This window comes from Xiphophorus couchianus, chromosome 8 (assembly GCF_001444195.1).
Source record: "Xiphophorus couchianus chromosome 8, X_couchianus-1.0, whole genome shotgun sequence".
NCBI classification, from domain to species: Eukaryota; Metazoa; Chordata; class Actinopteri; order Cyprinodontiformes; family Poeciliidae; genus Xiphophorus; species Xiphophorus couchianus.
Window position 1 is genome coordinate 27111506 of NC_040235.1, and position 120523 is coordinate 27232028.

The window sequence follows — 120523 nt, forward strand, 5'->3', positions numbered from 1 at the left end:
ATTAACAGAGGAGCCATGTTGTGATGACTTCCTGGCGGAGTTTCCGAAAGAGCAAGAGTTTTTAAAAAAAACAAAAAACAACCCAATTTCAAGGCGTTAAATTATCCATCCATCCATTTTCTGTTCACCCTTTGTCCCTAATGGGGTCGGGAGGGTTGCTAGTGCCTATCTCCAGCTACGTTCCAGGTGAGAGGCGGGGTCACCCTGGACAGGTCGCCAGTCTGTCGCAGGGCAACACAGAGACATACAGGACAAACAGTCATGCACACAGGGAGAATTTAGAGAGACCAATGTGGGAGGAAGCCGGAGTACCCAGAGAGAACCCATGCATGCACAGGGAGAACATGCAAACTCCATGCAGAAAGACCCTGGCCGGGAATCGAACCCAGGACCTTCTTGCTGCAAGGCAACAGTGCTACCAACTGCGCCACTGCGTTAAATTACAAAAGTCAAATTTCTTTTAGGTCATATTTGATATATTGAGCATTTTTATAAAAAACTGAAGGCAACACAGTTATTTGAATGTGCCTGGAAAATACATAATGCTGCCCCTTTAAATGATGACGTACACCAATCTGGCATAACATCACGACATGCTTGCCTAACAGTGTGTCCGTCCCCCTTTTCCTGACAGAACACCTTTGACCAGAGGACTGTTGGATCCCTCTGGACCACAGAGGTGTGCTGTGATGTCCTGCACACTCAGCAGGTGTCAGAAGTGGAGAACAACCTTTCCATTTGTCCAGCACAACCTGCAGATGCTCAGTTCTATGGAGATCTGGGGAATTTGGAGGCCAAGTCAACAACATACATTTATTGTTGCGTGACTGAAGCTGTTCTATTGTTGCTGTATGCCAGGGTGCATTGTGCTGCTGTAAGGACCCAAAGTCATCTGGGAAAACTGTTTCCAACCTGCCTGTTGGATTGGACTGAAACACTCCTCGTCTAGCCATCACTTTGAATATTAGTGGTTCATATGCTATGCAGTCTTTCTGGTACTAGTAATGTAATTTATATTGACCACATTCAAAACTTCATAACAAAAATGGTAGTTTCTTGGTGTGCTTTTACAAAAATTGTGTTTTCTTGCTCTATAAAAGGTAGAGTCCTCACATCCACATACAAAACCCTCTGCGATGTTGTGACATATTTAGCAAAGTGTTCTCAGCATGAACATTTTCTAAAACCTAAAGCAACAAGAAAGAGTGTCAATGACTCACGTTTTGCGACGTTGTATGAAAACTGAGACAATCACTGAGTTAAGAAAAAAAATGAATCAGTCCCAAGTGTTACAGTTAATATCCTATTGTTTTTTTTTTTTTGCTTGTTTTTTTTTTTGAAGAAAATACATGTTGGCACATCTCACATGTTGTTCTTGTGAGATCCATCAATAGACAGGCGATCTAACAACATTGCTTCTGTCTACCGATGCCTGCGGACCAACAAGGCCAGTCTGCATTGATCTGTTGCCGTCACAATTCTCGAACAAAACCTCAAACTCATTCAGTGACCGGGCTGATCCCCCTGGTTCGCGTGCTTCTTCTGCCTGAACAGCTGCTGAACTCGGGCCTGGAAGGGGCTCCACAGGCTCTGCAGGATGCCGGAGCTCTGCTCCTGCTCCTGGGTCTGACTGGCCTTCTGTTGGCCGTTGGTGTGATGGACGTGGTTCCTCTTTTGCTCTTCCCTCTGGTTGCCGTAGTGCTCAACAATCATTGACTGGTGGTAGGTCGCAGCTGAGAGAGACAGATAAAAAAAACAAAAAAAGTGTCAGCCGGATAACCGCTGCAGGCGTTCAGTCCCGTTCAGAGCTCACTTACGACTCATGCAGGTGATTTTGGGCGTCTCCCACTGGCCGCTGGCGCAGCAGCGGACGGTCGGGGTGTGTCTCTGGATGAAGCCCTTTTTGCAGTGATACCGGACCAGGGAGTTGATCTCATAGCGGGGCTTCTTTGCTCCAAACACTTCGGCGTGCTTCACTAAAGGCGGCTGGCTGCAGGCCACTGGACGGTGAGAAACAGAGAGCGGCTAGAGCGACGGACACGTTCTGTCGTCGGCAATGGACGGTGCAGCCACGGCTAAACACAACTCATAAACAATCTTATATGTAAGTTGGAGAGAGATAAAATTAACCAGTATGAACTACTGGGTGTTCAGTCATTCTCCCATTCATGGTGGTGAGCTACATTGTAGCCACAGCTGTGGATACAATGGTATCAAAAGTATCATTATTTTATATCTTGGCATCAGGGGGAACATCTGGAAGCAAGGAAGGCTTCCAGCATCTGAGAGCAAAAATAAAGTTTGCTGTCAAATTATAAATATATGCTACATGTTCTAACTTTAGTTTCACTATTTACACAGCAAAAACACAAAATCTCTTTTTGTGTTTTTACACACACAAAAAAGCCACAGTCTATTTCTACAGAATAGACTTGTAGACTATTTACTAGTGCAAATAACTGGTGTTATTTTAGTACACTTAAAATAAGACAAAGCTAACTTCAAAGTAAGTACAGGAGGTTGTTTTAAGTTAATAATTCCTTAGCATTAATGAAACAGTACTTGTTCTGTTCCACTGTCAGGTAATTTCACTTTTAAGATGGGAAAAATGTCTTGTTATAAGTAAAATAACTTGCCAATGGAACTAGTAACTTCTTTTCATCAACATTGAGGAATTACTGACTTATAACCAGCTCATATTTCTCCCTGAAAAACTATTTTGTAATTCAATTTGTAATATATTTACTCTAAAAACTAGACCAAAGACACTAAATACAATTTTGAGGTTTTGTAGCGTAGACAGCGTACCACGCTCTGTGCCTGCGCTCCGACACCAGGGGGCGCTACAGAAAGACGTTCAGAGTAGTTCTGAACAATGAGGGAACTGAAAGGTTTGACATGCGGGTTGGAGCCCACCTGTTCCCTTCTTGCAGGTGAAGGTCAGGTGGTAATTGCAGGGCACGTCGTTCCACTGGCCCCCCTCATGCCAGATCATCACCACGCAGTCCTCCCCCGACTGGAAGAAGCTGTCCGGCTGGTTGGGCCTCCAGTTGTCATATTGCTGCCGGAACACGTTTCATTTTAGTGACAAACAGTCAAACAATAATCAGACGCTCAAATATCACTTCAGTTATACTCAGATTGGACCTTTGAAATTCAGACCTTGTGTCTTGTACCTGCTCCTTTTCAAGCAAATTATGGAAAATTGCATGCACTGGGCATGATCATTTGTTTTATTATTAGGTTTTTTTTACCTTGTTTTTACTTTTTGTCTCTTCAAAATAAATAAATAAATAAAACGTCCAACAATGTAAAAATGTTGACTTTTGAAACTGAAACATCTCCCTGGATTTTTTTCTAGAAATTTTCTGAGATTAATAAAAAAAAATTTCAGGGGGTTTTTCTAGCAAATTTTCAACTTTTCAAACTCAGACATTTCCAAGTGTTATAGTTAAAAATGTCTCCGTTTTAGGTGAAAATGTACTCCTCTTTAATTCCCTACATCGGTCCTAATAAGCTGTTGCGATTATAAATTCCAGTAATTTCTCGCAGGCTCATTTTTCTTAGAACCTTCTAAGTGGAAAAAGGTCAGCATCAGATTCTTTCCTCATTCTGCCAACCATACTTAATGAATGAAAGAAAAAGGTACAAAATGTACCCAGAAGCTTAATGAGTAAATGAAAACTGGAAGTTATTGCATAGTAACCGCTCTCTAACATCTGCAGACTCGTGCAGGACAGAAGCTGCAAAACACCAGCAGCTCACCAGGAGCTGGATGTATTTCACTGAGCCACCAGATGGTGGCGCTGGCAAAATAACCCAGAGATCAGGGGTGGAGAAGCTGAAGCCCCATGGAGGTTGGATTAAACATCCAAACAAAAAGGGTCCTGTGGTTTGGTTCAGATGGCGTTGGTAGAAGAAGTGAAGCTGCAGGTTTAACGTCTCTGGGTGTGTCCACTTCCTCAATGATGATGCATCAAAACAACATTTTTCTTGTTGCTCCCATCAACTAATCCGGCCCACATGCAGCCCATTTCTCCCAGAACACACACATGTGCAGCACACACACATGTGCACCCCTGTTCGGGTTCCATGTCAAACAAACACAGGTCTGCAGGTCTGCAGGTCTGCCGTCAGGGCCTCCGTGTGTCACGGTGTTGCTAGGTCATCTGTGTAGCAAATATTTTACCGTAACTCAGCAGAGGATCGACTCTGTCTTATGGTAAGGTAAAAAATAAAAATAAAAAAGTGAACGTTTTAAATTCTTAAACTGCTGCTGCGTGCAGCAATCTGAAGAACTGTGAAGAAAGAAAATCACTCCAGAGTACGTGTGTTTACATGATGGTTAATGTGCTAGCTGCTTATAAAAGTCATTTACAGCAAATTTCTGTTTCTCCAGCATGTGATCTGTTTGTGTTTGTGTGTGTGTGTGTGTGTGTGTGTGTGTGTGTGTGTGTGTGTGTGTGTGTGTTTTATAGCTGTAATCAGTAGATTGAACAGTATCTGATCACCTTTACCTAAACATCCTGAGGCGCTTTGGATTTCTGGAGCAGAAAATCAGTATTAGATTCAGATTAACTGCCTGTCAGAAGCAGAATCAGCTAATTGCTTCAGCCTGCTGCACTATGAACAGTTGATTGTTACGATGTGCTTTCCCTGTGCGCAGTGCACCTCAGTCTGCCTGGCTCTCTTTCTTGCAACAAAAAGAAGAAAAAAAACCAAGGCGCAACTAATGATTAAGAGTATTTATTTTAGTGTTAAAGGGGCAGTATTATGTATTTTCCAGCCACACAGTGTGGCCACCAGAAATTTGATTTTCTAATTTAACGTTTTCAAATTGGGCCTCTGTCTCTAAGAAACTCCTACTTTTTCCAACACTCCACCTCCAGAAAGTCATCGCAATATGGCTCCTCTATTAACCCTTCAACAATGTTTTTACAGTGTTGCTCTGAGTTGTAGCTCCTATGATGAGCTCAGCAGATGTGCAGTTCCACCAGGTGTTTGCTAATTGCTGCAGGCTAGTCTGAAGGAGCGGCTCTGTGAGGAGGAAGGTTGGAAGCTGCGGCTCCAAAGAGGAGTTTTGTCCTCCTAGGCGGGGTTAGGTCCACCCAGGTGTTCTGCTCAGCTGAATGGTTTCCCCGGGAGAGTAAAAGATTTCTCAAACATGCATGAAAAAAAATCAAGGCAACACTCCAGGTATGTTTTTGATGAGGGGATTACATTACAACATGAAAAAAGTCAATTTCACTCAATATTGCCCCTTTAAGTTTTTTGTTTCAACTATTTGATAATTCTACCCTTTTTCACTGCTAATAAAAAACAAATTGGAAGTTTGCTCGATCCGGTCCACTCGGATCATTGAACCCATCACCCGCCATCATCGGCTCACCATTGGATTCCCGTCGGTCCACCTGAAGTCTCTCTCAAACATTCGGTCATTCAGGCCGATCCACTGGTAGTCACTGCCCAGACCTGCAGATGGACGGACGGCCTGGTCAGTGAAGCGGAAGAAGCAGCGCAGCTCTTCCTGCGACAGACTCACGGTTGACAAAGATCTGCTCCTCCCGCGACAGGATGCTGGTCAGGTGGCCGCCGTGCAGACGACACTCCCTCTCCGCAGCGTCCCACGTCCGCCGGTGTTTGAAGTATTTGTAGCAGTGGGACTGAAACTTGGCCCAGCCGAACCCACACACCTCGGTGTCTGCACACACAGAAACACAGCATGCTAAACACTGCTGGCAAAAGGCCACAAACGCACACAGTTCTTATGAATTCTCCATCTTGTGGTTGCATCCTCGATATAGTTTAGATGCGTTTCATCATTTACTTAGCAGTATTGTATTTGGTTGGTTTTCTTCATTATTATTTGTGTTTGTCAGTTAGCCACTTGGCTACAGTCTCATGTATTTACAAAAAATGTTCATTAATATGCATTGTTGCCATTTTAAAAATAATCTGAGCTGAATTACTATACAAGCAGAGGATGCTGCTCACTTTGCATGAATCAAAACGGTTTTATTCTGTCGAATGCTCAGACTGTCCTGTTTATCATGGGGCTAAACCAGTCATTATCTTCAATAATGATGATTAGTGATTAATTATCGCTAATCATCACGATTATTGATTAGTCTTATTAATCACAGCCCTAGATAGCGGTTAATCAGCTTAATTATTTTAATCCACTGACAACACAAGATCAAATATAAAGGATCAAAGATATGAAATATTAAAGAGGTGCAACAAAATACTATTTCATCAACAGAGGGTTTTCATTTTTTTCTCTCTCACATAAAAAGACGTGACATTTAACTTATCCATATAATGACAAGTTAAATGTAAATGTATGCTAAACAATTAGCTTTTGAATAAGACCGTTTTCAACCATATTTGTGTTTTTTATTCTTCTTTTTTTTCTGCCACAAATATAAAGAACAAATTGACAATCATCCAACAAGTAATCATTCCATGATTGATTGAATCATCCATGAGTCAGAGTTGCCTTAGTTGACCAGCTCAAAGTAATGTCATGTCACGAAAAGGAAGTGAATGTAGTGAGTCAACGACACAACGCAAGTAACTGTCGCTACGTGTTCGTCCAGGAAAGCGAACGCTGAAGGTCAATGACTCAGTGCAACCTGATGGGTTTCCTAGAAACTTTTTCAACTTTGAATAATTAACTGAGCCTGATAACTGGGACCAACTGGAATATCTGTAGTTGAACTGAAATGACTTTTTCATAAAACTCCTCGAGGCGACATTCGTTGTGAATTGCTGCTATATAAATAAACTGAACTGAATGTCAACATTTTTTTTTTTTTTTTACAAAAACTGTCTTTTTCGCAACAGAAAAAGTCAAACAGCAGCTCTGCTCGCCCATCACTGAAACCAAACTTTGGTGAAACGTTAAACTCCGGCTGAGCACGAATGTGGAGACGTTGCGTAAGAACGCCACCGTGAACGGGCGCAGTGATCAGAGGCACGGAGGGTCCAGCCGAGCGTGTGTGTGACGGCTTCGTTTTGCTTTTTTCGGAGCTGGAGCCACGCTGCCTTAACAATAACCTCCAGCTGACAGAGACAAAAGCTTTCATTTGTTTTCTCAGACTCAGTTGTTGCGGCAGCCAGATCGATGCTGAAGTCCAGCTGGGGGAATAACCCTCATACACACACACACACACACACACACACACACACACACACACACACACACACCTCACCCCCCAACTCACTGAAGGAGTTCAGTAACGCACAGTTGGACTTCATTAACCCTCACAAATATCCCGTTGTGTGCAGGTCAAGCACATAGACAGGCACATTTAGCTCCATGTACAATGACTCAGAGTCAGCGCTCTGCTTTGTTGGCCTCAGTAAACAAAGCCTGTTTTGTGTCACTGGCTTCAGGATAATGTGAACGCCAATAAAAATCGCAATGGAAAGTTGCTGTCAAGGCTTGGTGGTTTTAGCCTTCATCAGTCCATTTCGTCCTAATGGCTCCTCTGTGCAGCCACCTGGAGGCTCAGGTGAGGCCTGGAGCGCCGCCCTCTGCTTGAGGCCGTGTGAGATGAGCTGCGCCATTCGGACGTGTTGCGGCGCGGGGGTCACAGGAGGTCAGCCTAGAACACGTCCTCGTCTCCTGGATACAGGAGACGAGGTGGGAGGCAACATGTGGCAGGAATGAGTCGGTGCCAAGCAGCTGCAAAAGCTTTCTGCTAGAATAATAGAGCAATTATCTGTTTTGTTTTATTTTTTTTTACTTCCTGATCCTTTCCGCTATGAGAACTCCACAAGAGGACATCTGTGTCCCTGTCGCTGTGTCCACCACCGTCTGGACGCAACGAGGAGGAATTCGGAAGCTTCATCTAACGCTACACGCAGCATGCTGCACATCCATCCATCCATCCATTTTCTGGTCACCCTTGTCCCTAATGGGGTCGGGAGGGTTGCTGGTGCCTATCTCCAGCTACGTCCCGGGCGAGAGGCGGGGTACACCCCGGACAGGTCGCCAGTCTGTCGCAGGGCAACACAGAGACATACAGGACAAACAACCATGCACACACACACTCACACCTAGGGAGAATTTAGAGAAACCAATTGACCTGACAGTCATGTTTTTGGACTGTGGGAGGAAGCCGGAGTACCCGGAGAGAACCCACGCATGCACAGGGAGAACATGCAAACTCCATGCAGAAAGACCCCGGCCGGGAATCGAACCCAGGACCTTCTTGCTGCAAGGCAACAGTGCTACCAACTGCGCCACTGCATGCTGCACATTTATCTTGCAAATGGATAAACTGTGCAGACAAACAATTTGAGGCTGGGGATTTCTTCACTCCCCCGCCCCCAACTCCTCCACCCACAGCTCATAATGAAATGGGAAGCAGTGTAAATAATGAGGGCTTCAACAATACGCCCAGCTCACGAGACGAGAAGATGCTACATGATGTTTGGCTCATGAGAATGAGATGAGACGAGATTTCACTTGAGCTCCTCTGCTGGAGGCAGAGATCGACATCTGGCCAATACAGCAGCACGCTCAGTGAGACTTCTGCTGAAGATCTACAGGGAGGAAGCAGGTTTCCTGCTGGATCAAGTTGAATTAGCACGCGGATCTTCACAGACTGCATGGATGAGATTCAGCAGTCAAGAAGAGGAGTCTTGTGCAGGGTTACAATAGTTTAGGGTTTTTTATGGTTTAGTTATTGTAAGAACATGCATTCCTATTAAATCTGAAGGTTTTACATATTTTCTACTTATCTCTGGTTTAGGGGGTTTAAGATGGTCTTCGGATTAGCCACTACATTTTCCACACGCTCTGAACGCTGCGGTGCAGCTAATACATGACTTTTCACCAATGGGTTTTGAAAAGCTGGACAGCAGTGTGATGAAGAGGAGCGGACAAGCCAGGTGTGAGACAAGTGAGTGTGAGGCTGTTCACCTCTGACTCTGTAGACAAAACCTTTAGTGGTTTTAGTGTGAAGCAGCAGGAGGAAGATAAAACAGCCATCGATGGCTTTAATTTTCTTCTAAAGGAGCCATTTCACAGGCACTGTTCAGAAAAAGTATTTACGGTAAGTATTCAAGTTACAGCCGGTATGAATTTCATTAAAAGCTTTAAAAAATGTGTAAATAGGTCATGCTACAATGTCTTATAGACAAGTGTGGCCTACAGACTGTTTTTTATTGTTTGTTTTCGAAGTTAGTGGGTGTGGCTTCAATTCAAGTGACATCAATAGTCCAGAAATTACAATGCTTAGTTTTTCAGAAGCTTTACATTTTAGCTTCAATATTATTGAATAAATAATGACATAGTAAAGATTGTGCTTTGTATATTTCTACATGAGGTTAAATTCAAATGTTTGTTCAAATAGGCTTGTTGTTTTGTTGTCCCATGACCATAGTCTAGTTCTTTTACAGCAAATCTTGAGATACCAGCAACATCAATTTGCTTCAAAAGATTGCATACCTAACTTTTGAAAAATACATGCACCTTTCCCCCAGATGTGAATCAAATGACTTTAAGCTCTGCTTTTAAGTTAGATAACTTCTTAGCCTGCAGTTTCACAAATTACTTTAGATTAGAAGTTGCACGAACAATCCTTTTACCTCGAGATATAATAAGCTGGCTCATAAATTGAAGAAAGAATGCAACTGGCCTGCCTGAAATTAGTCCAGTGTTCCACATACTCAAGCTTATCATCTTTTTAAATTTACTCAGTGCTCATTAGAAATCAGAATAACTCTTGTGGCTGAAAACCAGCCGTCAGTTCTGGAAAATCCGAATCTCAAGCGCCTCTTGAGACCTCGTCCAAACCTGGTTGGGAGGCTGAGTAATGACAGAAGAATTGGACGGCAGGCTGAAACTAATCTGCAGAGGAGCCGACGCCCGGTGCTGGAGACTGTCCAGCTGCACTCGCAAATGTGTGCACAGCTCATGCAGACCGATAGACAAGTTGGACTTAAGTGCATGTGCTCATCGGCGTGTGGCAGAAAGCTGGAATTGAACCCACTGTAAGACAAGTACCTTACCCACTGACTCCCAGTCAGTCCAAGTCTTCTTTGAAGTCACCAACAGAATGATGAAATATTACTGTACATCACCCTGTAGCAATGCCTTAATATGGAAGTGAAAGACCCAATTAGGTCCTTCAAAGCTTTCATCCCTCATTCATCCTGCACTTATTTTTGTACTATCTTAGCCAGCATAGATCCGGAGAAAAAAATGACATCGAATCCAAACACAAAAAGTGTTGTGAAATAACATTTACATTTGGTGCTCTGATTAATGTGTGGATGGATAAAGCGAACTGTGATTAAGATGAATGTTTTGTTAAAGGGGATAACAAATCAGTCACCGGTCAGTGTTAGGTCCATAAATTTGTTCAGCTTTTGCAGCCTCTTGTTAAACACTTTGCTTCATACAGAGGGTCTGGACCCTCGACTATTGAGAGACGATCACTTGCTCCAGGCGTGCACTCTGATTAAAATTTAAAATTTTACCCAATTGCTATCGTGAGATTTTTAATACAGCATGAGCTAATGAGCTTACCGGAATTTGCCTGTGGTGTGGACAACCATCCTCCACAGTGACGAGAGAAGTGCCTAGCTGAACGAGTGGTTGTTAATTGATATCTGGAGGCATTGCCAATGCTTACTGAACGACTTTGTTAACTTCCTCCGCTGCCATCGCCAAACTACAAGCAGAACACAATTCTAAAACACGCAGAAAGTTGACAGCTACTCCTTTTGTTTGCTGATTGGCCCAGTTGAAATTCTACTGGAGAAAGTCCAGACGGATCACTGAAGTGAGATTAAAATTGCGCAGAATTGTGTAGGAATGCAAAGGTCATGGTCAGATACTCAAAAAAAAAAGAGTTCTAGTTCCAGTTCTTATAAACCTCAAATTTATTGACCTAACACTTCTTTCACAGAGCAGACAGCAGCATCAGAAGCTTGTTTAGGTGTTGTACTCCACCTTGTTCACAGAGCTCTCCTGTGTAGCTGGGTAGGCAGAGACAGGTGAAGGAGTTGACCCTGTCCAAGCAGGTGGCTCCATTCAGACACGGATTAGAGTTGCACTCGTCAACATCTGCAGACACACAACACAGTGCATTATTATTACACATCATCAGTCTCTCAGCATGGGGATCGAGTGGCCGGCTCTCTGTGTCTGGGTACCCGTTTCACAGCGCAGTCCACTGAATCCAGGTGTACAGACGCAGATGTTCACTGGGCCTTTCTCGAAGCAGGAACCTCCATTCAGACAGTCGTTGACTGAGCACGGCAGTAGGTCTGCACACATTCAAAAAAAAGGATGGAATAGTCAGCTGAGCTGTGATGTCCAGCATCTGTTTGTATGTAGCTACATGTCCAAACCTTATACCTTGAACATTCACAGGACTGGGCTCCACAGAAGGCTCTAAATCAGACCAGGCCTCTGCCTGCTCTGTGATTCCACTCTGTACAGGGGTCTCCGGGTGGGACTCCAGCAAAACAGGGGAGCTTTTGCTGTCATAGTCCACAGATTCTTCATTTGGGAGAGCGTTAGCTGAAGGGTCATAGATTGGAGCCCATTGGGGGGTGGAGAGGGTTGTCTGGTCAGGAGTAAATGCTGTTGTGGTTGGAGTAGGCTTATCCCTCATGCTAAGTGTGGAGCTTGTGCTGGATGGACCTGAAGTATGATCAGACGTTGGAGGTGAAGGCTTGTTGGTGACAGCTGAATGTTTCTCGAGATCCGGTAAAGTGACAGAATAATGTGTAACCCTGCTGGGTTTGGAGTATATGTCCTGTGTTTCTGTTGTACTTTGGTGTTCAGGAATCAGAGGTGCCACACCTGGTAAAACAGTGGCACTAACCCCTGGAGGCAGGTCAGCCGGACCACCCTGATCCCCAGAGGCCTCGCTCTCTCCAGACATCTGCTCCGCACCTAAGCCTGTTTCTTGAGCTCCATCAGCAGTCTCTGCAACTCCATCTGTTTCTTTTATGACTGTTGCGTGTAGAGGCTGCTTGGTGTGAAGGGTGGGGTGAATTGATGGGGGTGTCTTGGCGAGGCTGGGTATATCTGGAAGGTAATCATCTTGCCCCGAGGACTCCTCCTGTCCAGAAGCAGATCCTTCAAAGTTGCCTATCTGGGTGTGTGTGGACGTTTTCTGGGACTTTATACCTGGGCTAAAAGTTGGAGGTTCTCTCCCTCCTATCTCCGCCTCATCCGTCATCACACCAGGCAAAATTGAAGCCGGAGTGGGAACATTTCCATCTTCAGAACGCTCTTGCAAAGCCTCGGCATTTTTGTCCGCTGTGCCTTCATGGACGATGTGAGGGCCGGTCTGGGAAACATTATGGACAATAGGACCTGGCAGTGTTGTAGATGTTATTGATGAGACTGTAGATGAAGATGTGGTGGTGGTGGTGGTGGCTGCTGCTTTTTCTGGCCCTTGAGATGCAGTAGTCTGTGGGTCTAGGAAGACTTTGGGGGCTAGCTTGTCGTCAAGGACTGGAACTGTTGCATCCTGTTGGGCTGTATCTGTGGGAGGAGTGGCCTCATCACTGGTCTTGCCTGTGTGACTCTGTAAGACACTGTTGTCTAAAGGATGCAAATTTAGATCGTCTATGTCTCCAATGTCCACCTCCTCAACATAAACAGGAGACGCCGTCTCAAACTGATCCCCTCGGGCTTCTTCTGGAGGTCGTGGGCTGAATGACACCTGGATGTACAGAAGCAAATAAAGAAGTTCAGGAAGAAGAATATTGGTTGCCTAGTTTTGCTCAAACAGGTCAAACTTTCGCTGACGTCACTGACAGACCTTAACAGGAGGCACAGATTCACATGTGAATATTTTTTTCTGGATGAGAACGAAGACATTTAAACCTTCAAAGTATAAACTGATGGGCTTTAAGATTAGTCATGTGTCCAGCAGATGACCTTGCATGTTTTATTTTGTTTTTTTGTTTTTTTATAGCCAAAACTGAGACTGACATAAGATTTTGCAGTCTAGTCCTCTCAGAAGTCTGGCTGAAGTCACTTCTGGTTCAACAAAGTCAACTAGTGGTGTTCTACTCATTTTGTTGTCTAGAAAACAGAACTGCTGACTGCAATCAGAACCAAACCAGCAAAGTGCACCAGCTTATAAATTAAAAAAAAAAATCAGCTTGCTGAACATAGAATGTCTTTTAACTTGACAAGGTCAAGGCCTACTACTTTCTTGGTTAACTGATTCACTCAACCTACTTTCAATTACAATAGAAGTAGTATTAATAGAATTGTTACTGCACATCTACTACAACAGATAGAAAAGGAGAAACAAAGGCTGGAATGACAGACTGGCAGAATTATCAGGTGACTGAAGTCTCCTCTGTACCTCGTGTTTTCCATTGACAAAGCGGATGGTCTCAGGGAGGAGTTCAGAGTCTTCATTGTTCGAGACAGCCTCACTGGATACCTGAGTGAGTCCGGAGATTTGTGGCAATAGAGGATGGGAGCCGTTTGACGGCTTGTTCAGGAAATCCAAGACTCGACTCACTGGAGGCAGAGGAGACAGAACAAGCTTTAACAGAAACCGACACAAACTGGTCTGACGTAAAAACCTTTGTCTACTATTTGTACTAAAGTGTGGGCCGTGTTGAATATGATGAACCAATGCTGTAAAACTACAGTTCTCGAGGGTCCTTGTTTTTCGTCCTTTCGAAGCCTCTCTGTTTCAACACACCTCAATCAAATAATTATGTCATTATCAGTTCTCTAAAGAATTTGGCAACATGCTGAAGATGCAATTTAGCCTTTAGATCCAGGTGTTTTACACCAGGAACACATCCAAAGGTTGAAGGACACCAGCTCTTGAGGACTGGAGTTCAACAGCCCTGTGATAAAGGTTTGGACTACAGGACTATTGTACCATTGTATCTACAAAGTATGGTATCGTCATCATCAATTACAAATTAATGTACTTCAGTATCAAAATACACCTAAACAGTTATCTAAAAATGGTAGTTTAATGTGTTTGTCCGAGAGTGTACTTTTTGTCATTTCACTAAACATTGTTCATGGTCCAGCTGTATTTGTCTCCAGATTTTGATCATCTTAAAATAACTTTTTTTTTAAAAGTTGTTTTTCTACTTATGTAACTTGTTGAAGAAATCTCACTGGCGTCTTTCAGAAGGTTGTAAAGTCATTTTTTGTAAGTTCTAGTAAAGAAACAGATTTGTCCCCAACTGCTCACTTGGAATCATGATACTATGAGAACAATCTTTGAAAATGTATCCGTTTGTTTTCTCTTCTCTTTGCCGCAGATTTATTGAGTCTTCTGTTTCCATGCAGCCTACGGATCAGACCGTTTACTTTGAATCCTGCTGGAGAAACACTGGCTGCTAATAGTTCTCTGAAATTTATGCCCTCTAATTACTGTATGCAAACTGTGATGAGAAAGAGTTGAAACAAGATATTAACATAAGTTTATAAAAAATAAGCCATTTTTTCCTCAGTGAAAAAACCAGAGGAACCATTTACATCAATCAGGATTACCAAAATATCTCTCTCTGCTAAATACCATAACAATGAGAGAAATAACAATGAGAGAAAAGGTTTTCATAGACATTTTTTTTTTTTGCTTTCTTAAAAGACTTATGGATACATGCACTAAATTTACGGTGCATTAAAACAATTTGTTTAAATCCAGAAGATTATGTCAATCTGGTAGGTAAAATTAGAAAGTTGAGCTGTGTTCTGTGTGTACGTCTTGTTTTTAAGTGCTTGTTTTTGGACAATGTCCTTGAGGATCTAGAAATAAAATACAATTGTATTATTATTAAATGCATCTGTGGATGTATTTTAATGGAAGCGCCTCAAAGACACGCCATCTTCAGTGACATCATGGGAAAACTAAAAATAAATTATTTACCACTGATGACCATTGTCATCATAGGTGAGAAATGTATGAATCAATCCGGGAACAAAAGCCTTGTAACCGATCCATAATGAAACCGATCCGATATCAATATCAGTATAGTTGATCTAGAAAAGAATTTTCTGGCAACTGGACAGAGTCCAACAATAAATATTCACATTAAACAAGAATCACATTGGCTGAAGGACTGATGAGAAAGATGACAGAAGAAAACAGGCAGATATACCAACTGATATCATCTCAATATTTACCATTATTATTACAACTTCAACATTTTTAACACCGTGTACCGCTAATCTTTAGACATATCCTGTGGTCTGATGAAGCTATAATTAAACATCTGACCATAACGACTGTTTTTGCTCATGGTGGAAATTGGCAAAGTCTGCAAATCTAAGAAGAGCAGCAACAGCAACTCAGTGGTGGCAGCATGAGGAGACATTGCTACAGGAGGGACTGGTGCGATTCACAAAATATACATCATCATGAGGGATGAATAATACGTAGAAATATTAAGGAATATCTTAAGACATCAGCCAAGAAGCTGAAGCTTCGGCATAAATGGGACAATGAATGTTATTATGCATGTAAGGGTCTGAATTTAAAGAAGCAGAGGTAGAAAAACAAACCTTTCTGTAACAAATTGTTTTGGTAATCCTAACTGACTTAAAGCAGGAAAAGTTTAGTCTGGATTAATGTTGTCATACAGTGAGGGGGAAAAAAGATCTGTCATTTTTTACATTTATGGAAATGTGTGGTTTCTGCGGTACTTCTTCTGCAACCAGCGTTGCCCCACAGCAGCTCCTTTCTGATATTGATTTAAAGCAGCCACAGATCATAAACAGTTTCTGGCCTCTGTTTGTTATGATTAAGACCCGCCGCTGCCAGCAGCTGCTCTGAAACAATGCCTGCTTTTGTCTCCTCATTAGGATTTTATGTTCAAAATGGGAGAAAGGTTGTGGGAAGTTGTGTAAAATTCTGCTAGGAGGGATTCAGACTGACATCCGAAGACGAAAAGAACGCCATGCCTACGACTTTAAGAGGCCAGAAACAGTTTCTTGATCATTCAATGGCTTTAATTCTGTCAAAGTTTAATGAGATGTAGGCTTTCAAAACCTATGTAGGCTTATTACTGAAGTGATAAGACAACTAGAACTGCAGAGGAGAAGCTAAATCACACACTAACCTGTGTTTGTACAGTGAGGTGTATGAGTGATTTTCTTATTGAGAGATACTTTTAGACTTTCTTCAAACGCATGCAACAAAGCTCTTCAAAGTTTCCATAAACACTTTTCAGATTAGCTTTCTTTTCTCAGTCAGGTACACAAATATAAAATCCTTCAATTTCAAATGACCTTCTGTTAAAAAAAACTCTAGAAAAGCCCCAAAATTTACTTTGGCTCTGCCTTGCTGGTACTCAGGAAAAAGCCCAAAGTGTCCCTTTAAAATTTGTAGAATTTGTATTTTTACTTAATTTCTTCAATTGAGCAAATATGCGGCAATATTTGTCATATTTCTCACTAAACAACAAGGATCGGCGTCAGGGTTCAGTGAGCTGATCTTTGGGTGATTTGTTTAGTTCAGCCTTCGGACGCGATGCTCCATCAGTCTGCAAAATCCACAGATCATGAATAAAATGTCTCGGAATTGTTGCAAGAAGTTTGGAGGCGTTTTAATCCCACTCTTTGTTCGTGGCAGAGTTCTTGGGCTGAATTGTGAGGAGGCCCACTCTTTTGGATGACAAACAATCCCACATGTATTGTATCAGGATGTTTTATGTTTGCATAATACTGAATTCACTGAAGACCTTTTGTTCTCTGGACAAATGATTTTCCAGATGGCCCCCAAAGGATTTGGATCAGAACCTCAGACAGTAGGAGCTTGCCCCTCTGGCCGAGCGAACAGACCCACTCAGAGTTACCTGCTGTGCAAAGCCGAGCAAGCTCTGTGCTGGTGGTAAGTACGGCTGAACAATAAATCAATAACAGTATATATCACAATAGACGTATGATCAATATCAATAGATAATACATCTGATAGAATATTCAATATATAAAATATTCACAGAAGTTTGATCCAGAACCACACAGCATTGTGGGAGATTTAGGCAATGGAAAAGTTTTAGCTGCTCAACCTCTCACAGCCAGAAAATCAAAGTGAGTGGTATCAACTAACCAAATCTTTGGTTACCTAGCAACAGCCTAGAAACATCCCCGCCCCCTTTGAACAGAAAGTCACCTGTTTAGCTGCTGGTTGTCTCCCTTTTACTCTTTGACTCATCATGTCAAAGAGTTGCATCATGTCGATCTGATGACGGATCGACATGATGCTGAGTCGTCATGGCGACTGGCTGGAGTATGAGGGCGTGGCAGAATATTAAGTTCCAATCCCTTGCCGTTTCCTTATGGTTGGCTCTAGATCACATATACATAATCTGATTTGCACCAAGCTGAATACGAATGACCTTTGTCGACCTCTAAAGAAGCCAATATTATTACATTGGAATCTGACTTCAGTGTGCCCCCTAGATTATTCCAGCAGTGATATCTCCCTGATACATCGTCCGATCTGCACTGGATTTTTAGATCACCGCTGCACACACTGGTGTGGTACATTAATGACATCACTGAAGCCGTGTCCATCGAGAGAAGACACTGAAGATTATTGGGTGACTCCTCCCGCTTCCCCAGCTGTAGAAGTTTAAAACAGTATCCACTAATTCTTGATAATCATATGACATGCTCAGAAGCCAACAGGAAGTCTTAGCCAATATTTCACCACAAAACTAGAAGTGGCAATAACTTGGCTTTCAGCAGAACTTGTAAGAATCGCTGCTGGACTCGTACTGAGCAGGACTGAAGGGGCTTTAGAAGATCTGCTGGGCTGTACATGTGGCTGTGATGAGTGTGAAAGTGTCAGCGACGGCGTGGCGGAACCTCTGCCGTCGCCTCGAAGCCGAATCGGCACTGAGCTTCCAGGGCCACCCACCGCTGCTTGCAGATTTGATTTGCATTAACTATTTTGTTATCTCTGATCTCCATGTAATTTTAGAATTAGTGCTTTCAAAATGCTTTCATCGTCTTAACCTTTAATATTTGAGTTTAATTTTACCAGCCGGGTGGTTTCCAGAGTTGTTTTCATCCAGTAAAGCGATTTGAAGAGCGTTTCTGCTGAGTTGGGAGGTTCTCAGACGTGAGAAAAAAGGCCGTAAGGCTTTCCTCAATAAAACGCGCTTTATTGTGCAATTTCATTCAATTCCTCAGCCGCAGCTATTTTAAGGCTGGACTCAAACCCATGTTCTCCGCTGGCAGTTGTATATCCATCACCCTCGCGCTCCAGCTTCCTAACATGGTTTGATTTACTTGTTTATAGGAAGACGATATCACTTTTATTTTCCATCTGTGTTTCCTGTTGGAGTTTGCAGGAAAGCGGCAGTAAAGCGACACCCAGAGAAATTAGACCCCGACACAAAGATGGCCAAGAGTCAGCGTGTGATGATTTGGGAGTGGGAATGGGATGGGAAATAACAAGCTAATAGGTGCTAATAAAAGCATGGAGTGGAAGCGCTGAAGGACAGAGAATATCGGCGCTGACTGATGAGTCTGGACTGTTTCTGCCCACCTCAGCAGCTGACGGCCTCATGCAGACACTTTATGGCCTCTTTCAACACGGCCCTGCTCTCAGGTGTCATTTCACCTGGAAATAAACATTTCCTCTGCTGCACCTGCTCTCTGTGTGGACATTAGCACTTTTTCCTGCTCTTGTGGCAACATTTGAGAAAGGGAGGACCATTTCCTTTTGACTGTTGCTATTAAGCATGAATGGTGGACTGGAAAAACAGAATCTGGTGCAAGAAGCTGGTGAAAGAAAAATGACATAAAGACAGCAAACAAGAAATGTAAAACAACCCGGAATATAAAATCTACACTCCAAGATCAAAAAAATTACTAATTGTGAAAAAAATTGTCTGTGCATGCCCAAGCGTGTCCACTGAACAGGTGAAGTGATATTTCTGCATGTCTATGTGACAGTCAGTGGTGGCTTTGTGGTGACAAATCTACATTTGGCTTCTACAGTCAGTGGTATTTACTAACCTAACAAAACATCCTGTACAGTTGGGCCCCGTTGTCATGACGAGTCAATCTAATTTGTTATTTGTCTCGACATGAAAAGTCATCTTGCTGTGCTGTCCAGCCATGTTGTTATGACTGTGGTGAAGTTAGGTCAAAACATTTCAGAGCCTCCAGTTCGTGTGATCTTGTCAGTCTAAAGTAAAGCGGAAACTGGTTTTAGTGGGCTGGAAAAATCCGAAACATCCATTTTCATACGGTTTTAGTGCCTTCCATGATTCATATTTTTAAATTATAGATGGGTTTTTTTCACCAATTTGCCATGTACATTTTTGACTCTAAATTAGTTCTGACTTGTATGCCTCCTCTGAGACCCTACTGCGTTATTAATAACATATTTTACTGTTAATATTTTCAATGTTTTCAAAACTGACTTCAACACGGTCATAACAACAGTGAGGCGGCTTTACATGGTGACAGAGTCAGGCAGCAAATCCCAACGGCACAGGAAGACAACAGGCACAGAGACAGGAGAAACTGAAACAAGCAGCTCCAATGGAGAACCAGGATGACAGTTCATGTACAAACATGGAGAAATATTTTGGCCACATTTGGACCCCTATACCGACAAATCTCACAGGAGATTACTTGAAGCATTTAAGAAAAAGGTTGGGTTTTTTTTGATGGTGTAAGTAGAGTTACAATAAGTCATCATTGTCTTACCTGCAGCTGACTGGTCGTCCTGATCGTTCCCTGGAAGCATCCAACGATACGAAGGTAAGTGTGAAAAAAGAGAAAGAGAACAGAGAGCAGGTTATGTTCTCTGTCGCAACACTTTACAGTTTCAGTGCAGACATCATTACAGAGACGTTCACTATTACACTTATTAGTTTTCTCTTAGACCATCCCATAGGTAAGTATAGTTAAAATTACAGTATAGATGTTGTTTTTAATTCTCATGACTCAAGAATTTGTCAGTTATTATGAATAATACAGAAGAATCTAATTGCAGTGAGATGTTGCTTGTTCAGCTGTGTCTACAACTTCAATACTTCAAGTATCTGGTAGTGGAATAACCGTTTAGCAGACAAAACAAAAGAACTCAGCTCAGATCCTGTCTGTGCTGCCGGAGGGACAACGCTGACAACAATCACAGTCAATGTTTGGTGACAAAAGCATCCAAATATGTGAATGGGAGCAGCTGTTCTGGAAACTATAAATCACAGTTTGAAACTGATGAAATCTTTTACTCGCTATGACCTACATATTCTGTATATTTTTACACATTATTTCAAACTATGAACAGTGTTGTTGAAGTTGGAGCTGTAAACTTATTGCACCATGTATAGGTGGGGCGCATCAGAGCCATTGTAGATAGAAGAGAAAAAAAAAAAAGAGTCATTTTCTGCCAAAAATACTCAGAAATTTTCTAGAAAAAAATATAGACAATTACTGAGCTCCAAAAGTTAAACATTTTCTAGAAAAAAAAATCATAAATGTTGATATTAATCTGGGACATTTTCTAGAAAAAAACATGGAAATTTTGTTAATCTCAAAAGTCAAAAATCATTGACTTTTGATTTAAAAAAATTTGCAAATTGTTACCTTTTGCAACTGAGAAGTTTCTTTATTTTTACTTGATTGATTGATCTCAACATTTCTGAGTCTTCGGCAGAAATTTACTCTTCCTTTTTTTTTCGATCTACAATGGCCCTAAAACGCTGCTGTAGGAACATGGGCATTAATGAATTGATCTAAATCCGGCTTAGCTGAATTTACAACTGGTTTATAATTAGGATAAACCGGCACAACGCTGATGATGCTATAGAGCTGAAGGGACAGAGTCTCTGCTCTTGCTGTGAGGATCTGATGTTTCCCAGGATAAACTGGCATGTTTGCTGTATGTTTTGACACACTGCCGACCACACAGTCATGTCTACTTTCAATGAGTCAACATCTGGCTTTGCAGAGCAACTGTGTTCATGTGCATATTTGAGAATGTAAACCTAAAGGTAAGAAGCTGTTAGCTGTTTTCTGCTGAGACGCACCAGAAACACGTCAGAATTGTTTGCAGAATTTTCCTCTGGGATTTCTGACAGCAACTTCTGCGAAACCTTGTGTTAAAAGAGAAAAATGTTGCTGCCCAACAGTTTACAAAAAGGGCTTACACAATGTAAGCTTCGTCATATGTTGCAACACATGATGAAGTGGACATAAGAGGGAAGCTGTCACGGTGGAAGTCTCTGCCTTGTACAGATCTCAGTGGTGGTACATGAGCCACCTGAACCGCAAAATACGGGACCGTCCTTCATTCCACAGCTAAATGTCGAGTTTTGAACCAATTTGTTCCGTGTTTTCATGAGAGTTCAATACACAATAATGAACAGAAACAAAACACTGTTAGGTACTAAAGCCAGCTGTTGTGATAGGATCTATGTGGGACAACCAGCTGGCTACGCATCGCTGTTACCTGCTGCTGTTTTTGCGGTTGCCTAGAGACAGACACCGCTTTGCTTTTGCTTGATGATTTTGATGATGCCATTTGACAAAAGTTTGTTTCATAATTGGTGACCTAGCAATGTTTTTATGATGCAAAGTTCTTTGAACTAGTCTGGCCATTGCTTTGCCGTGCAATTCTGCTCGATTTTGATCTCGATTCACAGACAGTCTGGGCTTCCTCCCATTGACTTGGATTCCCATTGACTTGGTAGATTTTCTACCAGGCCAATGAGCAAACAGAATTGTTTGAGAATTGTAGTCTACCTGTAGTTTTAGCAATGGCAGAGGAGGAAGTGGAGGAAGGCTTCAGTGTTGGTCACGCTTCCAAATAATGAATTCACATTAACAGTCGCCTTGTTTAGATCGGCGCTTCTCTCTCCTCAGTGGAGGATGGCTGCTTACTGCGCAGGCAACTTCTGGTAAGCTTCTTAGCGTCAGACTGGTGCGTTACATACGTCACGGCCAAACGTTAGCAACTAGGTAAGATTTAAAACTTTACTTTATCAACTTTTACAAAAGCCTGACTTGCATCTAAGAAGAGTCAACCCAAAGGGCAAGGAGAGCATTAATCAGAGAAACAGCCAAGAGGCCCAGAATAACTGTAGAGGAGGAGCTGCAGATGGAGTCGGTCATGATGACACTTGCTAGTCATGTACGCCAGAAATGTTGTCTTCATGGAAGTGTGGCAAGAAAAACAGCATTACTGAAAGGAAAGCATAGAAGTCCTGTTTGCATTGTACAAGCCATGAAGGGGCCAGGAAATACATGGAAGAAGGCGCCATGGTCAGTTGAGGCCAAACTGGAACTTATATGGTCTACATGCAATAAACTATGTGAGACAAAGAGGTTTTTCTAAGCTAAGAAAAAGATGAACAGAGTTAAATACAAGACAAAAACCAGAGAGAGGCTGCAGGACAACGACTCTAAACAATACAGCAAGAGCAACAAGGTTTAAATCAGAGCATATCCATATGTTAAATGGCCCAATCAAAGTCCAAACAGACACATGTCCATAATGAGATGATGTGACACACTTAAAAACTGACGTTCACACACACACACACACACACACACTTTAATAATTCTGACTGAGCTTCAGATATTTTTTAAAAATGGTCAAAAATGACTTATAACTGTAAGTACAGCTAAAATGAGACCTACAACACGTTAACTCATGGAGCAGAGTCAAATCTTTTCACTTTAAGATTTGTGAAACTTTTAGCAACAACCTATTGTTTTAGTCCCCCGACATGATTATCAATCTGTCATAGAAGATCCTAAAACAATCCTCTGAATTTAGCGGTTACAATGTGACAAAATGGTTAAATTCAAAGGATTTGAAGGTTATGAATCAGCAAATAACAAACTGTGGTAACCCACGGCTCTTTGCTTGACTTACTCACATTGTGCAGGTGCACTCCTGCTGCAAACCTGTGCAGACTCACCTGACTGATTTCCCCTCAGCACATTGACGACGAGGATGTGGAGCTGTTTGTCTGATGAGTCTCCACTTAAAACCGCCTCTCCGTTCGGTTTCAGCTCCAGCTCCGTCGTTGGCCCTTGGCGGACCTCGTCCTTGAACACCACCGCAGGCTGCTGACCCACTTCTGGCTCGATGAGTAGGGGGCCTGGCTTTGATGGGACGGCTTTGGGCGATGAGGTGGTGAATTCTCCAGCCAGTCTCGGTGTCAGGATGCTTTCTGGTTTAACTTCTCCTCCCACACCCACGTTGGAGCTCAGGACAGCACGGACTGGCTCCCCGCTGCCATCCGGCTGGGGGGTGTCCAGTAGTGAAAGCTGATTACGGGAGGTGGGTAAAGGAGGCAGCTGGTGAGGCAAAGCGTCCCCTCTATTTGGCACCGACTCCAGCAGGCCAGGTAGCTGAAAATCTAGAATATCCAACTCGTCCATGGTGGTGGAAGGACTGGGCATATCTATGATGTGAGGTGAGGTGACCGACAGCGGGCTCACTGTGCCAGGCTCTGGCGTTCTGCCTCGAAGTTCAGATCTGTCTGGGTGTGCGGATGCAGCTGGACTCATCGGAGAGCTGACAGTTGTTTCTGGTAGCTTAGCTAACAGACAGGAGGACATGAGACAAAAAAATGTTTAAAAACTTAATGCATAAAAACTGTACTTGCATAGCTCTTTATCAAAGAGCTTCTCATTACTTTCAGTCATCCACTCGCTCACATGCTGATGGCGCTGAGCTACTGGAAAGTGGCCACAGCTGTCCTGCAGTCTGACAGAAGCGTCTTCTGACCACTAGCAGGCAAGGCAGGTTAAGTGTCTTACCCAAGGACACACTGGTCACCCTGGACTGGCAATGAGTCCAGGGTGACCCTGCCTCTCGCCCGTTGATTGCTAGAACCCCTCACGTCCCCTCTAGGGATAAGCATGTAAGATAAAGGATGGATGAACTTCACCCGTCTTGCCCGGTGGAGCCGGTTCATGGCAGCTTTCCCTCTTTTTTTCCTAACTGCTGAGGTTAGAAATGACTGATCTGGTAATACTTTGTGGGGATATGTTTGAAGTTTTCTTGCTTCTTCCAGCAGAGCTCAGGCTGACGGTGTCCTGTTCCAGGACCCGGCAGACCCAGAGTCTGTCCTCGTCGTGTTCAGGATTTCTGTTTTGCACTGTGAAAGCAGCTCCGGCTGCACGGTGAGCCCAGCCCAAAGATGATGTCATGTTTTTTGGCAAGCAGTGGACATCTGGCCGAACTGAGCTGCTTTCTCTTTACTCCACATTAACTCTCTCCTGCAGCTCTGCCACCGCTCTGAGAACCTGGCAGAGGCCGCCACGCCGTATAATGTTTTCAATTATTCGGTGTGGTAAAGCATCACGCTGGGAGAGTGTGCTTCTCTCTGCTATGAGCTGACCTCCTTATTAACACTCTGTTGCATTATTGCTTCTTGTCCACTTCCTCTGTCTGTCTGTGCTGCTTGGGCCGAGGTCCAGCTGTGGAGTGTTTCTGCTCTATCTGTGTTGGCCTGCGCTGGGTTTTCCCCTCATAAAAGCTGCCCTCCATAAACAGGACAGGAGTGTTAATCTTCTCCTGCTTCGGTCTGAATGCGGTCTGCTTGTTTTCTCTGATGTCCGCATGGTCATTAGGTGGCTTGTTTGTGCTGAAACACGCATCCCCAACTTAACCGCTTGCAGCTGAAGTTAAAAGTTCTGGCAGTGACGCAAAAGTTGCATTTTGCAAGATTTTCCATGACACTTTTTATGACGGTACATTTTGTTAGCAGACAGACATAATGGATTGATCAGATTCATAGTAAATAACTTCAAGCTTTATGCACTTAAAATACTTAGTATGCAATAAAAGCACCATATTTACTTTGCTTTTGTTTAATGATCTGTGTTTTCAGTATGAACTGTGTTTAGCTCGAACCTTTAAAGCAGAACGCTCCGTACTTGTCGGTGGTTTCTGGGAAGCCGGTTTGGTTGGTGTACTTGTAGAGGGTCCGGACCCCCAGCAGGCCGCCTCCACACTGAGGCAGGGGGATGTTCATGGGGTACCGGACGCTGCCGTCAGACAGCCAGCCGTAGTCGCAGCGGCTAAGCCCCGCCCTCCAGGCTGCAAACAACTGGCCCGGGGACGCCAACACGGCGTCGTGCTTCTCACACTCCGCCTTCGCCTCCTGCCAGGTGATCTTCTCGGTGATGGAGGACGGATAGAAGACTTCACCTGCACACAGATGACAGGAGATTCAGATGGTTGGGTTTGCAATTTTCAACCCATGAAAGTCATTTCTGTTAGCTTCGAGTTATTCAGCCAAGGATCAGTCCATAAAGTCTTCCATATACAGTTACAGAGACAGAGGATCCTCTGATTGTTGTCTCAATCCTCTGATTGCCAATCAAACACTGAGTGCTTAAAATGTCAACACATCCATGGTCATATGTTTTTCTAAATATCAGCTTCCCTCCCCAAAAAAAGAATGAGTGAAAATTTGTAAACAAGTAACAAAAATAGAGATGGATAACATTTCTAAAATGTAAAAAAATATTACTTAAATAAAGCACAGTTATAGATATTTGACTACGGAGACTTTTTTTTTTTTAAGTAAAGCTGATGGAACATTAAAGAAAAAGAAAACTACAACATAAATAAAGTGAAGAAATAACATCAAAATGTCAAAATAAAATTTAAGTCTGAAGCTGTATAACGTAAATATTAGGAAAAACTAGAAAGACAATGTATTTAAACAGAAAATAAAACCTAAATGAACAGTGTTTACCCTGCAGCTCATCTACGAAGCAGTACACATCGTATCTCTCTGTGGGGTCGCGACGGCCGTATGTTCTCACACCCGGGCGGCGCAGAAGGTCGCCTTCACAGCCAGGACGAGGCTGTGTGATCGGATACCTGCAGCAACAAAACAAGAAAACCTCTGAACCAGCCTTTCTATTTATTTACTTATTTTAAGCACAAGAGGCGGATAGTAACTACTGTTACTCACATTTACTTGAATAGCCTTTTAGAAAGAAATTTACTTTTAGAAGAAGTTTTACTACTCCATATTTCTTTTACTAAGTAATATTGTTGTGAAGTATCGTTACTCTCAAGTACAATTTCTGGGTACTCTACCCACTGTGAGTGACTTCACTGAATGAAAATCAGAAATGTTTTAACTCCGAATGCAGCAGATACACACACACACACACACACACACACACACACCACTACAATTTATGTAAAAGTGAAAATTCTGGTTTGAACACAAGCTTTGTTGTTCTGCTTTCAGTGTCTATCTGCTGAACCTGCTGATAGAGAGGGACAGAAAATATTGATATTATTGACACGAGTCGGTATCAGAATCTGATTGACTCTAGCATCATAAGATGTTTTAGATTCTCTCTTGAAATTGTTTTTATTTTTGTATATTAGTTTCTAAGCTCTGCCTATAAATGTTTTGGTTTGATTTCTAATGAGAATTTTGTTTTGCACTTTATTGATTTAGAAAAAAAAATGCATACAAATTTGTTTCGTTTTCCTATTTTTCTGCTTATCGTCTTGTTTTTACAGACACCTGTGAACTTTGTCCAAAGACTCTCCTGGGTTTTAACAAAATAATTCAAAGAAAGAAGAAAAAAAGAGAATACCGAAAGGTCAGAAGTTTGTTCAAATAACAAACTTACATATTTAAAAAGTAGCAGCATCTGTATCAGTATCAGTATTGGTATCAGTATCGTTATGGAAAATGCCGATATCTCTTTCATCCATAAATTATGATCCTTTGTGTCAGGATTTGTTTCCAATTTTGGGGGGATTTTCTTAAAGAATAAAAAAAAGGTAGGATTTTTTTTTTTTAGGTTATCAATTGTAATTTCCTCCAAATACAAAGTTGTTATTTGAAAAATACATCAGTAGTATTGTTCTTTAGGGGTTATATGATGTTACAATATTTTTTTACCTGCAAGAGTCGTCTACAGTAGAAGGAGGGACAGGGTCAGTTGTCATGCTTTTTTTGTCTATCGGCCATATTGGATTTAGCAAAAATAAGTTTTTGCATTTGCAGCTGATGGCCAGTAGTTGATGGTATATTTTATGATGCATTAGTGTCCACTTCAGTGGTCTGTGTGCATTTATAACATAAAAATCCACAAGAAGCACAAGAAAATGGCTTTTAGATAGCTGCCCATTGTAGTGACCACTATGCATGAAATGGATATTATTGGTAATGGATCGACATCAAACTTGCAGTATCACACAACTCTACCTGCTGGCAAATTTGAAGGTGACACATATACAGTAAACACAAAGTACTTTACCCTGTTATAACATACATATAATACCCACTGTATTAGTTTAAGAAGTTTCATATAGAAAAAACTAAATTTAGAAAACTCTTTCTTCTGTCCAAATGTATTTATTTATTCCATTTTGGCCTTTAAATACCAAACTTTGATGTAACTATATATACGTTTTGTCTATCTGATGATGTCATTTTTAAACATTAAATCAGAGATTCTGATCAGTAACTCAGTACTTGAGTAGCCTTTCTACTAAATATCTTTTTACTTTTATTTGAGTAATTCCTTTGATAGATACTTTTCATTTTTACTTGAGTGAAAATATGTTGAAGTAGTAGTACTGCTCTTACTTGAGTACAACATTTAGGTACTCTATCCACCTCTGCATTACAATGACACCTTTGAAGAAGTTTTTTTCTCCCCTACCAGTAGAAAACTGGAATGGATGTGTGAATGGAAGAGATTAGACTTGAACGAACCGGACAGTATAGTCACTGAGCCATCCTGCGTCGCACTGATCAAAGCCGTCCTGAAACGCAGCAGTCAGCTGGTCAGCTGTGGCCATAGAGGCGTTCACAGACAGACAAGCCTCCTTCGCTTTTCTGAAGTCCAGAGAGTAGCGGCTGGAATTGGCTCGGTAGTGAAACACCACGCCTGGACAGAAATCACCAAGGGTTAGGGGAGCAAAACTGAACTGAATTAATGGGATTTCAGTGGTTTGAACTGGAATTGATGTAACTATTTTAAAAAGGTTTTCATAATCTTGAATGAGATTAAAACTTAAAGGAACAGTACTATGTCTTTTCTAGGCATATGCCATTTTAAAGTACAATCAAGTAGCTCTGTTACCTTCAGTTGTTATAAAAATGCTTTATATATCAAATATGACTTCATAATATATGCCTTGAAATCAGGCCTCCTATTCTATTTAAAACTCCTCCTTGAGGAAGTCATCACAACATGGCTCCTCTATTACAATATTTTTACCAGCGCTGCACTGAGAGGTAGCTCCTATAAAGAGATCAGCTGATGCTCAGTTTCTCCAGGTGTTTGCTAATTGCAGCTGGCTAGTCTGAAGGAGCTGAATGAGGGGGGCTGCAGGGATGCCTGCTTTGACAGGCAGAAGCTCAGAAACTGCAGCTCTGGGGAGGAGATTTGTTCATGAAGGCGGGGCTAAGTCCACCCAAGCATTTTGCACAGCTGAATGGTTGCCTTGGAGATTAAAGGATTTCTCAAACATGCACGATAAAATCAAGGCTCCAGGTATGTTTTTGATGAGGGAACAACATTATAACATAAAGCTCAAAAAAGTTTATTTTACATAATACTGCCCCAACATAAAGGATCCTCCATGAAAGGAGGAAAATAATAAGGAAAACTGGAAAAGTGTCTCTCTCCTCCACAGTTATTTATAAGAACAGAAATTTGCTGCTGACAGATGCTGAATCAGATACATGGGAGTACAGAGTGAGAGCATTTCAGCTGTCATCCTGGGACTAAACGTATCACTGTATCCCTGTCATTAGGTCTGGTGGAACATTTCTCATTGAGGGGAAATCCTGGCAGAGCCACAGGAGGACGTGAAAGGATGTCTGAGCCGTTAAATGGAGAGTTGTGTGTCTGTCATAGGGAGGGCCTTTGTGTGGGTGACCCCCAACAAAGAGTTCTGTTCAGCGTTAATGTGGAATCTGTGGAAATGTCTGAGAGACAGAGAGAGAGAGAGGCTGGATTTGGTCGTCGGATGAGCCGTTTCCAGGGGACTGATGGATGCCAGAGAGCTGAGAGTTTCAAAGTGCCTCTGAGGAACGTCGGCTCACCAGCCACCAGGGTTTATAACAGGGGTCATTTAGTGGCTTTAACGAGGCTAAGCAACAAACAGAAAACAAATTCAAACCTTACAGGTGATTTTATCTGCACCTGCAGCCATGGAACACCTGAATCCAATGATTTTGGATACTTATTGTATTTGTCTGACAACTGAAGCTTAGCATTAACTAGTTTATTCAAGAGGTTCAAAGTGATGCGAAGCAGGAGACCTACAATAGCTGGGAGGAACCACTGGAGACTGAACTCCAGGACAGAAGGGGGCAGTAGTCATCAGATCACCACTGGTTGGCTTGCTGAGCTCATTATCTGTTGTGATTGTTTTCCAGAGTACTGAAGGTCTAAAGGCATGGAAGGTTCTGTAGATTATGTAAACTCTTGATTTTCTGCAAAAATGATTGAAGTTTTGCACACAATGTTCATACAGTTTGTCTCCAGCTTTACAGGACGAGCGAACAATAAACATTTTAAGATCAAGTGCCTTCCTACGTCCAGCTGACAGGTAAGATCGCAGACAGACTGAACCTGTCTGAGGAAGGGGCTTTGAAGGAGGCAGCATGTGGACAAGTTTTACTTCATGCATTTCTTAACACCTTTAGCTTTGAACTCTACCAGCAGTAAACATCTGGAGGTGGTCAGAGAGTTTGTAGACTCTTAAAGGAGTCTGTTTATTTGCCCGTAAAGAGTATATAGAAGGTTTTACTCACCGGAGACGCTGAGGTGGACGACGTTCTGCTTTTCCTCCAGTCCTTGTGTCACCTTGCAGAGGTATGGTCCTGCGTCTGTCACCCGGAGCCTCTTGATGGTCAGTGAGGCATGCCCCACTGATGACGGGTCGCTGGGCACCGACACCCTGCCTACGAACTCATAATACACCCTAATCTGCCCTTCCTGGGCCACCAGTACCGGCTTATCCTTCTCCAGCTTCACCCACTGGACTCTGACCTTCTCGTCAGGAAGGGGTCCTTGTGTGGAGGTGGCAGAGGGACCGCTGGGAGAAGCTGGCATCATGGGGAGGTTGCACGGCAACTCCACGTTGCTGCCCAGAGAGCCAGCTACATGCATGCTGCCAGGTATCCTCACTGTGGTTGAGGGGGGGAGCAGGAAAACAAGTTTAGACTGAGGGTACTGCAGTCCAAATACATTTTGCTGATAGATAGTAGATCTAAGATGGGGATGGGAGAGTTACGCTTCACTGCAGTTTACTGATTCAGTCGCTATGTAAAGATCAACTGTCAGATGTGACATTTTATTCAAGTTATACTGAAGACGTTTTCCACAAGTCATGTAGAGGACACAGCAGACATGTGGAAGGAGACGCTCCGGTCCACATGTCTGGTCAGCATGCATGCTGTGTGTGGAGGAAAACTAGCACTGGGCCGCTCCCTAAACGCAGCATTCACACTCCAAAACATGATGGTAGCTGCAATAGGCTGTGGGCTTTTTTTCCCCATTAAGTAATGCCAGTGTTAATAAGAAGACTGATGGGGGCGCTGTGGTGGCACAGAGGCAAAGCATGACCCACTGAGACCTTAGTCCTCGTGGCAGTGGTCGCAGGTTCAATTCCCGGCCTGGCAATATTTGCCACATGTCTTCCCCCTCTCTCATTACCCTGTTTCCTGTTGAACTACTTTCAAATAAAGGCCACTAGAGCCAACAAAACCTTTTAGAAGAAGAAGACAGATGTTAGTAAATAGAGGAGAAATATAGAAAGGAAACCACTGAAAAAAAAAAAACAGTTGTATTGGCAGTGAAAGGTGGAGCTACAAAGCATTGACTCACAGGGCTCAATACAAATGTGAAAACAACGCATCATTTTAATTCTCTTTGATAATAGTCTATGTGGAGTGTGAATTGCATGAAAACTCAATAAAATAAGTAAATATTTGTGGTTACAAATTAGGAGAATGTGGGAAAACTCAAGGGCTCATTTGAACTGAGCTGTTCAGTCCTGATTCCTTCAAACATGAACCAAAATGTTGGTTCTCCGTCAAACATGGAGAACCAACATTTAGCTTAAAACTGTACAATTCTAGAACAAATTTAGACAGCACCATCTACTTAGCAACCCAGAACAACTGGAACCAACATTTAGTTTTAGAATCAAACATGGAGAACCAACATTTAGTTTTATACCTCTCTAACCTTTTTGTCTTTCTTTTGGTTTTGTTGTTTTGTTGGTATTTTCTTCTAATTCACGTAAAGCACTTTGAACTGCCTTGTTGCGGAGATTGTGCAAAATATATACATACCTTACCTTACTTATCTCTCTTTTTGAGAAGCATATGGTCTAAATAACTATTTTCACCTTCTCCACTAACCTTGTCGCAATTATAGTTTTGGTTAAAAATAAAACGAAGATATATTCAGTTGGATTTTTCTTTGACATGTTGGCGAATGGGAACGACACTTCAAAAAAGTGTCATTGAAAACATGAAACAACACGGGTTGGACACTAACAGGAAGGTTCCTCCTGGTGGACATGAATTACCGTCGTGCTTGAATCACATGGTTTGTTTCTGGACCGACTCACCTGGCTGAGGATGAGCCGAGCAGAGACACACCAGACAGAGCAGGTGTGTGACGATGTGTCCTGTCATCTCCATCCGGTCTGTAAGAAATCAGTGGAGGTCAGTGTGACGTGAAGTTGTTTGTTTCCTTCCTCTAATCTGGTGATGTCCTCTATGGATTCTTGGTTGTATCTTTTCAAACGTTCCATGTATGTATCAAGGGCATTTCTTTGAAACATATAAATCAGCCTAAATGTTTTTGCATTCTTTCATTTCATAGTTGGGATTATTCCAAAGATTTACCATAAACAATAAAACAGAGAAAAAGTTAGTAAGGAAAATTATTTTGTGTCTTTTGAACATTTGTGTCCAGTGTGACAACATCCATTCCTCTTGCTTAAAATACAATATTTTATTTTGCAATCTGACAGTAGGTCAACAGATGGAACTAAAGATTAGGGTGATGGGGAAGATTAAGTTAAGTTCTATGACTACTTTTTGACACACCACTTTTTAATAAAGAAAATAAAAGCAGATTGTTAAATTGTCTAAATTGTTTGTCCTTTGTTAGTTAGCTAGACCTTTATTTCACCAGGTAAAACATTATGAACAATGTCTTATTTACAAAGTTAGCCTGAAAGTAATAAAACACCTGAAACATTTTATTTAAAAATTGCACCTGCTCACAGCTATGTGACAAGTGGGTTGCACATGTATATGAACCGGAACCACCAGTTAATGTAAACAGAGGAACATCTACCAGCTTTCTCTGCACATCTGGCAACTGGAGTAACAATGATTCAATATACCAACCATGCTGATGTCACAAAACAGAAATAATTGAATCATCGATAAATCCCATGTATCATTCTTAAAGTGAAAAATATTTAGTAACTTTTTTGCTTTTTAATGGTCAGAGTAGCAAGGCTCTTTTTTTAAACCGGTTGACTTTGATAAAGGCCTTTATGAAATAAGGAACCGCCAAGCAACGACACTAGGAACCTGCAGGTCAGAGAATAGCTTTTAAGATAATGTTAGTTCATAAATAACTGAACGGATTAAAGCTCTACTGGTGTTGTATCAACCTTCCAGACCTCTCAGGTCTTCTGGTTTTGGTTCTGCTCTGCATCCAGAACCAGAACCAAACATGGAGAAGCAGCATTCAGCTTCTATGCACCACAAATCTGGAACAAACCTGCTGAAAGACTAAAACCCCGCCTCCTTACGGCTCTTTGATTCATAGTAACTGGAACGTTAAACAGTGTATTTGATGCATATTTGCTTGATGATTTTGATGATGGCATTTGACAAAATGTAATGTTTATGGCTTGCTTCATAACTGGTTACTGTATTATGATTTTGTGCTGTGCGGCTCTTTGAACTGCATTGTTGCTAAAATATGCTGTACAAATAAATAAACTTCAGCTTGACTAGAAACAGGAACATATTTGCAAAAACTTTATTTGCTTAAAGTATAAATATTTGCCTCCATTGCTTTAATCACACTTTTTAGAATACCACAAGCATCCGGAAAGTAAAAGGATATGTTCCTCCGATACTCTGAAAGACTTTAATGTTCATGCCACCAGAACAGGAATCATTATTATGAAAAATGATTAGCTCTAAATGTTGGTGAATATCCTCACACTATGATCTTTCTAAAAATAATTCCAATTAACTGTTTGCAAACTTATGAACCCGAGTTGCTTTAATTGAACCAAATTAAAAACTAATCTAGAAGCAAAATTACTCAAACATTTCTGACATTTTCAACAAAAATCTATCTATACAAAAAAATAATAATAATATTGGTCTTTGTACAAACTGAAAATAACAGAAAGCGCAGCTGATGTTTGTTTTAGTTGATAGCAGCTCCATCAGCAGCTGTGACAGCCTGGTCTTTGTGTTTTACAAAGAGATCAGCTGATAACACTGCCAGTCAATGTAAATGGCATAATTGGTCCCCAGTGTCAGTTTCCCTAATGAGCTTCTTATCTCCCTGCTTCATGTTGTCAGCATGGGAAAAAGTCACAGCCACCAGAAATCAGCCTTTTCATTGGCAAAACAGCAAATAAGCACATTCATTAAACATTTTTTTTTTTTTTGATAAAATCCCTAAAAAAAAAAAAGACAGCTTTGAGATGCATTGCATACAAGACAGTGTTCAAGATAAAAATTCATTTTAGAGACTCTTCCTCCCTTACCTTGCAGTCCTAAAATTCGGAGGGATTTATCATTTAAGATTTCTCAAGTCAAACTTCCCTGCAAGCCCCCAGATAAATGTCTGCAGAGCTCCTCTCAAACAGATGTCCTCGCCCACCACGAGTAAGTTCAGATTCACTTTGCAAACACTTATGAGGTAGAGGAGGCGCCCACAAGGCAAACTCGCAGAAGGAAAGGAAGAAGAGGGAAGTGAGAGAGGAGTGGGAAGTAAATTTGGGGAGTGGTGGGGGGTGGGAGAGGGGAAAGCCAGAGACTGGTCCAAATGGAGAAAGTAGGAGTGACTCACAGTAGAGTGCTGAAATAAAGTAAAATACAAAGAGAGTGACACATTAAGAGGCGAGGTCTGCGTGTCAAGAACAAGCAAGAAGCCTGTTCATCCAAAACAAAACTTATAGATTAATAGATTCACAACATATCACATTCCATTTGCATTGCATTTATCTTCTTTATAAGGACCTTATTTGTAGAACTTATAAAGTTTTAAAACCTTTGTAATAAACAGAGTTGCTAACATCCATCCGTCCATCATTTACCTTTCAAGGTCACTGGGCGAGAGGCCGAGTTCTCCCTGGACGGGTCACCAGTCCATCACAGGGCAACACAGACACAAACATTCATGCCTAAGCACAATTCTAAGAGACGATTTGTTTCCATGGTAGGAATAAGATATCTATAACAAACATTATGTTAGGTGATGTATTTCCTTGTCATTTTAGCAGCTATATGAATCAGATCCTTGGATAAAGAGCATGCAGAGCTCCCAAATGGCCCACATATATGTGCTGGACCTGAAGCCATGGAGGACAGACAAAACTGAATGAGTAGTAATGGAACAGAAGGGTACATCTGGTAAGGGCCCTATCTGAAGGCTCTTTGACTCTTGGAAAGTTGTCCACACCTTCCTGTAGAGCCCGGGTAAGTGGTATTAGTAAATGTCTCCGTTACAAGTGTTGATTTGGAAAGCGTAGTCTAATTTAGTTTTAGTCAGTTGTTGTTATTTTAATTGCATTTTAGGTGACTAATGACTTGTTTTCATTCAGCAGTACCCAACTGGTAGGAGACAAACAGAACAGTTTCCACTGCCAGTTGGATTCTCACTGGGTGGGCGGGGTTAAACCCAAATGCACAACATGCTAATGTGATGACAAATGTCACCAGTATGCTTCACAAACGGTAATTTTCTGTTCCCCAATCAATGGACTGTGTTATGTGACACAGTCTATTGACTATGTCTAAGATGGCAGTAGCTCCATCTTAGTCTTACATTTTAGTTCTACTGTGCCATTGTTCTATGGTTCTGCAACAGAAGGGAGTCCAGTAATGGCGTGCTACTGGTGGTTATATTGGCCACTTTTACAATAGATAAAATAACATAGCATCGACCCGTGCCATGTTGCTCAGTTGCAATGAGGCATTGGTCTTACTTGACTTTAATTGACTAAATTTACTTTCAATCTTGACAACTATAAGTCACAGAGAAATGCTTCATATTTAAAAGCTTCTTACATCTTTACATATAATCTGAACAAAATGTACATATGAAATGTTACAATTTTCACAAGCATGCTACTTATGACAAATTCTCAAAAATGTTAAATAAGAAACATCTTTCATATTATCAGAGATTAATTGGAAAACCTGAAACAAGAAGTGCTATCATTACAGTGTTACAAATAATAGCCAAAAATAAAACAGTTGAGACAATTTGGTTTCTTAGATTTCAGCTTTAGCATCCAAGCTGTTGAGTTGCTGTTCCATTCTCTGCGTTCTGTTGTCAACCAATAGAAGAGGTCTTCTATGACTGAAGTCTCTTCAAGCCCACAGCTGGTATACGTCTCTATCCACACAGGAAGTGTCTTGCTGCAGACTCTTCAAAGGAGAAACAACCTTCAACTGGACACGTAGACTAAGTCTTACATTTTGGTGCCATAGACAAGTGTATAACAGGGTAAGTGCGAGTACTTTGGTACCTTTATTAAATACACACATACACACTCTCTCTTGTAGAGTGAGGCTACCTTGGCATGGTAGGGGCAACAAGACCTACATTCTGTCAGGACAGGACCATTGACCCAAAGTCAGTTGTTATGTTGGAATATTCGAGTCGTTTTCATGAGCAATGGTAAGATAGAAAGTTACAGACCAGTGAATCATGGCCTCACTATGAGAGCACTGCATCAGTATGTTCCAACCCTAACTCATCATCTTAGTTATGACTCAACCACCTAAATAATTATTTTAGCAGGTGTAAAAATTGGGTTATGTTGGAAAAGTTTGGAGCAAAGCAGTTGCTGCTTTACATAAACAGACCCAGAACTTACCAGGGTTGTACACAGACAAGTGTATACCCGAGGTATTCTGCTTGCTTTTCTCTGTGTTGGACCTTTATTTGTCTTCTTTGTCCGTGTTTGTACCTCTCCAGTGCAGACTGAGTCCTTGTAGTTGTATGACTCACCTCAATAATAATTCTGCTGGAATCTCTTCCTGATTAAGTACCATTTGGCAACTTCACTAGAGTGATACATCGATGGTGAAAGACTGAATTTGTAATCTGTAAGTTTGAAATTGATCTGCCTTCAATCCAGCAAGAAGATCTCCGTTCAAGTTTATAATTTTACCTCCACGACTAAAAAAACCTGGAAATTACAATTGTATCCACTTAGCTCTTTGTCTGAACCTCAACATCTGCCAAGAAATTTGAAAAATCTATTAGAAGTTATATAATCAAACATTTGGAGTAAAACATTTTATTGAGACCAATCAACTCTGGAAACTTGAGTTCTACCTATAATAAACTTCTTTAACTTATCTTCTCTGTCATTTGGCTCTGCTAAAAAATCTGTTAAAACAAAAACAAACCAAGATTCCCTTCATAAAACTTTTCCAGCTTAACTGAGGAAAATACATCCTGATAGTAGCAGGTGGCAAACCTTCAGACCTACATGAATTTCTTGTGGCCTAGATTCAACAAGGTGGTGAAAATACCTAAGACAGTTTGTAGCACCACGGGGGGCCACACGGTACGGCTCTAGCTCCATTTCTCTTCACTTTACACTTATCTGACTTTCAGTTTCACTCTGGGTCTTGACATGTCCAGAAGCACTCAGATGACACTGTCATTATGGCATGTATCAAATCTGGAACAAACTTAAAGAAAACAGCTGAAACACTGAGCTCCTTTAAACCAAGACCAAAAATAAGAACATTGACCAACATGTTTGATGTGAATTGTTGTTTTTTATCATGGCACTTGACAAAATGTAATGTCTATTACGGGTTTTCATAAGTGTTGACTATATGACGCGTTTATGATTATGTTTTCACAATGTAAAGTACTTTGAGCTGCTGTGTTTCTGAAATGTGCTATATCAATAGACTTGATTGAATCCATTAACAAATAACCTGGATGATTTTATTGCAATGCTAGTTGGACATTGCACATCTGTTACTTTCTAGTATATGACTTTATTTTGTGCTTGCTTACTTATTTATTTTTCACTATTTAGACAAAAGAATTTTTCTGCAAGGATCAATAAAGTAATATTGAATCAATGAAACTCAAAATTATTTTAAAATTACGGTAAAAAAGTGATTCAAAAATAATAGTCATCAAACTTTTGTAATTTTAATAACATTTTTCTAGCAAAAGTTAGTAATGAGACTATGAAACCCATTGTAGTTGTTTCTTGTATTTAATAACATAAAAAATTTAAAAAGTGAGAAAAGGCCAAAAAACACACCCATCCATCCATCCATCCATCCATCCATTTTCTGTTCACCCTTTGTCCCTAATGGGGTCAGGAGGGTTGCCGGTGCCTATCTCCAGCTACGTTCCGGGCGAGAGGCGGGGTACACCCTGGACAGGTCGCCAGCCTGTCGCAGGGCAACACAGAGCGTTAATATTTATACATTTTGAAATACAAACTACTCATCAATACAACTGTGACAAGAATCCATTAGGCTAGACTTGCATAAAGCAGGAACAACATAGCAAATCTTACATTTCATGTACACTGTTGTCTTTTTAATGTAATAACACTCAAATTCCAATTTATTGTGAAATTTGACAATAATATGTATCTTTTATGAAGGCCTTGAGTCTCAGCATAGAGATATATATATATATATATATATACACAGGTATATATATATATATGCTCTTCTGCATCTACAGATAGCTCATTATTAAAGGGTTTAGTGTCATCACTATCATTGATTCACTCAGCTCGTTTTGTAGAAAAAATACCTTTGAGATGAATACCTGCAGCAGTACAGGAACAGAAGCTGTTTGGAAGTCAAAAATCATCAAATAGGTCTTCAGCTTCTGAAGGTCCTGCTGAAGCTGCTTCCGTAGCATCTACAGAGCGTTGGGGAGTCTGCAGCTGATGGGATGCTGCAGAGGAGTCCGCCCTGTTCAGTACACACACGCCCACGCGTGCAGAAAGAGAGAGAGAGGGGGAGAGAAGATGAGTGGGCTATTGAATCTGGTCTACAGGAGAGAGAAGGTTGTCATGCGGCCAATCAGGTGAAAGACAAGGCACAGCCTTTCAAACTGTATGTAGGTGGGAGGGCTGGTGTGTGAATGGTCTTAAGACCATTTGAACTTGACGTAGCTGCGTTTCCATTGACCATATATCAAAAATAAATCTGCTCAATGAAAATATGTCAAGTTTGAAAAAAAGCTCATTTTTTTAATTTAAAAAAAATCAGTCGTTTCTTTTTGCCATATCAAAATTGGGTTATTTCATAAAATTGCAGTGGAAACACTTTTTATGCATCACACGAGTCACGTGAACAATAACCAGATGTTCCTATAGGTGTAAACCACTAAGAACAAGACGACAGGAAGTAGTTGAAGGATCACGGCACGGAATGCTTTTTAATGACTTTTCGCGTGAACAAGCTTATTCACATGTAATTTTAATTGCGTTTCTTATTTAATAGAAACACCGCAATTGCAAAATTGTGTTTTTTTGAGATTAGCTCAATACTGACAAAGTTTTATGCACATTTGTAAAAAAAAAAAAAAAAAAAATGCAGCTACTGTCAATATGTTAGTAACTTCCCTTAAAATTGTCTGGGGCAGGAAGTTGATTCTGTGTGAAGCAGTCGCATCCAAATCTAAGAGCCAAACAAGAGAAACTGAGAATCTGGAGTCAACTAAGCCTTCTTAAACCTCACAACTCTTCTCACCTTCCTGAACCTAAGAACCAACCTGAGGACTGAATACAATCCATCATCAGCCTCATACCTTTTTTCCCCCTCTAAGCTTGCTGTAATGACAAAAAGTTGAACATGAGAAGAAAAGTACAGCGTGAGAGAGGGGGAAAGAGGCCCAGAGGTAGTTTAAAATCATTACCAACTGTATTTCGGGCACTGCTGGAACCAGTTAAGAACAAACAACAGAAGTGTTTCAGTGGAGAGGGAAATCTTTGCATGCTGCAGAAGACGACCATGAAGGGGGGCATGACTAGAGGATTTTTTCTTTTATCCCCAAAGGGGGGAGGTTAAAACCGGGTGGTGAGTGTGCAAGAGCCCCCACAGAGAGCTGATCTGAGGAAGAGTCAGAGGAGCAGGACGTACAGTACCATAACAACAAGTTTGTTGGCAACCGAGAAGCTAAACTGAGCTTTAGTTTTGACTTAAGGAGAATTCGTTCTGCACAGGAAGAACCATAGTCAGCTTTTGCTGATGTATGCAATATTGCCAAAAGCATAGATTCACATTATACACATAAAACTTCCATTCTTAACGTCCTGAACCCTAGACCTTTTCTTTTTTGAAGAGTTCTACAAGAAAATTACATTCCTAAAAAGAATTGCTTCCATTTTCCAAACTAAAATGGTAAATGGACTGACCTTATGTAGAGCTTTTCCAATCCTTTTGATCACTCAAAGTGCTATAAACTAGAGTCACATTTACCCTTCGCTCTCACAAACATTTACACACCGATACGCAAATCGGAAGGCAACTTGGGGTTAAGTGTCATGCCCAGGGGCACATTGACATGTGACAGGAGGAAGCTGAAATCAAACCTACAACCTTCCGATCACAAAACGACTACTCTACCCACAGAGTCACAGTCGCCCCAACCCAGGGATTATTCCAATTGTTCTGGTATCGCAATAAAGAGAAGAACTTCAAGAATACCCCAAAGTAATAAAAACCATGTTACTCAAAGAGCAAATTAACTATGGCAAACCACAGAAAGAAATCAATTTCCACCTACAAAAAAAGCACTTTGTAATTCTTATGAAGGAATGTATATGAAATTCAAATCATGTAGCAAGCCATAGTATACAATCTGACAACTAACTGCACAAAAATGAATGAAAACAGGCAGAGAATTATGGTTTTAAAGACATATTATTCGATTTTAAAAAAAAGAGCTTAGCAAAACAGATTCCCGTTGGTCACACCATCACTCATCACAGGATCTGTTTTCAGTCTTATGCAGATGACATTCAGCTCTACATCAAAACTCTCTTTAGATTCTTACTCATTACTTTCCACTCTCACGAGTTGTCTTCAGTAAGTAAACGCCCTGTGGGAACGCCGATCTACTCCAACTAGGCATCAAAACCAAAAGCTATTCTAGGTTGGTGCCCAACATCAGATTCTGCTGCCTATTTCCATACAACCTTCTCTGGCCACTTTCTTCTATAATCACTCTTTTTGGTGTATGATTGTCTTGCATTCAAAGGTCCAAGACCATCTCCTTTCACCCCAAGAACATATTCAAACTCAGTTTATTACTCTGGCTTATCCATACGCGTCATCAGATCCTGACAAAGCAAAGAAAACAAGATCTTATCACCCCAACTCTGAAATACCTCCACAGGCTCCCCATCTCACTCCATGTCGGATACAAGATTTCCCCGCCAATACATCCATGGCTCCATACTACCTCAAATAACTGTCTACCCTCCAAACAATCTGAGGAAACCACAAACTCCTAATAAGTTACAGGAAAGGACTCAAAATCTTCCTTTTCAAGAGATTTTAGAGTGTTAAATGTGTTTCGTTGTCATTTTTCATTCTTTTATATTTTCTAGACATCTATATTGTAGCACTTCAATATTGCAAAATGTAAAGTGCTGTATAAATTCATTATCATCACAGCAATCAAATTATTAATAGTAGTTTTGCTGGGATCCCAATCTGAATAAACCAAGTCCTCCTCCTCTGAGGAAGAGTCGACAGGACACAGACGAGCTCTGCTGCCAGCCGCCAACATATCCAGCAACTCCTAAGCATGAAAAGCTTCTTGTTCTAGCACGCCATTATTCTCTCAACATGTAAAAAATTACAAAAAGAGTTGAAATACTGTAAAATAACATCTCTGCGTAAAAACGTTCAATAATCGTGTCAGACATAGTAAATTGCACACAGGGCAGTTTCTCAAGAGCAATTTGGATGATTAACACGTCCATTAAACAGTCGAGGGCCAATAGATTTGGAGGTAGAGTGACGCAGGATCAATAGACTACAGGAGCCGAGTGGAAATCTGTACTCTCTCATGCATTATGACCATACAGCAAAAGTTATATATCAGTTATGGTTATGGTTTCATCAAGGTAGGTTATTTTTTCCGTCTTCTTGGCCGCTGGTTCAGTACATTTTGCATGTAGAGCAGTGATACTCCTTTGGAAAGATGAGAGTTTGGAGTTTTTTTGAAAGGTTGTTTGTGTACTTTGTGTTTGTCAGGTGTGTCTTTTTACATCTTTTCTTCCCATTTAGAATAGAATAGAATAGAATTCAACTTTATTGTCATTGCACTGTCACAAGTACAAGCAACGAGATGATTCTGGTCATTTAGCTGCTTCAAGTTGGAATTGGGTTGTTTTCAAATGTTTTGATCCTTTACAAGAGACTCACCTCGTTCAGTGGATAGGAAATAATGGTTTATAGAGTCTGCCTTGAGATTAATTTTGCTGATCAAAGTGCTGATCCTGGTACTGGGGGTGTTCACATTATGCAGTTCTGTACAAAATGCTTCACTCTTCTGGGGAAGACAGCCTACAAGGTTTTAGGCCATGTTTACTGAAACTGTTGTCCGCTCTTCTTGGAGCAAATTTGTGAGGTCAAGCACTAATGTTGAATGAGAAAGTCAGACTGACGGTCTTCTGTTCCAATTTCTCCCAAAGATTTTCTAATCAGGTTTAGGTCAGAGCTCTGTGTAGACCAATCAAGTTCCTCCACACCAAGCTTGCTAATTCTTGACATGCTTTCATGCTCTGGTGTGCCTTTATGTTAGAACTGAAGGGGGCATCAGGAAAATGCTCCCATAGACTAAGGAGAATACAATTATTAAAAATGTCTTAATATGCAGAAACATTAGGAGTTCCTTTCAATAAAACTAAGGGGCCAACTTAAACTCCTGAAAACCATACCTAACCCAGACACATTACACTCAACCAAGTATCGTTCTCCAGACAACCGCCGAAAAAAAAGACGAGCACTCTCAGTGGGTTTTCAGACATACGAGCTTGATTTGTTACTCCACAAACCACTTTGACTTCATTATAATACCACTATCAGCTGAATGTGGAATTTGTAGGAGCGAGGAGCCTTCCTAATGACCTTATTGCATCCTTTCACAGTACCATGTTGAAACTCACTGAGAGCGACTCATTCTTTCACAAATGTTTGTGAACGCAGTTTGCATGTCTAGGTGCTGGATTTTATACACCTGTGTCCGTGGGACATCTGGATTTAACTATCTGCATGAGCGATCCAATACACTGGAGTATGTCAGGTAAAGCAGCACAAGATCAAAACAATATATCGGCGTCCAGTTGAAGATGCAGTTTATTTGCCATAATGGATAGAGAATTCATAATGATTTATAATACAGTAAATCTGGGCGAAATGCAGTGTTGATGATGTGCAAACATATTTTTTGTGTTGTGCTCACAGCGGCTTTGTTTTCAATTTGAATAGATTTTCTTTGAACAGAGCTTTGTTCATTTCTGTCCCCTGAGGTCTTTTTCCTGACTTAAATGAAAAGATGAAAATGTTGTTTGATGAACATTGTTGTTTTATTGTGTTTTCTGCTAGTGACCAAGTTCAACAAAAACAATACCATTGTGAGTCAAACTGTTTGGATGAGTTTATGTTTGATCCCCCCACCCCCAAAAAGCGAAAAACTGTTAACTGACTATGCTCAAAACATGTTTGCAGTTTTGATGTGGGTGCTTTGGGAACAACAAAAGTATTTATGTTTGTGGAAATTTAATCTCTGATTAAACAGCAATGATGGACAAATACTCCCTCCCTTACTATTGATGATGCTGAAGATTGATATAAAGTCTAAATCCCAGAGACAAAAGAAAAACTGCATAAAGCACGTAAGTAACCCGACACAAGATTGGAACTTTGTGTACAACTCTAAAAGCTTTATTAGGCTGGATAACTACAAAAGTGAAGGTCCTGTTCAAAACTGTACAAAAAGCTGCCAAAATTTCATAAGGCCTGTTTTGATGTGTATTTGATAGAGTATAAGATTTTAAGGGTCATGAATCCATGTTCTGCATCCCAGTAATGTATATCGGTAATTGAATGGACTCTCCCCATCCTTAGCCACTCAACCTAATATAGACATAACAAACTGAGACAATAAGGATCACCAAAAGTGATAGGAAGATTGTGAAAAAAACAAAACAAGAATAGGGAAAATGTGGCTTAATTAACCACAAACACACCCACTATGAAGGCCACCACCAAAGTTTGCCAGCTATAATTTGTCTTGTTGAGAAGTAAAGCAATTGTTCTTTATTGCTGTGGTTTCTCAGTTCATTCCTTTGGGGGGTTTTCTCCTTTTATTCTCCAGGTGCAGAAGCAAACATCCAAGTGTTTTTTCTTTATTCTTTTTTCTCTCCTTTCTTATCTACTCCTTATTTCTCACAGTTGGTTTTATTACCCTCTCTTTTGTATCTCCATTGCATTTGAAATCCCAAAGCAATTTTTAGTTCAGTTTGTTTTTATACCTCTCTTGCAGTAGTATCAAGATGGGTTCCACTCTGCTTATTAAGGCAAATACGATTTTTGGACTATTAAAATAGTCAGTTGTAAGTATTTTTAGAGGGGGTCTCACGTATTCACAGATTTTAGCTATTTACAGGCCACTGTGCTCCCTGACCCCCATAAATACTGCAGGTCAATGATTTTACAAAAACATCAGGATATGATATGATGGTGTGCGAGAGGTTGTTAGCAGATTTAACCATGTAAAATTTGAAATAATGAACAAACAAAGCTAACAAGTGTTCTTTTCATTATGCTTGCCTTTTTATGAACTGAGTTTTGACTGGAGTACACTCAGAAGTGTTAAAGGTGTTATCATCCTTTAACAGCAACCACTGAAGATTTTCATTAAAGATTATTATTCAAAAATTATAATTTCCTAGCTTGTTGTGAGCAGAACACACACCCCGCAGTTTATCCCTCCTCAGATGAAAATGAAGAAGTTATGTTTCTAACAATGTACAGATTCTCCCTTCTGCCTTGGTTTAGTCCTTGTTAACACGTCATTTAGCTTTAAGTGTTTGTGTACTTAAAGGAAAGTTTTCCCACGAAAAGCAGCTAACAGAAAGTCACAGTAAAACACTGGCTGTCCTTGAAACATGTACTGGTTCTGCAAGTGATCAAATATGGCTCCCAGTAATCATAGATAATCACTACAAGACACAGTGGTACTAGTGCCTCACTGTGGGTTTGATTTTTGCTTTTAACTAGCCTGGGCACAATTTATGGTTTGAATGGAAAATGTGCATTACTCTGACAGAACATGAAATATAGCTGAAAATGAAATCTTACTTACCCCCACTATTCTAAATTGAATCCAACATGTTGATGTGCAAACATATTTTTTGTGACAAGGCTTTTTTTAACAAAAACCAGACAGAGTGAGAAGAGAGAAGGCGTGCAACAAAGAACTGAACCCTAAAAATAAATCGTTTCTATAGTAACTTTCATTAAGGCAGCCATATTGGATTTTGTCATCTGGATTAATAAAACACAACAACAACAATAATAATAATAACAATAATAATACATTTTACTCTTGGAATTCCAGTTTTCTATGGAGCTTCATATTATTTTTTCCAAATTCAAAATTTGAACATTTCCACTTCTGAGTAAGAGTGGAACACACTTAAACTGCACCCTTCAGTGAAAGGTGCAATGCCAAAAACCATTTTAGCTTTAACTTTGATATGAAAAATTGCTGAAGTCTGATTTTTTTTAAAAATGTATTTATTTTTTGTGGATGTAAGACTTAATATTAATTATGGGTACTTGTTATAAAAATGATTGAGAAGCACCAGCTTAGAGGATGCAGGATGCTAACTAAATTCAATAACAAATTTTTAAACTTCAACCAGATGTTAAATTCAATTGACAATTGCCCAATAGACTAATGGTGATGTTCCAGACAGCTAACGCAGCCTAATGATGGTGGAGGTAACTGAGTGTGAACTGCTGACCGCTCTACTGGACAGGACAATTCAGTCTTTCTGTCAAGGTGACTGAACACTGAGAAGGTGCTGAACTGTAAAAGCTTCTAGGTGAATGGGAACCTTATAATAAAGAGTAAGTTTTTTGTGATGAAGTCAACATGATGGCATGAAAATTGGAAAGTTGTGGCCAGAACTCTGAGAAACGTCAAACAAAACGCTCCGGATTGTGTTCGGCATCAACTGACTCATCATTAAACGAAATTGTAATGCCACAGTTGTTGCAAATAATTTCCGAGATTTCGCAATGGCTTAATTACTCATCCCTCTTCTTGCTCTCATATGACCGTTCATTTCCTTCCATTCTGGTTCCTTCAGCCAACAAATGTTCAGTTTCTTTTTCTTTAAATCTCCATTCCAAAATTATTTTTAAAAAATAGAAAAAGGGAACAAAAAAAAGGAGAAAAGTGAAAACTGAAAGTACGACCCCTGTCCACCAACAGCCACCAGAGAGCAATGATCTGTTGTCCAGGCAACAGCAGCTGCTCACTGGCAGGCTGGGAAACGCTGGCGCACAGTTTACAATCAGCTGCTCTTGGGAAAGCTTACATGCAGCGTATTCACCTATTATTTGATGAAGTAAGACTGCTATAGAGAAAGTCAGACTGAGACAAGTCTTTGGACATGTTCAATTAGAAGGTAATCCAAACAGAAGTTGGCTCATGAAGTATTTGGCCACCAAATCAGCATCTTTTTAAAGTTTTAAATGAGCAGCAACAGAGCTGGAGCACTGACACAGACACCATAGAAAAGTTACATAATTGTCTCATTGAGGTCTGGAATTGAGTTTTTAGCTTCAAGTCTGAAAAGTCATTTAGAAATCACACCTGAACAAAGTTCTGGAGAAGAAGAACAAAAGACATATTACTGTAAAACAAGGCCAAGTCATTTCTATAGCCCTTTTTGCACTGCAGGGTCCGGCGGCTCCATTTGACCCAGTCCTACTGGTCCTATAGCCTTGGTTGTTTTGCATTGAGCGGGATCGTCACGTAAATCAAATTCTTGCTAAAGCTACCGAGGTGATCTCCCCAGCGATCGCAGAACATTTTCCTTCTTGGTTCTCCGTCCCGCTCTTTCTGAATGTGCTCATGAGCGAGGGAGCTAAGGGAAACATTTAACAAAAAAAAATCTCATCTGAATGTCTTCTCTGAGCTGGACTCACAGCCAGCTGAACTACCGCTGCGCCAGATGCGGAAATCCCCTCGTTCACAGGCTTGCAGACTTCTGATCAGTTCAATTGAAGAAATGTTATTTACATTTACCATTAAAATCTTTGGCTTTAGAGGCGATTGTAATCCCAGTGTAGGGTAAGAATATATTATGACGTGAATTTATTGATGCATCATATTGAAATGACAGCCATCGAGAAAGCCTAGAAGGTCTGTTAACCCTTTAACAGCATTTTTACCAGCATTGCACTGAGAAGTAAGTGGTACAAAGAGCTCAGTTCATACACTGTTCCACCAGGTGTTTGCTAACAGCTGCTGGCTAGTCTGAAGGAGCTGCGTGTGGGAGTCGTGGAAGAGGGCTGCTCTGCGAGGCGGAAGCTCGGGAGCTTAAAAAACTGCAGCTCTAAAGAGGATCTGCACCTTAAAAGTGGTGCTAGGTTCACTAGGGTATTGTGCACAGCTGAATGGTTGCCATGAAGATTAAATGATTTCTCAATTATGCATTAAAGAAACAAGGCAACACTATTTGTCTTCAAAAACACTGTATGTTTTTGATGAGGGAACAACATTATAATAACATAATGTAAAGCTCAAAACAGTCAATTATTCTTTAACAGGAGCACAAACACAGACGGGCACCGGTGAGGAAAACATGGAACACACACTCGTACCTTTTCTTCTGTGCCGCCTCTGGGTCCTGCTTTTTCACAGCAAGCTCTGGAGGACCAAGATGGCGGAAACGACGCTTGCGACAAGGAGCAACATCGGTGATGTCGCGGAGGTTCAGAGGGCTCGGAGTAGCAGAATCTGGGGAGAGAATAATACGAGACATAAAACATGTCAAAAGAAACTTTTCTTTGATTACCTACAACTTATAAGGATAAAGATTATGATTAAGCTTAGATGTTGAATCTTAGTAATGACCAGTACTATAGCACCAGCAAATGGAATAAAACCCTGATTTATTTATCTTTTTTCTTTTACAGAAACAATGCCAATTACTACAACATCAATTTAAGTCACTAGCTACACTTACCAATAACTTCTCTTCATATCTAAGACTACTTTTCATTAGATACCATTTTATGTATCTATTTACTTTTGCCTATCCAAGGAGTGAAATTAAAGTCAGACCTGTTTTTACTTGGAAGGCTTGACCTGGATAGAAGTCGAGCAAAAAACATAGAAAAAAAACTTTTTATTGGAAAACTTTTTTTCCCCAAAATTGGCATGTTTTCATTAAGAAAATTAATTTTCTTAATCTCAATTTGTGCAATTTTATGGTTAATGGAAACGAATCTAGTGTTGAAGTAGGTATCATGTGTCAAAGTAACATTGCTGAAAGTGGCACTCTGCCTCCACCATTTACTTTCTTCCACATGTGGTCAGGTTCTGATGCCCAGGTGTCCATTGGTGCTTTCGGCAGTGTGGGCACCGTGACTGGCACCGTGTGGCTCAGAAGCCCCATATAAAACTAACTGTGATCGCCCTATGAATTCCAATACATTCTAATCAGAAGGAGAATTAATTTCTTTAGAAGTCTGAGTTGCAGCAGTTTAGCTGTTGGATCCCCACGTACATCACTGAGTCATGGCCCCATCACCAGTGTTCCTTCCCTGACCCACTATCGACAGAGATTGAGAACACTGTACCAGAGCTGCAGTTCTGGAGAAGCTCTGATTCATTTGCCTACTTATCACAATCTGACTCGCCAATAGTTGCACTGGCAACATTTTTCTAACACAAAAACACCAGTTAGTGGTCACCTTGATTAGGATCAAACTAAATGAAAGCAAAAGGTTTTTTCCTCCTGGTTATTACTGGGTGTGAACATCAGAGTACACACACTTTTACCTACTCTGATCTGTGCTCATTTTTTTCCCCTGGCAGCAGTTTCTACACAAAACAAACTCATTTTCAGACAAAACAAAACCTAACATTTCCCAACACTTCCTTTACCCCTCTCCCCCTGCTGACCATGTTAGTTAGCACCATGGCAACAGAAACAACATAAATCCAGCTAGCTTTTCCTCTTAAGATGGAGGAGGAAAGCCAACAGGGACCAGAAAGTTGCCAAAAAGTCTTGATGGATTAAAAATAAATAAATCTAACCTGGCTGTGATGTTCTAGGAGAAAAAAAACCCAAAAATAAAACAAAAATAAACTATGACACATTGGAAGTTCTCCCAACTTTTGTAAAGGCTTCCCACAGCTGTCTGAAAGGTAAATAATGATCTGCACATCGTACTCACTGGTGATGGCGCGCTACTCGTGTCCAGGACAACAGCGAGTAAAAGTCAGGAGGATAACAAAATGTAATGTCAACATTAGCGGCTGCTTGTATTTAAGGCTGTGTGGGGATGTTGGTTCACAGAGGTCCAACTCGATGTATTACCTAACCTCTCAGTGACGTCATGACTGCTGCAGTAATGGAGCAAAAACATTCGGCTCCAATGACAGCAGCAGCCAGAAATATCACATTGAACCAAATATTACAAATCTATGGGGTTTTCATTACGCTTCCCATGAAGGTTCTCAGTGATGTTGAAGCATATATAGTTTTTTCTATAAACACCAAAACATACATCTGCTCACTTCAGACAGAAAAAAGCGCAGTAAACTACAGTAGTTTTTAGAAGACCTAATTAAATGTTGACAAACCTACTTAAATTAACCAACCTGGAACTTAAAAAGACTACAGTTGGATTTTATTAACCAGGATTACCACGTTTAGATTCATCAATGCATCACATGACATTTCCTTCATACAAAAATAAAGGGAATGAAAAGGTGTGCTTAGAAACACATTAAAAACATCAATATTGCTGTGATTAAGTAATAAGGAAACCAGACTGACTCTTATCCTCTACAACAATTCATCTCCATGTGCTGCATAATGATGTTTTTAATCTGTTAGATCCAATCTTGGCAGTAGAACCGATTTAGTAGAACTGCACTCCTATTCTGTTGGGATTTTATGTAATAGACCAACAAAAACTAGTGCATAGCTGTAAGGTATAGAAAAACAGCATGTTCTTTTTAATTTTTTTTTTTTTACAAATAGAACTCTGAAAAAAGTGTGTGTTTGAGTCAAGATGGCAGTACAGCTGGGGAATCTATCAGCTTGCTGACTATTCTTTGAAAGAAAAGGTCAAGCTTAGGTTACGCTTACACAGAGCTGCTCTTCAGTTAAACTATAACATTTAGGTTACGATCCAGCTGCTCGTTTGTATAAAAACAGTGACTGGTGGCACTTTTTGAAACCAGGTCTCGGAGTGAAACTTTTCTGTAACACGCTCCGTGGTGGTATCAAGTATTAAGTAGGTGTAAAAGCTCAGATAAGCAGCAGAACAAATGGCTCTAGGGTTTGTTCTACACAGGCATGGGCAGGTAACAAAAACAATCGCAAAGAGCGAATGTATTGTGTTGTGCTACTCAACATGTTCAGTTTAACAACTTCTGATAAGTACTATATGCATTACATGAGTACTTCGTTCATGAGCGATGGAGACAAGTTGTCCATAATTAAACTAAAATGAACAAATTGAAGCTATTGTACAACTTGTTTTTTGAGGGCAAAAGCTGTTTAAAATCTGAGCAATGTCCTTGATAACCACATAACATGAATTTGAAGTTTGTCATATTCTCCTTGTAACTCCTGCAAAATCACATTTGTGTACTTCGGAATGATAAGTATTTGATCAGCAATAATCTGACCTTTAGATGACGGATGAGAAGTTCCTGTTGATTGCTCTTCCTTCAGCTCTTCGTCAGTACTGCCTCCATATTCATCAGCCTCGCTGTTGTGATCTGCAGTTTGATCTGATTTAGCAGAATTCTTGTTTTTTTGTTCTTCAGAATTCCTACAAGAAAACAACAGAGTAATAAACTACTTTATTATTTATAGCTCTGTAAGATCTAGCATATCACTTTTCAAACACATGCTTCTGAGACCTTTAGTCAGAAACATGTAATCAATCCAATAATTCTTTTCTGCCTTCTTATGAATGGTCTAGATCCAAGATGGCAACACTACAAACTCCTTCTTTTGAAATAATTACAGGACATAAAATAAAACATAAAATAGTTTTTTTATTTTATTTTATTGTTTTGAATAGGGTCGTTAAAACGTACGTTAAAAAACAGGAAATAACAGAAACTGGAGAGAATGTGTATCTATGATAATGTCTTCGATTTTCAGTCAGTAGTTTCTCCCTTTTTTTATACGTTTTCTGCACCTATGGCATATATGTTATGAAAATATAATCAACGCATATGAGGAAAAACTCCTAATGCATCATTTGCGCTACAAAAAAAATCTTTGTAGTTTTTTAAAATAAAACATTTTCTCACTTATTTCTTTTAAGAAACTTTAAGGGGTTTAAAAATAAGCCTGAGTAAAAGCATTGTTTATTTTTCTTGGTTGTTGCTCCAAAGAAAATATTTCTGGAGGTCTAGATGTGAGTTTCATCCAAAAGACTGAGTGTCTGAGCATGCAGAGCTAATGGAAAGCCTGGTTAATGACACCCTGGCACCTTCTTTCCTGCAGCTTTGTCAAAGCTTCCTGCAGACTGCGAATCTTTGTTTTCTTCTCATTGAGGAGCAGGACGAACCGAGAGTACAGCTCTGCCTTCAGGGTCTCTACACCGTCAGCGTAGTGCTTCAGCCTGAAACATACACCGACATAGGTCACATATGCATCAGACATGGAGCAGCAACCTAACACTACTGCTATCCATCTGTGATGGATGACACAGACAAAGGGCACAGAGGAATTTCACCTTAGAGAAAGACAGGTTAGTTAGATTTTTATACGTTTTCTGTGCTACTTAAGCAGTAGTGATATATTTTCAACCTTACTAATGAAAGCACATAAAATATTAGAGAAGTGTGGACATTCAATTATTGTGTCATTGTAATGTCAAGTTGTTCAATAGTAGTAAAACAGTCTTAGTGCATGGTTTGCAGATTTATAAGAAGTAGTTGCCATGCCCCAAGATTATCAACACAACATTTGACTTGAGAATTAAAGTCTCAAGTCAAAGTGAAACCAAAATAAAAATAGCAATACATTGCTTGTGAAAATGGGATGTTGGCAAAGGAAAGCAAAAGTTCATTGTAGATTTGAAGAATAAGACCGCTATTTTGTCTCATTCTTTAAGACATGGGTAAATCTACTTGGAAATATATTACAACAATGATCTGGTGCTGGTGCATTAGCTAATACGCATGCTAATGCAGCTTTCAGACTTTTAGTTTCCAAACTCTTAATCCAAACATATGGAGTAGGATCAGGTTTAAGCCGTCTAACCTCTGCCGTACAGATTCAAATAGGTTTTGTTGCTAACAATGAATCATATTTTCCAACACTGATCAAGAGCTTTAAATGAAAAAAGACATGACCAAAGCTGAAACATTGACAGGTCAATGCTGTGTTGCCAAAGAAGCGTGTTCTCTTTAAACATTTTGAAGAACAGCTTAGGATACAGACCAAGTGAATGTTAAACAACAACACATGGTCATGAACACCATGACAGTCATCATGAAAGAGCTTAAATTTTTTTTTTAAATGCTTTCAAATTTTAAAAGTTTGTTGATGTTTTCTTGGGTTCTACTTATGCTAATTTGGAATTTATCCAACATGCCTGCCAACTTCAGCCTTCCAGGAGCAGAACTTATCTGTCTTTATATGCGCCAAGTGTGTGTTTACTTTTCAGTGATGTATTGGTGTTCCTGTATCAGCCTCTGGTTCTCCTCCTTCAGTTTGTGGTTATGTTGCTGCAGTTTGTTTCCTTGCTGCAGTGTGTGTATCAGCACCGCTCTCACCGCCTCAGCTGGCTCCTCGACAGCATCCAGCAAGACAGAGCCAAGTTTGAACTGAGGGAGACAAATTTCACACTATTTAGTTTATTTTGTTTGTAAGGAAGTCAATAAGTCTCATTTCCATTCACAAATATCAGTTTTTAAATAAATGAGTAGCAGATTAAATTCAAACGATGACATTTTCATTTCATAACATTCAAAACTTGCCAACACGCAGCTAAAGATTCCTTTAAATCATGCCAAAACATCAATTATTTTGACATCCCTGATCAGGATTAGTACTCCAGAATATTGGGGGGGGGGAAATTCACAAGTTTTAATAACCCTGAAATATATGTTGCGGCGTGAAAAAAATACAGGGATTTTCAACAGATGACTTGAATAACACATTAAGTCTGCAGTCTTGTTGAACATTCATTAATCACGAAACCTTTTCTCAATGTTACAAGTGTAGCTTTTGTGACTGCAAAACACTCAAAAATTTAGCAATGGCTAGATTTTAGTAGATATTGTGATGACAATATCAGTGGCTTATGCTTAATTATTTCTTTCCTCCTTCAGTGCTTCCATCACTCTGTGACCTTTAGCATTTTGGGAAATATCATTTGTATCCACTGTAAGCATCTGCTGGTGTGAGACCAGATATTACATTAACATGAAAAATGCAAACTCATAACAATTTGAATATATTAACCAACAATTATTGCATTCCAAACAAACCTTTGTGATATAAATAATGCATATACCGATATTGCGATGACAATTTAGCCACAATATATTTTTCTGACCGAATTAGCATCACAATATCCAGCAATAACATTGCAAATATATAATTTGCTGCTATATTGCAGCCATAGTTGTTTAAAGCAGAAATTCTTACTTTGGAAATAAAGAGTTTTTACAGAGATTTCTATGCTTGTTACATGAAAGTGACTGTAATATCAAATGCAAGAGAACAACTCAAAGTAAACATTACATAAACTTTAGGGTCAATCAAATTATTTTAAAGGACAAATAATATTTAAGGTGAAGCTCATAACTTTTCATTTTTAGGGGTTAGAAAGCTGCCTGTCCCTCCACATCAGTAAGTGCCAAGAATGAAGGAAGGGAGGCCAGAATGGGATTTTACAAAAGTACTCCTCTGAAGGAAAGTCCTCACACTACTTACATAACTTACATGACACATGAGAGACCATCTTTTTTGTTTGTGTATGTATTTTAGAGGAAGGAAAATCTCATCTGACTATAAACTTCTGCTAAACTGTCAGTTTAATTGTTTCTGCAAACAATGATTCATTTCTTCCTTTGCGGCAACACATTTCCATTCTGTCACAACAAGGACTTTTTGCAGTTTCAGCATAAAGGAGGACGTATACACAGCTGACATTTAAACAGGATTCATTCAGAGAATTGTGAAAATGTTTTACAAACTAATACTTATGTACAGGATTTGATGAGCGGAGCAACTCTAGTAATTAATAAGTTTTATTTATATTTGTTGAGGGAAGAAAATAATACTAAAGCAAGACTATTGAAAATTATGTCAAATAATTTGTTTTTCAGTCACAAAATAAGACATTACGTTAACCTGTCAAATAGATTTCCTGTTAAGGCTGCACTATGTAATTTTGTTAAACTTGTCTTTATTTGTGAATACACAACATGCTTAAAAAGTAAGCATTGCTCACAGATATGCCCTTCTGCATTTTCTCATATGTCAGAGTCACAGTGCAGCTACTGGTGGGTGGGTGTGGCTTCAGGGTGAAGCAGTAGGAGGCAGAGAGTTCTGGCTCTGTTAGAGCCTGCTGGAGGTCCTGGATGTACTTCTCCTTCGCCATCTCCAGTTCCTCTGCCTCTTCATTCACCACCGCCTCACTCACTGCACACATACAAAACACATACCAATGTTATTAGTGGTATAAAATGGTTTTCTGCATATAAAATGCTTTTCTTTGTATAACCTTCCTTCATACAGTTGGACAATACGTGCACCACACGATTCAGCAGCCTGTAGAACAATTTTTAACAGCCATGGTACTCAGTTATTGCTTTCTGTATGACTTTATGTATGAAGAATTTTGGCTCACTCTTCTTTGCAGTGTTGCTTCAGTATATTGAGGTTTGCACACATTAATTCCTGCACAGCTCCCTTAAGGTTCCTACCACAGCATTTCAATAAAGCTCAGGTCTGGACTTACTCTGTGATTTTACAACACCTTTATTCCTTCTTTTTGACATTCTGCTGCAGACAGGCTACTGGGGGTGGGACTGTTATCCTGATCATAACTCAGCTTCTGCCAACATTCAGCTTCTGGATAGATAGTTTCACAATTAACTAGAGCATTTTATAATAAATGCATTCTTGACAAACACGCTGTTGTGCATTACAGTAATGCATCATTATGATGGTTTCATCTGCCAGAGGAAGTAGTCAAAGAAAACTTGAATTTCATTTAGATGCAACATTGTACATCGAGCTGCTTATTGTTTTGAAGAGAAAGGCTTTCTCCTGGCAATCCTTCCCAACATGCCATAATTCTTCAGACTTGTTCCTATTTTAGGGTGAAGAACATTTAACATGCCAAGTGAGGCCTGAAGAATCAGTTAGCATTGTATTAACACACACATTTATGCTCAAGACCGACAAGCTGCCAACAATTCTTTTTATAGAGCTTTTCACACCACTAATGATCAATTATTAGTGCTTTAAATAGCAGAACGAAGAACCTATGATTCCTGTAATTTATTGTTGCTACACCAACTCCAATCGTTTATTTTGTTTTTATTGGCACAGAAAACTTAGTCATCCGAGATTTCTAGAGCTGGTAAAGTTAATGAAAAGACATTAAATCATGTCTTAAAGGCTAAACCTTTAAGACTGGAGGAGACTTGACTAGCACCTGTTAAACCACCAGGACTGACAAGATCTTTACAAGAACCTCCAGGAAGTCACTGGGAATCCCTTACAACTGATCCTCCAATTTTTATCAATGGAGGCAGTGATGTCCAAGACAAACAAGGTGAAGTGGGAATAGTGCGTACAGTTAAACAACTTAAGCAAAATATCTGTTGTTTAACATCTTCAATGAATTATGACGAAGGATGACTTTTACCCTTTCCTCTCCATGCCTTCTGTCCATCTGTCAAAAGCAACTTGAAGCCGAAGCCTAAGCCCCGCCCCTCCCAGTCCACTCTTAGAAAGTAGGAAAAGTCAGCCTGAGAGGAGAGGTGGATTTCACGCACTGATGTGTTCATCCCTGAAGAAACACAAAGAAATACATGAAGAGGTCAACCTACAGAATAGTACTCTGCTACAGCTTGTTGTAAACAACAAGTAGGTGTTCCAACTTTTTAACTATTAATTTAGGAAATAAGCAAATAAATAAATACAATTAGAACCTCCAAAACTGCCCTAATACTGACTGCCCAGCTACAAAATTCTAAATCATATTTCAAGCATGAATAAATTTTCCACAATGTATATTTTTTATTATTATTAATATTTTTGCTATGTTTCATTCCTACCATATGTGAAACATATGGTATAATATCACTTGCCGTCACTGGGAGCAATATTAGGTTTTTCTCTCTTCTCAAAAGCCATCAACATGGATGTGGAATAATAGTAGTTAGTGATCAACAAGATCCTGTTACCTGTAAAGCCAGATGAGACTGAATGACATGCAGACAATATCTTTACTGAATCATTCCGCAAAATGTTGCCTCATGTGTCCATACATCTATTCTTCCTGATAAGTCTCCAATTTTACGCATTTTCTTAAAAAACAACAACACAAAAACACAGCAATAATTACTGTTGAATTTGCCATTACAATAGTAGCCTACCATCATCCCTGTCTGCATAGCGGCACAAGTTTTAGCTTTGCTGTCTTTCAACAATTTTGCAGTAACGTTTTTTCTGAAAACACTTTTTTCTTCATTTTCATCCAGACAGTGTAAAAACAAGCTCATGATGGTTATAAGAAGAATACAGTTATTCATCTGAGCTAAAAATAAAAAATTAAAAAATGAACAGGAGCGCATGCATGGTCCAAGTGGCACTTATACATGGACTTAGAGAAGTATGTCCAGCCTTTTTAGCTTTTTCAGGTCATGAAAAGAAGCTGCACCTTTGAACTATTTTGTCCCATCATTCTGCATCCAAGTAATACTGAAAGAAAGGGGATGGAGGGAATACTCCGTCAGAGCCTTTAGCTGCAAAGCCTTTAGCTGCAAAACCGTATAAATAAAATGCAATGAGTGTTTTTGTCCAAGACAATTTCACCTTCCTGTTTTTGATCTTTTTTTTTTTTACTATTACTGCAGGTATTTGACTGTGCAATAAGAGCTTAAAATACAAACAAAATAAGAAAAAAAATCTGCCAGTAAAAAGTGACTGCAATTACAAGCATTGCCTAAATACAACATTCTTCTGGCAAAAAATATTTTCTGTTGGAAACTATAAGATGCAACTTATTATAATGAAGACAGCTGGAGAAAACCAAACATAATGCTTTTCAATGTCATATTACAAATCTGCTCATTAGCGAATGACGCCATGACATATATATCAACGTGTCTGGTGAATTCCAGAATAAAATGTACTTTATTTTAGATGCAGTGAAAAACCACAGTCTACCCTCCCAATATGGCGGCGTCTTTGACGTACAAAAGTGTGTGTTGTTATTCTTCTGCCTATTAATTGTTCCAGTTGAAAACCAAATTACTGTAAAGCCTCCTGATACATAAAATGTTATAACTGAAAGATGACTTCATTAATATCCAGCCTGTACGATAGAAAGCTGCAGAAACGTAGGTGTTAGCAGTTAGCTGGTCAGAGCTAACAGATGGTGGAGCTATTTGTAAACACAGAGCGGCTCGCGCTAACAAGTCAACAGAAGCGCGAGGAAAAGCTCGTTACTTCTTCGAAAACAACACATTAGCTCTTGTCTTACCTCAAGAGGAACAGTAATGGTCTGGCGGCTGAGTTTAGAAGAAAACCTGAGGTTTCACTTGTTTGAAACAACCGCTGACTGAAAACATGAAGCCAGTGTCACTAAAAGCCACACAAGGCTAGGCTTATATCACGTCATCAATAAGCGACAGTACGGAATAACGTAATATACGTTTTTCAGTGTGAAAAAATGTAGACGAAAGAAAAAAGGCATTTTAATGGACTAGCAACATCTTGGACAAGATCCCTGTGATAATCATCCGGGTTCTCCACTTTATGAACTGCTGACATTCATACTGTCGTGATGTTATGTTGTTGAAGACCGAATCAACATCGGGCCAAAACCCTGCTAATGGAGCCACACTAGTCAGGATTTTTGACTATATTTTGGTTATTTGTCTAAATGTTTTTCTCGTCCATTTATGATAGGACCACTGCTCTTCCTGGGTGCTATGATTTGGGCACCAAGAGCTTCATCAGGAGTCAGCATGAAAGCAAGACAAGGCAGCTTTATTTATGAATAGCACATTTCAGCCAAAGGCTTATTTCTTAGTGCTAATACATAAAGATTAAAACAACACACAATGTACGCAGTTACACATCAAACCAATAACATGATAATAACTTAAAAATCAGAGTTAAGATTGGGCAGTAGCAAACAGAAAGGTTTTTTAAAAAACCTAAGACGGCAACCTTCCTGCAGTCAACTGGAAGCTTGTTCTAGATTTTTGTTTCATAGTAACTAACAGCTGCTTTATTTGAACATTTCTAATATTGCATCCAAGCTGCCTGATGTGATGTTCCTGCTGTTGATGTTGCCATGACTGATTCAATAAATGTGTGTAGCTCTAAACTAAGTGTTCAGAGATACCTAAACTGATGTGGAATGAGAGACTTTTGGCTAAAGTATAGAGTAACTGATTGGTTGTTTTTGGTCAGATGCAATACTAGTCGTCTAATATTATGTCGTCACAACATGGTGACAGTTTTAACAAATATGTAAAAAACATATTTTGTAAAAGTTACATACTGCAGCTTTAAGAAGTGTGTGTGTGAATGAGGGAGACACATGGAGTGGACAGAGTGATTTGTGACAGGATGGTTGTAAAAGTGAAGCACATAGCAAGACTGAAAAAGGATGTTGAATATCGTCACCTTCCTTAAAATAATGGACTACCTCATTCTTTGGCAAAAGATGTTGTTTTGTTTTTGCCCATATCATCTTTTGGCAAAAAAAAAAAAAAACGTGATAATTATTATTATTTTTTTTTTTTTTTGGCATAAAATGACTTAGACCATTATTTTAGGAAGGTGATGGGAGCTGCCAAGGAGGAGGAAAAGAGGAAGGCCACAGATAGTTCATGGATATGGAGGACAGTGTTAGGGTGAGATGAAGGCAGATCATCTACTTTGAAAAAGAAAAGTAGAAAAAATGTTCAATTTTTACTGAAATATAGTCTTAAAAAGCTAAGCAGGACAATTTATCCTTAAGTACCTTTAATATTTTAGAATGTACAATAACAATCTAAAATATTGTTTAGAAACATAATTGTTCTAAAATGTGTTAATTGATTAAATTGTAACAGGAAGTCCAAAATTGGCATCTGAGCTCTTCTTTTTAAATTCTCATTATATGATTGAAAGAAGAAGAAAAAAACGTCCCTAAATGGCAAGAACGCTAAAGGCCCCAAAGAGCTGAACAGACAGCAGAGATTTATTAGCTCCAGTAGTCTCTACACAGATCCACACGGCGCCTTTGCTTTCTGATCTCTTCTCCAGCGTCATTAGCTGTACTTCACTTTCATCTCTCACTCTGTTCCACTCAGGGATCCTTCCTTCCGCCTGTCTTTAGCATCACCTGCATCTAATTGCCTAAGGCACACATTTGTGCATGACTGTGAGCATGAGTCGAGTTCTTCAGGCTAGATACTGCAGTAATGACTTCCAGCTCAGTCTTTAGGTAATGAGCATTTCCTGGTAGCTGCCGCCGGAGGACGATTTACGAAAAATACACTGACCTTCTGTGGACTAGCTGGGGCGCCGTCCTCTGTTAGACAAAAATGTAAAATATTGATCATTTTTCTTGTGAATTTTTTGACAGTACTGTGAAAAAAAGTATTAGCCCCTTTCAAAATGTTGCATTACTAATAAAATCCAAATATTTTCAGAAAATATTAACATTCTTGGTACACTGGGGAATATATTGTTGCATATCCACAGAACCAAAAAAAAAAAAACTACACCAGTGAACCAAGGTCTACAACACTAAATGACCATAATATTTTAAAATATTATCTCTCCTAAATGTTTACATTAAATCACATTTTGGCTTAGCTCCGTGTTAGCTTTAAGTTACAGTTTTAATGATAAACATTGGCAAGCTGTCTTTATTACAATGTACTGGTAACGTAGGCATCCAATTTGTAGATTTTCCTGTTTTGAAATCTGAACCACATTATTGTTGTAAAAATAAAGTATCCTCTGTCAGTCCTGTGTGAAGGTCCTCTATTGTTGTACAATAAAGGTTAGCTTTCCTGTTTTTTTACAAATAGGTTACAGTTACACGTGAAGAAATAAAAAAACAAGCCCTGATTAGCCCATGCTATTTTGGTTAGATGAGGTTAAAGCAAGTAAATATTTATTATTATTTTTAGCAAACTAGAGAAATACATAAACGTGTACCTGTGTGTGCATCTGTTCGACATTCTAAATAAACTGATGTAAGTTGGTATTTTAGAAAGTCGGTTCTATGTTTGTATTTGTAAGAAGCCGAGAAATGTACTGAGTTCGGTTCATTTTGGTAAACCGAGGACCCTCAGACTTCTGCTACCAGGTGGTGGCGCTATATGCCTAACCACGCCTGTAAAATAAGGAAGAAGAAGACGGGGCTCTCACTAAGAACTACACGGGCTTGTATCGTCTAAAGGTACCAACGTTTGATTCTTTTGCAATGCTTAGTGTATTTACAGCCAAATTTCGACCGTATCTGTTTTTTTCCTGGAGCTTTTATATCAGAGGCTTTTTTCCGGCAGCGTAGCTAACAACGTGCTGTAAACATCCAGTGCTAATCCAGCCCTCTGGTAGTTTTCTTTCCTATCCACGTTGCTGTGACTAGAGCTAATGCCCAAAACTTTTCTATGACGCTTTTCGAATCCACTTCAGACGGCGATTCTTCCACTTTTTCAGTCCGTTTCGGTGTTGTAATATAACTCTGTATTTAATTGGAAGAAAAACAGCAACCTTCCAAGATCAGGTTTGGAAATACACATGCTGTAACTAGCTACTTACCTTGTGTTTATTCATCATTCGCCTGTTTTCCATCCACTTAGTTTATATATAAGTATAAAGACTCCATTACAAGACTCCACTAACAATCATATAAGTGATGAAAAGTACAAAAATGTACAATAAAAAGGTTAATGAGAGTTTAGTGTTCTTATGGCGAGAGGGATGAAGCTGTTGTGGAATCTTGTTGTTGTGGTTCTATGTCAGCCAGGAGGATCCTGATTGGTTGAGAGCCGTGTCACTCTAAAGAGAATATTTCTTTAAAGTCCTCCGAAATATAATTGAACGGTCTTAATATAACAATAATAATAATTAAATTGACTTTAATTATGAGATAAGAATAAGCTTGTGCTTCTCTCAAATTTTTTAGGAAAAAAACCCCAAACAGACACATTTGTTTTGTTGTTTTTGTTTTATATTGTTAACATGTTTGCCTGCTGTGATAACAGATTTTGCTGGATGATAAATTGTTCCAGACGTTATCACGATAAACAATGACATTGTTGTTTTGAGGCCGTTTTTTTTCTCATCATGCTAATGGCAGAGTAATGCAGGAACACATTCTCAGAGATCAATAAACTTTCAATTCTAATGTACATTTTACACTGGAACAGGAAGACATTTTAAATATCCAAAATAAATACAACAAAAACAAGAATTATAATGAATTATGAAGTCTCTGTAAACAAATTTCTCCTTCATAAAAAAGTGGGTAGTTGAGATCAAAGCACCAGACTGAAGACCTGTCATCCAGTTTTTGGTAGAAAAACCATAAATAATGCAAATGGAAATGATTCACATGTATCATGCAATTAATTGGCTCATTGTGACAGGCCTACATATTGCTAGCTTTCTAAAATAATGGCCTACGTAAATCACAGCCTTTTATTATAGCCAAACGATGATTCGGGGGAAAGAAAAAAGTCACTGTTGGCAAAAAATGACTCTTGCCATTATTTTAGGAAGGTGACCATATGAAGTCGTTGATCAGCTTTTCAGGATCTTAAAAGGTTTCCTGAACATTTTCCTGCTGTTTCTAGGCGAAGCCATGACGAGGTGGGCGAGAGCCAACAACGTCCACAAACACAAACCAGCCGAGGCGACTCCCTGGAATCAGCTCAGGTCAGCCGGAAGAAGAAAAGACGGAGGTGTGCCGTCTCAGACGGACCCTCTGAGAAAGACCTGCGCTTCTGCCGAGAGGAAGCCCAACCGCAAGAAGAAAGAGTACACCAGCGAGGACGTAAACGGGTTCCTGGATTACCTGAAGCAGAGCGGTCAGGGCGGAGGCAGGGAGGCGGAGACGGAGCTCAGGGAGACGGTGGAGGTGGCCCTGAAGAAAGACAGGAGGAGGGAAGACAGGAGGGTGAAGAGGCAGAAGGACAAGAAGAGTAAGATGGTGAGCTCTGCTGAAGCTGAACCAGGAGGCCTGTAGATGTTGGCGTACTCACTTCTTGTTGCATTGCAAACTTTGCTTGGATTTTAGTTCATCATTGTGAAGCGGAATGATGAACTACTAAAATCAAGTGTGACATGCGTTTGTATTAAGTAAATTCTTGAAGCAGTTCTCTGATCGACCTCTAGGACTGTCACAATGTCAAATGTAGCTGGGTGGTAAATTGTCCCTGAAGTTATTGCAATAAGCAATAATATTAGTTTTGAGAACATTTTCAAGCGTTATAATGGTAATGGCCTAATAATGCAATAGCATATTCTCAAACTTTAAATTCTAATTAACATTTAACAATAGAACTAGAGGATATTTGAAATACCAAAAATAAATTAACAAAACAGCAAAAGCAAAAAAAAATAAGATGAAGTGTGAAACAAAACTGTCCATCAAAACAGTCTCTCCCTTCCTCTCTCTCCCTTCCTCTCTCTCTCCCTCTCCCTCCCTCCCTCCCTCTCTCTCTCTCTCTCTCTCTCTCTCTCTCTCTCTCTCTCTCTCTCTCCCTCCCTCTCTCCCTCTCTCCCTCTCTCCCTCTCTCCTCTCTCCTCTCTCTCTCTCTCTCTCTCTCTCTCTCTCCAGGTGTGCTTTAACTGCAGGAAGCCAGGTCACGGTCTGGCCGACTGTCCAGAAGCCGACAGAGACGAGGAAATGGGCCGCGGCATCTGCTTCCGCTGCGGCTCCACAGAGCACGAGATCCAGAGGTGCCGAGCCAAAGTGGACCCAGCACTGGGTGAGGTCCACGTCCCGCCCCCTCCTCCCCCACCACACACACACACACACACACACACCCCACCTTCACCAAGCCTGACTCCACGTCTGCATGTTCAGCTGTTGTAACTGTAACTCTCTCCTTCAGGTGAATACCCGTATGCTAAATGCTTCATCTGTGGTCAGACTGGACACTTGTCACGCTCCTGCCCTGACAATCCCAAAGGGCTCTATGCTCAAGGTACACACACACACACACACACATATAGAAATACCCTCTCTGTTTCCTGGTGGGTGTTCTACATATCGAGGCGTGACAGAGAGGATCGTTGTGTTTGCAGGCGGCTGCTGTCGTGTTTGTGGTTCTGTGGAACATTTCCAGAAGGATTGTCCGGAGCACCAGGCAGCAAGTGAGTTTCAAACTTCTGATTGTTGAAAAACACAATTGCCATGTTTCCATGAAATAAGACACATGATAAAATCAAATGTGGATATGTTTGTTCACACGGTAAGTCGCCTGCCATCATCTGCCTCCCACTTCCTGTTATTTTCTTCATGGTTTGCCCCAGTGCCAACATCAGGTTGTTGATCATGTGAAACAATGTTTCTGCTACAGTTTTGCCAAATAAGCAAAGAACCCCCTAATCCTAGCATCAAAACATTTTTCAAATAAACAAGTTTTTTTCAAAATTTCTGTTTCCATTAAGCAAATTTATGTTTGGAATGTCAAGTTGCTCAATTATATGGTAAATGGAAATGGCTCAATGTTGGTTTCCTCAGACAATAATGTTCTCGGGACAAACTGACCAAAAACCTTCCTCACCTTCATTGTCTTGATCCAGAAAGGTTCCTGGATTCTGGGCTGTTATGACATGTTGATGATCAATTTTTTTATTTTTTTCTTTGCTTTTCTTTAGAAGTAATGACCCAAAGTCATTTTGCACAATCATCTAACAATGTGAGCTTCCTTTAAACCAAATGATGAAACCCTGGAGTTTGTAAAACATTGATTTAGTGCATAAATCATCGGGTCACGACCTCCCGGATCGGCGTCATCTCTGACTCATCGTCTCATGTTTTACAATCTGTGTTTTTGCACAGAGTCAGTTCTAGAGAATAAACCACATTATGTAATAACATTACTGTAGATGTGGCAGAAAGTATAGCTAAATGTATTCAAAGGTTTTATTAAAATGTTTTTTATATAGTGGCAATTCACAACAAATGTCGTCTCCAGGGACATTTTCCACCAATTGTTACGAAAATCGGTTTTTTTTAGAAATGACAATGTCATAATGTGAAGCATATGTAATAAACAATCACAAAGTGTTTGTGTTCATCCTAATTGTTATTTTTCTAATAACGATCATGTTGTAGATCCTGTAGGCTTCTTAGTCGAAATAAATGCTGAACTTTTGGTCGTTTAGTCGCCTTTTCAGAACCTTTGTTATCAACATGTCGTTCAAGACAAAACAATTCAAACTGCGCTCAAGGATTTCATTACATTTAATGTTTATTGTTATGTATTGGGCTTTTAAAGATGTATTATGACATTTTAATGCTGGTTTGATTGTGACGTCACAACCTTTTGTCCCTGGATTGACGTCGGTTTCACTGTTACAATAGGAAACCTTGGCTGTTTCCTATGATTAATGCCAAAGAGAGGCAGGAGAAAACCTCACCTGGCTCTGCGGAACAGAGCTAAACCAATACATTGAGTTAGAATCACGTACGAGTCTTCTGGGGTTTTCATGCGTTTAATCCATCATGTTTATGTGTTGGTCCTTCCAGCTAACTCCATGACTCTGGGCTGGTTGTCCAACAACATGAGCGCAGACCTGGAGGACGTTCACGTTCCAGTGAAGAAAGCCAAACCCAAGCAGGCCAAAGTGATAACCTTCTGACCGGACCTCAGAGGACGTCGGTGCCTTCGCCTTGCGGACTCTTCGGAACCGGACCGAGGGGTCAAAATGTGACTCGCGGTCACTGAAGTTTTGTTTCAAATGTTTCCTGTGGCGTTGGCTTGCACAGTCTGCTAGAGGTGAAGCGTTTCACCAAATAACAGAACTGAGGAAAGCCAGACTGTCCAACCTGAGCTGTGCACCTCTGGTGTTCATGTGTGTTTGCAGAATGTATTAATTAAGTACGTCTGTTTTAATTCACTCATCAACTGTGCAGCACTTCTAATACTGACGGAATAAAACTAGGGCTGCAACGTACAATCATATTGGTAATCGATTAATCAATCGATTATTCTGACGATTACTATATTTTACAGTTATTTCCTTTAACTACCGAAGCCTCTTCGGTGATACACAATACATTAAAAGAAAAACATAAAAAATTGATTCAAATCCTTTTCGAAAAAAATATTGCCTAAAATACAGTTCTTTTGTGAATCTGAACCAGGTGAAGCTAAACCTAAACCACTTGAAGAGTTTTGGCTAAAATATATTTACAGTCACAGATTTCTTTGTCTTAAATATAAAAGAATTTTCTTTCTTTTTTTTTCACAGTTTGGGCTTAATTACTGCTCTAAATATGTTTTTCTTTTCTCGCTAAAATAACCTTTTTTGAATCTGTATATTCCAGCAAACAATTAATCAATTGCTAAGTTAGTTGAGGCTTATTTCAATAATCAATAAACAGAGAATGTCACAAACTCCTAAACTAATATCCAGAGCACATCAAGAGAGCGACTGGTCTTGGTAAGTTGGACTTCACTGGGTCTGGGTGGGTGGAGGACTGATCCACGCTGCAGCAAAGAAAGTCTTCCTTCCAGGAGATTTTCTCCAGTGGGAGGTGGAAGGGCAACAAAAGCTTTTATTTTATTTTTTTTGTGTATCTTTACACAGCCGGCTGCAGCTTGACGTTCTCTCTAGAAAACAAAGTGAAACTGTAGCCAGGCAGCTGCTGCTGGCTGCCAGCTCACTGAAGATGATTATGCCATTTACCCATGAGTTTCGTCCACTGTGTGTGTGTGTGTGTGTGTGTGTGCCTTATAACAACATAGAGGACTGATTCTAATGTCTCCTGGTTCCAATTTGACAGCAGCTGAGAAGACTTTGGACAGAAGATTGTTCTGCTCTGGCTGGGTTGCCCAATATCCTGCCTGCGAGCCCCAAACTTTTAATTCTATGTGTAAAACTTTGCGGGGGGGCCTTGTAGTAATATTTTCATTATTTATGACAAGTGAAAATAGACCCTAGTAACTTCTTATGACAGTTATGCAACTTTTCTCTGCCGCGAATGGAAAAAGTAGTAAAGGAAGGCAAAGATGGAAGAAATGCTTCCAGACATACAAGAAAAAAAAAAACAAAAAAAATATGACATTGTGTATCAGAAAGCAGTACCTTACATCTAAATCAGACATGGAGCTGGGTGTTGAAAGGTGACACACCTTTTAAAGTACTGTTTTTGAGATGTATAAAAAAAACACCAAGCTAAATCACTTCCAAATTCTGGCCACCTTTAACGGGCCACGTCTCCAGAACAGTTCATCTGCTGGAGAGAACGACATAAAAAGTGAAAAGGTGCCACAACCTGTGTGCGTAAGTGTGAGCACTCTTAAACTAAAACTTTGTTCAAGCTCTTTTTCTTAATTGCATTCCTGTTTTGTCAGGAGACTGTCAGGATTTCTCATCTCGACTCGATCAAATTCTCCCACTGTACCCGTCAAAGGTACAAGACTCTTCGGACATCTCCAGCCCTTTTATAAAGAGGCCAAACTTTTTAAATTCTGGACTCCAAAAACCTCCAGAACTTTGATTTCCTTCTTATAAAGTCATTTTCTGTTCATTTTTGATGTATTCTTGGTTTCGCTGCATATCTTTAAAATAAAAAAATAAATAAATTTCATCTCCAACTCACTGTGGCAGAAGGTCATTTTTTACTGCTTTTGGCTAAATGTGGACAAGACAGTATGACTAACAAATGATTTAGTCTTTAACTTGGATGGATCTAAAACCTGAGTACGTTTTTCATGTAGTAGCGCTTTTCCACCACCAGAGGGCATTCACTATCAGTTGGCAGATTGAGAGTCCACGCAGTGGAGAGCAAGAAAAGATGCTACGAGGCAATAAAATCCATGGAAGTCGCCAGACGACCTTTTTATATAAAGTACAGTATTACTAGCAGAAACCTGAAGTCTTTGTGTCATGTGATGCAGGTATTCACTGTTTGTGACTTCGAAGTTTGAGAGAGCGCAACAGTAAAGGAAAGATGTCTATGTTGTACGCCATGTTGTGAAGCAATAAAAATTCAGTGAAAATCAACGGACGTCCTATTTCCTCTTAGTGCAACGTCACTAGCAGACACCTAAAGGTTTTCTCCAACATTGTCTGCTGTTTAAAACAGATTTTACTTTGGCAAGAAGTCTATTTTGATCCTCATCTTGTTTGAAGGAGAAACACCATAACATCATCCAGGGCAGAGTTGTCCAGTGTTATTTTAAGGAAAGGCATGTAGAAAATGATTTTCACCTTCTAAATGAAATAAATGAAAAATGTTTTGATTGACTTTACAGCAATAAAACACTTCAGATAATTGCTGATAGTGTTCTTCCATATGTATCCTGAGTGAGGTTGGAATGCCTCCTTGCCAATAATTGATCTAATTATTGGCATCTGAACTCCACTGATGGAAAAACAATCATCTTTCCAACATTCTTGTACGCTAGCTGATCACAGATCAATTTGTTTTCAGGACAGAGTTTGTTTGTTGTTGGCCAGTATTTTCTATTTTTCCAACATAAATGTCTCAGTGGAATGAAGTTTAGACTTTTTGCTGACCATGTCTTTTAGCGGATCTGCCTTTGTTGAAGAAATGATTCAATGATCTTCGGTGGCAAGTTGCATTATGAGGTATGGTTCTGAGGAGAGCAAAGCTATGTATAAAATAAAAAATATCTTACTAATTCCAAAAGAAATTAAATTTTACTTTACCTAAGACGTGAGAATTATATTTCATATAAAAATGACCACTATATTTGGCATTAACATACTTGTAACAAATATCTAGGCGGGGACATCACAGCACAAGTATAACCCCAGGCAACAATAAAATTGTCTTTACATTCATGATTAACACGGCACCAAAAAAGGAGAAAACACCATGGCAGATGTTCAAACAATAAGTTTATTCTTTGTTAAAAACTGGGCAGAAAATTATTTGTCACCCTCACGACTAAATTTGCTGTTATTGCTAAAAATAGCGCACAGAATTGTGACACAATACTTAATCAGAAACTATCAATTCAACTCTACAGCGTCAACAATGATAATGAAGGAACTCTTTCCAGATTGAAGCTACACTTTACATTTTTAGCACCAAAGACCACGGAACTGAAAAACTTGGACGTAATGAGCCCTTTTTCGATTTAGTCTTTACGATGATTTAAATGTGCATTATCTAAGTTCAAGTTCAAGCAGCACAAATAGAGGAAGATATTCAAACAAGAGAAGTTTATGATTCAAAAATATTTGCTAAAAACAACAAAATGTTTTTTCAACCTCAACTAATAAATTTGCAGAGTGACACCATAGCACGAGACAGAAGTGCAACACGTTACTTAAGCAGAAGGTGTCAATTCAACGCTGCAACATGCCAAGGATAATAATGAAAAGGCTATTTTCAATTTCTTGATTGAAGCTGCACTTCACTTTTTACCCACGCGATGGCACCAAAGACCCCGGAACACATACACTTGGGACTAACGCGTCCTATTTCGATACAATCCTTAAATGCTTAAAAGGTTTTAATCAGCCACCACAGAGCTATTCTAACTAGATCCCCGATCTGTCGATTGGGAGAGTTAAAACTTTTCATAAAGTAGTTTGTTTGTTTGTTTGTTTGTTACCACACAGTTACTACACTGTCATAAATTGATTGGCTGGCTGAAGATCAGGCTGGGAACCAGACAGCCAAATCTGGTGGTATCAGTCTTGATTTCCATGTCTCCGAAAAGCTGAGATCAAAAGAAAAACGAACAAAAACAAAAGGAAACACTGTCAAAGAAATACACATCTAACCGTTCAGTTAAAACACATATTCTGGTTTTGATTGACTCCAATCCGCAACAAAATAGAGAAACTGTGAGTAGAACTAGGAAGTCAATCGCAGGAGGATAAATTTGCCTCTGTTCCACGGGAACATGGTCCTGGTTCATTAGGACATAATAAATTAGGAACGATACAGAGAAGACTAGCATGGATGACACGCTTCAGTTCCTCCTTTTTCACTCTCAACGATCCTAACATTCTGTTTGTCCTACTGGTCAAAAATGACCCGCCCTAACAAAAGCCCCAAAATAAAGCAGATTCATTGAATTTTAAATCCAAAATCTATTTTGCATGATGAGACAATCTGTTCTTTATCAATTCAACTCGATTTAATTCATTTTTTATCATGTATTTTTCATGACCAAACATTTACACACGAATTCTTCTTTTTTTACGGTTTACAAATCATGTTTCACAGATCCAACTATGCAAACTTACACACAAAGACGCTTACACACATTACAAATTGAGTAATACACACACACAGGTCTTAACTATTGCCATAGTAAGGATTATTATTATTATCTGTAGTAGCGTGAGACTCCACTAATTGCCAGTCGTAGCCAAGTCTTGTGCTGACAAAACAAAATCGAGCGTACCTACTTCCGTCTATAATGAGGTGGGTGTTTCCAGCTCTGCTGGGGTTTCAACCAGGCTGCAGCTCCCAGCTGATTCCACTTCATGAGATGACATTGGAAGTGGTGCTGCAAGCTCGACTGGAACACAGGACATGATGCTTCAGCTCTTAGTGGCTCTGACCTTTGCTGCCTTTGTGAAGAATGGTAAGAAGTCACCCACCCTTTAATCCTGTATTGTTGTAAATGTCTGTAGAAAGAACAACATGGTTCCTCGGTGCTTTTGAGAAAACCGTAAACTCCAGTTCTCTGGGGGAATTGGGTGTTCTGATCAATGTTTTCCTTAGACATTCTTCATTTATGGACGGTTGATAGTGTGACTATTTTTTTTCGCAGCGCCTCTGTTTGGCATCAAGATAGTACAACATGTGGCCCATCACCCAGAGACATTAGGAGGTAAAGTCACGTTGCCTGTGATTTCAGTTTCAGCTGACAGTTTGGTCAGTCTTGGGTAGAAAGAAAATAAAACGCCGTTTTCAAGACTTTCAAGACTTTTGAGGCATTTCAAGCAACTAAAGGAGACAAAGAACCAAGATCAGAACTATGAGAAAAACTGTTGGAATGCTTTCAGAATAAATTTAATTTCCTTTTAATTTTAAAATTAACAAGGACATTGAAACTTCCCCTTACAAGAATCATGTCTTGCTTTTTCTAAAAATTAAATTTGTTCCTGAAAGTGGTCTTCCTTGATGCTCCCAGGTTGCAAGTCCTGAAGTATTTCAAAGGGGTAAATAATGGCAAAAATTGTATTGCAGAGCTGTAACCTTGGAGTATTTTTTTCCCTTAAAATCAGAAACTGTAAAATAATACATTTAACATGAATGTTTTCCCAGAGCTTTATTCTGATGACATGGGAGTGGTGGAGGGAGACATGATTTTATTGGTGAGTAAGGACAAGCAACACTTCTTTGCTCTTTGACACTTGGGGTTTATTTGCTCTGCAGTCCATTTTAAATTGGCAAAGTGTCAACTGCAAATTTTTTTCTTAAGAATTGATATGCCATCCCTCACAAGATGTTACCTAGGGCAGTTGCCCATGTCGCCCATATCAGAAACCACCACTGGTTAAAATAACTTGACTGAATACCAAAATGAACTAGTGGTACTTTAATGCATATATATATATATATATATTTTTTTTTTTAAAGACCTAAACAGACATGGACAACACTTGCTCCAGGGTCAACTAAGCCTGGCTGTTAGCAAGATCTGGAGCAGGCTAGCTGCACAGGATCCATCACCATGGTAACTTATTTGTTGCCTTTTCCTTGAAACCAAATCGAGACCAACAAGCTCCAACAAGATCTAGTGAAACCCATCCATGCATTTATCTTTTGTTTAATTGATTGCTGCCTTCACAGGTCTGGTTTCCCTCCACCCTTGATTGCCTGACAATAAACTTGCTGAGTTGCATAGTTATACGTTACAATATTGTAAATCACATAGAGTCTTCAACACAGCATATGTCAAGGTTGAGTTCCTTATCTCAACAGACCTCCCTTTATTTTTCCTCTAGAAAACCAACCGAACTCTTTCAAGCATCACAATGATTGATTTTGTCTGTCACACTTGGCTGCCTTTTGACAGAATAGTTCAATCAACATGTGATACTGGAGGCTGTGGAACAGTTGAGACGCCACTCTAATCTAGCTACTACATCTCTACTTGGAATAGACTAGTCATCCTTTCAAGTGACCTACTATTGTCCCAAGATATTTGGTATATTTTTATAAAACAGTCTCTTAAAATGCATGCGAGGCTGAATGTTTGCGTATGAATAGCCAAAAGTCACTTAATCATTTTCTTTCAAGTCCCCCAAAAATGCATATTGGCTTTATTTGGGTTTAAGAGTGTACATAAATGGTTTTGTCTTGTTTGTCATATGTGTTGCCCTGTGATGGACTGGTGACCTGTCCACTGTGTGCCCTGCCTTGCCCCCTGATAGCCAGAGATAGGCACCAGTCCCCCTGGTGTCTCGCAATAGGAAAAAGCTGGTATAGAAATTGGATAAAAGCTTCGACCTCAGCATCCTGTCTACGTCGAAACCAACTTTAAAACAATGCTGTCAACTGAACATCTGTAATATTTTTTTTTGTACACCTGTATGTTGCTTTGCAGAAAAACAGGAATGCAGTGGGTAAATCTTGGCCAACTACAGACTTGGCATATGAGATCAGTCCAGACATAAGTAAGTAGTAAGTAAACTAGTTAGGACCACTCACAAAAAGCTTTAATTGAGTTTTTTTTTTTTTTTAAGACAACAGAAAGAAGGATATCATGGCTGCCATGGCAATGGTGTCTGAGCACACCTGTATAACTTTCCACAGGAGAAACTCTGAGTCAAACTATGTGCTCTTCCGTCCTGGTAAAGGGTATGTAGACTTTTCAACCAGGTTTGGACATGGATATGGTGCTTCATGCAGGGTTTTAGCTAATTCATTTAACATGCCTCGCCCACCAGAACACATGCTCAACCCAGCCTGAACTCAACTCAGGAGAGAGTTGGGTTCAGAATGATTGTGTCTAATAACATGTCTGTGTGTTATCTGTCGCCCCTTAGCTGTGCTTCAAACGTGGGCTTTTTCAAAGGCAAGCAGTCTGTGTATGTTGCGCCACCATGCAAAGTGGGAAACATTGCTCATGAGATCCTTCACACTCTTGGCTTTGAGCATGAACACACCAGGTTGGACCGGGATGGCTTTATCGAAATTATCAAGAGTAACATCATCAAAGGTAATGTGACAACATTTACATTCCTTCTGAATCCAACAAATACACCGTGTTCCAAATTATTATGCAAATTGGATTCAAGTCTCATAAAGATTTTTTTTTTTGCTGTGCTATTAAATTTATAGATGGTATTGTATCTCAGGGCTCTTTGAATCACTATAATTAATTTCAGAGAGCTGGTTGATTAGTTTATCTGCTGAGCTCAATTAAAGGAAATCTGCTTAAGAAGGATGTTCCACATTATTAAGCAGGCCACAGGTTTCAAGCAATATGGGAAAGAGAAAGAATCTCTCTGCTGATGAAAATCATCAGATAGTGTAGTGCCGTATGAAAACATTAGATATTTAACAAAAACTGAAGAGTTATCGTACTGTGAAGAGATTTGTGGCTGATTCAGAACGAAGATGGGTTTGTACAGATAAAGGCTTAATGAGGAAGACAAATTAATTGGATTTAAAGAGCAGCTGTTAAAATGTCCTTACAAAGCAGCAAACAGTTATTTGAAGCTGCTGGTGCCTCTGGAACCTCAAGGTGGAGGATCCTCCAGAAGCCTGTTGTGTACTATTCTCCCACCCCTAACCAGAGCTCACAAGCAGAAACGGTCTCAGTGGGCCCAGCCGTACATGAAGATTAATTTTCAAACAGACTTGTTCACTGATGACTGCTGTGCAACCCTGGATGGTCCAGATGGACACAGCAGTGGATTGTTGGTGGATGGACACCACGTCCTAATGTGACGTCAGCAAGGAGGTGGTGGAGTCATTTTTTGGGCCGAACTCATGTGGAGAGAATCATTGGTCGGTCGGTTCAGAGTCCATGAAGGTGTGAAAATGACCTCAGCAAAGTATATGGACTTGCTGACTGATCACTTTCTTTCATGATTCAAAAAGAAAAGCTGTACCTTCCATAGCAAAATCATCTTCGTGCATCACAATGCACCATCTCATGCTGCAAGGAATACCACTGTGTCATTGGCTGCTATGGGCATGAAAGGGGATAAACTCATGGTGTGACCTCTGACCTCAACCCTACTGAGAACCTTTGGAGTTTCCTCAAGCAGAAGATCTGAGGGTGGAATGCAGTTCATATCAAACCAGCAGCTCTGGGAAGATATTCTGACATCCTGCAAAGAAATTAAAGCAGAAACTTTCCACAAACTCACAAGTTCAATGGATCAAGAATTGTGCTGTGATATCAAAGAAGGTCCTATGTTAACATGTAACTTGGTCTGTTAAGATGTTTTTGATTGAAATAGCTTTTGATTTTAGTACATGTGAACACTTAATGCTTCACATTCACAGAATGACCGTTTACAGTTCTTTATAATCCATAAAATGTTTGGAAAACTCATAAGTTTTCCAAATCAGCTGTCTAGAATTCAAAACAGACAGATGTTTTGTCAGTAATGTGTTATCTCTATAATATCCCAGTGTGTTTCCTTATGTTAAAAGAAAACATAATTCAGAAATTTAAAATCAAAAAACAATTTGATTTGACATCAACCCACCCTTCTACAATTTCCATGAAGTTGCATGCCCTGTGTAAGCAAATTATTCTACATAAGAGCATACTACCAAAAGTTAGTTTATATACCCAACTTGAACCAAGAATCTTAATTAACATCAATGTAAAGAATATGCTTACCAAACCCATAAAAAATATCAGACTGATTCCCACATATCCCATTTAAATCCACCCCAATTTCATACCTCAATTTCAAGTATGTCCAATTAAAACAAATCACAAGCAACATTTCCAACAACAATATTTCTATTGTCGTCAGAAATATTGTCCAGTGACTCTTGTCCTTATACCTGTTGACGTTTTCCAGCTAAAAATTGTTCCTTGGAGGCCAAATGTTTCATCATCATAAACAATTAAAAATCTGAATTTGGATTGCTTTCCTAGAAAAAGCATTCATTCATTAATTCATTCATTCATTCATTCATTCTAATCCCTCAAATTAGAAATGATCAATTTAGACAGAGGAGCTAAAAATAAACGTGGAAATTCCTCTGAGACTAAGGTTTTGTAGTTCTGTAACGTGTCATTGCCTCCAAATCAAATGGTTTGGTGGACTTGGATTTATGTATTAATTCAAATCAATTAAGAATTTCAGGCACAGATATGTTGGGATCCAATTGTTTTCCAATCTGTTTGTGTGTGACATAATCAATGTCACATCCAGCATACCAGTTATAAAATTTCATCATGTCCAATTTGTTCCTGTACACCAAGGCACTCGTGCTCCATAAAGCAGCAATTCGTTTAGTTAGTAAGTTAATTTGTTAGTAAAAATAAAATTAAAAAATTCAAACTGGATGAGACAGTCTCTTAATTAAAATGAAAATTCTATCTTCTTTAAGCCAACGCTGAATTCTGCTTGCTCCTGTTCAATTATTTTTCCCAATAAGTATTTATTGGGAAGAAATACCTAAAGATCATTGCTGATTTCTTTGCTTCTCTTTTGGGGCAATCCCACCGATTAAAGTATTTATTACAACGGTTGCATGTCTGAGAAGAAATATTTAGAAACTTAATTTCACTGTGATTGAAAATGTTGAGCGGAAGAACAATGGCTTCATCTCCACTTTAGGCATTTAGCACTGAATGCTCCTTTCCTGCAGAGCCACCACTGATCATATAGCAGTATGTGGTTTGAGGTGATCCGTTTTCTGTCTGACTGTTTCAGGTAAAGAGAACAACTTCCAAAAGATTGGTGGGCGAACTTTTGACATTCCGTACGACTACACTTCCATACTGCACTATGGACGGTAAGGTAGTTTAAAAAAAAAAAAAAAAAAGTTAAATGTAATTTTGTTTTGTAAAGATTACTGTTCATTTGTCAGGACTTTCTTTACATCAAACGGAAAACCCACCATCATCCCAAAGAAAAACGTAAAGGACATGGGACAGAGGCGTAGACTGATGGAGACGGACATACAGAAAATCATTCATGTCTATAACTGTGGTACGTACCGATGTGGAACTGCTGTCCAGGTGAACCACGGCTGTGTGTTTGTGTGTGTAAAATGTAAAGGAGTGACTGCGTCTCTAGCCTTCAGACATTGGATGGTGGACTTTACATTAAAAAAAAAAAATTTAAGATCATCATTGGTCACGTGTGAATAAACGTAGGGTTGGGTCAGAAATATTTTGCAGCCAGTAAATACAACAGAGTAATCATAAATGTACCTTCAAATCTTGACGGAGTTCCTTTGTTTTTAAAAAGGTCCTGGTAAAAAGGGACGTTGTCGATTAAACAGGGGCTGCAACAGACTGTTGCTGTGGCAACCTGCAGAAACTTATAAATCTCAATCAGAAACGGATTTCTCCATAAAGCATGAAAGGTTTATTCTATTACTTTCTGCCTTATTATTTTTTGCCGCTCAACAATTCAAATTATACTCTGAAATTTTGAGCAAAGGTTTTTATGGGAACTCAATTGAACAAAGAACTTGGTTTTCTTTTTTTCTTCCTAGATTCTCTCAAATCAAATGCCACAGTGGGAAGCTGAATTCCTCTTTTTCCACCATTGCCTCCTGGAAGCACATGGAAACCATCAGAGAGGTGTTGGAAATATTAATTTAATTATGCTAGTTGTAATGATGTTTAAGCTTTAGCGCATGTTGAAATATTACATTGATCATGATTGTTTTGAGTAGGCCTCAGTTTAGCTTAGATTTAGACTCTTAGTTTAATCAATACATAACTTAATCAGTAGAAATTTTTTTCTTAAATGAGCACGATTTGATTCAAATGAGTCTAATCAGTAGTTTTTTATATTCATAGTCTTAAGAAGTATATGTCATTCATCTGAAAATGGTTTAGTTCATTATAAACCAAAGGAGTTGAAAACTAATCAGAAAATATCGAATGTAACAGATGTTTTGGTATCGAAACTGTTCATGTCTGTTTTGTAAGAGTGTGAAGATATTATATGAAACTTGTGGTAATTTTTATAATCAAAATCTGCTGTTTGATGTGCTGGGTCAGAGGTCAGGAGATCTCTGTGTGGTTCAGGAACCAGTTTGAAGGGATGAAAAACACGGATAGCCGATAAACTTTGGTCTCGCTTCCTTGAGTAAAATGTTTCTGTATGAAATGAACACATCTACTGTTGGTGCCCTGGGAAAATACGCAGGGAGGTGTATGTTAGAACGCATCAGACAGGAGAAACACACATTGATATAAAAGTAATTGAGCTATAACAGCTGGTCAGATCAGTGGGGTGGAACTGTCTTAACTGCCACACTCAGTGGTCTCCGAAGGCGCTTCTTTGTATTTTTTTATTTTTCTAAGGTAATTTCTTCTTTGCGGCTTTGGTTTCTGCTGATTATGTTGATGTGATTTTATGCATTTGATTGTTTGAATAAATTCTGGTTGATTGTGAAGTTGAACATTGTTGTCTTTGTGGTTTCACTTTTACACACGACATTAATGGACCTGATGAGACGAGAAAACGAGCAACAGGTAGCAATTATCTCGTTTTCTCAACAGGGCCGGTGGCAGCAGCAGGGAACACACAACCTTCACTGATCAGCATTTTTCCTTTTTAAAAAAATAAAGGATTGCAACCTGGATATGGGGCTGCACAGTGGTGCAGTTGGTAGAGCTGTTGCCTTGCAGCAAGAAGGTTCGATTCCCGGCCTGGGGTCTCCCTGTGCATGCGTGAGTTCTCTCAGGGTACTCCAGCTTCCTCTCACAGTCCAAAAACATGACTGTTGGGTAAATTGGTCTCTCTAAATTCTCCCTGTGTGTGTGTGTGTGTGTGTGTGTATGGTCTCTCTGTGTTGCCCTGTGACAGACTGGCGACCTGTACAGGGTGACCCCACCTCTCGCCCGGAAAATTAGCTGGAGATAGACACCAGCACCTCCTGACCCCACTAGGGACAAGGGTGTACAGAAGATGGATGGATGGATGGAACCATAAGTGATCATGTCCTGTCACTGATTTAATACGTTTTAAATGACAATTAAGTTGGGCTATTATTAAGTTATTAAGTTGGGGCGATTTTTGCTTCAGTGTCATTAAAAATGTCTTTAGCAAGTTAGATTTTTAGAGTGCAGATTTGTCCTCCCGACCACATGGTGGCGGCGATGCTGCAAGAAACCGGCAGCAACAGAACAAAGCAGAGGAAGAGCAGCGGTTTGTTTGTTTACATCGGTGAAGCTAATGCTAATGACGCAGCTATAGTTCCAGCTACAGCGGCTGCCTCGCTCTACCTGTCGCCTGAAAGCTGGACACTGTAGCGGTCTGTGTCTCCTGTTCCGGTTTGTCCAGCGGTTGTGAATAAAGGCGCAGTGCGGAGGATTACAGCAGCCATGGCTCAGCAGAGAGGAGTCAACAGCCTCCAGTTCAACCAGGACCAAAGTAAGCTTCACCCTGGTGCCACTTTAGTAAAAAAAGAAAAAAAAAAAGCTTCGTCAGTAAAGCGAAGTTTTACAATCACACAAAATATCCCAACTGCCGCAACTTCTGGACGTGTTCCGGTAGGAGAGCAGAATAAGAGAAACCACCGCAGACGTGTCCAGGTCTGGAGGCTGCTGCTGTTTTACTCTCTACTTTAGCAGGTTTGGTTACATTAGAGCTGTCGGTGTTTGGAGGTTATTCATCGAATTGACACATTTTGATTCTGAAAATGAAAATATGCAATGTCCTTCCTGATTTTATTTGTTGGTCCAGCAAATGAGAACAAGCACTAATGTCCACCTTCTATATTCCTTCTGATATTTGTTCTCCCATGATAGATCGTAAGGTAGTATTCCAGTTGAACTGAGACATAATTAATAAATGTCTCAGGTGCTTTATAAGACAGACAGGTTTGATATAAATGACACTGTGAGCCATGAGAACTTTCTATGGATAAGGAAAAAGTTCACAAAGCTAAAGAGAGCAATAGTTAAAGTAGTTTCTATACGAGGAGAAATGCAGTAAAACATCAAATCTCTGAGCCACTGGTTTATCTGGAAATCAGACAAAAACAGACACTGATGAATAAATGATCACTGAGCCAATTGTGTTTTCTATTGAGAGGAAAAGAAATATTTAAACTGTAATCCATAACAGTAGGAAATGTCCAATCAAGTTGGTATTATTAAACTTTATTTAAATATGTTTGTATTTTCTGGACTGTGGTGCTGAAATCTGACTTCTAGGGCTTAATGAGATTTATGTGAAAATGTTAAAAACCACATTATTTTTTACTTAATCTACCCAGCTTACTGTAGTTTTCCTTTTTAATCACAAAGATGAAAAGTGTTTGCAATAATAACAGCCAAGTCTTTGGGTAGTGCTCTCAGGTAAATAAAATATTTTTGCTGAACAAAACAAGATGTCTTCCTAAACATAATTTATCGTTCAGCAAAATTTCTTATTGTGACAGATCTACTAATTCATATACCTAAACAATGAATTTCTGTTTTTTTAAGTTTTTTTGATGTATTGTGGATATAATCACAAATATTCTCAAACCTAAGGTGTAATTTAACTTAGCCGTATATATGTATATATTTTTTGAAGATTATATGTTACATTCTTCTGATCTAAATTAAAACTGTTATATGCAACATTAATGGACAATTCACATAAATGTCCATGTGTAAGGCTTACGTCAAACCACTTCACATCAAGCCAGTGCCAATGTTATGTGATAAGTTGCCTATTTTTGACTCTCTTTACCTTCCGTAGAGGTCAACTCAGTTTGCTTTTGAATGATGTTGAGTGTTTAGAAACTGTATCAGCTTCAACATTTAACGGATCCATTGTGTGGACAGCTGAAGGCGCTCCTGACAGAAAACATGCAGAACTCACAAACAGATGAAGTTTGAGCTGTTTGTCGCCTGCAGGCTGTTTCTGCTGTGCGATGGAGACGGGGGTGAAAATCTACAACGTGGAGCCGCTGATGGAGAAGGGCCACCTGGGTGAGTCCTGGTGGAGGCGGCCGATGAGCCGCCTGCCGTCACTCCGCCGCTTTAATGAGTTTTTAACCATCAAATCAACAAACCTCTGGAATGTTAGTGGCTGGACATAAATGCTTTGCAGTAGATGTGGGCGGCACGGCCTGGTCTGGTATCGCTGATACTGATACTTTTTATTACTTAAGTTTGATATATCAGAGTTCTGACATTTAGCCATTTTTATGGTTTATCAATTTATTTTCCAGCAAAATTTATGACAGGCCTACATATTAACAACATAAACAATAGAAAACCAGAACAAATTTGTCTACATCGTTTCCTAAATAAAGTACAAAAATATAGAATTTGAGAGACAAACACTTTTTTTTCTGCGTTAGATTTGAGGAACTACAACATAGAAAGATGAAAGTTTGTAAGTGAATCTGTAACTAAAGTATACATTTTTTTCCACAACATACTGTATCAATGTTTTGGATGGCTCCGCCCACCTCTGGCTTCCAGCTCAATGAAAATGTGATGCTGAATGCAGGCCTGTGAGATGAAGACCTCTGTCGTCATGACAACAGTCCCAACACTGTTGCAAATCAGTGTATCGGCACACATTGGTTTGTCCTGTTTGAGTGTTTGTGTTGTTGCAGACCATGAGCAGGTGGGCAGCGTGGCGCTGTGCTCAATGCTGCATCGCTCCAACCTGCTGGCCTTGGTTGGAGGAGGAGTCAATCCCAGATTCTCTGAAATCTCCGGTGCGTCGAATGTTCCAGAATGTTCTTTTATTTTTTATAATCAGCCTGACCTGTCTTTGTTTATATTGTACCTGCTGTAGATATTTAGAATATTTATTTGCTTAGTAAAGGATCCCCACTAGTCCCTGCTGTAGCAGAGATTATTCTTCTTGGTTTCCACACCAAACATTACAATAATTACTGCACAAACTATTTCAGCCGTCCACCCATTATCAGACATCCTTGTGGGATCACCTGGAGCCTAACGGTCAATGGACGACGGTCATGTTTTTGGACTGTGGGAGTACCCGCACAGGGAGAACATGCAAACTCCATGCAGGAAGACCAGGGCTGGGAATCGAACCCACGGCCTTCTTGCTCCAAGGCAGCAGTGCTACCAACTGCGCCACTGTGCATTTTGATATGGCTACATCAGTCATATCAAAACTAAATAAAAAAACAAAGATAAAAATAAAACTATAGCAGACTGAAAACAGATTGAGGCATTCCATCAATTTCATGTTAATTTATTCTCTATTAAAATTTACATAATCAGCCATCAGTGTATTTTCAGAAGGCAAGATATTCTTTCAGTGTTGGTTCGAGGCAGAGGCACTGTAAGAGTACTGACAGAGTTTTGTCTGGTATTAAAAGCATGTCTGTTGTAGGTGGGTCACACCTACAGTGAGTATAGAACATGTGTTTCTCATTCATTAAATTCTTGAGCATCACCTGGATTTGCTCTCCTCTGGTTTAAGTTCTGATCTGGGATGATGCTCGAGAGTCCCGAGACCCCAAGGATAAGCTGGTGCTGGAGTTCACCTTCACCAAACCGGTTCTGGCCGTTCGCATGAGGCACGACAAGTGAGTTTCCTCTGACCACTGTTACCCGTCCAGCTGCACGGATCCACTGATCACGAGATCACCTGTTGTCGTAGGATCATCATCGTGTTGAAGAACAAGATCTTCGTTTACAGTTTCCCAGACAATCCCGTCAAGCTTTTTGAATTCGACACCAGAGACAACCCTAAAGGTGAAATTCTTTCTTATTCTGTAGCTTCTTTGTCTCTCCTCTTATTGTCTTACTTCTTGACAGCAACTTACTTGTCTTACTTCTCTTTGTCCTGCAGGTATCTGTGATCTGTGTCCCAGTCTGGAGAAACAGCTGTTGGTATTCCCAGGTCACAAATGCGGCAGCTTGCAGCTGGTTGTAAGTTCCAAACTCGTGGGAGGACGAGTGCGTCTGACTCTGTTGTTTTGGCCAACAAGCTGGCACGTCTTATCTCTTTCAGGACTTGTCCAACACCAAGCCCGGCACGTCGTCGGCGCCGTTTACCATCAACGCCCACCAAAGCGAGATCGCCTGCGTGGCGCTGAACCAGCCAGGCAGCGTTGCGGCGTCGGCGTCCCGCAAAGGAACCCTGATCCGACTGTTCGACACCACAACCAGAGACAAGCTGGTGGAGCTGCGTAGAGGCACCGACCCGGCCACGCTCTACTGGTGCTTACTGCAGCACACATCAGATCACATCACATCAGATCAGAGTGGATCTGGACCAAAGACCCAAAGTTTGGACCAAAGACCCAAAGTTTGGACCAAAGACCCAAAGTTTGGGTCTTTGGTCCAGGCCTTCATTTAGCATTTTTACAGTCAGTGTCCTACTGGAAGGAAACCCAAAACTTGGGTCAAAACGTTTGAACCAAAAATAATTCTGGTTAAAGAAAGAAACAAGAAATGCTTGGTTTGATTTATCTTCAGACAGTGAGATAAAGAAAATGTGTGTGTTTTTATTGGATGTATGTAAATATCTGGTTTCAACTGTATCAACCATTTTCCTGTCCCTGTTGAAGAAAAGTATCCCCGCAGCATGATGCTTCCACCATATTTCACAGGGGAGACGGTGTGTTCAGGGTCATTTCTGCCAGGACATTAAGAACACAAAAATCTAATTCGTTACAAGGTCTTATTCAATTCTAAACTGCTGGATTTGTCCAAAAGGAAAACAAAGTGGTATAACTCTTATCATTTAAATACCTTACGAGTTATTGTTAGTTTTGCAATGAATCTGGAGAAGTTTCTGATTGACAGTTTGTCAACTCATATTAGGGCCATTGCAGACAGAAAAAATAAAGTAAATTTCTGCCAAAAAATTCTGAAATTTTGAGAATTTCACACATTTTCTAGAAAAAACATGGAAATGACTGAGTTTGAAAAGTTTTTTCCTGGAAAAAGTATGAGATTAATCTCAGAATTTCTAAGTTATTTCTAGCAATTTGTCCACCTTCTAAGCTCAGAAATGTCCTTGCTTTTTTTCCGCTAGAAAATTTATTAGACAAAATGAAAGTTTTTTGGTGGAAATTTGCTCTTTTTCTTTTTAGAGATAATCATATTAGTCTCTAAAATGCACCATCGTACAAAGTAGGATTTTTTTTTAGATTGTTAGGCAATTTTTGCAAAAGTAAAAAACTCTGCGTTCAACGTAAAGTTAAGACGTATTAGCCATGTGAAACACGTGACCGGCTTTCATCCATTGAAGCATTTTCCCTCTTTCAGCATCAACTTCAGCCACGACTCCTCCTTCCTGTGTGCCTCCAGCGACAAAGGCACCGTCCACATCTTTGCTCTGAAGGACACCAAACTCAACCGACGCTCGGCGTAAGACCTCCGCCTGCTCACGTCCTCTCACTGCTGCTGCTGCGAGCTTGAACGCGTCTCTCTCTCCCCTGCAGCCTGGCCCGTGTCGGGAAGGTGGGCCCTGTGATTGGTCAGTACGTGGACAGCCAGTGGTCGCTGGCCAGCTTCACCGTGCCTGCTGAGTGCGCCTGCATATGCGCTTTTGGAAAAAACACGTCCAAGAACGTGAACTCGGTCATCGGTGAGGAAACCTGCTGTTGTGCTTTGGCTGCATGTCAGGACGTTCATAGACGCGGCGTTTCCTGCATGTTACATGATGCAGAGAAGCTGGAATGAAGCGCAGTAAATGTTATTGACAAAAATGGAGCAGTGTTGTAATAAGAAGATGTATTAGTAATGGAATTATTCTATTGATTATTCAGATGATTAATTGGTTAAAAAATTAGCCACGTTCTGTAGATTTTTTTATTTGACCATTTCAGGATTTTTTATACAATATTAAAAATGCGTTAAAATATGTACATATAAAAATAATAGAATTTTAGGAAAATTAAAGATTTTATTGTCTAAAGTGCAATAACGTAGCATTCCCTTAGTGGACACTTGATCATTTACAAAAATCGCGATTAATTTTTGTATTAACAGCTAATAATTAGATGGCAAGAGGAGGCTAATAGATTTTGTTTTACACAATTTGAATCCGGTGAAGCTAAAACTATGACTTCATGAGTTCTGGGAAGAACATATTTGCAGACGAAGGATTTTTTTTTTTATTATCTTGAATGCAAATTTTACATATTTTTGTACAGTTTTGGCCTTATTACCACTCTGAGTGTGTTGTTCTTTCAGCAAATGTTCTTTTTTTGAGTCTGTATAATCCAGTGAAAGATTTATCAATTACTAAATGAGTGGAAGATTATTTCAATAATCGATTAATCACAATTAACCATTTCAGCCCTAATACAAATACTCCTATCCAGTAACCTGGAGCTTTTTACGCTTGGCATTAGTGAGACTGACAGGGAGGAGGCGCTGTAACCTAATGCGGTTGCCATCTTTAAACACTTCTAGCAAAAGCCAGTCATCTTAGCTTTAGCGTCATCATCCTGTACTTCAGCTTCACTTCTACATCCTGACAGAAAAAAAACATGTATTACAAGTCCGTTTACTTCCTTCTCTAAGGTTATATTTCTCCAATAATTTTGAGCGTCACTATAGTTTTCTATCCTTGCCTTCTTGTGCTGTCTGTAAAGCCACCTCTCTGTTCTGCAGCCATCTGTGTAGATGGGACCTTCCACAAGTACGTCTTCACACCAGATGGAAACTGCAATCGAGAAGCCTTCGACGTGTACCTGGACATCTGTGATGACGATGACTTCTGAGAGGAAGGCAGAGGGACGAGGCTGACCTGTAGAGACCGCTGTGGTCTGGAGATGGAAAAGATCACCGCACACCAACCAGCTCAGCTGCAGCCTGTTTTATCAAGAGCCGCGTTTTAATCAGTTGTATTTACAGTGTGCAGCCCAGTCGGTCAAATGCAGCCCAACTTACCTGGATGATGAGTAACACATGACTAATGTACAGGATTTATGGAAGCTGACAGTGGAGTCTGTCTAAAATTAGAAATGTTTTATAAAAACTCTGTTTCTTTTATTGTAAGTAATAAATAGACCTTTTCTTTATATGTTGCTGCTTAAGTTGCTGTTTATCATTTGGCATTTATGTTAAGATTTCGGGGTATATTTTGCATCTTTAATGCATCCCTTAGTTGTGGTGTATCAGAGGAATATTTTTGGATTTGTCAAAGTAAGGTTCTGTAGTATTTCCATACTATATTTCCACCAGAAAAGAAAAACTAAAACCCAGAAAGTCATAATTATGAGAATGAAAGCCATAACTTTGACTTTCTGAGTCCTACTTATGAGAAAAGTGTGACCTTGAAAGTCACAATTATAACCCTTGTTATTATAATAACTTGTAATTATGACTTCCTTTTGGGCTTTTTTTTTTCTTTCATGGCAGAAATGGGCTTCCGTACCATAGAGACCTTGTAGTAGCTAGCATGTTCCTGTGCAGGAAATGACTCTCCAGAGTCACAATCTCACCTGTAGTTTAAGTAAAAGGGCATAAAATGACTTTGAGCTTTACCTCATGCTACAATGTTATTCCCTCAGCAAAAACATACCTGAAGTGTTGCCTTGATTATTTCTTGCATGTTTGAGAAATCCTAAAATCTCCCATGGCAACCATTCGGTCTTACTGAGTTTCTCCTTTTCTACAAAGATCCTCCTCCAGCCGCGCCTCAGCGTCACAGAGCAGCCCGGCCCCACTCAGCTCCTTCAGACTAGCCAGCAGCAATTAGCAAATACCTACATTTACACAAACAGGTTTACAGCTCAAAACTTTGACATCAATAATGCAACAATCAGTAAAACATGAATGTAAGAATAACTACTATTCAGAATCTATATCTAGCAGTGCAGTAGGTTACTTAGTTATAGCTTGTTCAGTTGTATTCATTAATCTGTTATATTTTACAAGAGTTAATGAGTCAAATGGTTTAGAGCCCCAAAGAACTGGAAAACGATATAAAGTCTTCAGATAATAAAACATCTTTAAAGGGGCAGTGTTATGTTTTTTTCCAGGTATATAGTTAACTTCAGTTGGTATAAAAATGCTACATACGTATATATTAAACATGAAAAAATAAAAGCTGCCTGTGCAATTTGACACCTTGAAATCTTCTCTTTAATGAAGATTTTTATGTACAAAGTAATAGCAAAACAACATACAGAGAGGACTTTTACTACGACGTTTTATTAGAAAGAATGAAGCAGATAGATTAAGGTGACTCATTGTGTGGCAGAAAACGTGACAAACACTATGCAAGTCCATGTAAATATATTAAACCAAGAAAGATTTCAAACACATCGCCTCGCTTAAGTCTTATCATTATACATACAACTCACATTGTTGTTTTGATTACCTGAATTAGTGCTGCAGGGACAAGGAGACAACATAAAATCGACTTAGTCTGATTACTGTAAATGATAAATGTGGTGTTTTAGATATAAATAACAAGTAACTCAAAAAAAAATATTTGACCCAACCAAATTCATTCAAACTTACTTTCTTTACTGTGTAACTTCCTGCGGAATTTCACAAAAATATGCTGAACACAATCAGTTTAGAAGAGCACTACAATGAGCAAGAAATATCCAGAATATAGCGATTAATGTACAGGCGTCTGAATATGAAAAGATCCTAAAGTGGTTTCTTAACTGCAGTCTGCTGGAGCTGTTGTAAAGAACTGAAAGGCACGTCACATTTATCAAAGCTGATATTTAAACCAGATGTCCTTAAAACGAACAGAGTGTTTGACATGGTACACCGCATCAGCTTCAGAACCCTTCATGTCTTCATGCGTTGCCGTTGGAAACGTGGTCAGCTTAAGGCCACACTGCTCCTGTTCCAAGATGTCAGCTCAGTGACTGACATGGCAACTCCAGTCAGCTACAGATGTTCTCACTGGCACGATGCCAGCAAAAGCAAAACTGCAATAATCCTGCACTTTTACACATTTACATACATTACAAAAGATATCGATGTTATTTTGGTTACTAAAATGTTTGTTTTTCTGCTTTCTTAGTCATCGTCATTTTGGCTTCATCGAAGTTTTTTTTTTTTTTTTTTTGAAAGAGGCGCTGATCCATTTTTAGCCATTAGTAACTTCACTTCAGTTCTTAGCTGACCTCCGGCTCCATTAGTTTGTGTGTAAAGTTCTAGAGGAGGACTTGAATGATGAGGAAGAAACGGGTGAAGACAACATGCTTTGGTCCGTAAATGATCTTTCTTGGCAGTTATATATTTTAGAGAACGTGGTGGTAGCTCACAGACCAAACGTCCACAGTGTGACCTCTCCGTTTTACTAACCATTCTCCTTCCATAGAACTAAGTGAATGCTATGGTCGGGCATGCTGGTGGCAAATACCAGTCCAGAGTCATTGCCCCCATCCAGGCCGTTCAGCCAGGAGGTGACGCCTGCCAGGAAGCTGGATCCTCGTTTGGATTTCCTGTAGGCTGGAAGAGGCCAGTGGCCTGAGATAGACTCTGTCCTCAGGTCCATGACATACAGGAAGTGGTTGTCAAAAAGGAGAGCGAACACCTCACCGAAGCTTAGCAGGGACAGGTTGGCTGGGTCCTCCATCTTTATTACTCTGAGAAAAAGAGAACACAGTTGTAAGGATTAGTGACATCGGCTGAGTGTCCATTAACCACAGAGCTGAACAAGTTGAAAATAAATTTGCTTAAAGAAAATACACCAATTTGGAAAAAAACTCACAGTTTTCAATTAAGTTTTTGCGTTAGATTGAGGTGGTTTTCCAGTCGTATCGAAATACAAATATTCAGCAAAACTGCAATGAAAGCACTTTTTTTTTCCATGTCACACGAGCTACATCATCAACAGCCAGATGTTACTACCAGCAAAAACGAACAAGACAACATGGGTCAATGTGCTCCACCAGAGCTCTCACAGCATCACAGTTCATAAAAAGTTGTGCGTCATTCCAACATCTTGAGTCCAAAACTTTTCTGGAAAATCGCAGTCCACAATTTCCCCAAAAGTGTGGATGCATAGCATGTACGGGCTTGACACTCCAACACCAAGGATTGGAACAACTTGCAAAAAAAACCCCACTAACACTCAGTACACTAACTTTAATATCAACCATTATAAACTTAGTAATAACCATAGTACATGACTGATGTACCTGCTTTTAAACACTACTGACTAGGCATGAGTATTGCAGTACATTTAATCAGTATGACTACTGTTATACATATTTTTCTGTTTTATGATATTCTTCTGTTTTTTGCTGTATGATATTCTGTTGTAAAATGTTGTAATGTTTTCTAAACAGGTCTCTGTTGAAAATGAGAATTTGTTCTCAATCAATTTAGCTGGATGAATAAAGGTAGTCTTGAACTAACGTGATGGTCTGAACATTTTACCTCAGAATTTCAAAACTGGCAAAATCCCACTGATAGACCCCGAGGTCAGAGCTGCAGACGATGTAACGTCCATCAAACTGCAGGCGAGGCTGCAGGCTGATGCTGCGGTCCTCCGACACCGACAGCGTCTTCAAACACATGCAGTTGATTTCTCTTCCTAAAGGCCAAACCTGCAGAGCGAGCAAAACATTCAGTTTCATCCTGTGGAGCACTTCTCACGAGGATGAGAAAACCTCCAATGAAAAAATGATTTCTAGTCGGGTGAGAACTTTACCTTGATTTCATACTTATCAGCACTTAGCAGGATATAATCTCCAGGACTGTGTACCATGGATTCTACTTCACTCCTCTGCAATATCACCTGATGGAAGACCACACCAGGGAGAGAGCAAACAGTGAGAGTCGGCGTTACCAACCAAAAAACACCATCTGTCAGCATGCTGATCTCACCTTAGTGACCCACTCGGTGTGTCCAGTAAGAGTGTTGAGGCAGGCACCGGCAGACAGAGACCAGACCTTTACCGTGAAGTCTGCAGAACCGCTGACCAGCACATCCAGTTCATCATTGTAGTCCACACTAAAGACTGCACACACACACACACACACACACACACACACAGACAGTAACCATGGTTGTGCATCACCCTGAGTCTCTTATACGTCAATGTAGTAAAAAAACGTGGAACATAATTGATCTACGTCAATGTCAGGGCAGGAGAGGTTTCCAAATCACTCAAACATTTTGTAGTTTCAGCATTTGTTCACGTCAGCCATGTTTAGTCCACTTTAATCCAACTCCAGTCAGTTTGCCTAGAAAGTTCAGTTCATTTGCAGAAGTGCGATTGTGCAAATTCTCAAGTTTCTATTGCATTTTTTGAAGTAGTTATTTTCCCCCTCAATCACCTCAAAGGTATAAAACTAAACTAATGTCTAAGGCGTTGCAAACTCCAGATGGACATTTGGTCAGCATTCATACTGACCTGCTCCAGTGTGGCCCCGGAACTGCTGGATTTTAGCTCCGGTGCTCCATTCCCAGCATGCAATAGTGTTATCAAAGGACCCGGTCACTAGCTTCTGTTCATCGAATTTCACCGTGGCACATGTGTGTGTCTGAATTCCATAAATACACTGTCCAGTTCGCACATCCCATAATTTGGCAGAAAGGTCATCAGAGCCTGCAAACAGAAGGAGACAAACATGACGACAGCAGGCAAGAGTCACGTTCTCCACAGAGTCACAGAGGAACTAACACAGTCAGAGTGAGAGCCAATGAAAAGTACCTGTGCAGAGCAGGCCGTCCTTGTAGTACAGGGCATAGACTCGGGCACTGTGGCCAATCAGGGACGACGTCTCAAAGGCCTCCTGGTCCTTCAGCTGCATCATACGCAGTTTAGCTTTTAGGTAGACACCCTTCCAGTGGGCTGCATCCTGAATGGATTCATCGATCCGCCAGCCTAGCTCCCGACACGCACTCTGCCATACCTCTGTGCACGAGCTGATCACCTACACACACACGCACACACACACGCACACACACACACACACACACACACACACACACACCCCTAAATAGCTTTAATATTTGCTACTGGGAGTTAACTTGCTTCACAGAGAATTCAGCTAATAAGATTCATGACAGATTTCATTACAGTTCTATGTAAATATTAACTTTGTATTGTTATCACCTGATGTTGAGTGACCCAGCACAAAGTAATGCAAGTTTCTGATCTGGCCAATTACCGATTTTGGAATTGATTAATTTTTATTTTCCTATTAATCAATTTATATTGACGAATAGTCCAGGAAGAAAAATGGCATATTCTGTAGATTTTTCATTAAACCCTTTTTGTACAATATTAGAAAGGATGCAAATAATTCGATTCCTTTAAATAAGAAAACATTTTATTGCCGAATCAGCTTTACTGCAGCTAAAAACAATCCTAACATCAACTTGTGAAAAGCTGAGCCCTTTCTGCTGGACTGAACATCAGTATGGTGTAGAGGTGATGTGTAGGTTATTTTTAGGACTACATTAATAATAATTAGAGAGCAAAAGCTGGTTAGTAGATGACAATTATTGACTTTCTAATTTTTATTTTTTACAGAATTTGAAACCAATAAAGCTAAAACTGCCACTTGAGGAGCTTAGGGTAGGACAGATTTATAGGCAAAGAAATGTTGGTAACACTTTATTTGACGGGTTATGAATAAGACTGTCATGACACCATCATAAACATGACATAACACCTGTCATGAACATGAGTACGTCTTCATGAATATTTATGACTGTTGTCATAAAGTGTCATTCGGTAAATCATGACACTTTTAATACAAAGTTGACATTATTCAAAATGTCTTTGTTATGACAACTTGACATTTACCAAGAATCCTGATCTGACATAGATTTGTTATAAAAATATTACTGATTAAACTTTAAAAATTATGTAGCTTTATGTAGTAATATGTTATTGCTCTGCCATTTTGTTTAGTCTTAAATTTCTTAATTTAATTGATCCTACAGTTTTACAGCAAGATGTCTACAAAGCACTTATGAACTTTGCATTTGAAACATTATTTAAGGCTGTTTTAAGTAGTGCAATACACCATCTCCACCAGTGAGTGGCAGCAGCGCACAAACAGGCGTGCAGTGTATTGGTGAAGAAGAAATCTTCCATCTTGTGAAAAGTCTTTGTTATTTATTATTAATTCTGGCATTACTGGAACCGTAAAATATACATTCCCTCACATAAGAACATACCTTTTCATTTTCTTAAGGACGTAGAGCTAATTAAATGAGACAAACAAGACCTGAAAGTGATTCCAGTTTCACTTGATGGCCAACCTGTTGAAACTGTGGCAAATTTTAAATTCCTTGGGTCATTCCTGGACAGTCAGCTCAACTTTGCTGAAAACACTGTATCTTTAAGAACTGTTAAACTCGATCTAGTGATCTTGAGGTACCCAACCTGAGGTTGTGTAACCCTCTACTTGACAACCTCTAGTTAGGTAGAGATTGTCAAGTTAAAATGTTGAAACTTAACATTCTAACTAGTTTTAACTCAACTCAAGTTAAAACAACATTTTAACTCAAGTTTTAACTTTTCATCTCTTCAGCTGGTTTGGTCACATGAGCTGCAGACTAACAGACAATCTTTTAAGAATACTTTCAATGGTGGGTAATAACAGCAGGTAAATAGTGGTGAAACCAAAAACATCTCTGTCTCAACTGTTTGCTGAAAGAACATGAAAGACGGAAAGAAATATTTTAGCAGATAGCATACATCCTCGTTTTTTGTCAGTTTGAACCTCTGAGCTCATGAAGGCGTTACTGTGGCAACTCTATTAGAAGTCATTTATTGACAGTGCAATAATTATTCTTAACCAAATTAAATGATAACATTTACCTGTAGCTTGCTAAGTGTATTTATGACATATGATGATTCAATGTATATTACAACTCAATGTTATTGCGGGCTGCACAGTGGCGCAGCTGGTACCACTGTGGCAAGAAGGTCCTGGGTTCGATTCCCGGCCTGGGGTCTTTCTGCATGAAGTTTGCATGTTCTCCCTGTGCATGCGTGGGTTTTCTCCGGGTACTCCGGCTTCCTCCCACAGTCCAAAAACATTAGGTCTCTCTAAATTCTCCCTAGGTGTGTGTGTGCATGGTTTTTGTCCTGTATGTCTCTGTGTTGCCCTGCGACAGACTGGAGACCTGTCCAGGGTGTACCCCGCCTCTCGCCTGGAACGTTAGCTGGAGATAGGCACCAGCACCCCTCCCGACCCCACTAGGGACAAGGGTATACAGAAAATGGATGGCTGTTATTGCTCCATTTACTGTGATGGACTGCAGCCTGCCTGTTGTATTATGTTACACTAAATGAGCTCAGGACCTTTACCTTATTCCACTGTTTGCAGACCAAGCAGCAGGTGAGCAGGGTCTGAGGATCCAGCCACTGCAGCAGGTAGAAGGCCAGCTCGAGGGGAAGGAGGCGCAGGAAATCTCGTTTCAGCAGCGTCTCCAGGCCGTTGGACAGGTGACGGAGCTGGGCGGTGCCGCTCAGAGAAATGAGCTGATCCAGACACTGGTTACGCTGCTGGTCGCTAAGAGAAAGGAAGGTGGCAGAGACCGTCTCCAGCCACCCCTCAAAGGCCGTTTTGTCCATGGGCACATGACCAGCAACACCTGCAAGAGCAAGGAGTCCAAAGCATGGCTTTCAGTTATGCGTTTACTGAATTAAGGATTTAATTTGGCTCATGTGGAAAAAGCAGATACGTATGACTTTCTTTAGTAATTAAACTGAAACCAACAAGAGGACAGAATCTGAAATGTAAATGTTCAGCGTTGGAGCTGAGTTCTCAAACCCTCAGTTCACTAAGCCAGGTTCTGCTGGAGGTTTCTTCCTGTTAAAGGACAGCTTTTTCTTTCCACTGTTGCTACATGCAGGCTCAGTATGATTATGAAAAAATATCCTTATCCTTTCAACTTACTCTAATATTGTCAAAATACAACCACCACAACATTTATTCTATTCAGATTTCACGTTATCAACCAACACACACAAAAACAACAACTATGAACTGGGAGGAAAGTAGTACTTGGCTTTCCAAATGACAAATAAGAAATCTGAATAGTGTGGTGTGCACTTTTATTCAGTCGTGTTTACTCCAATAACACTAAATAAGGCATTTTAATGCAGTCGATTCCCTTCATGATTCACCTAATTAGTAAACAGAGTACATTTCAGTGGAAGAGCAGCAGTTCTCTGAAGGCCTCGGAGGTGAAGCTTTGCGCTGGGAGGATGCCACATCCAGTCCTGATCCAACATCCCCAGCGTTTTCTCTCAGCCGTCTCCCAGATTATTTGACATTTTCTATTCACTTCATATTCCAGCAGCAACTCTACGTTTTTGTTTGCAAGCAGAACATTTAAACTGCTGGATATCATAGCGTTTGCATCCAAATACATGAATAAAAACGACCAACTTCAGAGAAAATATTAAAGGAACCGGGGACTTCCCCTTTAAGCGTCTCCGTGGATACGAGAGTAAAGCCGTTTTAAAAGATGTTGGCTGGTAAAGTTCAAATGTTTCTCTGCGTTTTTGTGTTCTGAGAAAGCCTGTCACAAGAAGCCATAAATCAATTCACTGCATAATAAATTAAGAAGAAGAAGAAAAGGAGCTTGATCATTTTCATTTGCACGATTGTTTGTTATTCTCCTGTTTCTCTCTTTCTACCAAAGTCTGGATGAGAAAGGCTTCAGTCGGCTCAAATAAACCTGCTAAGAAGGACAATGTTGACGGAGACAACAGTTTATCAGCTGGATACCTGGAGTGTCCAACAGAACCACCAATAGTGCAAAAAATGTTAAAAAGGTTGTGACTTCTTAACATTAGTTCAACAAACCATGTGATCTTTCTCCTTCACTTTGCATAAACATGTATTCTTTCTTTATGTGACAGAATTGACATTAGGAATAATTACACCCTCTCCCTTTTTCTTACTGTATTTAAAGACTGTTGACTATACTCATAAGCTGCACTTCTCCTGCTTGAACTGAGATGCATTAAGCTGCAGTTACAGCAGTTCGCCACCAGTTGGCACATACAGCACGGTGAGAACTCCTGACTCAGCGAGCCAATTGCAATTTAGCGCAGTAACGGCTGGTTAGCGGAGGCGCTCACTGTCGCTCTTGTATGTTAACAGGTAAATATCAATTAGCGCTACTATTTATATAAATTGTCTCTTATAGGGGAAGTGAGCTAGAGTATAGTAACAGATATTTGGGTGTAAGTTTTGAATGAGTATTTGTTTGACCTATATTGTAAATATTTAGCGCAGTAACAGCTGGTTAGCGGAGGCGCTCACTGTCAAGAGCTACAGTGAACGCTGTTAATAAACAAGAGCCTTTGTTAACAGCGTTCATCGAATAAAAGAACCTGCGAAAACCACTCTGACCAAATGTGTGCAACATTTAGGTAAAGGGAATGTTTTTCTCCTTTTTTCTAAATCCACAAAATAGAACCAATCATTATGTTTCTGTATTCTCCAGAAACATAATGATCCAAAATTAAAATAAAAATGTGCTTCAAAAGTTGATACAAAACAAACAAAATGCTCTGCCAAAAAGAAAGTCAGACAGACAACAAAGTCACGGAGAAATAGTTTAGATAAGAGGAATTATCCTGTATGATATTTGACCTTGTTTGAGCTAGATTAGCTGCACGAGATCATCGATTTTTCAAAAGCTGTACAAGTTGTGAGGTCAACACTTTTATCAAAGACGGACGGCTACAAAATAGCATGATCTTCCAATGACAGGTGTATCTGCGTTTAGCTTTAAATGTGTAAAGTGACGGCCAAGAAAGCCAAGAAGGTTCCGTAAAGTCCTGCTCATACAACGACATGTACTGTCATCACAGACAATAAATTAGATTATATTTCGCACAAACTGGGTTCTAAAGCAGCTTGCAGGACACAGACTGCTGCAGCTGACAGGCTGGTCTCCTGGCAGGTAGCAGTGGAAGCTTAACGTAACTTCATTTCTGAATAAAATGCTCCTGGCACCGTCAGAGGAGCAAATTTACTCACCTTGACTGTCATGAAGGTGCATCGATACACTCAGTTTGTTCGGATTCTGCACCTGAAAAAACTTTATTGTCCATAAACGTTCTCAGCAACACTACACAAATAGCAACTTAGCAATGTCTGTTGCCGTCTTGCTCCTGTTATGTGCAAAATAATTATCAAGGGTCGAATTGTCACTACAGTCAGTTTAATTACAACACGCAAAGGTTTAACATTTCCACCAACCTGTAAGTTGCAGGAAGCTTTTCTTCGCCTCTTTCCTTGTGTAGTCAGTAGCAGCGTTAGCTTCCATAAGCTAACCTGCCTAACTAATTACAGTGTCCACGTAACATAGCCTACCTTCTTCTGAGAGCTAGCCACCATACACAGTGCATTTGATTGTTTAATGCTTAAATGCAACGTTTTTTACCTAAACGTCTTATTCGCATTTTGAAAGCAAGAAAACCAGCAGGGAGTATACAAGGATATCAGTATTTGACAGCATGAAAACCAGCCGATAATAGAAACGCATCATCCTGTCCAAAGTATTTATAGTGCCCTGCGCATTGTCTCAAAGGATGTATCTGAAGCAAACTACTCTCTAATAACAGACATTAGATTGTAGTTTGTTAATCTTTTTGTACACTTTCATTTTATTTTTCATAGTCTAGTAAGAAACAATAGTAGCATTTCATTTTCTTATATATTATTTGCCTGTACGACAAAACAACGGACATAATTTAACATAGTTCGCAGGTCTCTGACTTTCGGTGTTACACAAATAGTGTAACGGAGTGAAATGTGGATGAAAAACATGACCGAAGTCCTTTTGTTAGGCTCCCACAAGTTGCTTTCTGTTGTGAGACAATCGATGCTTGATTAGGAAAAGCCTGTATAGGAACAGGGTACAGATATTTCTGACAACAGCCGCGTAGATACTTTGTTTTAAAAAATCTTGATCTGAAAAATATTGCAGCAGGGCCGAGCACAATTTGAGCTTCATGTCTCAAAATGTGGGGGCTCACACCAGTCCAGAAATAGTTGAATGACACCTGCATTATTTTAAAGTTATTCAAAATTCAATTAAGTCAGTGCGTTTTTTCCAGTCCTCTGTCTCAACTAGAGGTTTTGAATGAATGTGGAATAAAAAAGCACACACACTTTTCATTTGATTCTACTGTAAAAATAAATAAACACAACAAAAAAGTAAATTGCTTGTGCTTGTATAACACTTTATCAAATCCGTAGGACTCCAAAGCATTTCATACCACAGTCAGTCATTCAGCAGTTTACATGCCAAAGGTGCCATAGGCTACTGGATAGTAGCCATAGCTGCCCTTGGAAAACCAGCAAGGAGTAGACAAGGGGCAGCCTGACAGAGTTGAGGCTGTCATGAACCAGCGCCACCAGATGAAGTGTCTTGGCCAAGGACACACTGACAAAGGTGGATAGAGAGTTGAACCGATATTCCACCAATCGAGGGATGAACTTCTACCGTCACCACCATTGTCCCAAACGTAAAAGAACAAGAACAATTTAGAGTATGACAGGAAAAGTTATTTGGTAAATCAGATGTTGAGAATAGTTTTTGTAATATTTTAAAATAGCTAAATAATATATTTAAATATTTTTTAGATCTGAATTTCTGCTTGACAAAGTTTTCTTTTTAACTAAGAGAAATCTGTTTCCCAGTCTAATTATTTTCTAAGTTGATATTGGTCTTTTTTTACTATCAAATTTAAAGATCCTGAAAACAAATTCATTTATTTTATGTTTTTGTGTCATTAGCCATGTGCCATATTCAGACTTCTATTTTTGCTTTCATGTTACAGTTAAATGTTTCAGATCATCAAAAAATGTCAATATCAGACAAAGACAACCTGTACGCATACAAAACACAACTTTCCAAATTATTTCACTAATCCATCAACCCATTCATTTATCTACAACTTATAGCAATCATTGGGCAAGAGGTACACCCTGACAACACAGAAAGACAACAGTCTCTCTCTCACACACACACACACGCACACACTCCTAAGGGCAATGTAGAGAAACCAGTTGACTTGAAGACGTTTTGTCTTTGGACTGTAGGAGCTAGCATGATTTCATTAAGGGGCTTAACAAGTTTCTAAGCAGATTTGTTTAATTGTTTCTCTTAAAAGAGGGTTTTTGAAGATTTTTTTAAATATATAAATCTCAGAATGTATATTGTGATTTATAAAACTAGGCAGATTTTAGGACAGCCTTGTTGGTAGCTGTTATTACATATCTAGGAAGTGGGTGGACCTATCATGAAAAAAGTACAGAACTGGGTGTTGTTTTGATGTTTTGATGATCTAGTCACAAACCAGGAATAAATTATCTTATATCTTAAATTATCTAATGTCTTATTATAAAAGATTTCAGTAAGAATGACATTCTAGTGTGATACAATAAAGCGCTTTAGAAAATTCATTGAAGCTACTCATCTTACTTAAAGTGTTGTCTTTGTACATGTCTGTGAATAACATTTTGATTTGTTGGCAAATACAATTTATGTACGATTATGATGTCGGAACACATCTGCAGAGAACAAGCAGACCCTGAGGTGTCAGGCCCAGACAAACGTTTCTGAGCACCTGCTGGTGGTGGAGGAAGGGAGACTGAGCAAGTGATAGATATCTGCTAATCTCTGTGGTGTAGGCAAGCCACTTAAGCTTCTGTGGACACTAATGAGGTTGGAAGTAAATCCTGGCCCGGACTCACTGGAACGTATAAATTTATTATGTAGTAGTTGTTTGGCTACTTCATGCCAAACAGTCCAGCTTCTGGACAGAGTACAACATACTGGAGTGAGCTGCTTTTTATCCAGATCTTCTATAATCCGTTAGCATTTTCTAGTGGGGGAAACAGAAGATATAAAAAAAAAAAACAAAAGGAAGAAACAACTTTTTAAGACTGTAAGACGTATAAACAATCTGATTTTAAGTAAGCGACCAGATTGGTGGAATTTGAATATCAGTTGGACTAAAAATATCAACATATCTAAGTTTTATACATATGAAAAGGTTTTTCATTAGTGGGACACATGAGACACATCTTATGATGGCTGAAACACAAAGAGCTCTCAACCTCTTTGTGTTTTCAAACCATACTGATATCATTTTCACAGAAATCAGCTGTAGCCAGATGCTCCTCACCAGGTTTCCAAAAGAGTCAAATGAATAACCTGAAGAGATGTCCAAGAGTCAAAGACCACAAACTGAGAGCTTCAGAAAGACATTTTTGTAGGTAGACATTTTTCCATTCAAATAATAAGTACCGGTAATCCACTCATCTGCATTGGGTTCTTTGCACATTTAATTCACAATGTTCCACTGCTGAAGAAAAAAAATCAGTTTTCTTCAGAACAATTGGGCAAGCCAAGAAAATACTGATCTGGTCAACATGTCCAATATTGAACTTTTTGGGTGAAACAAACCATGTTTGGAGAAGAAATAGCGCTGCACTTCACCCCTAATTATTTGAGGATGTCTTCAGGGTTTCCCCCAGAGTTTTATAAGCCTGGCAGGCCACCAGGCTTGACTTATGCTCCCACCAGGCTAAGAATTGTTCTAACCACTGCCGATCTTTGGTGGTCTACATGCTAAGAACTTCAGCAAATAAAGTGACAAGTCACAAATAAGGGATAAACACATTTTGGACACTTTAATTAGGATGAAATGACTGAAACAACAGTTTTTTTTGTTTGCCTTTTTAAGACTCCACAGTTGGTGTTTAGTGCTAATAATATCTTCCATCAACACATAATTAACTAGTCATATTTTCAAATTTCCTGTCAACTTAAAAAAAAAAAAAAAGTAACTCAAAAACAAGGTGGGCAGCAGGATGACTACCACCGGGCTTAGCAAGTTTTCTGTGGGAAACCCTGTGTCATACTCATATGTGTGAATTTTACATGAATTTATTTTATTTTTTTTTAAAAGATAGCTCCTTTAATTCCAAAAGTCCAATGAGAGAGTTCGTAGCAGCTCTTGCACAGGAGCAGGTGTTAGTCCACCTCATGTTTTCCTGACAGCTCTCTCTCTCTCTGATGGCTGATCGCTCTCCTTGTGACCAGGGGAGGCTGTCTGTGGCCAGGCATGGAGGGTGGCTGTGGAGAAAGCCAGCATCTAGATTGAGGCCAGCCAGGAGCAACATGTCGGGACTTTAACACTTGCCTTTTTACTTTGTTATTCTGATTTTTTTTTTTCTTGAATGGACCTACATCTCCAGCTTTAGCATGGAGCTGGGAAAAGTTCATTTGAATTTAAAGACACTTCTGCTGACAATGATGATGTTCAAGTGGGGTGAGTGGAAGCTTTTAATCCTTCTGTTTAATGTGAAAGTCCCAATGGGAAACTTCAATAAAGAAAATCAACACAAAACAACTAAATTAAATAATGCAGATTTACGTTAATCATTGTTCTACATGTAACATTTGTAGAAGTGAAAGTCTGTCAGAGAAGTGTTGTATGGGAAGGAATGTTATTGTGCCTCTTGATGATGGTGCTTCCCAAACAAGTGGCTGTCACAAAGTTCTGTGATGTAAGACCTCTTCTGAGCCTCAACTATGTATAAAGAAGATGAAGCAATAAGGAGATGTTGTGTTTTGTCACCCTTAACAATTATTTTGAACTTTAATCGTATCCAGTAAAACTGAACAACAGTGAAAAGACCACAGGCACGATGAGGACAAATCATTTCAATCACCAACGTTGGAAACTTTCTCAGACTAATAACGTAAAGAGAGCGTTCTGAACTGGTGGGAGTTGAGTTAATCTGTGTCTGATTTGACACATGACTGACTCAGAATGAGACCACTCAGTCATGCAGACTCAAATCAGAGCAAACAATGGAGGAGTAGAGAAAGTTGGTTCATATCTTTCCATGCTTGAACGAAGCTGCAGAATGAGGTCACGTAATGTCCCGTTATGTTATTTCATTTTCCACACAGTTCTGGTTTATAACATAATGGTTGTCTACTGTGTCCCCTACCCAAAATAAGATCTGTTGTTTAAAGGTTCTGCATGAATGCTTATAGTGAACTTACAACCATGTCAAGGTCTTTACAGCAGAAAACTGACCAGCAAAAAAACCCTGTAATGTTAATGATGCAGTTTTTCTATATGCAACTTTGACATATTATTACTAACTAAGCATTTATCCTGTACATCTGTATATATATTTGTAACACATGGTTACATAAAATGACTTTAAAGACTTGAACTTGAAGTCCACCAAACATTTTTACAGGCTTTTTACCTCTAAAGTTTATTTTTTATTATTTTATTACCATATTATTATTTCAAACTGTTTGTGGTGTTCTACAATGTATGCAAGTTCAAATAAGATCAATAAAATAAAAGCAGCTGCTGTTTTTCCTAACTGAAAAAGATGAATATAGATTTATACATGCTAACAGAACATTTTATAGCTATAAGTAACAAATAGGTGTACTAATTTACCTAAACATAGAAACGATTAAACAATAAAAATGTATATTTCTGCTATAATATTCATACAACTCCTTTTTTTCAGAAACTAATTAGTGTATAAATGTCCTTTGGCAGGTATGAATTTAAACTGTGTAAAATGGCTTGTGGCAGATGACATCACAAAGATATGAAATAGTAGATGGCTTGTACTTGTATAGCACTTTATGAAAGGACCCCAAAGCAATACACACTACACTCAGTCATTCACCTATTCACACACACACATATGCTGATGGTGGCAAGCTACTGGATAGAAGCGAGGTTCCTATGCAGGCCTCGGACCCCCACCAGCAGGCAAGGTGGGTGAAGGGTCTTGCCCAAGGACACAACAACAGAAGCGGGTGGAGCGAGGATCGACTCAGCAAACCAGCAGCTACCAAATAGGCTCTAAAATCAGATTTTATTGACTTTTATTTTTATTTTTATCAGGAAATGAGAAAGACATGTTATTGAAGCTGTGTTCCAATTGATTACACCACATCATAAGGATCCTTTGATGTGTTTGTAATTACTGAGCTGATATAACAGGAAAGATTGCGTTAGGATGTCTTTTAGCTCTTAATCACTAAGAAAAGTTTTCCAACACTCCCCTGCCACTCTGGAGCAGCTTGGGCCAGGACTCAGGACACTTCTCATTCAGATTTGAGGCGGATTGTAATGTCACAGACACAGACCAGACTACAATGATCATACCTCCTTATATTTATCTCTAAACACCCAAAGAGTCACAACTCACAAAAGACAAAGGTGAACAGGAAGGATAGACGAAAGAATGAAGATTGAATCTTCTGGACTTAATCTGTCCAGGTATCGTGCCAGGAGATTAGAGGAGCAAGGGGGATTGTCCTCAAGATGCCAAAGGGATTACAACATGGAGAGGTTGGGGAGGTCAGGGTGGCTCTCAGAGCTGAGGTGAAGGAAAGAAGGATGATTTTAAAAGGGGATATGGAACATATCATAATACAGCATAAAAAAAAAAAAAAAAGTCAAATCAAATAATTTTTCCTGGTTGAAGAAATACCTCAACTCTGCTGGAAATAATGTTATCTTCTGAAAGAAATAACTTTGTCACAAAACAGTAGAATAATAATAAGAATAATATAGGCTAAACATTAGCTAAGTACATTTTAATGTATTTGGAAATACAAATATATTTATTGTACTTAAAGAGCAGAATATTAACAGAAAAAACACTTTCTCGCTCGTTCATTACTTAAACAAATTGTATAGTAATTATATATATACACTGCTCAAAAAAATAAAGGGAACACTTAAACAACACAATATAACTCCAAGTAAATCAAACTTCTGTGAAATCAAACTGTCCACTTAGGAAGCAACACTGATTGACAATCAATTTCACCTGCTGTTGTGCAAATGGAATAGACAACAGGTGGAAATTATTGGCATTTAGCAAGACACACTCAATAAAGGAGTGGTTCTGCAGTTGGGACCACAGACCACTTCTCAGTACCTATGCTGTCCGGCTGATGTTTTGGTCAGTTTTGAATGTTGGTGGTGCTTTCACACTCGTGGTAGCATGAGACGGACTCCACAACCCACACAAGTGGCTCAGGTAGTGCAGCTCATCCAGGATGGCACATCAATGCGAGCTGTGGCAAGAAGGTTTGCTGTGTCTGTCAGCGTAGTGTCCAGAGGCTGGAGGCGCTACCAGGAGACAGGCCAGTACACCAGGAGACGTGGAGGAGGCCGTAGGAGGGCAACAACCCAGTAGCAGGACCGCTACCTCCGCCTTTGTGCAAGAAGGAACAGGAGGAGCACTGTCAGAGCCCTGCAAAATGACCTCCAGCAGGCCACAAATGTGCATGTGTCTGCACAAACGGTTAGAAACCGACTCCGTGAAGATGGTATGAGGGCCCGACGTCCACAGATGGGGGTTGTGCTCACAGCCCAAAACCGTGCAGGACGCTTGGCATTTGCCAGAGAACACCAGGATTGACAAATTCGCCACTGGCGCCTTGTGCTCTTCACAGATGAAAGTAGGTTCACACTGAGCACATGTGACAGACGTGACAGAGTCTGGAGACGCCGTGGAGAGCGGTCTGCTGCCTGCAACATCCTTCAGCATGACCGGTTTGGCAGTGGGTCAGTAATGGTATGGGGTGGCATTTCTTTGGAGGGCCACACAGCCCTCCATGTGCTCACCAGAGGTAGCCTGACTGCCATTAGGTACCGAGATGAGATCCTCAGACCCCTTGTGAGACCATATACTGGTGCGGTTGGCCCTGGGTTCCTCCTAATGCAGGACAATGCTAGACCTCATGTGGCTGGAGTGTGTCAGCAGTTCCTGCAAGATGAAGGCATTGAAGCTATGGACTGGCCAGCCCGTTCCCCAGACCTGAATCCGATTGAGCACATCTGGGACATCATGTCTCGCTCCATCCACCAACGTCACGTTGCACCACAGACTGTCCAGGAGTTGGCGGATGCTTTAGTGCAGGTCTGGGAGGAGATCCCTCAGGGGACCATCCGCCACCTCATCAGGAGCATGCCCAGGCGTTGTAGGGAGGTCATACAGGCACGTGGAGGCCACACACAATACTGAGCCTCATTTTGACTTGTTTTAAGGACATTACATTAAAGTTGGATCAGCGTGTAGTGTTATTTCACTTTAATTTTGTGTGTAGCTCCAAATCCAGGCCTCCATTGGTTAATAAATTTGATTTCCATTGATGATTTTTGTGTGATTTTGTTGTCAGCACATTCAACTTTGTACAGAACAAAGTATTCAATGAGAATATTTCTTTCATTCAGATCTAGGATGTGTTATTTGAGTGTTCCCTTTATTTTTTTGAGCAGTATATATATATATATATATTTTAATCAGTGATGGCATAGTTACTTTGAAAAAGTAACTTTAATTGGATTACTGATTACTCCTTGAAAAAGTAACTTAGTTAGATTACCGACTACTTGATTTGGAAAGTAACTAAGTTACATTAAAAGTAACTTTTTTTAGTTACTTTCAGCAGCTGCTAACAACAACACTGTGAAAATGACATTGATCTTTGCCAATACTTAATTATAAGCTATTTTATAATGGTAACATCAACAATGTGTCTCCACTTATAAGGTTGAACTGAAGAGGAGATTCTTTAATGGTTACAACAGTACAAATAAAAATCGTGATTAATTTGTTTTCCACTGTTGTCTGGAAAACTCTAAGAAGGATTTTAAAGCTCCCATATTTCCCCCCAGCCTCCAGGTTCTGCGTTACGGCCCTGCATTTGGTGTCTAAGCGCAGCGCACAGAGCTCCTCCTGCAGCTTCACAACTCACATGGCTGCACAGATTTGTGACACTTATCTTAATATTAATAATTATAATGGCGTTAAGTTGACATTATAATTATTGGCAACTACGGACACGTTTATTCGTGGCTGTTTTCACGTTTATTGCGCTGTTCAAATTAGTCTCGATGTTTGCAGTTTTCTGGAGCGCAACGCGAAGCTCGACGTCATTCAGAGGTAATATATTAACTTAACATTAACAAAGACACAGCGGGACAGATCATCCGGGAAATGATGGACAGGAGAGCCTGACTAAAACTACCTTAATGACGGACAAATTCTGGGATTTATTATGAGTCTCTGCTTATTTCCAAGCCCAACTTCACGTTCAAAAACGAGCCCAAAAAGGCTCAACCCGCCACTCATTAAATTTGCTAGCGACTTAAAAAAAAAAAAAAAAATCCCAAAGCCGCTTATAATAATCGGACTTGGCGACAGAAACTCAAAAAAGTTCCAGATTTTCCACCAACAAAATGCGCATCTCCCTCCATTGTTTACATTTCTGTCGCATAGAGACGTCGGTCACTCGACAAGACACGTAGAGGAAATACGATTAAATAACAAAAGAAGATAGTAACGCAAAAATAATTTCGATAAGTAACTGTAGTCTGACTACTGGATTTGAAATAGCAACGCGTTAGATTACTCGTTACTGAAAAAAGTGGTCCGACGTCAGTAACGCGTTACTGACGTCACTGATTTTAATGCACTGGGCTAGTTAAAATCTATTCCATAAATTCTTATCACTTTCTGTACTTGCTCATAGGTAGGTCTGAGTTTAAATTGTCTGGGGTTGCTTAGGTTTGTTGTGATGCTGCTCAGTGGCGCCCCCCCCCCCAGGTCCAATACTCCATGTATAGCGCCACTTACAGGTTTGGAGGAGTTAAAATTGCGCTTTGAGACAATCTCTTGAGTCCGTGTTGATGAAAAACGTTTCTGGAAACAGTCCAATGAGGAAGTGGCTGTTTTTGAAATGTTGCCTTTCCCATCATCTCTTAATAAAAGAACCTTCAACTTTAGGAACCACATGATGGATCATTTTTCTTCATACTGGAAAAAACTCCATGTTTTGTAGACTGGGGACACTTTATCCTGTACTTCTAGTGATTCTGTAAATTGAAGCCAAACACTAACTTTCAGGCTGGTAGTTCCTAACTCCCGAGCCAAAATGGTTGATCAATGCACTATGCCTTTTCCAGTGAGAAGCCCAATCACTTCCTCTCTTAATTGCTAGAAACATTCCTGATAGCCTTCTTACACCTTCTTACATGACTTGGATCTAATCTTAAAACTCCAGACAACCACATGTAATTCTGTTACGGTGCAGGTGGCTAACCCCCCCACTGAAGCCCACAGTAATCTGTGAAATTTCAAACATAGTTAGTGTCTCCAGCTTAGAGTAGAGGCAGGATGCATCTTAGCCAGAATTGGAAATGACATCATCCCTCTGTCGTGAAGGAAGGCGGGGCTGTAGGGGTCACTCTCTTAAAGCAGATTTACAAGAAATGAATAAAAGTGATAAAATACAATCACAAATAAAGAGAGGAGACCGTGTCTGTTGCAAAAAATGTGCAGAATACACACTAGCGTCCACACAAAGAAAAAATGCTTCACAAGGACGACTGGACCACTGACACTGGTTGAAGAGCTACCACTTTATCTTCTGCACAGACACCCCAGCTTACAGGGTAGCATGATTAACGAGGTGCACTAATAATCAGCTTGGTCCTTTATCGGCTGTGTGAGTTGCTGTGCATGACATCCATTTTGTCATGTAAAGGAGACACTATTCTTGCAGGTCCTTTAATCTGCCTGTCAAAGAGGCAAATCTACTAAATTAATCAGAAAAAGGAGAATCACCCAAGACAGGTTGGACATCAGAACCGACCCAGTCAAGAATCAGTCACACCGACAGCTGGTCTGAGTGCTTGGTCTTACTTCGTTGGTTTACTTAGCTCTGTCATGTGAATGCAAGAATAAAAACCAAAAGGAGAACAGAGAGATTAACATCCCATTAGAAAATAAATCTCCTTTCAGTTAAGTCATGTGGTGCAGTAAAAGTCCTCGATTAGGAATGAAGCAGATGGAACACTTAAAGGACAATCAAAAGTTAATCTATGCCAAATATATGTTTTCCTGTTGATTTTTCTCATGTATTTGTAGTATGATTTTTAGGGTGTACAAATAAACTCTAAAGTACAATGAAGATTAATATAGGAACAATAACACAGAGTGGAAAAATGTGGCACCCAAAGGAAGGTAAATTGGTGAAAAACAACTAGTAAGGGTGAATAAAGTATGGGTTTCTAAAATTATTTGTAACATTTCAGACATGGTAATGGTTTCACTGGTTAGACTTTAACTATCTTTAAACACATCCTTATAAAAAATGACGGCAACGAGAGAAGTAAGCAGTTTCATGAGATATATTCATAATTCAGCCATGGTGCTAACGCTCACAACCAATCAGAGAAGACTTTTGTATCTTATCAATTTCCAAAAAACCCCCTCATCCTAGTGCAAAAATGTTATATTGAAAAATCGTTTTTTTCAAATTGGCATGTTTCTATTAAGCATATTCATTTTTGAAACGTCAAATTGCGCAATAATATGGTCAATGAAATGCAACTTTGGAGAATGTGAGGAGCCTGACCTTTCAAACATTTCAAAGTAATGATGCATTACAATATTTAATAAAGTTGTCAAAATTTATCATATACAGTTTATTTGAGAACATGGCAATGGTGAAATATAACACATTGTCTGTCCAAAATTGCCATCACTCAGGAATCTATCATCTGTAGAGGCCTGATGGTTGCTGATGTTGCTTCAGGTCTGGACGTCTAACAGGAACTTAGACGGGGGAGAATCGAGGAAGGCATGAAACTGTTTGCAACCTGAAATGGGATCAAACTTCTTTATTAGTCTAACATTTTAAAATGTTTTTCAAATTTTAGATGAAAATCCAGAACAACACCAAGACTGAGCAGTTTTCAGGAGATTTGATCACCATCACCAACAATATGACAGATTGTTTTTTTGAGTCTTACATAATTTATTTTGACTTCGCTTTAGGAACTCTCTGCTCGGCCACATCAGAAAAATGCCTGTCTGCGCCTTGCCAGAACGGGGCCACCTGTGTGGACACCATGGATGATTATGCTTGTATCTGTACCAGAGAAGGTGTGCTGTACATGGGCAAAAACTGCGATGAACTTTACGATGGCTGCTCCTTTGTGCCATGTGACAACTGCACCAGTACCCCGGGAACGAGGGAATACCACTGCATATGCCCGGATGGACTCACAGGAGACAACTGCACCGAGGAGGTGGACGAGTGTCAGAGCAACCCTTGCTCCGAGCCTCGTTCTCTGTGTGTGGACCAGCTGTACGGATACTTCTGCAGGTGTCCGGCTGGATACGGAGGTCAGGACTGCAGGACGCATGTGACCGACTGCATCGATAAACCTTGCATGAACAATGGTACCTGCGAGCTCCGACCAAATGGCTTTGAGTGCCGCTGTGCAGCAGGGTTCAGAGGGAGGACCTGTGAGGAAGACGTGAATGAGTGTTTATCGGAGCCCTGTCAGAACGGCGCCATCTGTATCGACGGAGTGGCAGAGTACCATTGTTTCTGTGTGCCCGGCTTTCAGGGCCACAACTGTGAAATAGACATTAATGAGTGTGCTTCTCAGCCATGTGAGAACAATGCTACCTGCATCAACGAGAAGGACCACTATGAATGTGAGTGCATGGTGGGCTTCACAGGTAAGGTCCACAGTCGGCCCACGCACACGCACACGCAGCCCCCCCATCGCCCCCTCACACACACACACAAACACACACACACACGCCTACCCCGAGACACACACCGCAAGGTTTCCCCCAGAAAACTTGCTACACCCGGTGTTTGGGGCTCTAGGACAGTCATTCATCCAGAGGCCCACCATGTTTTTGAGGTAAAAAATGTTTCAAGTTGACAAGAAACTTGAAAATATCACTTGATAATTATGTGTTATTGGAAGGTTAACACCTGAACACCAACTATAAAGTCTTAAAAATGCAAATGTTTAAAAAAAAACAAAAAAACTTGTGGATGACCTCAGAGGCAAGACAAAAACCTCTGATGTCATCCATCCAAGGACTGAAATTAGAGATGCAGCCTTGAGAGGGTTGTTTGGGTTGTGTGTTGCCTGTCTAACAGAATCATGACCTTTCAACTCTCATGGGCTCGGAAAGAGTTGATACAGTGTTTGTGTTGATTTACAAAACAGCTTAATTGAATTCCAAACACTGACTCCTGTACGTCCCATAGGAGTCAACTGTGAAACTGAATTAGACGAGTGCGACTCCCATCCCTGCCAAAATGGAGCCACCTGCCATGATTTGACTGGAATGTACTCTTGTGAGTGCCTGGTTGGGTTTGATGGTGTCAACTGTGAGGTTGATGTAGATGAGTGTGCCAGCCAGCCCTGTCAGAATGGAGCCTTCTGCCATGACATGGTAAACAGGTAAGTAGTCTCCATAACAATCATGCCCACCTTAAGCAGAAAAACAATGTTGTATCCACTTTATTGATATTAGACACTCATTACACTGTTGTAATGTGTGTCAGCCTTTTATTTTAATGGCAATAGATGACTTAATGCCATAGAAAAATAATACTCCCACATAGCCTTTTAAAACACTAAGTAAGTGTTTTAAAACTTACTTAGTAAGTAAGTTTTAAAGTTCTAATTAGCCTAACAGTCATGTTTTTGGACTGTGGGAGGAAGCTGGCGTACTCAGAGTTAACCCATACATGTACAGGGAGAACATGCAAACTGCACAGTGGTGCAGTTGGTAGCAGTGTTGCCTTGCAGCAAGAAGATCCTGGGTTTGATTCCTGATCTGGAATCTTTCTGCATGGAATTTGCAAACTAACCTTCCTCTAATGATTATATACTTTTCTGTAAATCTTCCACACCTTTCTCATTTGTCACTGATGGACATCTGTTTTACAGAATCTAGAGTGTCTGAAAAATGAGCTCATGTAATGTCTTGAATGATCTCAGACTGCTGATTCTCTCCAGTCTAATCGCTAGTTTCTGTCTTTACCAGCTATGAATGTGACTGCAGTGACACAGGGTTTGAGGGCGAACACTGTGAAGTGGATATTGCCGAGTGTGCCTCAGATCCCTGCCAGCATGGTGCCACGTGTATAGAAGAAGTCAACGGATATGTTTGTCTTTGTTGGCCAGGTATGGAAAGACTGTCCCTTTCTCTGAACAAGACAAGATCCAGTATGGCGGACTCAAAGGGCCACTAGTCCCTGGATGTAAAATACTTAGGGCTCAGGAGGGGCTTGTGATCTGAAGTATTGTAAGATAATTTAAACTTACTTAAACATGCCTCTCCTAAGAGAGACGATTCCTTAGCAAAAAAAAAAAAGTAGGAGTAAGAATGGTTTAGTAAAATAGACATTATTAAGGATGAGGGACAATAATGTACTTAACTGTACTTACTGACACAAAACTGGTATCTGAGATTAGATAGAGAGAATTTGAAGATATCCATCTGACTTTGATGTGGAGCTGTTTTGTATCGAGGAATTAATGCAGGAAAAAAATTTTTTTTACAAATTCTACAAACTGTTAATTTTTTTCAATTTCTGCAAATTATGGATTGTTGCATATCCATCAGTATCCAGAGTGGAAAAAACTGGCAAATATGTTAATATTGTTTGCCTTTCTTTTCAGGTTATGAAGGAGCAAATTGTGAAGTTGACATTGATGAGTGTGCTGAGCAGCCCTGTCAGAACGGTGGCGAGTGTTTTGAGCGCTCAGATCCTTCTCACTGGGAGCTGGACTGGGAGCTCAGGTTTTCAGACGCAGCCGGCTACATCTGCCAGTGTCAGGGAGGTTTTGCAGGTTGGCAAAGAATGAATGAGAAACTAAACGATCTCTCACACTTCCGGTCTGATGATGCTGACTCTGATGTTTTTCTACATTTCAGGAGAAAACTGTTCCATCAATATAGATGAATGTGAATCTGAACCATGTCAGAACGGAGGCGCTTGTGAGGATAAAGTCAATGGCTATGTCTGTGTGTGCCCTATTGGATTCTTAGGTAAAGTTTCTAATCTACAGCCAGCCAATCAGAGACAGGAGGAGGGGCTTAGAGCTTTCAGTTATATCATAACTGAAAGAAGCAAAGACGCATAATGGAGAAGCAGGAAAACTGTTTATTCACTGTCATTGGTGGCTATGCTAACTAGCCTATCATTCATGGCAGGCTCTGCTGTGGTGGAGGAGCTGTAGTAGAGCAGAGGAAAAGGGGGGAGATTGTGAGAGGTGTGTACACAAGCATGATTGACACTGCTAAGACCCTCCACCTGGCTCTCACTGGTTGTTTCTGACCAATGAAGTAGCGTATTTCTGCAGGTAGCACTGGCAGAAGGCAGAGGAGCTCAATTTTTTTCACATATTATCCATCTCATATTATGCTGTCACACCATAGTGATAGTTTTAACAAATATGCCAAAACAATGCTACTACCAAAACTTTAGCTTGTGACTTTACAACACAGAGCATATCACCTTATACATGCTGAATTTTGATATTTCATGTGGGTGCATGATTCCTTGTTCACAGCAGAATTCTACTACATTTTAATAGAGCAGAAACATATAATATTTAAATTATTAAATCCCCTCTTGTTATCGTGTTGTCTTGTTGTAACTTTCTGTTACAGATACCACATATGCTGTGGTTTATGTCTAACATCCAGTGTTCTCTCTCTCTCCAGGTGAGCTGTGTGAGTTGAACATTGATGAATGCGAGAGCCAGCCCTGTCAAAATGGTGGCTGGTGTGAAGATGGCAGAGGATCGTACACCTGTCACTGTCCTGAAGCTGAGCCTGGCGACCTTCCATTGGGAGGTGACCACTGTGAGGTTAAACTCTACGGGTGTGTTGGCCACAAATGCCAGAATGGAGCCAGCTGTCTTCCAACTTTGGAAGAGGGAAAGCACAGCCACACGTGTTTATGTCCGCATGGCTTCTACAATGAACAATGCTCCACCAGAACAACGTTCTCACTGTCCACCCCTGGGTTCATTCATATCCAGATTGCTTTCAAAGAAAAAGTCCGCAGGGAGGTGGAGCACCGTGGTCACCAAGGTTTGGGGTTGCAGCTTCGCTTCCGGACAACCTTACCCAATATGTTGATCTTCTACAGAGGAGATCTGGATAACTATCTTTTCCTGGAGATTGTTAACGGTGGTCTTCATGCAAAAGCTTTTTCTGAAGAGTCTGAATTGGATGTTACATTTGCTGGCCTGGTGAGTGATGGAGCCTGGAGGGATGTTCATGTGTTTTTGGATAACGGAAGTCTATTCTTGACCCTAAAGGGTCCTGACTGTGACAGAGATGGATGCACAGTCAATGATGGTGATGATGGGGAACCTCCTTTCCAGCCCTCTCAAGCCTTCACTGATGTTTACATAGGGGGAGCACCAAATTACCTTTTGGAGCTCTCTTTAAGTGGTGCAGGATTCCTTGGATGTATCGAAGACCTTATGATTGACTCGAAACCTATCCTACCCCAATCACTTCCAGAGGATCAGGATTTTGAGTTGGGCTGTTCCAAGACGGAGTGGTGTAAACCAGATCCCTGTAATGGGCACGGCCACTGTGTGGATCTGTGGACTAGCTACCAGTGTGACTGTTTCCGTCCCTTCCATGGGGAGAGCTGCTCTGAAGGTAACTATTAAGCTCCAGCCAGGTTCCAACTTCCCAAACTTGGAAACATTTTTTTACTGTAGTCTAAAGCTGTTTTTTGAGTGATCACATAATAGAGCTAGTGTATAAGGTATAAGGACCCAACCGTACCAGGTATGAGAATAAAGGTGTTACCTGATAGTCTGGTTTGATTGGGAACTAAAGTTGCAACATTTGTTAGATTTTCAGCTGGTGTAGCAGTTCTCTTTCACACTGCACCCGTCAAATGATCCAAACCCTTTGAGAAGCCGGTTCCCTTCCCTCGCCTGTGGTGGCGCTGCACCAAGAACCACTGAAGAAAATGACACGAAACTCTCTGATGATGTGACCGCAACTTTCTTCATTGCAAAAAGTAAACAAAAATGAATTAGCGTCAGATTTCATTATAGCTGTTTCCACAACATATGTTATCAAATCTTTGTCTATATTCTGCTAATGTCAAAAAACACAATTTTACTGTTACAATGTTTCCATTAAATTAAAAAAATCATTTAAAAAGACCATGAACAACTACTCTGTATAGCATAACACTCTCATGTTTGTTTAGGATGTATTTACCCAGAATGCCCTGCGCTATACTCCGCTTCCTGCTTTTGAAGCCGTCTCAGGTCCGCTTAAATCCACATATGCATTCGAACCACGGCGGCTTTAACTTCAACCAAGACCGCAGTTTGTAGGCGGACTAGAGTTCACTTTTTTGGTCCACATTAGAGTTTGAATACACATTCACACCACTCCAAACAGACTTTATAGGCAAACGGACTGCAGTTCAAGTAAAACGGACCAGAAGGATTCACACCAGCCCTCATTGTCTTCTTCAGAGTGAAGGAAACTTCCTACAGTGGTTCTTGGTGCAGCGCCCCCACAGGCGAGGGGAGGAACAGGGTTTTGAATGGGTTTGGACTGTTTGACACAGTGCAGTGTAAAGGGAACCACAGTAGCTGAAAATGGAACAAATGCTGCAGTTTTGGTCACCAATCGAACTGAGTCCATACTGGACCATCAGGTGTGAAAACACCCTAAGAATTACCATGCTACTACCACAAACTCTCATGTATGTACATCTTTGTATGCAGATAACCAGTAGGAATGCTCTCATATACTAACTTTATTTGAGTATGGAGTTAAATTCGTGTTGATTTCACCTTGTTGGTGGAAGAAAACACATCAACCAGTGGCAGTAGGAGTGCTTTCTGTTCCTGTCAAAGAAGTTCCAGTGCTGATGCTAGATTTGTCTCCTAACATATTCTCAAAACCACACAAAAAACTGGGCTGTTTTTTTTTTAGCATTACAGCTAGCTAATGCACTACACAATTTTCGTAGACAGATTTAGAACATGTTTTGAGTACACACCAACACACTTATTTGCCATTTTGTTGAGCTATGTTGTTTGTTGTTTTCAAAGATGTACGTAGCTATTGATTAGCAAAGGGCTAACATTAAATTAGCTAGCTTAAATTAGCATTGGCTTTTTAATTCATTCAAATGCTATCTGCTTTGTGTGTAATGGCTACTTATTTTCTGACTACTGAAAGGTGAGGTAAATTTTAACACTAATCTTCTTCTTGTCCCTTGACAGAATATCTTTCATGGACTTACAGCCACGAGGACACAGTGAGTTTTAGCTCCTATGATTTGGAAGAGAGCCATGGAAGTAACTTCAGAGTGTCGTTTTTGCTGAAGTCCTTAAAGCCGGATGGGCTGCTGTTCCAGCTGAGAAGACCCCATGCAGAAGATGAGGGGGAGGCCTACTTTTCCATCTACCTGAGGATGGGGAGGGTTTTTGTCAGCTCTCTGCCTGACAGCTCCCCGCTGACAGCTCCTGTGTTTGTGACCACTGGGGAGAAGCAGCTTCTCTCTGTGGAAGTCAAACACACACATGTGATGTTCGATCATGCAGGACTGAACTACGGAATAGGAGAGATCCCTGAGGTGGCTGTCCGGAGCGGAGATAAGGCTTATGTTGGAGGGCTTCCAGAAGGCTGGGACGCTGCTGAGTGGGGGGGGCATTTTAAAGGCTGCCTCCAGGACTTTCGTCTAGACGATGCACATTTGGATCCGGGTGGCTGGAGCAGCCCTGATGAAATAGTTTATATATCAAGTGAAACTGGAAATTTGAAGGAGGGCTGCATCAGTGATGATGCCTGCAAGGTAAGACAGACCTTCCTTTTTTACTTTGTTGATGTAATTAACTAACAGAAATATCTTTGTACATTTTTCCATGAGTAACATCACTTTATTTTGCTCTTTCTTATTAGATGGGAATCTCAATGAAATTAATTCTAGACTTTGATTAGACCACAACAAAACTTTTATCTTGTTTTTTTGCTTGGTTTTGAATTTTCTGGCCCTTCAGAAATGGACCTGCTGATATGAGGTAGATTCAGATGTAGTTTAGTTTATGATTATGAGCTGAAGGTGGGACATTCCCCTTCAGGGTTTTCCACTCAATAGTCCATCAGTTACAATAAGCCAAGTGGTGATCGTCAACCCTACCACCATCATGTCTGACAGTCAGGATGAAGTTGTTTTCCTGAAATGCTGTGTTAGTCACAGGTCGGACAGAACACACACCCTGGGCCGGATTGACAAAGATTTTGACCTCTGGGCTGCAGCCGGGTTTGGTTCCCGTTACAACAGGGAAAATTCTTCTACTAGGGCAAATTACAGTACATTAATAGGTAGTCCTATAAGTCAGCAGGTATGAATTGATGCATTGTAGGTTTAATACATCGTCTAGCCAATAACTCCATGTTGTTCCTAAAGAATCTATTATCACTTCATCATTTTCCAGTACTTAAATATTGTTTATATTCCTAAAAAGCCAGAATATTAATACAGCTCACCTAATTTGGGCCAATGAGTTTTATACAAAGTGCAATATTTGTAAAACATGCATTAAAAAAACAACTAGAAAGAAAAGAAAAATCTTTGGTGCCCCCTCAAAAGTTGGGGCCCTGGGCTACTGCCATGTTAGCCCTTTCTGAAGTCTATTATCCCCAACATTCCTGGGGAACATCAAGATGTCTCCATTTCCTACAGTTGTCCTGTTTGTGCTGTGATAGTTGGACCTAACCAAGTCAGTCAGCATGTTTCCTGTTACAGACCAAACCATGTCAGAATGGAGGGGAGTGCACCGTCACCTTCAACGACTTCACCTGTTCTTGTTCGGAGGAATACACAGGGAAGAACTGCCAAACACGAGTTTGGTGTGTCAGCAATCCATGCGCCCACGGCGGCTTGTGCGTGGACCTTCCTAACGGATATGAATGTAAGAAATGTTTTTAAGCAAGTTATTCATCTATTTGTTGGATTAAAGCAGCTGCTTGTATTTTGGCCTGGACAAGTCTTCTATTCATTGTCTCCAGTTAGTACAAAATGCTGCTGCTTGTCTGCTGACTGGCACAAAGTGGAAGGAGCATGTTGGCTTCCCTTCACTGGCCCCCTGTCTATTTCAGGATCCAAACTAAAATTTTACTCTTTGTTTTTAAATCATTGCTTGGTCTTGTCCCTTCCTACTTGTCAGAGCCACCCTCTATTCATGCTTATACCTTTTGATGACTTTCAGCATTTCTGTTAGTTTTTTCCTTTTAAAGCACAATAATTTGACCTTGACTTTGACGTCTGGGGTTGCATAGAAATAATATAACCATTCAGTTTTGCAAAACGCCTGGGTGGACATAGCCTGGACTTCGAGACACAGCTCCTCACCAGAGCTGCAGGGTCCAGGCCTCTGAACTTCCACCTCTCAGAGCAGCCCTTTCCAGAAACTCCCCCACTCAGCTCCTTCAGACTAGCCAGCAGCAATTAGCAAACACCTGGTGGAACTGTGGATCTGCTCAACTCACTACAGCAGCTACTTCTAAGTGCAACACTGGTAAAAAAAAAGAAAAACGTTGTTAAAGGGTTAATAGTGGAGCCATGTTGTGATGACTTCCTGAAGTTTAAGAAAGAGCAGGAGTTTTTAAAGAAACAGGCACCCTATTTCAAGCCAATGAATTATGAAGTCAACTTTCCTTTAAGTTATATTTAATATATATAGCATTTTTAGAACAATTTTAGTTAACATAGTTATTTGGTTGTGCTGTAAAATGGCACTATGTGCCTTGGAACTGACATTGGTGAACTTTGACTTTGCTAGTTGTGAGTTAGTTGCAACTAGCAACTAAAAGTTAGTTGCTAACAAACTTGAATTAAAAGCAACAGGAGAGAAAAAGCTGGTGTATTTTTGTACGCTTTGAGAAAGAGAAAGTTCACAGCATGACTTGTCATTTGACGAATAACATATGAATACTTGAACAGTAGCAATGTTTCCTCCATGTTCACTGCTAGGTTTGCACAACGCCACGTTTGAGAGCAACCCAGTGCAGTACAGTCCTGGAGGCTCCCTGGCTGGACCCATCGCTGACATCTACATGGAGCTGCGGACCCGATCAGAGAACGCTGTGCTCCTGAGGGCCTCCTGGGGCTCCAATCTGCTGGTGGTGGGCATCCTGGATTCCTCAGTCTGGGTGGAGATCCAGACGGACAGCAGCATCAAGTCGCTGACCCTTAAAGGACTCCGTCACGTGACTGACGGACGCTGGCACCGCGTCAACGTCTCCATGGCAGACTGGAAGCGCAAATCCTCCCCCTGGGTCATCACTGTCGATGGAATCACAGATGCCACCAGCAAACAAGAGCGCACAGGAAGCCTGAGCTTCCTCAACAAGAAAGGAGCGTTGTTGGCTGTTGCGGACAGCTTCACTGGCTGTTTGGGTGCAGTGAGGCTTGGCGGGATTTATCTCCCCTTTGCAGATGACCATAAAGCTCCGCAGCCCTCTCAGTTTCACATAGTTGGAAAACCCAACGTGCATCTGGGCTGCAGCAGCGCACCGGTTTGCGATTCTGGTCCCTGTCTGAACGGAGCCACGTGTGAAGACTTGTTCAATAAATTTGGTTGTGTGTGTGACACGGGTTGGGAGGGAGAGCTGTGTGAGATGGACACCGACGACTGCGCATCTCAGCCCTGTGTCTACGGCAGCTGCAAGGACTACCTGGCTGGCTATGAGTGCCGCTGTGACCCCGGTTACACCGGAACACTGTGTGACGGAGATACTGACGAGTGTGCTCTTCATCCCTGTGAACATGGAGGAACCTGTCAGGATGGGGTTAACATGTACACCTGTGTGTGCCCCACGGACTACAGCGGCCCCCGCTGCCAGTGAGTGCCGGCTATGCTCATTCTTTTTTCTATACTCCATCCCTTCTATTGACAGAGTCATGAGGTATTTCTTATCTTTGAAATATTACAAACCATGAGAGAGATCACCCAAACTGTTGATTTTGTTATGACAAAGTGGTGTGTCTCCTATCGCCAAACAAATATTTTGGCTCTGGACAAGGTGATTGTCCAGAGCCAAAATATTTAAGTGGCGTTTAATGGATTTACTATACAATGAAGGCAAGGTGTAGATCCAGTATCCACTTTTGAAATTCCTTTTATAACATTTTTGCTTTTTGTTTTTTAGGTGGGACTATCCTCCATTACAATGTGACACAGATGTCCAATGTGCAAACGATGGAATATGCAGAGATGGGCTCTGGGGAGCTAACTGCACATGCATGCCAGGTTTCACAGGCAGCAGGTAAAATAACCTGAACATTTGCAGTATGTAGTTTTTAACTTTTGACAAAAATGTGGGTTTTTTTCTATATTTGTTAAAACTGTCAAATAATACTGTCTCATCTCTAAACTAAGCTCTTCCACCTGCTCCCTGAGCTGCTATTGCCGTCTGCAAAAATGGTCCACTCCTGGAAAAAAAAACAACCAATCACAGCAAGGAGGAGGTTCTTAGCGCTGTTAATCAACATGTTCATGCGCAATGCTCAATGTGCTAAGAGCAGAGAAACAACTTACTGTTACAGAAAAACTGCTTATCTGCTGTCACGAATGCCAAAGCCATGCTAATTAGCCTTAGCATTCGTGAAAGGATAGTGGTCATGAGCATATCTGGTGGCATGAAGTCATATAAACCATGATTAACATGTAATGCATTAAACAAGTATTGCTTAATGCTGAGGCAGGTGGAAATGCTTATATACAGTGATGTGTCTGTTGGGAGTAATAACATCGTTAACTGTGTGGGAAACTCCACTGGCTTGACTGATTGAAATGGATTTCACACAAACACACTTCCATCAGTTATCTGTGACAAGCAGACCAAGACAAAGCTCAATTCTAGGATAAATATGAAGAACAAACTGCTTTTCACATGACAAAAACACAAGATATTCCCAAGTACTTTTGTCTAGTTTCTAGTTCAAATATTTTAGTGTATGAAATAAGTCAAAATTAAATTAAAAGTAAGTTTTCAGCAAGATAAACACACTCAATAAATCATCAATATAGAAAAAACTAATATGTTTTTTTCTGTTTTATGTGAAAAAATCTGCCAGTGGAACTGGTGCTTGGTATTAGTATTATTCTATAATAATTCTTCATGTTCTGTTTGCCTTGTCTGTGGATTTGTAAAGGGGGTTTCCAGCCAGGAGTTAACTTTAGGGGGTGGCATGTAAAGTTTGTGAATCCTCCTTCAGCAGATTCTGATGATGGAATCTGCTCCTCAGTACGCCACGCAGGACGGTGGGCCCTGGAGCCCAAGCCTGGCCATCGCTGCCTGCTACATGACATCATTTCCTCTATTCCTTAGGTGTGAACTGGAGCTTGATGAATGTAACTCCAACCCTTGTCGGAATGGTGGCTCCTGTTTGGATCGCTTCAACATGTTTGTATGTGAATGCCCGGCGGGATACAGCGGCCCGCTCTGTGATGTCAACGTACGTTTCCTCCGTTGGTCTTGTTCTCATATTTTCTGGGTGTATGGATGTCTGGGATGTGTGTAAGCCAAAGACTGCAACTAAAACAAAACAAAGAAAGAATAAAGGCCCCGCATCATTGCTAGTGTTTGTTTTCCTGTGTGTTTGCAGAAGGAGGCCCATAAACAGGGGATCCCGTGGCTGATGGTGGTTATCCCGCTGCTCTGCCTCTGTGTGGTGGTCCTGCTCATCGGCGCCACCTTCATGCTGCTCACAGCCAGGAAGAAGCGCCAGTCAGAGGGGGCTTACAGCCCCAGCGCTCAGGAGCTGGCCGGAGCCCGGCTGGAGATGGACAGCATGCTGAAGGTCCCACCAGAGGAGCGACTCATCTGACCGCCGGCTGCTGGGTGGAGGGAGTTCCATCTGATCGGAGCGCTGCGGGATGAGCTGGGCGCTCTGACGCATCACAAGGCGCCGCCTCCGTGTGGAGGCCGACGCTTCCTAATCCCGTAAACGTTGTTTGTGGCGGAGCCTTAATGCTAGTTTCCTACCAACTGCCACTTAAGTGGACTGTATGTGTGTGTGTGTGTGTGTGCAGCGTCACAGTCCTCTGGCTCTGCACCTGCGTTAATGGATTACAGCATGTACTGTACTGGACCTATGACTTAAATCTCTGGCTTAACTTGTTTTCCTTGTGACACTGGGTCGCTCAGATCCCAGCTGGAGGGAAACGTCCAGCAGCGCCTCTGACCTCTGTCTGCAGCTCTTCTCGTGGCACTGGAATTAGTGGAGAACTTCACAGAAGTTTGATGTCATCAATTGTGTTGTCTCCATTAAATAAAGTAGATTTTTACCCATATGCTGATGTTAATTTGTGTACAAATTAACATCAGCATATGGGTATGCTGATGCCTTGCAAAAGTATTCAAACCCGTCAGCCTTTGTGGAGGAGTAACAAGAAGGAAGCTGGTGTTGAAAGAAAATCATAAGAAGTTCTGTTTGCATTTTACCAAAAGTCATGGAGAGGACACAGCAGGAAGGTGGTGTGGTAAACACAAGGGTTGCTTTACTTTAACAGAGCCAGAGAAGTTAGCCGGAAGGTGGATGAAGCTGAGTCCAGAACAGTCCTGGAAGAAAACATGTTTTCTACAAACACGCCTTGAAACTGAGGCACTGACTCAACTTCCAGCAGGACAACATTCAAATGAAGGATTGGACTAGATCAAATCAAATCATCTTTGTGTGTTTCAATGGCTGAGTCAAAGTCAGGATCTGAATCCACTGGAAGCACTATAGAAATATCTGTAAGTTCTATTTCTAGAAGCTCTGTTGCCAATTTTAAGTTTGAGTTCTCTGCTGCCAGAAAGACTGAGCAGAACTCTCAGTCCAGACGGATCATACTGGTAGAGATGAACCCCAGAAAGGTGCTCAATGAATTATTAACTCAGGGAAGTTGAATATAAATGTGTGACATATTTTTTAAGATGTTTCATCGCCTTGTATAATTTTCCCTCCACTTGACCATAACACTTTATTTCTTCTCGTGATGAATCCCAATGACTTACAATGAAATTTCCGGTTCCAGTGTGAGAAACTGGAAAAGGTGCAAGGGATGCAAATACTTTTGTGAGGCACTGCAACCTGAGTCAGAAAGGGTCTGGACTCTCAACACCACGCTGACATTTTTATTTATTTGACAAAATCACTCAGAAACTAAATGTGAATGAAGTAGGAGGGCTTAAAACAGTTCTGTTTTTAGTCTGCATGTTCTGATGCTGTTTAAAACGACGGTCAGAACGTCAGACATGTTATGCATGTCATGCACAGCAGAACTCTGTATAAAGCCTTTAGCTGCTGCCTTGTTCATACTGATGTTGTACTGAATTTTCTACAAAGAACTATTTTTCAAACCAGTTCAGATTATTTATACAGTATTAATTCAGTCATCTCAAGGAGAAAAATCTAGTCGGAAATCCCAACTCAGGTCCAGTTACACACTCCAATCAGTCCCTAATACAGACCCATCCAATACACTGTAATATTATTCAAACAGCTAATAAGAACATGACATTTAACATGATTATGTTCCACATGCTAGGTCGTTACCACAGGCCCTGCACTCTGTGCTGTAAATAACTACAGATTACTATGGTAACGTGTGTAATACAAAAATGTAAGAGTTTAATGAAATAGTGTGTATATCTCCCGTTGTACTTGTTGGGAGTTCTTTGATTTTTCCAAGCTGGGTGAAACGTGTCGTCCACTGTAGGATTACAGACCCAAACTAATACAAACCCAAGAGTCGCAGAAATGTATGCAAATAGTTCTAGGTTTACACAGCAAACTTATGTTGCAAGATCGTTGTTGGTAAGTGAGGGGCGATTATTGTTCATGAGTCAGAAATTACAACTCTGCAAAATGTACTGTTACACTTTTGGTAGTGATGTGACCGAGTATTTGGTTTCCTTTTGCTTTTTGTCACAAAGGTTTTAGATCATCAAACACGACTGATTAAATATGGAATGCAGTTTGGTTTAAAAAGGTAATCTCTCCCTCAACATAATTTGTGGTTGTTCAACTCTTGGCAGCAACAAGCGTTTTAGGTGACAAGCAACGAGTCGCATTAGCATAAATGACCTGTTTGAAACAATATGGCAATTCTAAACCTTCATTGTTTTCCGTCAGTCGGAGGTGACTTTATCTGGACATTTTCCTAAAGGCGTGGAAACACTTTTTTTAATACGTCTCAAGTCATGTGATCAACAACAGGATGTTACTACTGGCAAAAACGTTGAAGAAGACCACAGGAAGTAGTAGGAGGATGGTGTTTTGGGTTTTTTCTGACCGTGTGCAGCTGGCTCCACCTGAGCTCTCACTGCATCTGGAACTCTTCTGTAAAATTTCAAACTATTTTCCCTAAATAGCTTCTCCCAATTAAGTATAAGGGGTTTGATGCTCCAACGCTGCCAATTTCCAATAGTTAATCTACCACAGGTCAGCTGGTCCCTGGGCAGATAGCTGCACTGCTACAGGGCAGCAGAGGACACACACACACACACACACACCTGCGCCTCAAAGCCATTTAGAGACCAATTAACCTAACAGGAGGGAGGAAGTCAGTGAACTTACGTAACCTGGACACACAAACGCACAGCGAGAACATGCAAACACCACATAGA

The 120523-nt window shown here is 40.3% G+C and overlaps 7 protein-coding genes across 12 annotated transcripts; 4 read left to right on the plus strand and 3 right to left on the minus strand.

Annotated features, from left to right (window-relative positions):
• Nucleotides 1–1306: 1306 nt before the first annotated feature.
• Nucleotides 1307–33971, minus strand: vcanb (versican b). Its single transcript, XM_028025586.1, has 17 exons — nt 33759–33971; nt 31578–31655; nt 29752–30126; nt 27700–27874; nt 25705–25832; nt 24855–25151; nt 22909–23535; nt 19688–19717; nt 13353–13513; nt 11378–12698; nt 11173–11286; nt 10970–11083; nt 5543–5701; nt 5390–5472; nt 2917–3061; nt 1818–2000; nt 1307–1733 (listed from the first exon to the last, which is right to left on the minus strand). Exons 2-17 carry the CDS (start codon nt 31648–31650, stop codon nt 1504–1506), a joined length of 4215 nt encoding a protein of 1404 aa, XP_027881387.1. The 5' UTR covers nt 31651–31655; nt 33759–33971; the 3' UTR covers nt 1307–1503.
• Nucleotides 33972–37644: 3673 nt separating this feature from the next.
• On the minus strand, nt 37645–57387 carry xrcc4 (X-ray repair complementing defective repair in Chinese hamster cells 4). 3 transcript variants are annotated; one of them, XM_028026489.1, is made up of 9 exons: nt 57241–57374; nt 55844–55939; nt 55399–55542; nt 53974–54164; nt 52173–52339; nt 50998–51129; nt 50180–50325; nt 47134–47269; nt 37645–38187 (listed from the first exon to the last, which is right to left on the minus strand). In XM_028026489.1, exons 2-9 carry the CDS (start codon nt 55893–55895, stop codon nt 38073–38075), a joined length of 1083 nt encoding a protein of 360 aa, XP_027882290.1. In that variant the 5' UTR covers nt 55896–55939; nt 57241–57374; the 3' UTR covers nt 37645–38072. The 3 variants fall into 3 exon arrangements, with proteins under 3 accessions (XP_027882290.1, XP_027882292.1, XP_027882293.1); XM_028026491.1 differs by lacking the exon at nt 55844–55939 and having other exon boundaries at nt 57241–57387; XM_028026492.1 differs by lacking the exons at nt 55844–55939; nt 57241–57374 and adding an exon at nt 57061–57229.
• Nucleotides 57388–59953: 2566 nt separating this feature from the next.
• zcchc9 (zinc finger, CCHC domain containing 9) lies at nt 59954–65027 on the plus strand. Its single transcript, XM_028026498.1, has 6 exons — nt 59954–60165; nt 61565–61920; nt 62551–62701; nt 62828–62920; nt 63021–63089; nt 64471–65027. Exons 2-6 carry the CDS (start codon nt 61573–61575, stop codon nt 64581–64583), a joined length of 774 nt encoding a protein of 257 aa, XP_027882299.1. The 5' UTR covers nt 59954–60165; nt 61565–61572; the 3' UTR covers nt 64584–65027.
• A 4336-nt stretch (nt 65028–69363) lies between these two features.
• Nucleotides 69364–76246, plus strand: LOC114150195 (zinc metalloproteinase nas-4). 3 transcript variants are annotated; one of them, XM_028026494.1, is made up of 10 exons: nt 69364–69520; nt 69710–69769; nt 70207–70256; nt 71492–71561; nt 71631–71745; nt 71934–72106; nt 74796–74877; nt 74953–75074; nt 75336–75453; nt 75586–76246. In XM_028026494.1, the coding sequence occupies exons 1-10, from the start codon at nt 69469–69471 to the stop codon at nt 75692–75694; spliced, it is 951 nt and encodes a 316-aa protein (XP_027882295.1). In that variant the 5' UTR covers nt 69364–69468; the 3' UTR covers nt 75695–76246. The 3 variants fall into 3 exon arrangements, with proteins under 3 accessions (XP_027882295.1, XP_027882297.1, XP_027882298.1); XM_028026496.1 differs by lacking the exon at nt 75336–75453; XM_028026497.1 differs by lacking the exon at nt 70207–70256 and having other exon boundaries at nt 69443–69520.
• A 971-nt stretch (nt 76247–77217) lies between these two features.
• Nucleotides 77218–84528, plus strand: wdr45 (WD repeat domain 45). Its single transcript, XM_028026493.1, has 10 exons — nt 77218–77477; nt 78953–79027; nt 79663–79767; nt 80505–80610; nt 80685–80779; nt 80877–80956; nt 81039–81247; nt 82301–82402; nt 82477–82622; nt 83654–84528. The coding sequence occupies exons 1-10, from the start codon at nt 77429–77431 to the stop codon at nt 83761–83763; spliced, it is 1077 nt and encodes a 358-aa protein (XP_027882294.1). The 5' UTR covers nt 77218–77428; the 3' UTR covers nt 83764–84528.
• Nucleotides 84529–85179: 651 nt separating this feature from the next.
• fbxw2 (F-box and WD repeat domain containing 2) lies at nt 85180–94494 on the minus strand. Of its 2 annotated transcripts, XM_028026488.1 has the most exons (9): nt 94205–94494; nt 93983–94034; nt 91291–91577; nt 88675–88897; nt 88375–88569; nt 87845–87978; nt 87669–87755; nt 87395–87564; nt 86310–86598 (listed from the first exon to the last, which is right to left on the minus strand). In XM_028026488.1, exons 2-9 carry the CDS (start codon nt 94002–94004, stop codon nt 86310–86312), a joined length of 1407 nt encoding a protein of 468 aa, XP_027882289.1. In that variant the 5' UTR covers nt 94005–94034; nt 94205–94494. The 2 variants fall into 2 exon arrangements, with proteins under 2 accessions (XP_027882288.1, XP_027882289.1); XM_028026487.1 differs by lacking the exon at nt 93983–94034 and having other exon boundaries at nt 85180–86598; nt 94205–94493.
• A 3638-nt stretch (nt 94495–98132) lies between these two features.
• On the plus strand, nt 98133–119407 carry crb2a (crumbs cell polarity complex component 2a). The gene is made up of 13 exons (XM_028026486.1): nt 98133–98289; nt 105863–106555; nt 107103–107298; nt 107888–108027; nt 108526–108696; nt 108782–108895; nt 109574–110527; nt 112126–112697; nt 113652–113817; nt 114879–115749; nt 116057–116173; nt 117239–117365; nt 117516–119407. The coding sequence occupies exons 1-13, from the start codon at nt 98223–98225 to the stop codon at nt 117735–117737; spliced, it is 4410 nt and encodes a 1469-aa protein (XP_027882287.1). The 5' UTR covers nt 98133–98222; the 3' UTR covers nt 117738–119407.
• Nucleotides 119408–120523: the final 1116 nt, after the last annotated feature.

Coding starts and splice junctions, on each gene's coding strand:
- crb2a (XM_028026486.1), top strand. CDS start 98,223: ATGGAGCTGGGAAAAGTTCATTTGAATTTAAAGACACTTCTGCTGACA. Junction 106,556..107,102: donor GTGCATGGTGGGCTTCACAG/GTAAGGTCCACA, acceptor TACGTCCCATAG/GAGTCAACTGTGAAACTGAA. Junction 108,697..108,781: donor GTGTCAGGGAGGTTTTGCAG/GTTGGCAAAGAA, acceptor TCTACATTTCAG/GAGAAAACTGTTCCATCAAT.
- xrcc4 (XM_028026489.1), bottom strand. CDS start 55,895: ATGTTGATGGCTTTTGAGAAGAGAGAAAAACCTAATATTGCTCCCAGT. Junction 54,165..55,398: donor GAAGGCATGGAGAGGAAAGG/GTAAAAGTCATC, acceptor GTATGTGTGCAG/TGAGTGAGGCGGTGGTGAAT. Junction 38,188..47,133: donor GAGGCGGCACAGAAGAAAAG/GTACGAGTGTGT, acceptor TGTACTGAACAG/GGCGGACTCCTCTGCAGCAT.
- wdr45 (XM_028026493.1), top strand. CDS start 77,429: ATGGCTCAGCAGAGAGGAGTCAACAGCCTCCAGTTCAACCAGGACCAA. Junction 79,768..80,504: donor CAGATTCTCTGAAATCTCCG/GTGCGTCGAATG, acceptor CTCTGGTTTAAG/TTCTGATCTGGGATGATGCT. Junction 81,248..82,300: donor GACCCGGCCACGCTCTACTG/GTGCTTACTGCA, acceptor TCCCTCTTTCAG/CATCAACTTCAGCCACGACT.
- zcchc9 (XM_028026498.1), top strand. CDS start 61,573: ATGACGAGGTGGGCGAGAGCCAACAACGTCCACAAACACAAACCAGCC. Junction 62,702..62,827: donor CAAAGTGGACCCAGCACTGG/GTGAGGTCCACG, acceptor TCTCTCCTTCAG/GTGAATACCCGTATGCTAAA. Junction 63,090..64,470: donor TCCGGAGCACCAGGCAGCAA/GTGAGTTTCAAA, acceptor TGGTCCTTCCAG/CTAACTCCATGACTCTGGGC.
- LOC114150195 (XM_028026494.1), top strand. CDS start 69,469: ATGATGCTTCAGCTCTTAGTGGCTCTGACCTTTGCTGCCTTTGTGAAG. Junction 69,521..69,709: donor TGCTGCCTTTGTGAAGAATG/GTAAGAAGTCAC, acceptor TTTTTTTCGCAG/CGCCTCTGTTTGGCATCAAG. Junction 74,878..74,952: donor TCCATACTGCACTATGGACG/GTAAGGTAGTTT, acceptor TTCATTTGTCAG/GACTTTCTTTACATCAAACG.
- vcanb (XM_028025586.1), bottom strand. CDS start 31,650: ATGGAGATGACAGGACACATCGTCACACACCTGCTCTGTCTGGTGTGT. Junction 27,875..29,751: donor CGTCCACCTCAGCGTCTCCG/GTGAGTAAAACC, acceptor ATTTCTGTCCAG/GCGTGGTGTTTCACTACCGA. Junction 11,084..11,172: donor TGGACTGCGCTGTGAAACGG/GTACCCAGACAC, acceptor GTGTGTCTGCAG/ATGTTGACGAGTGCAACTCT.
- fbxw2 (XM_028026487.1), bottom strand. CDS start 94,271: ATGGAAGCTAACGCTGCTACTGACTACACAAGGAAAGAGGCGAAGAAA. Junction 88,898..91,290: donor TCTGCAAACAGTGGAATAAG/GTAAAGGTCCTG, acceptor GTGTGTGTGTAG/GTGATCAGCTCGTGCACAGA. Junction 88,570..88,674: donor GGACGGCCTGCTCTGCACAG/GTACTTTTCATT, acceptor TTCTGTTTGCAG/GCTCTGATGACCTTTCTGCC.